Source organism: Amblyraja radiata, chromosome 16, assembly GCF_010909765.2.
Source record: "Amblyraja radiata isolate CabotCenter1 chromosome 16, sAmbRad1.1.pri, whole genome shotgun sequence".
Classification (NCBI taxonomy): Eukaryota; Metazoa; Chordata; class Chondrichthyes; order Rajiformes; family Rajidae; genus Amblyraja; species Amblyraja radiata.
Window position 1 is genome coordinate 26,789,038 of NC_045971.1, and position 144,179 is coordinate 26,933,216.

At 42.5% G+C, this 144,179-nt stretch overlaps 4 protein-coding genes across 9 annotated transcripts; 3 read left to right on the forward strand and 1 right to left on the reverse strand.

Annotated features, from left to right (window-relative positions):
• The first annotated feature begins 9,048 nt into the window (after positions 1 to 9,048).
• hrob (homologous recombination factor with OB-fold) lies at positions 9,049 to 49,168 on the forward strand. Its single transcript, XM_033035352.1, has 10 exons — positions 9,049 to 9,174; positions 24,744 to 24,803; positions 27,204 to 28,505; positions 32,079 to 32,162; positions 37,754 to 37,894; positions 38,917 to 39,025; positions 41,041 to 41,126; positions 41,468 to 41,590; positions 44,725 to 44,929; positions 48,048 to 49,168. The coding sequence occupies exons 1-10, from the start codon at positions 9,172 to 9,174 to the stop codon at positions 48,098 to 48,100; spliced, it is 2,166 nt and encodes a 721-aa protein (XP_032891243.1). The 5' UTR covers positions 9,049 to 9,171; the 3' UTR covers positions 48,101 to 49,168.
• A 5,083-nt stretch (positions 49,169 to 54,251) lies between these two features.
• On the forward strand, positions 54,252 to 75,031 carry asb16 (ankyrin repeat and SOCS box containing 16). The gene is made up of 5 exons (XM_033035353.1): positions 54,252 to 54,686; positions 56,483 to 56,750; positions 57,980 to 58,472; positions 59,639 to 59,752; positions 74,111 to 75,031. The coding sequence occupies exons 1-5, from the start codon at positions 54,389 to 54,391 to the stop codon at positions 74,294 to 74,296; spliced, it is 1,359 nt and encodes a 452-aa protein (XP_032891244.1). The 5' UTR covers positions 54,252 to 54,388; the 3' UTR covers positions 74,297 to 75,031.
• Positions 75,032 to 83,719: 8,688 nt separating this feature from the next.
• Positions 83,720 to 93,678, forward strand: tmub2 (transmembrane and ubiquitin like domain containing 2). The gene is made up of 4 exons (XM_033035361.1): positions 83,720 to 83,853; positions 86,036 to 86,111; positions 87,578 to 88,198; positions 93,319 to 93,678. Exons 3-4 carry the CDS (start codon positions 87,600 to 87,602, stop codon positions 93,668 to 93,670), a joined length of 951 nt encoding a protein of 316 aa, XP_032891252.1. The 5' UTR covers positions 83,720 to 83,853; positions 86,036 to 86,111; positions 87,578 to 87,599; the 3' UTR covers positions 93,671 to 93,678.
• Positions 93,679 to 96,004: 2,326 nt separating this feature from the next.
• Positions 96,005 to 142,369, reverse strand: atxn7l3 (ataxin 7 like 3). Of its 6 annotated transcripts, none has more exons than XM_033035358.1 (14): positions 141,945 to 142,369; positions 139,933 to 140,044; positions 135,879 to 136,011; positions 129,437 to 129,608; positions 122,371 to 122,468; positions 122,107 to 122,129; positions 120,235 to 120,280; positions 118,909 to 118,935; positions 117,462 to 117,493; positions 110,367 to 110,435; positions 110,095 to 110,138; positions 104,000 to 104,071; positions 101,147 to 101,280; positions 96,005 to 100,515 (listed from the first exon to the last, which is right to left on the reverse strand). In XM_033035358.1, the coding sequence occupies exons 2-14, from the start codon at positions 139,981 to 139,983 to the stop codon at positions 100,370 to 100,372; spliced, it is 1,047 nt and encodes a 348-aa protein (XP_032891249.1). In that variant the 5' UTR covers positions 139,984 to 140,044; positions 141,945 to 142,369; the 3' UTR covers positions 96,005 to 100,369. The 6 variants fall into 6 exon arrangements, with proteins under 6 accessions (XP_032891249.1, XP_032891246.1, XP_032891245.1 ...); XM_033035355.1 differs by lacking the exon at positions 141,945 to 142,369 and adding an exon at positions 137,887 to 138,080; XM_033035354.1 differs by lacking the exon at positions 141,945 to 142,369 and adding an exon at positions 137,887 to 138,085.
• Between the last annotated feature and the right edge of the window lie 1,810 nt (positions 142,370 to 144,179).

The window sequence follows — 144,179 nt, forward strand, 5'->3', positions numbered from 1 at the left end:
TGAGCACGTCTCAGCCCCATGCCGGGCCGCCCTCACGGGAACGCCATCCCAGCCCTGGGTCGTGCCGCTGCCACCGGAGCGTTTCAGCCAACACCGTCTCAGCCCCGCGCCGGGCCGCCCTCACCGGAGCGCCGAGTCGTGCTGCTGCCACTGGAGCGCCCGAATGCTGCCACAGCTCGAAGATGGCCAGCCTCACGTTGGTCGCAGTTTGGAGGCCGCCAGCTCCACCATTAGGCCTCAGCGCAGACGGAGGCAGAGAAGGGGGATACGACAAGAAAAAGTCGCATTCCGCCGAAGGGAGAGACAGAAAGCCCTGTTTCAGCCCCCTCCCCCACACATAACACAACCTAATAACCAAAAATTTAACTAAACAAGACAAAAAAAAACAACAAAAAAAAGTAAAAACAGACGGACTGCAGGCGAGCCGCAGCCGTTCAACAGCGCCGCCACATTGCTGTTGATCCCAAAGTTACTCCTGTGGTCCGAGCTCCACATCGTGTTCCGTATGCCGTGCGTGACAGAATACACAATGAACATGGTCTCCATGGGTGTTATTGCTGAAATTACTGACCTGTCTGACTGGGTTCCACCATGGTGGTTGCAACAAAGAAAAACAAGGAGGAGATTCATATCTGCATCAACCCCAGAGATCTTAACACTGCCATCAAACGCCCACATTACCCAATGCGAACGACAGAAGAAGTTGCTGCCCAGATAGGCAACGCAGCAGTATTCTTAGTTCTGGATGACAAAAGCTAGTTTTGGCAGATTCCACTGGACCCAGGCTCGTCCAATCTCACTACGTTCGGTACCCTCTTTGGCCAATACTAAATTTCAGAGAATGCCCTTTGGCATCAATTCCGCCAGCGAAGTTTTCCAGCGCACTATGCTTTGCAGAGTACTCATGCACCATCATTGTTGATGATACTCTCGTCTACGGACGCGATCTGGCTGAACATGACACCAATCTGAGGAAAGTACTTGACCGTGCCAAAGACATTCAGCTCAAACTCAATCCCCTGAAGTGCAGGTTTCGAGTTCCAGAGGTTACTTACGTCGGACATGTTTTCACAAGTGATGGTCTCACACCAGACCCGTCGAAAGCAGCAGCTATCAACGAAATGCCGGTTCCTACTGACATCGTGAGCTTACAAAGGTTCCTCGGAATGGTCAACTACCTGGGAAAATGTATTCTCAACTTCAGCGACATATCTGCCCCCCTGCGAGAATTGACACACAAGGACGCTGCATGGTCCTGGTATCCGCAGCACCAAAGAGCTTTTGACACTCTCAAATTGCAGCTGGTTAGCGCACCTACTGTCGCCTACTTTGCTTTGGAGTTACCAGTAACTCCAAAGCCGTTTCAAGCCCTTTTCGTATGCCTCCCGTATGCTAACTGACACTGAACAGCGTTACACCCAGATCGAAAAGGAACTGCTCGCAATAGTTTTCGCCTGCACTAAATTCAAGGTCTTTATCTTTGGTAAGTCTGTGACTATCGAGACTGACCACCATTTTGAACAAACCCATCCACGCTGCCCCAGCACGACTACAGCGAATGATGATGCAACTGCAGCGGTTTGATTTCAACATCGTCTATAAGAAAGGCAAAGACATGCACATAGCAGACACCTATCCAGAGCCCCGTGCAAAACTAACGAACAACAACTTTCTGAACAGGACCAATTCTCAGTAATGAAGGTTTCGTTTGTGCCAACTGATTGTTTAAGCAGCCTAGCTGAACACACGGCTGCTGATGAGACTTTACAATTGCTGTCTGCAGTCATCCGGCGCGGCTAGCCAGACAAACAACACAACACCCTGCTCAAAATTCGCCCATTTTTCCTGGTTCACGACGAACAAGTATTACAGGATGGAATTATAGTCAAGGCAGTGGTCCCAGCAGCCCTCTGGGGCAAATACTTTGACGACATCCACAGGGGCCACCCCGGCGTGGAGGCAACCCTCCAAAGGGCGCCAAGCATGTTTTACTGGCCCGGAATGACCAAATACATACGAGAAAAAAACGAAGTTGCGCCGTCTGCAAAAGCCTGACGCCACATCAGCAAAAGCAGCCTTTACTGCCGCACCCAGTCCCTCCTCTCCCATGGTCCACATTAGTCACCGACATCTTCGAGTGACATGGGAAACACTATCTGGTTCGTGTTGACTCTTACTCGGTCTGGTTCGTAATTGATTTACTTCAAACCACTACTTCTGAAGCAGTTATCGAGAAGTTGCAGAGTCACCTCTCCGTGCATGGCTCCCCTGCACATATCCGGTCCGACAACGGCAGACAGTTCACCAGCCAAGCTTTTAAAAACTTTGCAAAACGATGGGACTTTCAACATATCACCAGCAGCCCTGAGTTCCCACAGTCCAACGGACTCGCCGAACGCACAGTCCGGAGTGCAAAACAACTCATGGAGTGGTCATACCTTGCCAAATCAGTCGTGTACCTGGACTTGCTCAACCTTAGGAATATTGCACGGGATCCCATACTGGGCTCTCCAGCCCAACGACTGATGTCTCGCCAAACCCGTGCTCCTCTGCCTGTGTCCCAGCAGCTTTTGAGCCACGTTCGTTCCCTGCCTGCAGTTCAGAAGCAACTACAATTCAAACGTGACACGCAGAAATGCTTCTTCGGCAAATCTCACACGTGGACAAGTGGTCCGTCTCCAGGCAAACAAGGGCTATGCACGTCTGGGACACATCCACGGCCCTGCCAAAGAGCCGCACTCTTATCTGGTCGAAGCGGACGGAGTCATCTACTGACACAGCCGTCAACATATCCTTCCGGTGAAGGAACCAAGTCCTGCGACTCCATATCCTGATCTCGCGTTTCGTATAACCTCACACAGTCGGTCCTGCTACCTATCATTTCCACTGCCGTCTCCCCGCGGCGTTTGGCGACTAGCTCGCCTATCTCGTCACCCTCCCTGCCTGTCGTGTCACCGGTCGTTTCCCCATTTCCCTCCCCGGTATCTTCTCCAGTAAAAGGAGTTGAGGCGAACTCATACCGCACATGGCCGGACGGGTTTGCAGGCCACCCGTTAGATATGGCAATTTTGTGTAATTTTGCAAATGTATTATTAACATTCCACCTATATTGCTTAGCCACCTATGCGTCTTTTGTTTCTACAAGGAAAGATGTAGATTGGCTATTTCATACTAGCCAATTATAGTGCTTGTTAGTAGTGACTCCGCCTGTTATGTGCTTTATATTATCAAGAGCTTGCCTACACTAGTTAATATGAGTTGCAGCTCGGAGATGTAATGTCTGCAGATCCTTGATGTAAGTAGATTTAATAAATATGTGCTGTATCTTGATGTGTGTTCGAGTTGGCTCATTACAATAATTCTCACCTAAGTGTCTTGCAACATTTCACTATGTTGAAGGCACAAAATAAATACGTGATTATTGTTAAATTGATTGATTTCATCACTGTGATGAAAAATCTTGAAAAGACATGAGCTTATACATAAGGTCTGGCTTGCATCAACATTACCTGTACTCTAATCAACTTTTCTCACTACTATTTTTGGAGCTCTTTTTTAAAGAAAGATTAGGACTATCGTATCCCTATTGAATCAGCCTCCAATATAAGAGAGCAGACACTGATTAGAATTAGTATGGTGGCCATTTTGGCACTGCTCACTCTACCAGACTCAATGCAACTGTGACTGCTAACTCTATCTGCATAGCTCTCATAGTTTTGGTGCACACGTGTTGTTTCAATCACATCAGTCATCATATGGGTGGCGCGACTCACGTCGCAGCGGCCTCTGCAGTCCATCTGTCTTTTTATTATTTTCTGTCTCGTTTCAATGTAGTTTTTATTTTATTTGTTTTGACGGGGTATGTGTGTGGGGGGGGGGGAGGGGGGGGGACTTTAAAATCTTTCCCCTGCACGGGAGACCCGACCTTTTCTTTGTCGGGTCTCCGTTGTCGTTGGGGCTGCAACCATCGCCCGTCGGGGGCTTTGACTCTGACATCGGGGGGGGAGAGGGGAGTGCAGGGGAGAGATACTTTTTTGCCTTCCATCACAGCGAGGAGATGCGTTGTGATGGATGTCTGTGTAAATTGTGTTGTGTCTTGGGTCTTTTTCTTTTTGTATGTATGACTGCAGAAACAACATTTCATTTGGACCTCAACGAGGTTCAAATGACAAATAAAATTGTATTGTATTGTATTGTATTGTATGGTGAAGCATGCTAATGCTGCAGTCCTCGCACTGTTCTTGAAAGCTGTGGAGACTGTGACGTTTATCATTGTGCAAAGCTTACTTGATAATCATGTTGGCAATGTAGAACTCAACAGTGTGTTGACACACTCAATTTAAATAATCTAATGTTAAGATAATATTTGCCATTGAATTTGTACCAAGTGCTGATTAAAGTAGGCATTGTTTGATATTTCCAGATCTTATTACTGTTAGTGAAGTTAGTATGTGTGATATTTGGAAAAAAATGAATTTACCTTCATTCCAAAGCTTTAGTAAAACATTGCTTCTCCCAAACACAAATACTGTTGCCATCAATACAGCATAGTATAAAGAATAGAGCGCAAACAAGCTGAAAATAGAGTGAGGAACATGGACAAAAGTGCTGTCAGCAAGTCCTCTCCACAAGGGCTTCAAGGAAGCATTTCTTCAATGTTCACCTCAAGAAGTGGTTCTACTTCAGTAAAGAGTTGCTGACTTAAATATTCTACAACTCAGCCACAAAGTAATTATAGAATAGTTTTGCAATGACTTTTAAGTTCATGGCCACGAACTTTACAACTTCTGGCTTTTTCCAATTTGCAGCAGATTTCCTCAACACCTCCAATTGCAGCAAGCTGTTTTCGGCTGCAAATGAGAAGAATTAATAGTATTCTATGAATATGAATAGTTTATTTGTGGATAATGAAGAGGATTTCCAAAGTCCAAAGAATGGGCTGAAAGATGGCAGATGGAGTTTAATGCTGATAAATGTGAGGTGCTACACCTAGGCAGGACAAATCAAAATAGGACGTACATGGTAAATGGTAGGGAATTGAAGAATACAGTTGAACAGATGGATCTGGGAATAACCGTGCATAGTTCCTTGAAGGTGGAATCTCATATAGATAGGGTGGTAAAGAAAGCTTTTGGTATGCTAGCCTTTATAAATCAGAGCATTGAGTATAGAAGCTGGGATGTAATGTTAAAATTGTACAAGGCATTGGTGAGACCAAATCTGGAGTATGGTGTACAATTTTGGTCGCCCAATTATAGGAAGGATGTCAACAAAATAGAGAGAGTACAGAGGAGATTTACTAGAATGTTGCCTGGGTTTCAACAACTAAGTTACAGAGAAAGGTTGAATAAGTTAGGTCTTTATTCTCTGGAGCGCAGAAGGTTAAGGGGGGACTTGATAGAGGTCTTTAAAATGATGAGAGGGATAGACAGAGTTGATGTGGACAAGCTTTCCCTTTGAGAATAGGGAAGATTCAAACAAGAGGACATGACTTCAGAATTAAGGGACAGAAGTTTAGGGGTAACATGAGGGGGAACTTCTTTACTCAGAGAGTGGTAGCGGTGTGGAATGAGCCTCCAGTGAAAGTGGTGGAGGCAGGTTCGATGGCATCATTTAAAAATAAATTGGATAGGCATATGGATGAGAATGGAATGGAGGGTTATGGTATGAGTGCAGGCAGGTGGGACTAAGGGAAAATAATTGTTCGGCACGGACCTGTAGGGCCGAGATGGCCTGTTTCCGTGCTGTAATTGTTATATGGTTGTTATATGGTTATATTTCGGTCATACATTAAAAAGAACAAAACTTTAATATCTGTGTGAATATGAACCAACACTGTATCCATTTCACACAACGTTCACATAATCAATGACCGAGAAAGGAATAGGCTGAAGCAACAAAGCTTATTTTTGCCGATCCTATACAATCCATAAGATAACCCAGAATATCAGCATTACAAAGGAAAGAAAAAAAATAAAATTTACTCTAAATTGTAATCCTTACTTATTTTACATTTTAATCATTTTACATTATAATCCTTAATAATTTTACATTTTAAGGCTTTTTTGAAACTCGACAGAGAGCTACAAAATTTCAACTCATCACTAAGCCCGTTCCATAATTTGACTCCCAAAAGTGACACACGTTTAAATTTTACATTGGTTCTCACTTTACGTTTCAAAAATACACAACCCTCTTAAATTATAATGTCCTTCTCTTAATTTAAAATTGTTTTGAATACTAACAGGAAGGCTTTTATTCCTAACTCGGAAAAGTATTTCTAATGTCTTTACATGCACAATATCCAAAAATTCTCCTTTGACAGCGAGCAGAAGGCAGCTGGAGAAATGCTGCTCCCCAATAACATTACGTGTCAATGAATACAATCATAGTACTTTTTGTGCAGCACATACATTCTACAAGATGACATAAGCAGAAAGAAGTCCACTCTGAGAATACAACTGGTCTGGCAATATATGGTAATATGGTCACGTGGTGGCCATTGCATAGTATCCTGAAATACTAGAATCTAGTCATAGTATTAATTCTGTGCCAGTTCCTTGCTCCATACATATTTAATCCATTAAAACAAACCCAGGAGGGCCTGCACAAACCATGGAGGGCCTGCCACAATGACTATACTTGCTTCTCTATTAAGCAATTCCAGCACAACGTCAAAATGCCTACAACTAAATGCCATATTACCACTTGCTGTAAACTAAAATATGAGCATAAACACTGCGTAAGGTGTACATCCAGCAACTAGAAATGGGTTAATTGTGAATCGTTTTCCATACAAAACAGTGTATGTTTGCCAGCCATTCCCAATTTAGCTTCTGTAACATTCAGGAAGTTTAATTAAAGATCCTACAAATAATTAAGCATCCACATCTCCCTGGCCTTGCTCGCATCTTGTCGCGAATATCAGGAAGAAGGCACATGTGCCAGAGAATCCTTATTGCCTGGTTCATGAATAGCTTTTCCCCATCAAAACACAAAACTCAGTGGATCAGGCAGCATCTGCAGAGAGAAGGGATAGATGATTTCGGGTTGAGGTCCGTCTTCTGACATAGGAGTATGGGGGAGAAAGCTGGAAAAGAGATGTGGGAGACGGGATAAAGCATGGCAACTGATCGGTGGATAAAAGATAGTAAAGTACGTAGTGCTGAGGAAACATGCATGGTTGTCGTAGTGAGTCCAGGTCAGAACATGGTCAAACAACAGGAATCACAGATGGCATGCAGAAAGAGAGGGTCTCACGGAACTCTATTCGAGAGAGAACTTCTTCGAAGTGAGCATACTTTGAGGAGATTTCTGAGTGAAGCAATAAAATGGAGACACAAGAAATTGCACATTAGAATTGGAGCCGCAGGCAACCGCCAAGAGTGAGGTGGGTCATCGGAGAGTGGGGTAGGCCATTGGACTGCGAGGTGGACTGCCAAGATTGAGGTGGACTGCCAAGACTGAGGTGGACTGCCAAGACTGAGGGACTAGGCATGCGGGGGAGGGGGGGGGGGGGTGGGCAAGAACAAAGAGAGACCATTGGGGACTACATGGAATACTTTGTAACTTTGTCAGAGCCCTATAGGTGGCGACTCTTTGCATACTTTGTATATGGTATGCAAAACTATTTCGCTGTGACATATCACATGTGATAATAAAGTATCAATCAATCAATGCTGGAATCTTGAGCAAAACACAAAGTGCTGGAGGGACTCAGCGGGTCAGGGTGCAGGTCTGGAGGGAATAGGCAGACCACTTTTCAGGTCGGAACCCTTATTCTGACTAATAGGAGTAGAGGAGGCTTACCCTATCATCATTTTGTTTACCTTGAATAACTGATATTTTATTGTACATTTTTATTTGTTGCGTTGTTGTGTTAAATGTGCCCGTATAGCTGCGGCAAATAAAAATTTCATTATTCTGGACCCAGTGCCAATGAAAATTAAACATTCTTGAGCCTCTTCAGTCTGAAGAAGGGTCCTGACCCGAAAAGTAATCTATCCATGTTCTCCAGGAATTACTCGCGCATTTTGTGTCATTTCTTGGTAAACCTGCATCTGCAGTTACTTGTTTCTACTCTTGACTCTTGATATTATGCACTACAAGGTGGAAAGAGCAAATAAAAAATATCTTGAAGGGTTTAAGATACACTCACATACTAGCAGGCTGCAGTTCCTTTATGAATGAATGAATGATTGAATGAATGAATGAATGAATGAATGAATGAATGAATGAATGAATGAATGAATGAATGAGTGGAAGCTTATTTCAGGACCTGCTATTTACAATATCTTCTCCTCTTTGCCATTTGCTGTCCTCCACTGTCAGCCCAGCGCAAATTGGAGGAATAGCACCTTATATTTCGCTTGGGCAGCTTATACCCCAGCAGTATGAATATTGACTTTTCTAATTACAAGTAAGGCTTTCTTTTCCCCCTCTCTCTCCATCCCTCCCCTTTCCCAGTTCGCCGACCAGTCTGACTGTCCCCCTAATCAAATGTCATCTCTGAATGCTTCGATGCCATCTTCTATGAGCTAACAATTATCTATGTAGGAAGGAACTGCAGATGCTGGTTTAAGCCGTAGACACAAAAAGCTGGAGTAACTCAGGGGGTCAGCCAGCACCTCTGGAGAAAAGGCCCCAAAACGTCACCTATTCCTTTTCTCCAGAGATGCTGTCTGACCCGTTGAGTTACTTCAGCTTTTTGTGTCTCACAATGATCTATTCTACATTTGCATTTTGATCTCATTTTCACACCTTACCCTTCCTTATCTCTGTGTCTCCCTCTCCCCTGACTCTCAGCCAGAAGAAGGGTCTCGACCCGAAACGTCACCCATTCCTTCTCTCCAGAGATGCTGCCTATCCCACTGAGTTACTCCAGCATCTTGTCCTAGCTCTTCTGGAGTAAGCATCTTGTCCTAGATCCGCTGGAGTAAGGGGGGCAGGCCCATAGATCCGCTATAGGTCTTTGGGCAGGCCTGGTCGCTAAGGGCCGCTGCGGCCGGTTGCTACGAGGAGCTTGAGCCGCGCGGGATTGTGGGGGGCGGGAACGTCACGGCGGCAACTTTCAACGACAAGACGGCGGAGCGGCCGCGGGCCGGGCCTGGGCCTGGCTCAGGAATCATTGCCGCTGGCTCACCTCCGCGCTTCTTGGAGAGCGACAGGACAATGGTAAGAGACATCATGAAACGGCAGGATTGTGCTTATGGTTGTTCTCGGCCCCAGGTGTCCCGAGCAAGGCGTGTTTCTCAGCCAAGTGTTGTGGAGTAAACCTGTCGTTTTCACCTTGTCCCCTCCTTATCTCTGTGTCTCCCTCTCCCTCTCCCCTGACTCAGTCTGAAGAAGGGTCACGACCAGAAATGTCACCCATTCTCTCCAGAGATACTGTCTGACCCACTGAGTTGCTCCAGCATTTTGTCTCTATCTTCTTTGAGTAAATTGAACTCCAGCTAAGAGGAAGAGTACTTCAGGGACCAGGGGAAGAAGTAAACGTCCAGTCAAACTCGAACACCTGGAGACATTGTGCAAGCACATAGCAAGCCTGAACTTTCTCCAGAATAACAAACAAGCTCGTCAGGTGGTACCTGTCGATTAAAACACAAAGTGTTAGAGTAACTTAACAGGTCAGGCAGCATCCCTAGCGAACATGGATAAGTGATGTTGCGGGTCGGGACCTTTCTTCAAACTATCTTGACCCTCTGAGTTACTCCAGCACTTTGTTTCTTTTTTTCTTGTAAATCAGTATCTGCAGTTCCTTGTGTCACCACTGTAAACATTGGTGTTGGTTTACAGATGGATGGAGTAACTCGCATTTCAATAACAATCCAGTCTGAAGAAGGCTCTCGACCTGAAACGTCGCCCATTCCTTTTCTCCAGAGATGTTGCCTGGCCCGCTGAGTTACTCCTGCTTTTTATGTCTTTCTTCGCTTTAAACCAGCATCTGCAGTTCCTTCTTACACAAACAATCCAGTTTGTCTATTCAATAGCAAAGTGAAATATACCAAGCATTGTAAATTACTCAAGTGAACAGATTTCCTGCACTCAAATTTCTTTAGAACGTTTTCTTTGAGAAGAATTTCTAACTACATCTCTGTGAAAGTAGATATTATTTGAGACATTGCAAAATTGTGCTGCTTTGGTCTGGCCTACACAGTCACATAGTGTATGAAAAATTAAGTGTGATATCTTAGCTACTTCTGATTAACCATGCCTGGACAACAGTGTATAATTAGGCTTGATGAGGAAAGAAAAGCCGTGGTTATGATATCTTTTCAGCTCCATTTGACAGGGTTAAAAGAACCCTCAGGGCATATTTGTGAAAATCTTAAGAAACAGTGGCAGATTTAAAAATATTACCAACGGCTTTTTCTTGAGATTGTAGGAACGAGTCATAAAGATACATTGACCAGAATGAAAATGTTTAATATTTATCTTCATGATTTATTTATTTCAATTGGGTTTCCTGAAGTAAAATGATCATTTCAACAACCTAATTGAAATGTTATTAGATTATAGTACAAAGCTAACTCAGATGTAAATCCCAATTTTAAAATATCTTTTGACAAAATGCTGTATAGTCAAATAGAAAATAAAATGAGTGTTAATTCATAGAATTCATAGAAAATAGGTGCAGGAGTAGGCCATTCGACCCTTCGAGCCTGCACCGCCATTCAATATGATCATGGCTGATCATCCAACTCAGTATCCTGTACCTGCCTTCTCTCCATACCCCCTGATCCCTTTAGCCACAAGGGCCACATCTAACTCCCTCTTAAATATAGCATTAATTAATGCACAGCTACCTAGCTTAAGTCTGAAGAAGGTTACCGACATGTAACATCGCCCATTCATTTTAGCATCTGCAGTTCCTTGTGTCTCTACCTAATTTATGCATTGAGTAATAAAACCTGCCACCGAAGGGTGGATTTGGATCAGGCCATGAGAATCCAAACTTAGTCATGATTCGGAAGAATTGCAGCTTGCTTGCAACCTTTCCTTTAATTGGATAACTGGTGAGTTTTAGTAGATACATGGACATGGATATGCAGATGCTAGTTTACAAAACATAGATAGAAAGTGCTGGAGTAACTTAGCGGGTCAGGCAGCATCTCTGGAACACATGGATAGGTGAAATTTCGAGTTGGGCCCCATCTCCAGATGGATTGTGTAGGGTGGGGGGCGTGGAAGAAAGAAAACAAGCTGGAAGAGAAGAGGGGCAGGGCAAAGCATGGCGAGTGATAGGGTGATACAGGTGAGGGGATTTTTTGTCAGATGGTTGGAGAAAGGCCAGAGATGAAAAGATATCATGTGTGAGATGTGAATAGTAAAGGTGTGAATTCTAAAGCGAGAGGAAGGAAAATAGATGGGAGGGGGTGGGAAGGAGTGAAATTGGTGCGAGTCCAGGTGGGGCATAGGGAAGAGGAGGTAAAGAAGAAGCGGTTTGTTTGTAGATTAGTTACTTAAAATTGGAGAATCCAATGTTCATACCATTAGGTTGTAAACTACCCAAACAGATAATGAGATGTCTCCAGACTCCTCCACTTTTCATATGGCCTGATTATGGCAATGGGGGAGGCCCAGGACAGAAAGGTCAGATGGGACAAGGAGGAGGCGTTAAAATGGTTCGCAACCTGGAGATCCAACAGAAAGTGTTCGGGGAATCGATCATAGCGTCTACGCTTGGTTTCACTGATAAGGGAGACCACATCGGGAACATTGAATGCCGAGATGAGGTTAGAGGGGGTGCACAAATGACTCTGTCTCACCTGAAAAGAATGTTGGGGACCCTGAATGGATGCAAGTAGTAAGTTTTAGTGCTTGGTACTACACAGAAACTGCCGACACAAGGAACTGTGGGTGCTCCAGCACTTAGTGCCCTTTTTTTCTACCAATGTTTATACTTCTTTGAATGTCCCAAGGTATGTAACAGGACTATAAAGGGACAGAAATTAATATTGGTCCGAATAAGTATATATTAGAAGAATTACTAAATTCTTGGTCAAAACGTTGGGTACAAAAGAAATGGAAATAGAGAACCTTCTGAGAATTCCAAAGCCTAATTTTTGATGGATAAAGTTATTGTCAGTATTAAGCATTGGCAAGGAGCATATCGAGTGCTGCGATGTAAGCGTTTAGAGTTGAAAATCCACAAGGATTAGCAGCAGAATCTTCAGAAGCTCTGTATTAAGGGCATGGGACCTATGGTTTTTCTGAAATTTTTCTCGAAGTACAAGAGGCTGATTGCAGAAGGCAACATAAGTAGCATGGAGTTCGAGATGTTTTCAAATCTGGACATCTCTATTTCACTGGCAAAATACTTCTGTTTAAATGGCTAATGTGATGTATTTTGGATAACACATTTTAACATCCATGTAGGTAAAGGGGATTAAATGAGTTTTCCTCCCACTGTAATCATATATAATCTTTCCATTATATATTTTTTCCATAATCTTGCACAAAGCCAAGATGCAGATTTTCATATCAGTATTTAAGAATATGGGCAGGCAGGTTCAGCGTTACTATTCATTAAAAAAAAAAAACTCGTCATCATTCATTAGAGTGGAGAAGATAGTTCTTTTTATCTTGGTAACCTGTCTTTAAATTTTACCCACAGAAAATCTTTGGAAGCGATGTGTGAAAATAGTTTGAGTGTGCTTTTTGACGCACCTATAACTACAATGTTACATTTAATTAAATGCTATTAATATTATTATTATTATTGCACTTCTATTGTTTGTTTTTTGAGTGTGTGTGTGTGTGTGTGTATATTATATATATTATTCATGTGTGTGCTTGTGAGTATATGTGTATGTACACACTGAACCTTATTTTCTTTTTCTTTCTTTTTCTTGTTTATCATATTGTTTACAGTGTACTATGTTTACATATTCTGTTGTGCTGCAGCAAGTAAGAATTTCATTGTTCTATGTGGGACACATGACAATAAAACACTCTTGGCTCTTGACTCATTTTCAGTCAGAAAAGTCACCGGATTGCTTCAGTGAGAAGTTGGTGAAAAGTTTAGGCTTTCTGTACATGCTAGGACATATTTTGGGGTATGGAGAAGGGACCTATATTTTAGTTCTGCAATTTTTGATGACCTGTGAGGTTTTATGCAGCCTAAAATGTAAGCTATATTATTTTCTCAATATTTATATCTTTTGTGTTAATTTAGGACATTTGATTTTAAATAGTAAAGTATGAGATGCTGTTTGTTCATTCCATGAAAGCCGGTCAATCAAAGTCATACCATGCATGATATTCGGTGTCACTCGTTCTTCAGTTTATTTAATTTTGAGGTAAATAATTGCTTGTAACATTTTCTTCTTCTCTCAAAGGTAATAGTGCAAAAGCTGTCAAGGTTCTATGCACTGTCACAACATATTATGCATCCCTTTGATTCATTCCATGGATGTATGTTCCAAAGACCCAGCTGTTGTGTTTCATGTCATGCAATCCGTCTTCGTCGTACACATTCTTTTTACCTTTCCATTCTATTTTCAATTATAGATTTATCCAGTTCTTTTTATAGAGCAATTGATGTATGACTGATGGGTGTAGGGGGATTATAATCGTTCCTCTCTTGGTTTGCCAGTTTTGTGTTTGCATTATAAAGTTTTATGATTTAAATTCCCACAGCAAAGAGTAGGAGTAAACGGGTCCTTTTCACAATGGCAGGCAGTGACTAGTGGGGTACCGCAAGGCTCAGTGCTGGGACCCCAGCTATTTACAATATATATTAATGATCTGGATGAGGGAATTGAAGGCAATATCTCCAAGTTTGCGGATGACACTAAACTGGGGGGCAGTGTTAGCTGTGAGGAGGATGCTAGGAGACTGCAAGGTGACTTGGATAGGCTGGGTGAGTGGGCAAATGTTTGGCAGATGCAGTATAATGTGGATAAATGTGAGGTTATCCATTTTGGTGGCAAAAACAGGAAAGCAGACTATTATCTAAATGGTGGCCGACTAGGAAAAGGGGAGATGCAGCGAGACCTAGGTGTCATGGTACACCAGTCATTGAAAGTGGGCATGCAGGTGCAGCAGGCAGTGAAGAAAGCGAATGGTATGTTAGCTTTCATAGCAAAAGGATTTGAGTATAGGAGCAGGGAGGTTCTACTGCAGTTGTACAGGGTCTTGGTGAGACCACACCTGGAGTATTGCGTACAGTTTTGGTCTCCAAATCTGAGGAAGGACATTATTGCCATAGAGGGAGTGCAGAGAAGGTTCACCAGACTGATTCCTGGGATGTCAGGACTGTCTTATGAAGAAAGACTGGATAGACTTGGTTTATACTCTCTAGAATTTAGGAGATTGAGAGGGGATCTTATAGAAACTTACAAAATTCTTAAGGGGTTGGACAGGCTAGATGCAGGAAGATTGCTCCCGATGTTGGGGAAGTCCAGGACAAGGGGTCACAGCTTAAGGATAAGGGGGAAATCCTTTAAAACCGAGATGAGAAGAACTTTTTTCACACAGAGAGTGGTGAATCTCTGGAACTCCCTGCCACAGAGGGTAGTCGAGGCCAGTTCATTGGCTATATTTAAGAGGGAGTTAGATGTGGCCCTTGTGGCTAAGGGGATCAGAGGGTATGGAGAGAAGGCAGGTACGGGATACTGAGTTGGATGATCAGCCATGATCATATTGAATGGCGGTGCAGGCTCGAAGGGCCGAATGGCCTACTCCTGCACCTAATTTCTATGTTTCTAAAAGCTAGGGTGATGATAGCTCAGGATTTTCTGTAAATGTTTAATGGAGTCCTAACTATCGCCCTTGTAATATAAAACAAAAATTGAAAAGGTTATCAAGTATGTATTTACAAAGCCTGACTAAAACAAAATTCTCATCTGGAATCCCTAGATTTGGTCCATCAAAGACCGTTGTTATGACAATTGGCCATGTGAAGAACAAAAGCATTTGGGAATGACGGTGGTTTGCGTACTAGTTACAAAGCTCCACTTTCTTGACTTAATTACATAATAAATAGGAGGATATTGAGTGGCATGGGGAAACAAAGAGACCTTGGAATGTATGTCCATTATTAAGATGGCTAAAGATGTGTTTATGTATTAGCTGAGGCTTGAGGTAAACAAAACTCAGGCACAACTTAAGAATTGTGAACAGTGCTGATCACCATATTATAAGAATGATGCAATTGTGCTGGACAGGATACGAAGAAAACTTACAGAGATGTTACTCATGAATAGTAAGATTAAACAAGAACTACCAGTTCGAAGTTTGATCGTTATTTTATGAGGAGTACGTTGAGGGAATACGTGAAGAACCTGCCAGGACGCATGCGTGTCATTCTTCAAAGCAGCGGTGTGAAATCACAGATAACTGTAATGACTAAACATAGTAAGATTAGAGAAAAAGATACCAGTTGAGTATATGATCAAGGGTGGGAGCGGAGGGCACATATTCCCTCAACGTACTCCTCATAAAATAACGATCAAACTTCGAACTGGTAAGTTCTCGTTTAATCTTACTATTTTACTTCGGAGTCACGTGAGTGACTACATGAAGATTTTAAAGCTCTGTGATTTAATGCCGTGGAAACGAGTCCATGCATCACATCTGCCTTGATGATTATGGGAAGAATAGTGTTAACATTATTAGACATGAATTCGACGTTGAAATCAACGATAAATTTATTAACACCAAATTATAGCCCCTATTCCTGGGGTAAAATTATATTACAGAACTTAAAATTGTTTCTGCAAATGTTCCAGGTTTAATTACTGGTTTGTGATAAAATCGTTGGAAAGTTTTCTCCGTTGACCATCCTGCTGTCTTGAGGATTTGGTCATCGGAACATCCAACTGCATAGCTGCCGATGTAGCTGCAGCCCTTGTGAAGTGAGATTTTAAAATGTTAGTATCCACTCCAGCCTTTATTAGAACCTGTTTCAGCCATCTCGAGATGGTCTGGACTGTCACTTGTTTGTGTGGTTGTTTGTGGCTGATTAAAAGTGCCATTTCTTTGCATCTGATGATTTTTGTATACTCCATATATAATAGTAAGTGTCTTACTATACAGAGACGATCATCTGTCGGGTAGGCCCTAAATTCTATTGTAAGGCCTGCTGACCCCTGTCTGTTCTGCTTGACTAATTCATTGATGTGAAAAGTTAAGTTTCCAGATGAAGAAGTCATGTTGTCCAGTCTTAATTTATGTAGCGACTGTACCCTTTGTGCCGTGACCAAGGTCATCAGCATGACTGTTTTCAGTGTCAGTTTCTGTAGGGACAGCTGTAGCTGGAGACCAGTTCCTTAGTATGGTCAGCACAATGCTCACATCCCATATTTGGGAGTACCTGGTTCTCGGGGGATTGACATTAAAAATTCCCCTCATGAGTTTAGTTACCAGGGGGTGTGTCCCAACAGAATGCTGCTCTGTTCCTTGCCATAGGTATGTTGACAGAGCACTTCTGGCGCAGTTGATGGCACTATAACTGAGCCCCTCATCGTAATGGAGGCCTGCCAGGAATTCCAGAACAGACGGGATGTTCATTGATCTGTGGTTGATGTTGTTCTTGTGACAGTACATTTCCCATTTCCTGATGTACACCAGGTACTGTTCTTTGGTGGACTGTCTGTGGGCCGCTGAAATAATGTCTACTGTTCGGTCCGTCAGTCCCAGATGCAGTAGAGGTGCTTTTAAACTCTACAAATTAATAAGTTCATATGGTTATGACATGGGTGGCTTTCCCTTGTTACGGGATGAACCAGTAAATTTGGTCTATGCTGGATGGTGATGCATGGTTCTAATACCATGTTGAATATCACAGGGAACCATGGTTGAGTAGGCCAATCAGGTACTACCAAAATACCAGACGCAGAGTCTTGCTGTATTTTCCTTAATACCCGACTGATGAGGCAGAAAGGAGGGAATGCATAAATAAACAATCTCCCCCAATGCAGCGAAAATGCATCTGTCGCCGCTGCCCCAGGGTCTGGTTCCCATGAAACATAGTTTGATAACTGGTGATTAAGCCTGGATGCGAATAGATTGATATCTGGTGTTCCATACCGTTATGCAATATCAGCAAATACTTTTTTATCCAACATCCATTCGGTGTTTTCATTAAATTTGCGTGACCTGGTGTCTGCCACTAAATTTAGTTTACCTGGTAGGTAGGTAGCTGATATCCAAATATTTTTCTGGATACACCATTGCCAAATTGTGTTGGCCAGATTGTCACATGATGTCGATTTGTTTCCACCCATGTGGTTGATATATGCTACCACGGTGGTATTGTCAATTTGTAGTCTAACATGCTGGTGATATAACCCAGAACAATATGACTTAAGGCCATGGAATGCACCCAACATTTCCAGGTAGTTTATGCCCAGTGTTTGTAATAATGATGCCTCCTGTGCATTCCATCTACCTCCACAGCTGGAGATGGAATTGGTAGCACCCCAACCAAGTGCACTGGCATCAGTTTGTAGTATCATAGACGGGTTGCTGATAATGATTGGGTTGGAACAATGCCGAATGTTATCTTTCCACCATTTTAGTTCCATTATGGCCTCGGTTGGTAGCTTCATTGGTCTGTCAAAATGACCACCATTAATTTTGAGTGCTCGTATTTTTGCCCTCTGTAAATTTTGATAATGTAAAGGTCCGAATTGTGTGGCTGGAAAGGCAGCCACTATTTTGCCAATTATTCTTGCTACCAATCTGATGGATGGTTTACTGATGTCAATGAGGTTACTGCAAGCCTCTGTTAAGGCTGTAACCTTTTCCTTAGGCAAAGTCACTGACATGTGAACTGAGTTAATGGTGAACCCCAGATAATCCATTGTGGTAGAAGGTGTTAATTTAGATTTAACTGGATGGATGATAAAACCCAGTTTTTCAAATAATTGTTTTGTGGCTGTTACCGTTTGTTTAGCCAATTCCAAAGTTTTGCCCACAATGAGTATGTCGTCTAGATATGCCATCACCATGTGTTTTTGTTTCCGCAGAAACGCTAGGGCTGGTTTCAAAATGTTTGTGAACAGCCTGGGGGCTGATGCTAGCCCATTAGGTAGTGCTCTGTACTGCCAGAGCTGACCCATCCAGTTGAATTTTAAATAACATCTGTGGTCACCTCGTATAGGTACTGAATAGTAAGCATCTTTTAAATCGATGCTTGCCATGTAGTAACCTTTGGAAATCAATTGCTTAGCAGTAACAAAGGTTTCCATCTTGAAATGAATATATTGTACGAAAGTATTCAAATTAGTCAAATCTATGATGATGCGACAACCACCATCTTTTTTGTTTTTGATAAAGATATTGGACACGAATTCCATTGATTCGTGTTGGGTTTTTTCAATTACCCCTTTTTCATAAAGCCGCTCCAGTTCAGCGTGTGCTTTTGATGTTTCTTTGCCTGAAGCACGAACTTTCGGTTCGGTACATGCTGAACTGGAGGGTTATGTTTATGTATAAATTCTATGGTATATCCCTGGATGCTGCTTAAAATATAAGTGTCGGTAGTTAACTTATTCCATGCATCCAGATAGAAGTGTAATCTCCCACCAACCTCCATGCTCCCTTTAATTCGTAAAGAACCAGACCAACCTACCTCCATGGTTACCAGTGGTAGGTTTACTTCTTTCTCGGTATCCTCCGTGGACGTTGAGGCGCCGGTGTCTGGGTATGTGGTTGGGTTGGTGTTGGGGGTTTGCGCATTTTCCAGGAAGGCCGGTCTGGGCCATGGCCTAAAAAAGACCGATGTTCAGTGTACCTGGCCGAGCTTTCACCAGTTTGTCTTGTTCGACTGGTGGGTGCGTAAGGGTGCTGTTTGTGGCCGAAGTAGGTTTTAGCTGATGTTGCTTTGATGAGCCCCAGGGTTTTTGCCTCCTCATCGAGTTCTTTCACTTGTTTGGATAGATTACCTCCAAATAGTAGAATTGGTGGTTTAGGGGTTCCAGGTTTGCACAGACCTGCAAATTTAGGGTCTAAAGCGGGTTGGATGGCACTCTTCCTAATACTGTTTATTTCGTATTAAGTGTTACAGAATAAAGCAAGTGCATTCTGTTGATCCTGTGACATGTCTTTTTCGTCTATTGTGCGGGCGAAAGCTGTAATTCCCGCTGTTAGGACCTTCAGTATTTTTTTGGAGTTTCAAGTCCCTGGCTCTAATTGCTACTCCGACGTCTTTCCATATGCACTGGTTTACAATGGGAACATTCAGTGATGTACAGTTCTCTGGTGGTAAATGTCTTGCCGTGGTGTCCATTAATGCCTGTCCTTGTAGCTGCTTAAATGACATATAGTCAATACTGGCAGCTAGTTTTGGTTCCAGGTTTTGGCCAGTTAGGTCTGGTTGTATGAATTGGGACACCATGTCCAGTAAATTTTCGTTTTCTTGCACCCCTCGCACACTTGGTGATTGTTCTGCAAACCCCTCTTCAGGGTCAGCCCAGAAGTGACCCCCAGTACTCCCCTCTGACGAGGGAGAAGCACTGTGCAGCCCTACAAGAGGTACTGCTGTAGGACTTACAAATTGCCCACAGTGACTAGCCTCCATCTCCCGGAGCCTGTCACGTTGGAGCATTTGCTCCATCAGCCGCTCAAACCGGCTCCAATGCTCTCGGTCACCGGCCGCTCGCGGCTGCTAAAAGTCGGACTCATCGGAGTCAACGACTCTGTCAGATTTTTGCTTTGCCTTACCGCCCAGCCACGGTGTAGATCTGGCCGGTGCGGGGGGGAAGTCGGGCACAGCTGTTCCCATTACGGGCGATTCGTGTGCCGTTGGCCACTGCTGGCTGCCCGCAACTCCGCGGTCCTCCCCCGCCAGCTTTGTCGCAGCCTTCTTATTTCTCTTTGTCCTGTCCATTGGCTCCACCTGTAACACAGTAAGTGGAACAAAAAAGAACGCAGAGTATTTCTTACCTGCAGTTCCCGGCTTTTAAATTCTGCCGCTGAGGGGGAACGTCGTTCCACCTGCATGACTGTTTCGCAATGCGTGTAGCGATATGACACGCATGCGTCCTGGCGGGGTTCTTCACGTAGTCACTCACGTGACTCCGAAGTAAAATAGAAATTGGGAGTTGACAAAAAATTGTACAGAAGCTGTTGTGATACTTAGCTGAGGTGTATGAAAATGAGGCACATAGATAAAGTAAATAGGAAGCGAATGTTCCTCCTAGTGCAGAGCCAATAGACAATTAGCATAACTTAAAGTAATTGATGAAAGGATGAGAGGAGATGAAGACAGTTTTACACCAATTTATAATTGAAAGTCGTCTGGAACTTGCTGCTTAAAAAAGGTGGTAAAGACAAACTCTCATCTCATTATGTACATGAAGAACTGATACTCGCAGGTACAGATTTTCAATCAGCCCAGCCCAGTGGGTTAGATGTGTTACATCTGTATTGTAAATCTTATTTTATTCTCTGCTCTGCTGGAGCAGGTGACTCATTAGAGTTGATTCATCATTCATTGTTCTAGTTGTAAATAATTTGTCCATAGTAGTTTCCATGAAAGAAATCCCAGGCAACACAGGATCCAATTAGTGTTATATTGTTAAGTAATATAGTTATAACTAAATATCACGAGAAATACCGTTAACACTGTTAATTTGCATCTAGTAGCTTGATTTCTCTTCTTCAATTTCACACCACTTGACCACCTACGTCTTTTCCTGTGAATCATTTGATTATGAAGCTACAATTAATTTAGATTAAATTATGATAATTTTTTCCCCATTAATTTATGATCTGATATTGCGGGCATGGCCAGCATTTATTGACAAGCCAAACTAACTGAGAACGTAGTATTGAGCCACTGCTTTGAATCACTGCAATCCTTCTGCTGAAAGTACTTCCCTCATGTTATTGGGTCAAGGGTTCCAAGATGTCCTGATGAAGAATTGGGCAAGTTGATTTCCTGAATCAAGTTGTCCTAGCAAAACCAAACTTGGATAATTGTGCCCAGATGGAAATCAAAAATTGTACAGATGCTCAAAATAATAACTAAAAATGCTGGAAACACTCAGCAGTTCGGGCAACATCTGTGGAACGAGAAATATTAACAGTTTTAATGTTCTAGGCAGGGAATGTTTCCTAGAACATTACAACTGTTTTGTATGCCACTCATTTATTGGTCTCTTCACTATGAGAAACAATCCCTTCCTACTAACCCTTCTTCACTTCTTCACCTATTGGGGGTATCCAACATTTTTTATCTTGTATCTGTGAGCAGGTTATTTGGTGAGGGTTTCCACTTGGAATATCTGTTAACAGTACCTTCCAGTACTTTGCTGTGATGTTTGAAAGTAAATGTACTGCTCGGGTGAACCATGTACTGTTTCTTTGGATGTGATGTACCTAGGCAATTTTCCACATTGTCAGCTAGATGCATATGTTGTAACTACTTTAATAACTTAGTGATGTAGCTAGATGTGGAGTGGCTGGTACAGGCAGTTCTGCTATGGCACCTATTTTTCTATGTTTCCTCTATGTTTCTATGACACAACAGCTGTGCTCCTAGGAAACCCTGTGTTATAGAAATCCGTTAGAAATATTATTGTGTCAATGGAAGAAAGGATGTTCGGGACAAGAGAGTTTCAGAAACTGAAAAGTAATTTTTCTTGCAAGATTTTTAAAAATAAATGTATTTTATGTTTGTTATTGCAAAAATATAAAAGTGTAGAGTAAATAGTTTAATTAACAAAACGGCATTTAAACACTTAGTTGAGAGAAAACGTTTTTTAAGATCTTATTGCTGCGAAAACTGCTAGCTACTGAACACACCTTCAAACTCTAAAAACCTCGCAAAAAAACCCTGTCACATGACAGTCCCGACTTCTGACGAGGGTTCTGCATAACATAGCTTAACCACTGGGTGCAGCTACATGACCTCCCCAGAACCAGAGGAAAGAAAACGGCCGGGTGTCCGAATAAGGCCGCCAGACTGCGTGGACACAGGACCTGTGAGCAAAGGCGCAACAGGCGTAGGCAAAGGTGGGGGCGGGAGGGCTGGCGGACGACCTCTACAGCGGGGCTGGGCCACCAGCACCAGGCGATAGATATCGAGATGAGCAGGTTTAAGATGGGCCACCGAAAAGACGTCCTGCTGGCTCCCGATGTCCAGAACGGAAGTCGCGATGCCCAGTTGCAATACCCGGAAGGGACCCTCGTAAGGGTGCTGCAGCGGAGCCCGGTGCAAGTCCCTGCGAATAAAAACAAATTGACAGTCCTTGAGAGCAGACGGGACATGGGAAGAACAAATCCGTGGCGAGAGTTTGGGACAGGGGCAAGCTTGCCCACCTGCTCGCGAAGACGCACTAGCACAGATGAACGGGGTTTCTGCTGCCCACGTGCCGCTGGAATGAAATCACCGGGTACTATGAGCGGGGAACCATACACCAACTCGGTAGATGACGGGGCCAAATCCTCTTTTTGGGCGGTGCAGATCCCCAACAAAACCCACGGTAATTTGTCCAATCAATCGTGGCCCGTGAGGCGTGCCTTCAAGGAGGACTTCAGGTGCCGGTGGAAACGTTCTACCAGACTGTTAGACTGAGGGTGGTAAGCCGTGGTGTGATGCAGCTGAGCGCAGAGCAGTTGGGCCATGGCCGACCACAGTGCAGAGGTGAACTAGGGCACCCAGTCCGATGTGATGTCCACTGGAACATCGAAACAAGCAACAAACAAGCGAAACAAGCTGTGAGGGCATGTGCACAAGTCGCGGCTGAGGTATCAGTGAGTGAAACGGCCTTGGGCCATCGCGTGAACTGGTCCACAATGGTAAGCAGGTGGGTGACACCTCGAGACGACGTTAGGGGGCCTACAAGATCGACATGGATGTGGTCGAAACGGTGTTGTGGGACGGCAGAGGTGCTCTCACGTGGCTTTGGACTTTGGATGTTTGGCAGGGGACGCAGGCCCTGTCCCAGGAACCGACTTGCTTATGTAGCCCATGCCACACAAATTTGGCTGCCACCAGTGCTGTAGTTGCCCGAATAGAAGGGCGGGCTAATCTGTGGTCTGACTAAAAAATATGACGTCGCCAAGCTGTAGGGACAATGGGTCGCGGTTGCCCAGTGGAGACATCGCAGAGGACGGTAATGCCAGTGGATTCCAGCGGGACATCCTCCAGAATCATACCCGAAATGGCGGTGCGATATGCTAGCATCTTGTCGTCTAAATAGTCCATTCCCGGAGCTAAAGTCAGAACGGCATTGATGGACGTACGGGATAAGGCGTCAGCGATCTGGTTGTTCTTCCCTGCCACGTGTTGGACCATCAATGAATTGTTCGAGGACCCCCCCCAACAAAAACCCTGTCACGTGACTGTTCCGGCTTTTGACGAGGGGTTCTGCATAATATAGCTTAACCACTGGGTGCTGCTACAAAAGGTTGAATGTTACATTGATTAATAAAGTATCATTGCAGAAGTTTCAATAGAAACAGGTGCATGTTGATTTCAGTGGCCATCTGTGTCAAAGTAACAGCTGTGTTCTTAATGGGCCTGTCCCACTCGGCGATTTTTTAGGCAATTGCCGGTGACTGTCGTCGTCGATGGAGGTCGCTGAAAAACCGGCGACAACCTATGACAGCAGCTACGTCGGGAGAAGTCAAGCTACTCTCATTGGCGTCAAACCCACTGTTGCCAAAAGATTTTCAACATGTTGAAAATTTAGTGGCAACCAGAAAGATACTACGACTTTTTGCGCGACTTTGGAGACTACTCCTGGCAAACATGTGGCGACAAACTAATCGCCTGTAGTTGCCTAAAAAAATCGCCTAAGTGGGACATGCCCATAAGAGACAATGATGTCTGATTACCTTGGGGAGGTTACATGGAAGTAGATTTTTTTGTCTCTTCTATACTTTTTAAATCCAAGACAGCAATTTTTTTCTGCTTGCCAATTTCCAAAGTAAACTTAAGTGACTGGTTCCTGATCAAAATCATGTTGTAACCAGTTTGGTCAGGGTAATGCAAATAAAGTTCACTAATTTATCATTTGCTTTATATCTAATTTATGTCATGGAAACACGTATTGTAGTAGAACTGCCTGCATGTTATAAAATCTTATAACTTTTTTTCCTCTGTTTCTTGATATCACACGCAATGAATTGAATTGGCTGAAGATTCATGATGGTGCAGATCTCGGGAGCAAACAGAGATGAATGATCTGTTTGGTACTTCTAGTTGATCTGCTTACAAATGCTTCTTCTTTGTTTTTGGTACCTGTGTGCATGACCCAGACATTACCAATTATAACTGTGGTGCAGATTATTTTCAGCCTTGTATATTTTTTAATTTGATCTTTTTTAACAATGAACTGTTGCTGCTATTATTATGACCCAGCTTAGTAAATAATGGCCAGAGCAAAATAATGTCTAAATGTTAAGTTTGACCTCTTAAAAATTCAATATATGCCGATCATTCATTATTTTAATGAAGAATGTATTTGTATGATGAAAATTACTGGTGCTATGAGAAAATCAAAATTATGCTCTTTTTTTTTGCACTAATTGAATTTTAGGATTAAAAAGATTGATTTTAGTTTTGCCTCTCACATGGTTGAAAATAAGTTAATCAGTTAAAGATATCAGTCCTGGCATTTTTCTTGGGCCTCCTAACAAAAAAAAATCCAAAATTTATTTTGGAAATTTTTTTTGGAAACTATTTCTTAAAGTAATAATTGAGGAATTGTACAGAATTCTTCGTAACGACAATGTTTTGTGTTTGTGTAGTCTCTTTTTAAGTTCCTTCCTTTCTTTTCTTCAAGGCTTGTAGTATCCAGAAGTTGTTTTCTGTTGGAGAAGAGTTTGACGATGATGACGATGATGTAAGTGGTGTTTCATACAATAAGCAACCTTAAATTGATTTTTCCTCTCATTTTTAATTTCCTGTTTCTGCAGCAATGATTGTTGATTGATTGATGAAAATACCCCCTGTTTCTGTTTTGAAGTTCAATCTTGATGTTGGCAGATAAAGGAAAGCTAGCCTTCACAAACTTAAAATAATTTGTTTTAACGCAGTTAAATACCTGCTAAACTTCCTTTCTTGGAAATTGAAAGGTACCCTTTAAGTGACAGTGAATAATTAGTTCACTATAGGCCAACTTTGTTTTGTAGCTGGCAGGAAATATCATAACTCAGTAGGTCCAAGGCATTGTTTACTTTTGCCTTCTGCTCGGGTGACACGGTGCAGCAGTAGTGTTGCTGCCTTACACCGCCAGAGAACTGAGTTTGATCCTGACTTTGGGTGCTGTCTGTATGGAGTTTGTAAGTTCTTCCTGTGCCCACGTGGATATTCTCTGGATGCTTTGGTTTCCTCCCACACTCCAAAGACGTACAGGTTTGAGGGTTAATTGGCTTCAATAAAACTGTTGATTTATAGCAAGTTGAGTGATACGTTTCTATGTTGGATTGGCCAAAACATTTTAAAACGTTATGCCATATATTGACTTTTTTTTAGCATCCTGCCATCTTCCAGCTACACTCTGCACAGTGCCATGTGGTGCAACGTGCAGCTGTAAACTATTTTCTTTATTCTTTGGGCTGAGATATAGAACTGTGGGTACTTAGTCAATGTTGCTCCAGCAGAGGTTTTGCTGTATTCATGCTTTGTACGGTTCATGCTGATTACTCTGCAAATTCATCTGGAAACTAACATTTGGACACACTCAATTTTTGAACAAAACTTGTTTTGATGTAAAATCTAAATCAACCTGCAAATTTAGCTTCGGTTTTAGTGAATGTGAAAAAGCCTGGTATTCATTGTTTCCTTTAAGAAAATTTAAGAGGAATGTAAAAGATGATTGCAACAAGATATAGGAACATAATGTCTTCGAAATTCAATTCCCATGCCAGGGCCTGCCCCATTTTTTCCCCATGGATGTTTCAAGCACTGACAATGGCTTAAGCTGTTATGGCATATTTTGCCCTGAGCTGCCTGCTGTCTCGGGTTTAACTTGTCGCTAATATGGTAATCCCTATTAAATGAATGAGAGACATTGGCTTCTGGGACATTATATTATTTAAGTTATTTTCATAGTTTTTATGTGTATGTGATTTTTTTTTAAAGTTATTCCATGAGTGCTTCAGGTCTTTATGTTCATTATGTAAAACTCCCATCAGGTCCTTTTTGGAATAAACCAATTCGCATAGCAATAGAAGATCTGCTTCTGTAATAAACTTGCGAATCAATGTATAATTGTAAAATTAAATTTCATAGAGAAAATTAGAATAACATTGGAAAATGAAGAATCTACAGCTGCAGATGCATCAATCACTCAAAGTACCAATACACATTAATCAGGCCATTTAAGAAAGAAAACTGAAGTTTATTTTTGGAATGAAAGAACTGAAAAGCTGAGATGTTATATGCTGGGAGTGTTCTTTGAGTAATTGTTGAAGTCCTGCAAACAATTCTCAAATCTGTTATTGAAATGGAAGCAAGTTAAGATGCAGATTTATTGCAAAAATGTCACACTGAAGGATGCTTCCATTTTGGGGTGAAAGCAGATATTAACATTATCAAATATAAGATGGTGATTAGTAATACCACCATGGAAGTTGGGAAACATTAGTTTATCCAGAGAATGGTGGGAGGAGTTATTGTAGTGATTACCATGGATGTATGCAAGAGGAATTTAAATAAGCAAAAGTATAATAAAATAATCTAAAGCCAGGATTCTTCTTTGGAATATGAACTCTGGCTTGGATTTTTTGGGCTCTATGATCTGTTCCTAAACTATAATATCATAATATTTAAAAATACATGATAATGTATCCATTAAGACATCGAGGGTGAAAAGGCTATATTCTTATTGTTTTTAGCTGTTGCATTATTTCAAATTTTTTGTTTGTGAAGTCCAATAAAATGTTCCAGTTCAAAACAAGATTAAAGGACTCCCTTCTCATCACTTTCTCTCAACCTGGTTTTAATTTGTCAATTTAGTTTAATTCTCTCTACATCCTAATTATTGAGGATAATTTTCTACATCTTTAATTAAGCATTTTAAAATAAAAACATTTGATGTAGATGTTCATCAATAATTCTGAATGAAGTGTATGTTTATATAGTAAACTTACATTTTGACATTTTTCAATTTTGAGCAGTTATAATTTTTTTTTGCCTGGCGACTGTTATAAAGTATTTATTGATTAAAAAAATATTCACATATTTTGAAAATGTAACTGTTCCAGTTATTATACCTAATTTTCTAATCTTCTGGTTACAGGATTTGTTATCAGCAGCATTGGATGCTGAAAGCACCGCCATCAGCACATCTGGAACTATGCCTAGTGTTGGGTTAAGGCCCATTACTGCAGCCCTTCGAACACCAACTAATTCATGTTATGAACCTGAAAACCTGTTATGCAGCACTGAAGCTCAGAGGTATTCTCAATCTGAACCCGATTCTGTCTCCATTAATATAACCAGCGATGAAAATCATACACCGAAAACATTAACAGCATCCTTTGGCGTCTCTTTGAAATCACCACCGTGGCTAAAGATGCAGAATTCAGCCCCTACTTTCAATTTTTGTAGAAACGCCTTGCAAAATACCTCCTTAAAATTAATCACGGACGTAGGAAAAGAAGATGATGACTTGTTCTGGCCTGGTTCTGAAAAGTTGAGTGAAGCTGGGAATATACATATTTCCAAATTGGCCAAGACCAGGACATCAACCTCTTATGAAACACGTCCTTCAACTCCTGAAGATGAGTCTTCAATATATTCAGGAAGTGATCATGCTTTACCACCAGCCAAAATTCCACGGTTGCCAGGAGGGCTTTCAGAAGCTGATAATGGCAGGAGTAGAATTTCCAAAAATGGTCAAGAAAAGTTTGTAATGAATAATTTTGAGGATGTAAGCGAAACGTACAAGTGCCTTAATCGTCCATCCTCTAGATTCAACCAGTTTCCAATTAGTTTAACCAATGTCATGACTGATGTTGTTGCAATGAAAGGTACCAACTCTTTCTCTGGTCAGATAAGTGATAATCATTGTTACACAGGTGAACAACCTAGATCCGATTCCAAATTATGTAGTCCTATTCCATTGAGCATAATCACAACAAAACAATTATCAACACCAATACCACAAAATCGTTTCGGAAAACATGTAACAGGTAATACCATTAGTCCAGGTAAAATTGTCGCCCCAAGTTTGAAGAAGTTTGCAGAACATCAGAAAATGAGCTCTACTGCCTTGAGAAACTGTCCAAATTCAACACTGTTGAGCCCAAGGACTCCTCTCAATAATACTTTAACCTCCGTACTTTCAAATGGATGCCTCAGAAGACCAATTACATCCACAAGTGAATCTCGAGCACTGTTGTGCACTATAGACAGACCTTCAGTTACTGTGGGAGCTCAGTACTCACCAGCAGCAAATTCAAGTTGTGTGGGAACTCCAGTAACCAATCACCTAATACAGTTGGTATCGGCTGCTAATCGGACACCAGAAATACAAAAGGCGGACAGACCCCGGGCAAAAAGACGTTTTCCTGGACCTGCTGGCATCCTTCCACAACAGGTATGATGACGGAGAACATGTCTATCCCCGAGCTTAGCAATTCACAACTCTTTATCTGTTTTGGACTCGCACCTCTCTCTTCAACCCTGGCCTTTGTCCAACAATCTGCCTATCAAAAAAAACCCTCGCCTGTGTTCACCTATTACCGGTCATGCACTGAGCTGACCATCATTTTCTAGCTTTCTTTCCTGCTTTGTGCCTTTCTTAGCTATGACAGTGGACATTGGTTTAGTAGGTTCTAAATTAGTTCTTTCATATTCTGCAGCTAGTCAGCCCACAATAAATCTATTATGTTGTAGTCCATTTGTGACTACGTTCTGAGAATCAATAGAAAACAAAATAATCTCAAGGGAAAGCATTTTGTTCCTTTTTCTCCAAAATGTAATACAGCTGTATTTCCAAATGCTGTAGATAGACGCATGTAAACATTGTGTGGTGTAATAAAAATTAAAACTTAAACAAGTTTAGTCTGTTACAACCTCAAATTCAGCTGTGCAAATAGTTTCATATTTGTTTTTTTTTGAATGATGAACCTATTAATGTGAAATGTGCAAAATTAGATGACATACTATAAATAGTATCTTGAATACTCCAAGAGGCAATAGTAGTTTCAAAGTGGGAAAAGTCAGTGATCCCAGAAGGTGTGCTCTCTAACATTCTGATGGAAGTCAAAGAGGGCATATTGGAGCCCTTGCCAACTATACCACCCCACTCCAAATATACGTTCTCTGATTAGAAAAAAGCCCCAGAAAAGGAAGTGTTTAACTTACCCACCTTCACCGCCAAGCCGGGTTGATGACGAGATCCCTGGCCAGCACTGCCTTCCCAGCTGCTTCCAGACCAGACCTACTGCCACCACTACCAGGCCCGGCTGCTGACCCTGTCCCAGGCCGGACCCACTGCTGCATTGCCAGCCCACACTGCTTCCAGGCAGCGTCTGCCACCGCTGAACCTCGCCTGCTTGTGCAATGATACTTTTATTACTCCGCAGTCCCTTACTACGTTATAACGTTCAATCAGCAATAATGGACACCATTCCCCCCCCGCCCTACGATTCATTATAACGAGGATTCACTGTACAATAGTTTAACCATTGTGCTATTGCAATGCATATATATCTTATCCCACAGAAACCCCTACAGTAACTTGCCTACCACAGATGTTCGGCTTGCAGGTCAGTTGTTTCCATGGTCATCTTTGTATTCCTTCTTAAATAAATGCACGACATTAGCCACCCACCAGACTTTAGGGATCTTACCCGTGGCTAACAGAGATGTATTTATCTCAGTCAGGGCTCCAGCAATTTCACTAGCTTCCCATGGTGTACTGTGATGTATGTGATCAGATTCTGTGATGTATCTATCTTCATTGATTTTTAGACATCCAGCACCATCTCCACTGTAATGTGGCTATCCCCAAGATATTCTCATTAACCTTCCCTAGCGTTCATGTTTTTCTTCATGGGAAAAGCAGAGCAAAAATACATATTAAGGACCTTGCTTATCCCTTGTGATTCCACACATAGATATCCAGTTTTATATTTGCAGGGCCCTATTCTCTGAATAATGACTCTTTTCCTCTTAATATACTTAAAACATCTCTTTGGATTCTCCTTGCTCTTCTCATGCCCCCTTTTTGCCTGCTGACTTCCTTAAGTATACTCTTGCATTATTCTGTCCTCTGCCTCCTTTTTCTTACTAGACCTTCAATATCTTTTGACATCCAGGGTTAACATAGAAAATAGGTGCAGGAGGAGGCCATTCGGCCCTTTGAGCCAGCACCGCCATTCATTGTGACCATGGCTGATCATCCCCAATCAATAACCCATGCCTGCCTTCTCCCCATATCCCTTGATTCCACTAGCCCCTAGAGCTCTATCTAACTCTCTCTTAAATCCATCCAGTGATTTGGCCTCCACTGCCCTCTGTGGCAGGGAATTCCACAAATTCACAACTCTCTGGGTGAAAAGGTTTTTTATCACCTCAGTCTTAAATGGCCTCCCCCTTATTCTAAGACTGTGGCCCCTAGTTCTGGACTTGCCCAACATTGGGAACATTTTTCCTGCTTGTCCAGTCCTTTTATAATTTTGTATGTTTCTATAAGATCTCCCCTTCTGAAAGCCTTGCCGTTCACTCTAACAGGAACATGAAAACATTGAACTCTCACTATCAAAAGTCTCCTATTTGCTGGACATCCCGTTGCCTGCAAACAGCCTCCAATCAACGTTTGCAAGTTTGTAATTAATACCATCATGATTAGCCATAAAAATAATAGCATTGTGATCACTGGTCTGAAAGTGCATCCCCGTTGCCCTGCCCTATGTCCTGAGTAGGTCAAGCTTTTCCTCTCCCGAGTAGGTCCCTCTCCCATGGAATAAAAAGGAACTGCAGATGGTGATTTAAAACAAAGATAGATACAAAATGTTGGAGTAACTGCGGGTCAGGCAGCATCTCTAGAGAGAAAGGATAGGTGATGGTTTGCATCAGGACCCTTTTTCAGACTAAAGGTCTCTTTATATAGCTTGAACTCAACAAATTACTCCCCTATTAAGCCCTTAACACCATGGCAGTCCAGTCTATATTTCGAAGTTAAAATGCCCAACAATGAATGACCATCCTATTATTCTTCCAATTCTTATGTCTCACTGTGTATTTGTTCCTCCAATTCCTATTGACTATTTGGGGGCCCACACTGCAAGCCCAACAAGGTGATCATCCCTTCTTATTTCTCAGCTCCATCCACAAAGCCTCACTGGATGATCTCTCAGTAATTTCATCTTGGACGACTGGCATGATGTTCTCATTCAACAATGCAACTCCCTCCCCTCTTTCCTTCTCCACTATCCAGCCTATAGTATCCGTATACTGGAACATTTAGCTGTCAATCATGTCCTTCTCTTAACCATAGTATGCGTCTGTGATGGCTTGCTTATCCTAGTCCAATATAGTTATCCGTGCCCTATGTTCATCTGTCTTCCCTGTAAGGCCTCATGCATTGAATTAAAAGTAGTTTAATCCAACAGTCTTTCCTGCTGTGCTATTGGCTGTCTTGTAAACTGAACCTGTTATGATTAACCTCTTTATCAACTTCCAGCCTCTCATCTGCCGCACTACTGTGGTGTATCCAACTATTTGTTCAGAATGATAATAGTGCCAATCTTTTGAGTTTCAAGACGACACTTGAAAAGCTAGAATTTGGAAATGTCATTTATTTTTGCTTTGTTGTTTTTAGTATTTATGAGAATTATAAGCAAGGATCAAATTTGAATATTTATAAAGCTGTAACTGAGGGACTTTGGAAGCATTTCTGTTATAAACCCAGTACATCTGGTGTGTGGAAATCTATTTTAAATTCCCTGAGATAGATGTGTGAAAATAATTTGTTGGAATAAATAGGCATGAATTCCAAAAGTAAAATCTGAAATGTTGAACTAGTATATACTGCCACACCAGCCCATTGTGTATTAGTGTATTGTAAACTGATACCTAAATTACAAGTTGATATTTTAACTCTTCTTATCAAAGCATTATTTTTTAATCCAAATGTTTACTGCTAATTCTGCATGTCTTCCAGCATCATGGTAAAAACCTGGATGAAGTCATGATTTCTGCCCCACCCACACCAACGCATGGAGCAATTCCAAAACTACACCCTGAGGTAAACTGGAAGATTTTCTATAAGCATTGAGTCGAAAGTGGTTAATTGTCATATGTGCCGAAAACAGAACGATGAAATGCTTACTTACAGCAGCACAACAGGCCTGTAAACACGGTACTCATAGATAACATAATAAACAAAAAATGTCTAAAAAACATTATTGCAAAAAGCCCAAAGATCTTAGTGCAACCACGACAGTTCGTAGCTCATAGTTTTGTTGGTGTCTGCAATGTTTGTAGTCTCAGCATATACAGGTAATTCTGTTACAACATGTGTTTCGATAACAGGAATTGGATATAGTGCAAGTGATGAAATATGGAACTCTATTTGTATTATGTGGGCCACATTAGTTATAATGCTATTTTGATTGAGATCTAGAGAACAAGTAAAAGTTACTTTGGAAATTGACAAGCAGAAAAAAAGCTGCCTTACATAGAAACATAGAAAATAGGTGCAGGAGTAAGCCATTCGGCCCTTCGAGCCTGCACTGCCATTCAATATGATCATGGCTGATCATTCTAAATCAGTACCCCGTTTCTGCTTTCTCCCCATATCCCTTGATTCCATTAGCCCCAAGAGCTACAGTGCCCTCCATAATGTTTGGGACATAGACCCATCATTTATTTATTTGCCTCTATACTCCACAATTCGAGATTTGTAATAGAAAAAAATCACATGTGGTTAAAGTACACAATCTCAGATTTTATTAAAGGCCAATTTTATACATTTTGGTTTCACCATGTAGAAATTACAGCTGTGTTTATACTGAGTCCCTCCATTTCAGGGCACCATAATGTTTGAGACACATGGCTTCACAGGTGTTTGTAATTTGCTCAGGTGTGTTTAATTGCAAGTATAAGAGCTCTCAGCATGTAGTCTTTCCTCCAGTCTTTCCATCACCTTTGGAAACTTTTATTGCTGTTTATCAACATGAGGACCAAAGTTGTGCCAATGAAAGTTAAAGAAACCATTATGAGACTGAAGCACAAGAATAAAACTGTTAGAGGCATCAGCCAAACATTAGGCTTACCAAAACCAACTGTTTGGAACATCATTAAGAAGAAAGATGAGCTTACTAATCGCAAAGGGACCGACAGGCCAAGGAAGACCTCCACAGCTGATGACAGAAGAATTCTCTCTATAATAAAGAAAAATCCACAAATACCTGTCCGACAGATCAAAAATACTCTTTAGGAGTCAGGTGTGGATATGTCAATGACCACAGTCCACAGAAGACTTCATGAACAGAAATACAGAGGCTACATTGCAAGCCACAAAAATAGGATGGTCGGGTTACAGTTTGCCGAGAAGTACTTAAAAGTGAAACCACAGTTCTGGAAAAAGATCTTGTGGACAGATGCAATGAAGATGAACTTATATCAGAGTGATGGCAAGAGCAAAGTATGGAGAAGAGAAGGAACTGCCCAAGATCCAAAGCATAGCACCTCATCTGTGAAACACGGTGGTGGGAGTGTTATGGCCTGGGTTTGAATGCCTGCTGAAGATACTGGCCCACTTATCTTCATTGATGATACAACTGCTGATGGTAGTAGCATAATTAATTCTGAAGTGTATAGGCACATCCTATGTCCTCAAATTCAAACAAATGCATAACTCATTGGCTGGTGGTTCATTCTACAGCAAGACAATGATCCCAAACATACTGCTAAAGCAATAAAGGAGTATTTCAAAGCTAAAAAATGGTCAATTCTTGAGTGGCCAAGTCTGAACCCATCTAGCCCCCAAAACAAGTATAAGCTAAAGATGGCTGTAATACAGGCCTGGCAGAGCATCACCAGAGAAGGCACCCAGCAACTGGTGATGTCCATGAATCGCAGTTTTCAAGCAGTCATTGCATGCAAAGGATATGCAACAAAATACTAAACATGACTACTTTCATTTACATTACATTGCTGTGTCCCAAACTTTATGGTGCCCTGAAGTGGAGGAACTATGTATAAACATTGCTGTAATTTCTACATGGTAAAACCAAAATGTATAAAAATGACCTTTATTAAAATCTGACTGCACTTTAACCACATGTGATTTTTTCTATTACAAATCTGAAATTGGGGAGTACAGAGGCAAATAAATGATTAGTCTTTATCCCAAACATTATGGAGGGCACTGTATATTTAACTCTCGCTTGAAAACTTCCAGTGAATTGGCCTCCACTGCCTGCTATGGCAGAGAATTCCACAGATTCACAACTCTCTGGGTGAAAACGTTTTTCCTCATTTCCGTCCTAAATGGCCTACCCCTTTTTCTTAAACTGTGAGCCCTGGTTCTAGACTCCCCCAGCACCGGGAACATTTTTCCTGCATCTAGGGGGAAATAATTGTTTCCATGTAATCTCCACACAGCAATCAGACATCCATGTCTCTTGAAGACACAGTTGTTAGTGTAACCATGAGTGGTCATTGAAATTGACAAGGAATTGATTCTATTGACACTTGAGTTGTGATACCGTGTTAGCAATGAAATGTACAACCATTCATACATTTACCGTGGAGTAACAAAAGATATCGATATTGAAAAAACCTTTATTTTTGAAAATCCAATGAGAAAAATAACTTTGTTTTTAGGATCTGAAGCTCTGCTCTTTCTCCATTGACACCATTGTTTTAATAACTCAATTTCCTATAATGCAGATCTTTTTAGGGAACGCAACAATTGTCTTGTAGCAGACCTATTCCTGACTTTTGTGCTATTTAGGTGTTTGGATTGTGCAAATCATTCAAGTATGACAATACAGTTTACAATGTTTTTAAAATTGTACAGCTATGTTCGATTCTATTTGATGAAAAGATTGTTCACCTTATAGTTGCATCACTCTGTCATTGTACCACTGCTTAAGAGGGACAAATTGTTGGTAATTGTAGCATCTGCTGGCTCCCAAAGTAGGCAATCAGCGACGATCTTGATGAATGGCTTTGCAGGCTTGAAGCATGATATAGTCTGCTCCTGCTTTTATTTTTCTTGCTTTGTTAAAACTCAACTATAAAGCACTTACTATTTTCATTTGAATGAATGTCATATGGTCAATTACAAGCAAAATCTTCAGATTTACAAAACATACCAAAGTGGAACAAGGAATGTAATGAGCAAAAATGTTCGTTATTTAAATTTCTTATATAACTGAACCCAGTCTATGATGGAGAATTGAAATTGATTAATAGGAATCAGAGACAATACACACTGAGGAGAAATAAAAGAAAAAATATATAGCAGTAATACTGGTAATTGTCAGAAAGAGAAGGTTCTCCATAACATTAATGTGGAGTTTGGATTCAAAGCAAAAGTAAGTTATATTGAAGTGTTACTTGGATAGGCAACACCACATCCTCCACAATAACTCAACACCAGTGCCCTACAAGGATGCGTTCACAGTTGTCTGCCATACTTCCTACACACTGTGCAGCCAAATTCTGCTCCAACGTCATCCACAGTGGTGGGCTGAATCGTTAATGGGAGGAGTATGGGCAGGAAATAGAGAATTTAGGAACATGGTGTCAGGACACAACCTCTCCCTCAATGTCAATAAGATGGAGTGAGTTATATACTTCAGATTATCTACTTGGTGTACATTGCCAATCGGCATCAATGGTGCCGATGTGGAAATGGTTATGAACTTAAAGTTTCGTAGCGTAAATCTGACCAACAATCTGTTGTGGACCAACCACGTTGAAAGGACAGCCAAGTAGGCACACAACACCTCCTTCCTCAGGAGTCTGAGGAAATTTGGCGCGTCTCCAATGACTTACAAACTTCTACAGGTATACTGACGTAACATAGAAGGCATACTGTCGGGTTGCTTCACAGCTTGATTTGTGAACAGTTTAGTCCAAGACCGCAGGAAACTGCAGAAAGTTGTGGATGAAGCCCAGTTCATCACAGACCAGGATCCCCAGATGTACAGAATCCCCATCTGCAGAATCCCCTTTGCACTGTCCCAAGAAATCAGCCAACATAAAGGACCTTTCCCGCCTCTGTCATTCCTCCTCATCCCCGCACACAGGATCGTGAACACCTGCTACCCCTCTGTATTCAGACTTCTTAATTGTTCTGCCATAAGCTTAGGCCTTAGTCCCGATTCTCCTACCTACCTCAATGCAGACATTAAACTTTTTCTCTGAGACTGTTACGCAACAATGCTGAGAACTGTATTCTGCTCTCTGATAACTTTCTTTTTCCTCTACCTTTTGTACTTTGATTTGGCTTGATTATATTCATGTATAATATTATCTATAGGCATCCTGCCTGGTTCCTGTACCAAAGAGGAAGCCCCCCTGCTCCTCCTATGACCACAGACCGGTGGCGCTGACTTCACACATCATGAAGTCCCTTGAGAGGCTGGGACCCGTGGCTAAACCCTACCTGGACCCCCTGCATGATGTAAGGGGCGCTGTCCTGTGCACGGCTGCCCAGCCAGCAGCTGTCTGTCTTTTCATCTTTTTATTTTTTATTTTAGTTAGTTAAGTGTTTTGTTTGGAGGTCTAGACTTTTTTATGTGGGGGGTGCGGGGAGGAAAGGGGGAAACTACCTTTCAGGGTCCCTACCTGGTCGGAGAGGCAGCTTTTCTCCGGGCTGCAGCTTCGACCCGTCCTCGCGGCCTACCAGCGGGCCTGGAGCGGCGTTTCCTGTCGGGGACCGTCCAGAACCTCGGCTTCGGCGGCGGCACAGCGCTGGAGCGCTATCGCGGAGCGGGCGATGCCTTGCCCGGGTCGCCGCGCTGGAGCTCCGGTGAGCTGAAGATCGCTGAGGAAAACATCGCAGAGCTGCAGGACTGTGGAGCGACCGGCTGCGGGCGGCGGTGCTGAACTTTACACCGGGAGCCTGGGATCTCTAGATGAGATCGCCAGTTGTGGAGCTCCAACCGGCGCTGCCTTGTTGGCTTTGGAAGCCGCGGCCTCCAGTACGGAAGCGGCCGTTCCAGGGTTCCCAAGCCGCTGAGAGGACTCTCCCAACGCCGGAGCAACATCACCCGGCGAGAACCGCTAGGAACATCGGGCCTCCATAGAGGCAACTGTGGAGGCCTCAATAGGCCCGACTATGGGTGAACTGGGGTTGGGGACAGGACTTTGTGCCTTCCCTCATAATGGGAACCATTGTGGGGGGATGTTCTTTATGTTTAAAACTCTTATTAATGTTATGTCTGTATTCCTTTTTTATGTGCTGCAAAATGGCAAGAAGCATTTCACTTCACTACACCTAGGTGTATGTGAATGTGACCAATAAAATACCTTTGATACCTTTGATACCTTTGCAGTTTGTTACAAAACATCCACCTGCCATCATCCACTTGCTCCATCATTCCTATGCTCACCCGGATAAGCCGGGAAGCATTGTGAGAGTCATGTTTTTTGACTTCTTCAGTCCTTTTAACACCATCTGGCCTGTCGCTTCTGCTATGGGGTCAAAGATTGAGTGAGAAAGGGAGTTTAGAGAAATAACTGAGCCGGTCTGTTAGAAGCACTACTCGGGATTAGATCAATGAGTTGGTTATTCTGAAGTATAGATTAATAACATTGAAAGCATAACATGCTATTTATTTCACATTTCCTATGTAACCTTTTTTATTTACATTTAAGGAAGATCTGAGTTCTCAACAATCTGTTGAAGATGACTTTGGGAGAGGCCCATGGGCTACCATGAAGGAAGATTTGAGGTTGGATGAAGGAGACATTCGCTGCTTCCTTCGAAATTATAGTATTGTCATGGTTCTTCGAAAGGTATGTTTAATGGGGGAAAGCAACAGTCATGTTATTCTGGCTGATCTTATTAAATAACTATAATTTAATTGCTTTCTCAAGGATAAAGAATGCTGGCCATGTGCCTTGGAATAGGAGGGAATAGAACTGATAGGATAAAGGAAAAAGATGTTTTGTACTTGCAGGGAACCATCATTTTGACAGAAATTATTGCTGGTAAATTTATATATTTTCCCAATGAGAGAGAAATGGAAATGGGGGGTGGGAGTAATGGTGAATTGGAAGTTGCTATAAAATCACACTATTGGAATATCCTTCCTTTAAAAAAGTAAAGTAATGGTTTAATCCCTTTTAAGATGTGACGAAAACTAAGATTTGCAAGGCAAACAGCGGTAAGATAATTGGTGCGCTGACCCAGGGTATCACAGAGATGAGGGCAGATGTGGAGGCAGATCACTAAAGATCACTAACAATGGGAACCACGCCATGGTGTGGTTGGGAACAACATATGGATCTGCAGGGAGAAGCCACTCTGCACTTTGAGCAAATACCAGGCTACTGCACGGCAAAGGTGTGGGTCGTCTTGCACAACCCCCACCCTACATCTTGGAAAGAAAATTTGTGGAAGATACGTTAATCAAGCATATTTTTCGGTAACCTGATACATCAGTCAATGTTGCCGGCAGTTGCCGAAAAAAATCGCTGTGGGACATGCCCTTAAGGGGTTAGAAGAAAAAACAGGCTCTGCTGGTGGAGGAGGCTAAAACTGGTGGTTACAACCTAAAGAGTAGACCTTTGCTACATTGGTTAAGAGATTAATGCAATACATATCTTTAAACCTACATAATTAAATCTGATTGTCTGGTACGTATAATTATGTGTGTTTTGGCTGCTGTACTTGCATTAAGCCCTGCCTAGACTTTGTAAAATACTTAATTTGCTGTTAAAGTAACTTAGATTTTAATTTTATTCAAGAAACATGCTCTGTATTCCTAAAATGGATGAATATTTCAAATCTTTTAATGACGCAACTGTTTTTATAGGCGGCCTTAAAACAGCTCCCTAAAGGCAAGGTTCCCCACATGGCTGTGCTTGTGAAGTCACTGACTCGAACGAACACAGATGCCAGCGCTGTTTTTAAAGATCCATCAGGTAGCGATTTTCTTCTTGCATTTCACTTTGAATTTAATAATTGAAACTTCAAGAATAATCTAACCGCTCATTGCAGAGTTATGGGAACTTTAGCAGGATTGGTCTAGACTTATAGGTCTTCCAAACACAAAAGTGTGCATTCCAAAACCGCATTGGATGTGGTCTATATAGATGTGAGTCCTATTAACCCACTTTGGGTCACTGGCGCTGTAAGGCAGCAACTGTGCCTCCCTGGTGAACTGTAGGAATCCATCTCTGCAAGTATACACTTTCCATGGGAAGCACTGAACAAAAACTTCTGTTAATTACATTTCTTTAGAAAAGTTATGACCAGCTACAATGTACTTGCCATCCCCACAGGCAATAGGTAATTCTGCACAAGTCTGAAGAAGGGTTTTGGCCCGAAACGTTGCCTATTTCCTTCGCTCCATAGATGCTGCTGCACCTGCTGAGTTTCTCCAGCATTTTTGTGTACCTCCGGTAATTCTGCACAGGCTGGTGATCCCGACTGGTGATGTTTCAGGTCAGCACCCTTCTTCAGACTGATTGTGGAGCAGGGTTGGTGATGAAAGCTAGACGAGAGGAGGGGCAGAACAAAAGCTGACAAGTAATGGGTGGATACAAGTGAGGGGAGGGTGGGTGTGATAGGCCTGCTTGTTGGGCAAAGACCAGAGATGAAAAAGACAAAAGGTGTGACAGAAAGTGATTGAAGATTTACAAATTGTGAAGCTAGAGGAAGGAAAGTGAGTGGGAGGGAGCAGAAATAGGTGAATAGGTATGTCCAGGTGGGGCATTTGGGAGGGGCGTTTGCAGTTACCTAAAATTGGAGATTTCAATATTCATAGTGTTGGGTTGTAAGCTACCTACATGGAATATGAGGTCCTGTTCCTCCAGTTTGTGTGTGGCCTCACTCTGACAATGGAGGAGGCCCAGGACAGAAAGATCAGTATAGGAATGGGAAGAGGAGTTAAAATGGTTCGCAACCAGGAGATCCGATAGCCCTTGTAGGACCAAGTGCAAGTGTTCTGAGAAACAGTTAGATATGGTGCATGTGAACCTCCATTAACCACATCTACTGCATGAGGTTGGGGATGAGTTCTGTGGAGCAGGAGCAGGTGAAACAATAGGTCTTCCAGGGCAGTCCTGTTTGATAATTTCAGGAAAGAGATAGATTCAGACTTTACAGGGCTAGGGAACTATAAGGTTGGAGACTGTGGAGGGAGATCGGCAGAGGTGATAAAAGTAGTAATGATCTGGGAGATGGTGGCCTGGCGTTTATCTTGGGATCATGGTCAAGGATTTGGTATGTGGTGGTGGTGGTGGTGGAGCCGCCAGAGAGTTGCTGCCTTACAGCACATGCAGCGCCAGAGACCCGGGTTTGATCCTGACTATGGCTGCTGTCTATGGAGTTTGTACATTCTCCCCGTGAACACGTGGGTTTTCTCCGAGATCTTCGGTTTCCTCCCACACTCCAAAGATGTTCAGGTTTGCAGGTTAATTGGCTTGGTATAAATGTAATTTGTTGCTAGTGTGTGTAGGATAGTGTTAATGTGCGGGGATCGCTGTTCGATGCGGACCCGGTGGGCCAAAGGGCCTGTTTCCACGCTGTATCTCTAAACTAAACTAAACAGAGGTGTCAGAGAGCTGGTGCCTGGTCTCAGCATGGTGGAGATCAGCCTGCCAGACTGAAATTTTCCTGTGCTCCACCTGGATGAGCACCTATTTCTCCCTTACCACTTCCACTGCTGGCTTCACATTTCACGCTTCTTCTATCTTTGCTTCACACTTCTGTCTTTTCATCTCTGGCCTTTGTTCAGCCATCTGCCAATCAAAAAACACCATCATTGCCAGATTTAGTTTTCCCTCCACTCATCAACAATCAGTCTGAAGAAACGTTGACTATCAATATTCTCCAGAGATGCTGTCTGACCCGCTGAGTTACTCCAGAACTTTATCTTTTATAGTAAACTGGAAGTTGGGTTACTTGAAGTTTAATTGTTTGTGTTTTTGCACAGGTGAGATGCAAGGTACCATTCACAGACAACTTCTGGTTGAGGATCCGAATGATTTAAAAGTTGGAACGGTTCTCCTCCTGAAGCAGGTTGTTAGCTTGATATTTAAACGTTAAAGCTTTTGGACATTAACTACTGCTCTGTTAACACCAAGTAAATGTGATTGCCTCATCTGTAAGGGAGAATATCATCCAAGTAAAAAGACGACTTTTGTAAGCTTCAGGCAGTCAACAGTGAAATTTGACGTTAAGTTGGTGGCAGATGAAATGAGCAATCCTTTTTTATTAATGATACAGTCTATGCACATTGGTAACTTGTCGACATGACTATCAATAGGCCATTTATCTTCCTCAGTTAATTTCAATCTGTAAATATAATAGGTGAATTGTCGCTCATCAACTGGAGCATGTTTTTTTGTTTCTGTGTTTAGGTTGGTGTATTTTCTCCATCACTTCGAAATCATTATTTGAATATAACACCAAGTAATGTGATTAAAATATATCCGCAAGGTGCCACGGAATACATTCATAGTCAACTGGCCCAGAGCTCCCAGGTAAGAATTCCAAGTGTAAGAAATTATCTCTTGTATTGTATTGTACCATTGACAAAGGTACTAAACAGCAAGTGAACCTTTACTATTCCTTCAGATTCCTGTTATGGAACTCCCTGCCCTTTACATCTTTGAAGCTCAAAGTTGTTAAGACAAGTTCCTTTATCAGTGATAGTGGTGTCCTGCACTTTGATCCAGTAAATAAGAACTTTAATAAGAGCAGAAAGGAACTGCGGATGCTGGTATATACTGACAGTAGACACAAAGTGCTGGAGTAACTCAGCAGGTCAAGCAACATCTTGGAGAAAAAGGATAGGTAACATTTCAATTCTGGACCCTTCTTCAGAACTTTAATAGAATTTGAGTAGCTCTATCTTGACTACACCAAATTTCTATGAAGCTCTCTGAAGAATCTATGATTGTACAATCAACAAAGTGTTCCAAAATATGACAATTTAAAATAAATTTACATGAAATTCGTTGTTTGCTTATTTAAATGAACAAAATATAAAATTGCATAACCAAAGGTATGCGGTGAAAAATAAAATAAAGCAAATAGATGATGTATACCTGGCATTGAAATGGTTTATAAAAAGAATGAAAGAGAAGTGAATCAATTGTACTTCACCATTTCATACCTGCTCTCGTGCATCGGTATCATTTAAAGGCTGGTGATATTGTGCATGCATAGCGAGATGCTTTGTCTTTACTAACCTTTGAATTTTCTACTTAAACTCTCACTTGGTGCATTTTAATGAGCAGAAGTATAAAAGTTGCTTCACAGCACGAGTCTATTCAGTGTATAATCAGATGCTGCTGTTTGCTCTTCAAAGCCATTCTATCAAATTTTCTTGATCTTGCTCCATACGCTGTTTCTACTTTCTTCTCAATTATATAACTAATTAAAAAAAGCTGCTGATGGCAAGGCAATTCCATTTTCTATTGACCTTTTGTAGTGAAACACTTCCTCCAGCTTCCCTCTTTTATTTTTCTACTTTTAATCATCAGTCTGCATCTCGTAGTCACTAATTCAACAACCAAGAGAAATAACCTTTCATTGATTATTCTCCAAGTTATTTGGTTCTGAATACTTCATCTGGGTCTTCATTTAAAGTTCTTGTTCAGGGTCAGCAAGGTGTGGTATTTTGACTCTTTTTGTTTTAACTGCAAAGTTTTTTGCAAGTATCCCATTGGTTCTTCAACACACCATTACTCTAATACTTTTCCTACAATGGACTCTCCATAATTATGTGCAATACATAAATAGTAGGCTGATCATTTTAACCACATAACTACGTGTATATTTGATAACACCTCCTACTTACCCTTGGACCATGATCCCACAGACAAGCACCAGACCTTTTCTGATTCGCACATAATTTCTGATTTCATTACTTCAGGCTCTCTGCCCTCTAAAGCGCCAACCTTATTGTTTCCCAGCCCCTCACGTCCCGATTTTATCTTCCCCCCAAAATCCACAAACAGAACTGTCCTGGCAGCCCCATTGTTTCTGCTTGTTCATGTCCCACTGAATTAATTTCCACATACCTCGACTCCATCCTATCCCCCCCCCCCCCCCCCCCCAGTACAAACCGTCCCTACCTATGTCCAAGACACCTCACACACTCTTCGTTTCTTCAATGACGTCCACCATTTTCCAGGCCCCCACTCCCTCATCTTTACTATGGATGTCCAGTCACTCTACACCTCCATCCTCCACCAGTAAGGGCTTAAAGCTCTATGTTGATTCCTCAACAGCAGAACCAGCTAATTTACGTCTACTAACACTCTCTTCTACCTCGCAAAGCTGGTCCTTACCCTTAACAACTTATCCTTTGACTCCTCCCACTTCCTCCAAATCCAAGGCGTAGCTGTGGGCACTCGCATGCACCTATTGGCCATGTTCTTTATGGTATTTGTTGTGAGTTAAGTTGCTATTGGAGAACCACAGCTAACTAGCTACAGTGTATTTTATAAATGTTACACATTATGTCCACTGTGTTGGTTGAGTGAATGAATGCTTGAGGTGGTTAGACTGCCACTTTGAATGTTAAAGAACATGCAGTTACATTTTCTTGTTGGAAATTAGATTGCTTGTCATTCTTATGGCATGAATGTTTGTTAGTGTTCTCAATCCATTGCTGAACATTGTCTAATAGGGAGTTAGAAAGTTTTGCTAGATTGGGATGAATTCTAACCAAAATTTAGGCCTACACTGACTTGAGTTTTGAAAGATGAGATGTGATCTATGAAGAAGCTAAGAGAATGTTTTCATTCATTAGGGAATCTGAATCTATAATTTCAGATTAAGGGACCTTCCGAGGTGAATAAAGTTGTCTACCATCATATTGCCTTTATATCCTCTGGTTCTTGATTCACCTATTCTGGGTAAAAGACTGTGCAGAGAATTCCTGTGAAAGGAGGTAACTGGTGGAGAACCACAGGGATAATTCTTGGAAGGCATTTTTTAATCTATCACACTCATTTGGAGGAAGGAATAATATACAAGGAATGCAATGGGATATGGATGGATTGAGTGAGCAGGCAAAAGATTGGAGTTTAGTTTGGGGAAATGTGAGTGATGAAAAAACATACTAATATTTAATTATTTAAAAGAGCCTGCCAGTGTCTGAGGTTTAGAGGGATCTAGGCTCAAAGATGGAGTCCAATAGATAATTCTGAAGGCAAATAGCACTTTGGTCTTCATTGCAAAAAGATTGGTATTTAAAAATAGGGAGTGTTTGTTAGAATTGTTGGTGAGACTTTATCTGGAATACTAGATACTGTTTTGGTCCCTTCACCTAAAAAAAAAGAAGATAGTAACATGTGAGGCTTTACAAAAAGGAGATTCACCAGGCTAATTTAAAATTAAGGTGCGTTGAAATTTCTTTTCTCAACCGGTAGTGAATATCTGGAATTCTCTTCTTTGATGATTAATGGAAGCTGAATTATTATAAATATCTAAAGTGGAGGTTCATAAATATTTAATAGAATCGAGGAATAAGGGAGATAAGGAAAAAACTCGCGATCTGAGGATAGCCATGACTAAATTACAATGCGGGGCAGGCGTGAAGGGCCTGATGACCTCCTCGCTCTGATTTTCTTGTGTTCATTCAAAATATTTTCCTTTTTTTCAGAACTCCATTGGACTTCTACAGATATCTACCGTTGACTTGCTAGAATCAAGATGTGGCAATTCTTTAACGACAGAAAAAATCCCCTGCACAGCCTCTACATCTTTGGACTGTCAGACACCTACCAGGACAAGAATGGGAATCATAGAAGCATCTGGATGTGAAAGCACAGCATCACAGGGACAATGTCAAGAAGAATGGGAAACAGGTAGATTGGATGTTCAAAACAAATGTTTAAGATAAATTTAAGTCATTTGCACATAGTTCTATTATTGGTACGTTAAATTTCTAAATTATGTATTGTCCAACATTGATCTTGAGCAAGTGCTTAAACAAGTACAAACTCCATACTGAATATCCAAAAATCCTTCCAATTGAGGTTTGCAAATAACTTGCACCTATGAAACATGGGTTTTTTTTAAACATGTGCATTTGGTTGCAGTCTTTGAGATAAATTGAATTGGAGAGGTTTTTGAATGCTATCAGCAAGATTAAAAATAATTCAGATTTCTCCATTATTTATGTTTTCAAAGCCTGAGATCAAAACTTTTTCTAGGTGGCAGTTTTCCGAAGTCATTTCTTGTGTGGAGCATCCATCCAAAATGCCTAATATTCAGGTTGGTGCAATGGCACAGCTAGTAAAGCTGCTGCCTCACAACACCAGAAATTCAATCCTGACTTCAGGTGCTGTCTGTGGAGTTTCCACGACTGTGACCGTGTGGGTTTACTCTCACATCTCAAAAAAGGCGTATGGTTGGTCTGTTATTTGGCCACTGTAAATTATCCCTTGTGTGTTGGTGAGTGGTGGTTAATTGTTTTTAAAGGGATTCATGGCGGATTAGTGTCAATGAGTAGTGGATGGTTGGCATGGATTCGGTGCGTCAAAAGGCGTGTTTCTGTGCCATGTGTTTCTGCAACTCTGAAATTAGAATAGTTCTGATGTGTTTACTTTTGCTCACATAAGACTTAAAATACCCTTGTATTGCATCCTGAGCTTTTGTTTGAAACCAAGGCCTCCGAAGAAGTTTGATTAATCTTGTGTTAGTTAGTGAACGTAGACAACAAAGCTTACATGCATACCGATTCCTTTTTAGGTTTTAACTAATAGGGAAACAGCATCTCCTGCTGTCAGTACGAAGTAGATCTGCTTTGGTTCGCTGCTGGGAATAACATCTTGTATTGCAAACTCATAAATTACCAATGAAGAAAACTGGATGTGGGTTGTGTTGTGTTGATGAGGTTCAAAGTAGAGAAATGTGAAATAGTGCTTTGAGAAAAAGAATAATGAAAATTGGATAAGCTTTAAGATATTTACTGATGCAAATGTAAGTTTGTATATCAGTCTTTGAAGTGCCAGTTCAGAAGTTAATTTATCTTTTTCAAAACAGCATTTAGGATTCTGTAGCTGTTTATGAAAGGGTAGCATTGTTAATGCAAGCTGTTGATTAGGCTGCACCATTAATTAATTCTGGGAAAACATCTGAATGAAATTTGTACCAGTAGAATGCATGAGAATTATGCTAAACTAAAGGTTTTTTATTACGAAGGAGAGATGGGAAATTGGGTGTAAATTTACAGAAACTAAGTGGAAACTTGCATTATGGAAAATTCTGACAAAATTAGCAGTTGTTGGGGAACAGATGAGTTTCAGAAGGCATCAAGGGGTAAATTACCACCTTTGCATGCCCTTATCCTTGAAATTTACGGCTCTGGAATTTGAACATGATTTGAAATTTGCAAAACCATCTGATATTTTTTTTCTAATTAACCTTTCTAATATTGTAAAGAATAAAGGAACAGCTCAATCACTGAAATAATTTGCCTTTCAATATGTTTGTTTCCTGCTCTTGAGGTCTGTGATACTGTGATTTAAATTGAATTGATTTAAATGTACAAATTGAAATTGAGTGCATGTGATCTGAAGCTAGTTTAGCCATTTACCATCAAGCCTGACCAAGTAGCAATAAGTTATATTGAATCACATATTCCTCTGCCAAAAGTCAAAATACTCTGATTATGCCCGAGAGGAAATACATTTCCCATCTTAATTTCCATAAAACATATTGTCTCCCATCACCTCATCAACTTTACGTGGCCATGGCTGTTGGCGTTCCAAAGTCCTTGCATTTTCCGTTTCTATTTAAACCACGTTAAAATCCATTTTCATGGAATAATCTCTTCGTTATTTCTTCTTGCATCGGGTCAATATTTCATGGGTCATGGGTTTTAATAATAGTATAGAAATGAACTTGATGTCAACAGTTGCACCTGTCGCGATACCTCCTCCCTCGAATCTGTCCAGAGACCCCAACAGTCCTTTCAGGTTAGGCAGAGGTTAACTTGCACCTCCTCCAACCTCATCTACCATTTCCGTTGCTCCAAATGTGGACTCTTATACATCAGCGAGACCAAACGTGGACTGGGCGATCGTTTCGCTGAACACCTTCGCTCAGTCCGCCTGAACCTACCTGATCTCCCGGTTGCTATACACTTTAATTCTCCTTCCCATTCCCACATAGACCTTTCTGTCCTAGGTCTCCTCCATTGTCAGAATGCGGCTAAATGCAAATTGGAGGAACAGCATCTCATATTATGCTTGTGCAGCTCACAGCCCAGTGCTATGAACATTGATTTCTCTTAACTTCAGGTAGCCCTGGCATTCCGTCTCTCTCTATCCCTCCCCCACCTGTCGCACTAGCTTCTCGTTTTCACCCCACAAACAGCTAACAATGGCCTATTTCCTTTATCATCGTTATTTTTTTGCATATCTTTCATTCATTGTTCTTTATCTCTCTACATCATTGTCTATATCTCTCGTTTCACTTATCCCTAACCAGTCTGAAGAAGGGTCTCGACCCGAAATGTCACCCATTCCTTCTCTCCAGAGATGCTGCCTGTCCCGTTGAGTTACTCCAGCTTTTTGTGTCTATCTTTGGTTGCAATTGGGATTGCAGTTTGTCCATTTTGTGTGTGCCATTGGCATTTGTATCAATGGTCAAAACAATAGTTTCAATGGGAGAAACAACACCTAGTGTGCAAATAGTCTCCAGTATATTACATCTTAAAAAAAAATATCACTCACAAACAGTTGCTTTTGCAATGGGATTACTGGTAGGTGTTTAAGAAATATATAAAAACACTGCAACATTAAGTATTGAACATTCATTTTTGCATCAATATGTCCCAAATGTTTCAGTTTTCTTTGCCAGAAATGCAATTGATCAAACTTGTATTCTGTGTACATATCTGCAGAAATTATTGGATCACAATCGCTGTACTTGCTTATCAGTTGCCTGCAATTTAATTTTCGCTTTATTTTTTTGCAGATGATTTTGATTGCTTGATGGCTGAATTGCCAGAGGAATTCTTCTCCCTATAGAACATCCTGTGTAGTATAGGATTTCATCTTGGGAAGCTGCTTATTTATTTATTTTGCCTCTGCTCAAGCTGATAATTGTGTTTAAAATATTCATTGGATTTTGGATTAACATGAGATCATCCAGTATTGCTTCAAATAAGACTTGAAATTATGGTCATTAAGGAGACGTTCTCTGTTAGAATGTGAATCAGCCTCTAATGTGGGGCTCTTTTTGCACGGATGTACCGAAGCAGCCTTTGTACCTTATTTAAATAATTATTTTTGTCCATTTAAAATTAACTGGAATGCTAATTTGTAATCGTTCAAATTTGGATGTTTTGTTAAACCTTGCTGTACATCAATATTGCTGATATTTGAAGATTATTAAAATATGGTTTTGTGTTGATGTTACATTGTCAGAAGAACAGTCTCTCTTTAGAAGCCTGTATCAGACAAAAGCTCTGTATCACAGAAGATGAAAACTAATTGATCCCATGGCAAGTTGTGCTGTTAAGTACCTCTCCCTGCTGTCTCCTACTTCCATAATTTTCAATGTCCAAAAGGAACTTTATAATGAGCTTGTGAGCCATTTTGTTTTCATTGAGCCATTTGCTTTTGGTGGACTGAAACTTTTCTAATTGAAGTGTTCTTTGCAGAGTTCCGTTGAGGGCCATTCTCAGCCCTCTTACTGGTGCTTGGGTTACTCTATACGTATTAGATCATCACAGGCGTGTAATCAGGCCGAGTCCTCTGAACTTCGATTTGCATTGGTTTCCCACAGCAACTTGTGATATTCATAGTTCTATTTGTTTCCAGATTGTGAAATCACTTTGGGGATTTGTGTTCAGTGGTGTTGCACAAGTACAAAAGTATTTGTAATGCTTTACAAATCAACATTAAAGGCAACAGCACTGGCTAGTGGTTATAATGTGCATCGTTCCAGCTTCCAGCTTTTTTAACTTTCAACCCAGCACCAGCCTTATCGTTGTATGTCAAACATACCCAGGCAGTTCTATAACTTCAACTTGTAAATTTAACACTTCAGAATATGTAAGTTCAAATAAACTCTGCAGTTTATGAGTGCAAAAATAACAGGAAAGACTGGTATCTACAAACTCTACAAAGATGCTGTTGTGTCTACCACTTCAGGTTGTTCATGGTTTACATTTCTTGAAGTTTGGAATAGTGATTGATAAGTATGATTTTAAATATGTGGAACTGTTTTTGTTTTACTCTCCATTAAACAATGAAAGCCAAAATTGCATTATATTGATTGATAGAATTGATTGATAGAATTTATTGCCACACAACCAGGGTCGGTGGAATTTTGGGTTGTCAGCAGCGGTACAATAATAAAGAACACACAACCACAATAAAAAATATAACACAAACATCCACCACAGCATTCATCACTGTGGTGGAAGGCACAGAACTTGGCCAGACCTCCTCCATTTTCCCCCGTGGTCGGGACCTCCACCCTCCGCAGCTGTTGCTGCGGGCGTCCAGATGGTAAGGGACAAAGTCAAAGGCAAGGTAAGTCCAGGATCGGCTCTTCCCCACCGGAGACCGCGGCTTCAGGCTGGTGTAGGCCGCAGGCCGGCGGTTGAAGATTTAAGGTTCCCGCCGCGCCGCAGCCAGAAGCACCGCAGACCGCAGGGCCGGTGGTCGAAGCTCCCCTCCAGGGGTGATGGTAAGTCCATGCCAGACCCGCGGTAGATGTTGGCCGCGGGCCGGCAGTGATGGCTTCTTCTTCCCCCGGTTCCCTCACGAGGGATCCCGGGCTGTAGACGCCGCACCAGCTGGAGCTGTGCAGACCGCGCGCGGCTTCAGGCTGCCGGCTGCCCCGGCCCAGCGAAACGGAGCGCTCCCCTCCAGCGAGGGCTCGCCCGCTCCACGCCGAGAGTCCACGCTGCGCCCGCCGCTGAAGCCCCGGGCGCGTCTCCGGGAAAGGCCGCGCCGATCCTTGCTGTTAGGCCACGGGGGAGGCGACCTGGAAAAAGTCGCCTCTCCGTGGAGGAGGCGGCCGAAACGGTTTCCCCCTCAACCCCCCCCCCCCACACCACACACACCGAGAAACATCAAAAACATACTAAAAAAATAAAAAAAGTTGAAAAAACTAACGCGCTGCTGACAGGCTGCTGCAACTGCAGCGCCCCCTACCTACCTACAAAGTACATCACAGAAAAATGACAAGTTGAATACATTGGCAGGGTTAATGATGCTCCTACCACCTTACTTTGCATCTGCAACAATGCTAACATCTCTGATGTAAAATCTAGGTAGTATATTTGCATTCTCTACTACTAGTTTGCAACTCCAACCTTGGTTATTTTCTTAAATTCTCCAAAGAATTCTGTCCTTCAGTGGGGCTTATTGTCCATTTTATTTTCCATTGCTTGGGCAATGCCTCTGGCGTTTTTATTTCTGAGAGGAGCTTTGAATCTAAAGTTCCACTTTAGAAACGTCAGCAATCTCGCTCACTGATGGTACTTGGGATAATCCTGATTTTCTGATTAATTTCCAACAGTCCTTCAAATCCCAAAGTAAGTTGAAGGAACAGTACGCCACCAATGTTGCAGACTATGGCACCCAATACCGAATTCAATAATTTCACATATCCAACCTTTCCTGTTGGTTTCAGGGCCAGTCCTGATGTAAGCTACCCACCTGATACATGAACTCATTTTTTTTTAATCACAGCAGATGCTACCTGACCTGCTGAGTATTTCCAGAATTCTACTTTCTTGCAGCAACTGTTGTATTTTGTATCCCATGATTCTGGTATTCATTTTCTCTCTCCTGCACTTTATTCATCTCACTCTATACCGTATCCAGGCACACATCACCTGCTTTTAGATGATACCAACAGAATTTGGGTCATGTAGATTTTGTTTATCTCCACCCCATCACAGACCTATCTTTATTCTCTCAAAAACCTCACCTATTCTCTATGTTCAAAATGATTTTGTTTTCAGATTTGAAATATCATTGTCCAGAATATTTTCTGTCTCTTGTCTTGCTGTAAGACATGCAACGGTCCTCTTGCATTTTCTGTTTTTATTTCTATTTTTGACGTTCAATTTTTAGTTTTTAAGTTAACCTCCTGGTCAAGGTTAATCTTGCACCTAAATCAATAAAAACAGATAATTATATCACCGTGGCACTGTTTTATTGGGGTTTGTGTTCACTTACATGTGCTTCAGGCCATGAAGTGTTTTGAAATGCCTTCGTCATAAAGACACCATATCATTCCACCTTTTAAAATTCCTCAGTTACATAGAATTTCTCTTCCAAGGATGATTTGTTGGTTATTTCCATCTCAAACGTTAATCTAAAACTGGACTTTCCAGATTTGAATCTATTTTGAAGAGTTCATCATTTTATTTAAGACATTGATTTATATGTGCATATGAATGCAGGCAAGTTGTTTTAGGAGTGATCTGTCTGTTCTATTTCAGGATTCTTTTGCTTGGATTTATAAATATCATAAGCTGTAGTAATTCAATCCACTGATGTTAAAATGGCAGGGGTCAATAATTTCAGAGGCCGGCTGTGTATCGCCACACTTGAAGGAGCTGAAATGAAACGCAACAAAAGTTTCCACAATCACTTTTTGCAGAATAATTAGGGAACTGAATGTCTTGGGCCTTGCCTGCTGGGGTTATGCAGTGCTTGGAATTGCCACATTCAATTATCAGTTGAATTTAATTTGGAGAGAGAGAGAATTGAAATAGGCCCTTCGGCCCACCAAGTCTATGCTGACCATCGATCACCCATTGGCATTGGTTCTATGTTATCCCACCTTCCTACCCCACCCCACCATATTTGGGGCAATTTACAGAAGCTAATTAGCCTACAAACCCGGATGTCTTTGTAATGTAATAAAACCCATGCAATCACGTAAAACATGCAAACTCCAGACAGACAGCACCCGAGGTCACGATCGAACCCAGGTCTCAGACGCTGTAAGGCAGCAGTTCTGTCAACTGCGCCATTGTGTTGAACCTGTATAATAGAAGCAGGTGTATGCCATTTGTTTCCTCATGCCTGTTCTGCCATTCAGTATGATTACATTGAACTTTTATTGCAGTCCCACCTATCTGCATTAACCCATGTCCCTTGATTTGCATAATAATATCTATAGATATCTGATATGATTTCTAAATGAGGGTTAACAGTTTAAGCAAATACCTTCCATTGTTGCAAGCCAACGGCCACATTATTTTCTTGATCAATTTTCAATTCTATTGCTGGAAGTGAAGAACTAAATAAGATTGCAGTGAGAGAAAAAAATTATTGGGAATTTCTACGCAGTCTTCTAAAGGTAATTAGTTAATACTCCTAAATAAAAATTAAAGTCTGTTTCATTCAATTCCCGATACAATCCACAGAGGAATCATCTACGAATACAGCATGATGTAAAGTATCATACAGTCAAAGAAAAGTACTGGAAATTATACTATTTGACCCGTCTACCAACCAAGTAAAAGATACCCAGTCTAATGCCACCTTCCAGGACCAGGTCCGTACTCCCGTAGGGCATAGATTTTTACACATCATGTTCCAACTCACAAAGCTTGCAACATGTATTCACTGAAAAGTTTCAATCGTCTTAAATGCCCATTTTATTTTAATAAAATAACTCATTGAGATATCAAGGTTTTCAGAGATATGTGAGGAGGAAGGGGGAGTATGGATTCTATTCCAAGCATCTATAGTTCAAATTCTAATGATCTATGAAAGTAATGTTTCAAATCCAATCATTTACATTTCATGTCCTCGTACTGATTTTGTTCTTCACTGCCCTCACTTCATAACTAGACTGACGTGGCTGTGTGCTAGTACTTGCTTTGTGTAAGTAGATTGTGTGATCAAGACTCGTTCCTGAGACTTGAGCACTTATCATATAGGTCAATGTAACGCATTGCTGCATTGTTGAAAAGTAATTTTTGGGGTGCTTAGTTAAAGTTGAGGAAGTGATAACTCTCACAGCTTATTGTAAATGATCCATAGTTTCAGCAAGAGTCCTCTGATGTTTGGGGTAATATTATTTTGTGATCAGTTTCAATGTTTGAGACTGCTGTGTATAAATGGGTCATTGGACTTATAAATTTACCAATATGAATATACTTTTAAAATAGTAAAGTTGACATTATGGGTTTTGCAGTGCCTTTTAAGGTTCTGCAAATTTGTGTAGAAACAAGATCCTTTTTTTCTTGCTTTAAATGTGCTGTTGAATGCAGGAGTCGCCCAGATCTTCCAATCGCCTGTCACTTAATTTGCTATCAGTTCCGCCCTGACCTTTTTTTGTCAATGATACGGGCTAGATGAACAACACCTCATTTCCATCTGGGCATGTTGCAGCTTCTCAGATAGGTTGAATTCCCATCTTTTGATGGAAATAACTGATTTATTTTGTGTACAGTGTACTATGTTTACATATTCTATTGTGCTGCAGCAAGTAAGAATGGCATTGTTCTATCTGGGATACATGACAATAAAACACTCTTCAACTGAGTTTAAGCTAATTTTATCTAACAAAATGCATGGTTTGTAAACAGGAACTCTTTCATACCTTTTGTATACCTTCTTCACAAAATAGAATGTAAGGAAATTATAGAGTAATTTATTCACGTGATAAATAATGGAAGCGTGTTTCATTTTTTTTAAATGTTCTATGTATTATAACTTATGAAATGCAGATAATTTCATCAGCTTTGACAATTATGCAGAATGTAGATTCATAATGCTTTATAGCACCGCTCAAACAGCCCAAATCAGTTACCACTGCTGCCAAACGGCATGGAGTGGAGGAATCCGCTGATACGTTTAAACTAAGCTTTCGATCGTAGATGCACACACTGCTGAAGTTTGAATGTTTGTTTTAATGTGATTTAATCTAGATAATGAGTAAAATTGCTATCAGTGACATCTTTCACAGATGCAAGTGTGCATTCAATCGCTCAAACTATTATACATTATGTATGTTGATGGATGAACTTGCGGTTTAGTTTTGTTTCAGGAACACTTTTAACTTGACTAAACCCTGTACCTCGGAAGATTCTACCCATTCTAAAAGCATGTAATGACACTGCAGTATTCACAGCTATGCTCACTGTCTGTTTATATCACAAACATCACACCACATACGAGCGAAACTCAGTGCGCGGCTGAATGTTTGGTCTTGTGACCTTGTTTGAAAATTACTTGGAATCGTGTGTGAATATTGGTTTCAGCCCAAGTGTGACGGCGCGGATCATCTAAATGTAACCCGCTTCAGGATTTGTAACGGTGAATGCCCTTCGAACCATGTTCCGGGACACTTTTGGTGTTTCCTCGACATTCCGGTCGCTGAGGTTACGGAGAGAGTTGCATGATTTGGAGGAACGAAGACGAGGTTTGTACAGACATAGACACACAACCGTTGCCAGCCAACGTCCAGTTGGGGAAACAAGACCACGGCCGAAGGTCAGCACCGATCCGTCTGTTCACGAGGCCCTGTTGAGCGGGGATTTGGACAAGATCGGGGACATCTTCCTGAGCAAAGATTCGGTCAACACGATCGTTGCGACAATCAGCCATGAACTGAGCTGGTCAGCAGAACTAGGTATGAACCTCACTTCAATGGTCCACACTTAACGCTTCATGGTGGAACGTTATGTAACTTTATGTTGCTCTTCCCAACAATGATTACACAGGAGCCAAGTGGCATGAAGGGCTTCCTTCTTCAAACTGCATTTCCTCTTCAGACTGGAACCCATCCTATATTATCTCCAGAGCTCAATCTGTACTTTCCCCTCTCTTCCCTGTTCTCTCGAATTCTTTCCTGGTCAGTTAGATGCCTTTTTAATTTTAGCTCATCCAATGCCCAGTAACTGAAGTTGAATATGCCACAAGGGAATCTTGGTTGTATCAGTTTCTTTGAGGCTAGAGATGATCTTCAGCTTTTCTTCCTAGTAAACTTTAAATATAACTGCTTTGGAGTTTTTGTCATTGAACCAAGGAAATCCACTCCACATTTAACCATGGTCCCCGAGCTGTGAAGGGTCTCCACCCATTCCGTCTCTCTCCAGAGACGCTGCCTGTCCCCACTGAGTTACTCCAGCATTTCGTGTCTATCTTTGGTGTAAACCTGTACCTAGAGTTCATTCCTACATTGTTGGACATTACCCTTGGCTTATTTGCAACATGGATAAAATCAGAAGCATCTTCACAAACACAAACTTTAGACTGAGAATTCTCTCTTCCCACCAATTATTATTTTAATTGCTTTTGATGTAATATTGATGAGTGGAGAGTGAATGATGCACCTGGAATCAAACAGGGAATTTCTGTTCTGTTTTACTATGATTGGAAAGCAGCACATCTGTGTCTTCAGCGTTTTAATATTCAGTAGTTTAACAACACTTTGTCAGCCTGCATGTTTTTTACCACAAGTTTTCATGAGCCATTGAAACTTGCTCAGCCTGCCAACATGTCTTCTGTTCCACCATTCCTATGATTATTAACACACAATGTGTCATGTAAATATATTTCTTTGATTTCTTGTTATGCCAACTATTAGTTCAAGTGCCTATTATCTACCATTGAATCCAACGACTGTTCTCCAGATAAAAGCACTAACATTCTTCACATTCCTTGGTGCATGATTGTTATGGGAGTTGTTTTCTTCTCCTTCTCCCTGTTCTACTCTATCTAATTGTTGTTTGTTTGCCACAGGACAGAAGAAAGAACTCAACATGCTATATCTGTTCTCGTTTTCTTCAAAGATGTTTGTTAGCCTGGTTTTCTAAATATTTTGATTTATAAATTCCATTTATCACTTAAATCTGCAGAAAACGATTTTCTGCAAAAGGCTGTGCACATATTTGAATAAGATCGAGGTTCTTCTTGCGTATGTCGCAAATCACAAGATTAAAGGTGAAACTATAGATACTGCAAGCGTTTTAAGCATGTGAAATCTATGTAGACAACATTCACTATGCTACCCACATCAATCTCCTATGTCATCTCCTGAAAAAAAAAACACAAACAAGTTACTAAGACATGACTTCTACAGATAAAGCCATGCTGACTGTCCCCAACTATCCCATTCTCTTCCAAATGTGACTAAATTCTGCCCTGAAGAAGCCTGGATTATCAGTTATTTATTTAACTTTTCTTACAAATGTTTTCTTACACTGTTTTCTTACAAATTTCAAAAGGCTCTTCCATTGTATGTACCATTATTAATGGCACATTTTTGCCAAGTGAATCTTTACAGAATTGCATTGTTCAAATCAAGGATAATGGTACATCTGTGTCACATGGAATTAAAAAGATTTGCTGCATTGGGTGGTAGTTTGAGTCAGAAATGCCACGTACAACATTGTAAAGATTGTGCAATCTGTTTTTGTGCTTCAGGTCTTTGGTCACTTACCTCCAAACAGAAACGAACAACGCCGCTCTATATCACTGCACAGCGAGGGCACACAGAGTGTCTGAAGCACTTACTGGGACATGGCGCTGATGTTAATGCAGAGCCTGGAGGAGCAACGGCTTTGCATGCTGCCTGTGCCAATGGGCACACTGAATGTGCCAAACTTCTGCTCAGAATTGGAGCTGATCCCAATGCAATCTCTGATGAAGGGTATGCTCCTCTGCACCTGTGCACCAGCCCACAGACCATTTTGTAAGTTCATTTCTTGCCAATGTGCAGCTATGTTGCAACCTATTCCAAGCAGAATAATTGTTCCTTCACTTAAATTTTCAAGGAGGGAATATAGGGAAATTCACAGCATTTAACATATAATCCATTATTGATACACCAAATAGTAGACATATTATTAACGTTTTAATTACTATATCATTTTTAGCACCTTAGATGGTGAGGACAGGTTTAAGGTGAAAGGGGAAAGATTTAATAGGAATTTGAGTGGTAACTTTTTCCACACAAAGGGTGGTGGGTGTATAGAATGAGCTGGCAAAAGAGGTAGTTGAGGCTGGGGTTATTGTAACATTAAATAAACAATTAGACAGGTACATGGATAGGACAGGTTTGGAGGGATATGGGCCAAACACAGCCAGGTGGGACTAGTGTAGATGGGACATGTTGGTCGGTGTGGTTGTCGCTGGTGCTGACTTCGGTGAATTCCATTGGTGACTACCTACATCAACCGGCGACAGGCACCGGCGACTGAATTGTCTTAAGTTGTCTTCAGTTGTTGCCGACAGGGTCGTACCTTGTCGTAGCTTGTCACGGGTGGTCGTAGGTTCTCGTAGGTGTGGTCGTAGGTGGACGTCCTAATGGGTCGCCGGTTGTCAGTAGCTTGCAGTAGCTTAACGTCAACAAGGTGGTAGGTTGTTGTGGACATTGTCGTAGACATTGTCGTGGGGGGGGGGGGGGGGGGGGGGGGGGGGGTCCAGTCACCGTTTCTTTGGCGACCTGCTACGATTATGACAGCCACGGCAGTCGCCAAAAAAATTGCCTAAGTGGGACAGGCCCATTATTACTCCAGCTTTTTGTGTCCAACTATAATCAATAATAACACAACAAGAGAAATTCAGAAATGCCATCATGATGCCAGATCAATGATACCTGTATAATCCTGGCCCCATAATATGCAGCCTAACACACTGAAACTTGGGCAGTTGAAGACACTTTAAGATTTCAATATGCGTTGGCTACATGAATAGGTTTTGACTATCTGTGAATGAATTTAAGTTGCAGAATAAATACATGTCTAAAATTACATTCTGTATCAACAGAATATTTGGGACGTTTAGTGTATGTGTCACTGGCTTGCTGTGTTCTTGCAGTTTGTCTCAGTTGACAGAACTAACAAAATATCAACCGTTTGCAGTTGCAATTGAGGAAATATGTAAGGTGGGGCTCATTTAGCTTTTTCATGGCTGTTTCAGGTGTGCTAAGCTCTTGCTGGAACATAATGCCAGAGTGAACATGCAGACCCGGGATAGACAGATCACTCCACTTCATGTTGCTGCAAAGCATGGTTTGGACGAGCACGTGGACCTTTACCTGAGCTACTGTGCCTACTGCCACAAGCAGAACCGCGAAGGAGAGACTGCACTCAATGCTGCCTGCTCTTATGTGGAGAAACGAGAGGCTTTTGGTAGATATTACAAAGTCTGCAAGATGCTGATCAGTAGTGGAGCTGACGTGAAAACTGCTGGGAAAAAGAAGCACACGCCGCTCCACAATGCCTGTGGGAATGGTCACCCTGGGATTGTGGATTTATTACTGATGCACGGTGCTTCTGTCAATGCTGAGAACTGTGCTGGCTACACACCAATGGACTGCATCTTACTGGCGGTTGAAGATCACTTGGACTATCACCCGGAGCAAATTGTCTTAATACTCCTGAACCACGGAGCAGCTCCAGTTAATCCCAAGGTATCAGCCTTTGCAATTATTATTTTGCACAATGCCAATGTGAGCTTCAAGGTTAGGGTTAGAGAACCAACAAACCTGGAAAGAAATCGCAACCTAACCCAGCTGTCAGCAAACTGGCCAATTTGGGTGCAACACTAATTTTACACTCCATTCATTAGACAGTAAAATTAGGAGAATATTTATTGATTAGTATGGGTGTCAGGGGTTATGGGGAGAGGGAATGAGAATGGGGTTAGGAGAGAGAGAGAGAGAGAGAGAGATCAGCCATGATTGAATGGCAGAGTAGACTTGATGGGTCGAATGGCCTAATTCTGTCCCTGTGATCTATGACCTTATGGGAATATGGTTGGTTTTATTACACCTGACACCCAAGGGATTTAGGTTTGCTAAATAAGTTAAATTATCATTACCGAGAGTCAGAACTGTACAGCACAGAAATAATCCCTCTGGCCCAACTAGCCCATGGCAACAAAGTTGTCTAATAGAGCTAGTCCCACGCCTGCCTCATCCTCTTTTTCTCTCCATGTAGCTGTCTAGGTATATTTTAAACATTGTAATTGTACCAGCCTCTACCACTTCTTCTAGCAACTCATTCTATGCTGTGTGTGTGAATAAGTTGCCCCTCTGGTCACTTTTTAATCTTTTCCCTCTCACCTTAAATGTATGAGATCTAGTTTTAGAATCTGTTACCTTGGGGCTATTAACCTAGTCTAAGCCCCTCATGATTTGTATAAACCTCTGTCGGCTCACCCTTCAGCTTCCTACGCTCCAGGAAAACTGGTCTCAACCTATCCAAGGTAGACACAAAATGCTGGAGTAACTCAGCGGGTGAGGCAGCATCTCTGGAGAGAAGGAATGGGTGAGCCCATCCAGCCTGTCTTTAAAAACTCAAACCCAGCAGACCTAGTAACATCTTCGTAAATCATTTTTGAACTCCATCCAGTTCAATATTTTTTCTCTAGCATGGCAGCAAGAACAACTACACACAATACTGGTGCTGTACATGGTTGGTACTTTAATGGTAGTGTAATTGTCATGCACTGTGCTGCAGAATTGTATGTCCTTTCCTTACAAAGTCGATTTGCTAGTTCTGGTAACATGCACTACTATTATTATAAACTATCACTGAGGAATATGTAACATTGTAAAGTTTGTCTCTCTTTTAGATACTCAAGCAATGCGCAATGTCTCCCCAGACAATGGAAGTTGTGTTAAATACCTACGAGTGCATCCCATTCTGCGACTCTTGGTTAGAAGCGGTGCCCCCAGAAGTGTGGCAAGTATGTGGAGGGAGAATAGTACATTATGGGTGACCAGAGAAAAGCATTTTAATAAAGTCAAAACAAATAACTTGTGCAGGAAGGAACTGCAGATGCTGGTCTACACCGCCAATAGACACAAAGTGCTGGAGAAACTCAGTGGGACAGGCAGTTTCTCTGAAGAGAAGGAATGGATGACGTTTCGGGTTAGTCCTTATCTCCAGAGATGTTGCCTGTCCCGTTGAGTTACTGCAGCATTTTGTGTCTATCTTCACATAAGATAACTGTTCTACAAGTTAAACTCCTTTTTAAAAAAGAAAACTGGAGGCCTAATTATATCTTCGAGATGGTCAGGTATTCTAGTACACATAATACACAATACAATTTATTTGTCACTTGAGCCTCATAGAGGCTCAAATGAAATGTTGTTTCTGCAGTCATACACACATGAAAAAAAAGACCCAAGACACAACACAGTTTACACAGACATCCATCACAGCGCATCTCCTCCTCGCTGTGATGGAAGGCAAAAAAACTTATCTCTCCCCTGCACTCCCCATTCCCATCCCAATGTCAGAGTCAAAGCCCCCGGTGGGCGATGGCAATTGTCCCGCGGCCATTAAAGCCACGCCGGGCGATGCAAGGCCACGCTCCGGGTCTTGTTGTTGGAGCCCCCGGTGGGCTCTAGCAAAGTCCCGCAGCCGTTGAAGCCGTGCCGGGCAGTGATGTAAGGCCCCACTCCAGGCACTCCTCGACCCCGCGACTCGGGCGGGTGAAGTCGCCGTTGAAGAAGTCTCGAAAAGCGGTCTCCCAGCAGGGACCCACAGGCTCCCGGTGTCACCGTCCACCAGACCTGCGGTTGGAGCCTCCGAATCCCCGGGGGTCGGGTCACAGCAGCGCGCCACCACAGCTCCACCCGCTCCGGACTCGGCCAGCTCCATGATGGTGAGTAGCTCCGCAGCTCCGCGACTGGAGCCCCAGGACGTTCCTGCTGGAGGCCGCTCCACGTTGCAGCCCCAACGACAACGGAGACCCGACAGGGAAAAGGTCGGGTTCTCCGTGCAAGGGAAAGATTTTAAAAGTTTCCCCCCCCACCCCCCGCCCCCTCAGACACACACACACACATACCCCATCAAAAAAATAATAAAAACTACAATAAATTACATAAAAACGGGACAAAAAATAACAAAAAGACAAACGGACTGCAGAGGCCGCAACGACGTGAGTCGCGCCGCTCACCGGATACTGCAGATGTCGGAGGAAGGAGGAGAACTTCTTCAAAGTAGGCATTCGTAGGTACAATATAGTAGGTACAATATGTAGTGTGTAAAAGTTAGATTTTTTTTTTGAAAACTACATCCTACAAGTTTGAGGATAATTGCTTTCAAATAGATCTTTACAGATGGGTTGCACTATAGCTAATGCTGTTGCTTCATAACTCCAGTGATCTGATTTGATCCTGACCTTGTGTGCTGTTTTTTGTGGAGTTTGCTCTTTCTCCCTGTAAATGGGTGATCAGACACACTTGTACTTTACACTAGTCTTTAATGAGAACACAGGGTTAAACACACATCAGCAGCCACTTTCTCCAGTCTGCTATTGTACCGCGCAGAAGGAGAAGAAGGCGTTATTATAATTGGTAACTAAGGCGTGGTTAGTGGTATTGAGGTAGCTATATTATTGGTTGCATGCATAAACCATCTACATCCTTCCCCTTAGAAAATCAAACATGGCATGGAACCATGGCAACAGAGTTAAACAAAATTAAACAAAATCGCCGTAACGAACAGGCGGCTTACTAACCCGACCCGAGCGCGTACGGACCATGCCTTCCCTCCCTTCACTGGAAAGAACAGAGGAGTCAGCGGGAGCTGGAGACGGCGAAGCCGCAGGGTAAACCGAGAACGGTAGGGGGGACCGACATGCAGGAGGGGTGAAAACGCGGTCGGCACAGGGCGACCCACGCAGAGGAGATCGCGGCACGCGAGGGGTCTGGGGCATGCAGGGGTCAGAAACCGGGACGGTTGTCGGTGGCTGGAACAGCAACGGCGGAGCGTATGGACCCTCAGGCGGCAGTCTCGGCTCGTTCACGGCAAGCAGATGCTGACGGCTCCTGCGATAAACAGTTCCATCAAAGTCAACCAGGTAGGAGCGGGGAGACTCGGCCACGCCAACCACTGTTGCGAGACGGGAATAGCCGCTGGCAGTCTGCAGCCGAACGACCTGTCCTGGCAGCAAAGGCTTAAGAGGTTTGCACGACCTGTCGTGGGACCGCCGTTGGACGTCATGTCTTTCCTGTATGCGCTTCTCGACGGAGGTTCCAACACTTGAGGCAGCAGCTTGTGTTGAGCAATGGGGATCGGTGGCCTGGTTGTCCTGGACAGCAGGCGCTGGGCAGGTGAACCCATGGTCGGGTCTCTGGAGATATTTCTGAGGTTCAGGAGGTCTAGGTTAAAATCAGAGTTTGTCAGGCGCGATTGCTCCATTAAAAGTGTGGCACTCCGGACAGCCCGCTCCGCAAGACCGTTGCTCTGCGGGTACTCCGGGCTACTGGTGAAATGGTGGAAGTTCCATTTGCTGGCGAATGCCTTGAACTCGTTGCTTGTGAACTGCCTGCCGTTGTCGGTCTGCAAACGGACCGGGTAGCCGAAAGTGGAGAAATGTCTTCGCAGCTTGCGGATAACCATCTCGGACGTGAGCGAAGTAAGAAGGTCCCCCTCGAACCAGTTTGAGTATGAGTCGGCCAGGACGAGATATTGCTTGCCACGCCATTCGAAGATGTCAGCAGCCAGCGAAGTCCAGGCCATGGCAGGCGCCGGTTGCTGTAAAAGTGGCTGCCGTAGCTGGTGGGGCACAAGGTTGTTGCAGGTAGAGCAGGACGAGATGCGGTCTCGGATGTACTTGGCCATGCCAGGCCAGTAGAATTGGCACTGAGCGTGGGCGATCGTCGCATCAGCCCCAGGGTGCCCGCTGTGGGCCACGTTGAAGTACTGGTCATACAGGGAGGAAGGGACCACGACCTTGTGACCCTTAACTATGATGCCGTCCTGGATCACCAGCTCGTTGCGGACCAGGAAGAAGGGTTGAACCTCAGCCGGTGCACTGGTGCGCTTGCTTGGCCAGCCACGTTTGATCACGGAAGAAAGTCGCTGCAGAGCGGGATCAGCAGCGGTGTGCTCGGCCAGGCACTGGAGCTGCTTAGTGGGAACAAAGTTAACGCCGAGCACAAGTAGATCCTCTTGTTCGTAGGGGTGGCGGTCGCAGGAAGCCCGTGGGACGCGAGAGAGAGTGTCGGCAACGTGCATCTCCGTGCCCTTCTTGTAGACTAGTTTAAAGTCAAAGCGCTGTAGCTGCAACATCATGCGCTGCAGCCTGGCAGGAGCAACATGGATCGGCTTGTTTAAAATGGTCACCAGCGGCTGGTGGTCAGTCTCGATCGTAAAACGGCTGCCAAAAAGGAAGTCCTTGAATTTGGAGCAGTTGAACAGATCGAGCAGCTCTTTTTCGATCTGAGCATACCGTTGTTCGGTGTCGGTCATGGTGCGGGAGGCGTACGAGACAGGATACAGCGATCCATCATCAGAGGACTGTACGCAGGCTGCACCGAGCCCAAACCTGGAGGCGTCGCAGGTGACAGTGATCGGGCGCCGTAGGTCGAAAAACCTTAGTGTCGGGGTGCTGATCAACTTGGACTTCAGACAGTCGAACGCCTGCTGGTGTTGCGGGAACCAGGACCAAGCGGTGACCTTTCTGGTCAGTTGCCGCAGGGACGAGCTCAGCTCGCTGAGATTGGGTATAAACTTCCCTAGGTAGTTCACCATACCCAGGAATCGTTGCAGACCGAGCACGTCGGTGGGAGCCGGCATCTCGGTGATTGCGGCAGCCTTCAATGGGTCGGGCTTTAGTCCGTCCGAAGTGAAGACATGCCCGACGTAAGTGACCTCCGAGACCCGGAACCTGCACTTTTTAGAGTTCAGCTTCAGGTTGATCCGCCGAGCCCGATCCAGGACGCGGCGGAGGTTCATATCGTGCTCGGCAACGTCCTTTCCATAAACCAGGATGTCATCCACGATGATGGCGCACGGCAGGCCGGAGAACAACTGTTCCATCGCCCTCTGAAACACCTCGCTTGCAGAATTGATGCCGAATGGCATCCGCAGAAACTTAAATCTGCCAAACGGTGTCGAGAACGTCGTCAGGTCGGAGGAGCCCTTGTCCAGTGTTATTTGCCAAAAGGAACTCTTCGCGTCGAGGACTGAGAAAATGGTGGCCTGTCCGACTTGGGCTGCAACGTCCTCCACGGTCCTCATGGGGTAGTGGGGGTGCCTGATTGCGAGGTTTAAATCCTTCGGGTTGATGCACACGCGTATTTCGTTTCTGTCCTTTTTCAGGGTGGCAACCATGGTGGAGACCCACTCGGTGGGCTCGCTGACCACCTCCAGCACTCCCATGGCGACCATGTCGTTCAACATCAACTCAACTTTGTCTTTCATGGCGTGGGACACTCTATGCGGTGCGCGGACCACGGCCGCCACCTTCGGGTCAATGGCAATTCTGTAGGTGATGGGCAGCTTGCCCAGCTCATCGTTAAACAGGTCTGGGTATTCCGATATCGGATCCAGCGAAATCAGCACTTTGTGGACCGTTCGGTCGAACGACACCAGTCCCAGGTCCTGGCATGCCTGGTTGCCCAACAGAGTCACACAGTCAGAGTTCAAAACATAAAACGTAAGGGCCCGCGATGTTTTCTTCAGCACGCAATTGAAGGTGGCCTTTCCCATCGGTCTCAGCACCTCGCCCCCGTAAGCATGAAGAGTGGAGCGGTCTGCAGTTAGGAGCTCATTGTTTCTAATCTTCTTGAACAGGCTTGTTGACATTACGTTGACCTTGGCACCCGTGTCGAGCTTAGCATGGAAACTGCAATTGTTGACAGTAACCAGGACAGTCGGATCGGGTAGTCGGCCAGGTGCGTGGAGGAGTGAGAACACATTCGCCTCCCCTTGAGAATTAATTGGATCAGAATCGTGGGCCGTGTCTAGCGAGGACTGGGAACCATACTGGTTATCAATTTGCATCAGCATGTTTAAGTTAGGTCTAGAAACCTGTGGAACTTTCCCACGGGAACGGCAAGCTGCAGAGAAATGATTTAACTTCTTACAAAAGTTGCAGGATTTGCCGTAGGCTGGGCACGGCGACTGCTTTTGATGCATGTAGTTGCAATTGGGGCACCCCGCCGGGACCGTAGCTGGCCCGTGGCACAAATTTTGTGTTATCCATCCGAGGACGCGGTCTGTTAAACCCGGGCAGATTGATCGATTTTGTGTCCGACCCCCGCTGACCGATCTGCGGGTCAACGACCTCAGCCATTCTGCAGGCGTGCATGGCCTCGCTCAAAGTCAGATCTGGTTTCCTGAGGAGCTCCGATCTTAACCTCTGATCTAGCATCCCCGTCACTAAAATGTCCCTGGTAAGCTGGTCTGTCATTGCACCGAAACGGCACCTTTGGGCTAGGTATCGCAGGTCAGCAATGAAACATTCAACAGGTTCCTCCGGCAGCTGCTTTCTGGTGAAAAAACGCGCCCTCTCTAAAATACGGTTCGAGGGCAGGTCGCAAATCTCCCTGAACTTGCGCAGCAGGCATACCGGGTCGTCAGCAGTCTCTAGAGGTATCTCAGATTCAGATTCAGATTCAGATTCAGATTCAATTTTAATTGTCATTGTCAGTGTACAGTACAGAGACAACGAAATGCATTTAGCATCTCCCTGGAAGAGCGACATAGCAAATGATTTGAATAAATAATAATAAGTGATAATAAGTGTCCGGGGGGTGGGGGGGTGATTGGCAGTCACCGAGGTACGTTGTTGAGTAGAGTGACAGTATCGTAGATCTGTACCTGATCATCGGGACCCAAGACCGGCGGGTCGTAGGTGAAGGTTCTTGCTCTCCTCATGGCATCGGGGCCAGCAAGGTTGAGAAGTAGAGAGGCTTTGACCGCATCGGGCTCGTTCCGATGTGCGATGTTGATGTAGTGGCTGAAGTCCAACTCGAAGGTAGCCCAGCGCTCTGCGATGTCAGAATCAAAGATGAGGGGCGCGGGCTTTCGGCACGAGGATGCCATGGTCAGTGAAAGCAAAACTCGGAGAAAGAAATAAAACTCAGAAAAATAAATAAAACCCGGGAAACAGGAGACGCGAGTCTTTTCCGACTGACACCATGTAAATGGATGATCAGACACACTTGTACTTTACACTAGTCTTTAATGAGAACACAGGGTTAAACACACATCAGCAGTCACTGTCTCCAGTCTGCTACTGTACCGCGCAGAAGGAGAAGAAGGCGTTATTATAATTGGTAACTAAGTGGTATTGAGGTAGCTATATTATTGGTTGCATGCATAAACCATCTACACTCCCTATGACCATGTGGGTTTTGGCTGGTTGCTGCGGTTTCCTCCCACCTGGTTGGTGAATTAGCCACTGGAAATTTCCCTTAATGTTGATAAGTGGCAACAAAAAAAAAGCAAATGCTGTTAAAGGGCTTTTGAGAGTAATTAATTTACTGAGCTACTGAGGGAAGAGGATGAGAATGCTCTGAGAGCTAGCATGGACCTGCCAGACTGAATGGCTTCCATCTGTGCCATAAATAATAATGTAATATGATACATAGCATAGAAACATAGAAAATAGGTGCAGGAGTAGGCCATTCGGCCCTTCGATCCTGCACCGTCATGGCTGATCATCCAACTCAGTATCCCGTACCTGCCTTCTCTCCATACCCCCTGATTCCTTTAGCCACAAGGGCCACATCTAACTCCCTCTTAAATATAGCCAATGAACTGGCCTCAACTACCTTCTGTGGCAGAGAGTTCCAGAGATTCACCACAAAGGATTTCCCCTTTATCCTTAAACGGTGACCCCATGTCCTGGACTTCCCCAACATCGGGAACAATCTTCCTGCATCTAGCCTGTCCAACCCCTTAAGAATTTTGTAAGTTTCTATAAGATCCCCCCTCAATCTTCTAAATTCTAGCGAGTACAAGCTGAGTCTATCCAGTCTTTCTTCATATGAAAGTCCTGACATCCCAGGAATCAGTCTGGTGAACCTTCTCTGTACTCCCTCTATGGCAATAATGTCCTTCCTCAGATTTGGAGACCAAAACTGTACGCAATACTCCAGGTGTGGTCTCACCAAGACCCTGTACAACTGCAGTAGAACCTCCGTGCTCCTATACTCAGATCCTTTTGCTATGAATGCTAACATACCATTCGCTTTCTTCACTGCCTGCTGCACCTGAATGCCTACTTTCAATGACTGGTGTACCATGACACCCAGGTCTCGTTGCATCTCCCCTTTTCCTAATCGGCCACCATTTAGATAAAAGTCTACTTTCCTGTTTTTGCCACCAAAGTGGATAACCTCACATTTATCCACATTATACTGCATCTGCCATGCATTTGCCCACTCACCCAGCCTATCCAAGTCACCTTGCAGCCTCCTAGCATCCTCCTCACAGCTAACACTGCCCCCCAGCTTCGTGTCATCCGCAAACTTGGAGATGTTGCATTCAATTCCCTCGTCCAAATCATTAATATATATTGTAAATAGCTGGGGTCCCAGCACTGAGCCTTGCGGTACCCCACTAGTCACCGCCTGCCATTCTGAAAAGGACCTGTTTACTCCTACTCTTTGCTTCCTGTTTTCCAGCCAGTTCTCTATCCACATCAATACTGAACCCCCAATACCGTGTGCTTTAAGTTTGTATACTAATCTCTTATGTGGGACCTTGTCGAAAGCCTTCTGAAAGTCCAGATATAACATATCCACTGGTTCTCCCTTATCCACTCTACTAGTTACATCCTCGAAAAATTCTATAAGATTCGTCAGACATGATTTACCTTTTTAAAAAGTGGGGTTACATTAGCAAAAAATGGGGTTACATAGCAAAATATATAGAAATGTATATATCGGAGAATAGAGAAACCCAGCTGAACAAGATAAATATTCTAAAGTTAGGCACAAAATGCTGGAGCAACTTAGCAGCATCCCTGGAGGAAAAGGATTGAAAAAGAAAAGGACCTATTATTTTCTTCCAGAGATGCCACCTGACCCGCTGAGTTACTCCAGCACTTTGTGTCTATCTATGGTATAAATAAGCTTTTGCAGTTCTTTGTTTTTAAAAATATATATTCTGCTAGATTCACAACATTTCTGGGGGGGTTTCTGTTGATAAATTTTATACAAGTTTCCAGAATCAGGAAATCAGCTAAGTATAATTGTTTAATGACAAAAATGGACGAGGTTAAAATACGATGACAACATGGTATGAATGAAAAGGGTACACCCGCCCCGTGTTATGTAGCTCCACCCTCATGTTGAGTGGGATAAATTCAGGACAGACGTGGCAGCTCAAAACTGAGTTTCCTTGAAGCCCCATGGATCATCAGTATTGGTTGAGTTGTATTCTTCAGTCTATATCCACTACAATCAAACCAACCCTGATTTAATCCAGAGTGCAGATAGTCACATCAGGATCAGCATAAGATGTATTTAGATTGAGAACAACCGGGCTAAGCGACAAAACACACTAAACTATAAAAGCAAAATGAAATAGACACTAAATGATTCCACAATCTTTGATTAGATCTAAGCTCTGCTAACCAACCACATCTGTTTTTGAATGATGAGGAAGATTTCATTAGGGAAGTGGGTAGCTCCAAGAACATCCACAATGATGATGGAGCTCAGCATGCAGGTGCCCTGGGATAGATATGAAGCTTTTGCAATGATATTTAACTAGAATTGCCTTGTGGATGATCCAATTCAATCTCTTCATGAAATTCCTACTATCTCAGAAGTCATGCTTATGCCATCAATTCATTCCTTGTAATATTATAAACCAACGGAGAGCACGGTGCCGCAAATGCTATAGAGCCAATTGCCTCACATCAGAGGAGGGGAAGCTATCGGAGAGGATTCTTTGGAATAGGATTTACTAGTGGACGAGAATTAGCTAATTAGAGATAGTCAGCATGGCTTTGTGCAAGGCAGGTCATGTCTAACAAGCTTGATTGTATTTTGAAGAGGTAATGAGACCAGCAGATATTGTCCACGTGGACTTTAGTAAGGCATTTGACTAGGTCTCTTGAGGCAGGCTGATCCGGGATATTAAGATGCATGATATCCACGATGATTTGGTAGTTTGGATTGAGAAATGGCTTACCCATAGAAGACAGAAGGTAGTGGTGGAAAAGTATTGTTATGGATGGTGGTCTGTGACCTGTGGTGTTCTGCTGAGATCAGTGCTGGGTTCTCTTGTGGAGGCCAAGTCAGTGGATATTTTTAAGGCAGAGATAGATAGATTCTTGATTAGTACAAGTGTCAGAGGTTATGGTGAGAAGGCAGGAGAATGGGGTAAGGAGGGAGAGAGATCAGCCATGATTGAATGGCAGCGTAGACTTGATGGCTAAAGCAACAAAGAAGTTTTTTCAAAGCTAAAAAATGGTCAATTTCTGAGTGGCCAAGTCAATCACCCAATCTGAACCAAATTGAGCATGTCTTTTCTATGCTAAAGAGAAAACTGAAGGGGACGTCCCCAAAACAAGCATAAGCTAAAGATGGCTGTAGAGAGAGAAGACATCACCAAAGAAGATGCCCAGCAACTGGTGATGTCCATGAATCGCAGACTTAAGCAGTCATTGCATGCAAATGATATGCAACAAAATACTAAACATGACTACTTTCATTTACATGACATTGCTGTGTCCCAAACATTATGGTGCCCTGAAATGGGGGGGGGACTATGTATAGACGCTGCTGTAATTTCTACATGGTGAAACCAAAATGTATAAAAGTGGCCTTTATTAAAATCTGACAAAGTGCACTTTAAGCACATGTGATTTTTTTTTTCTGTTACAAATCTCAATTGTGGAGTACAGAGGCAAATAAATAAATGATGGGTCTTTGTCACAAACATTATGAAGGGCACTGTGTAAGCACCATGTATGTCAAACTCCCTGTACACAGGCAGTGCTAAAGACATCTGACAAATAATGATTCCTCCCGGTGACAGCAGCGCCTACAGGCATCTTTGCTCACCACAACACTGCAGTCAAATCCTCGTATGTCCTCACTGCTTCATTCCTGATATTCTTTGACAGTTCAACATACTGTCACTACCAATCTCCTATGAACCAAAAAAAGGTACTGTAATGTTCATAATTACAAGAAAGATTTCAATATTACTTCAAATATATGGTATCACATACTCTCCAGCACTGTTTTTTTCCATATTCAATAATCACTTCATTTCACATTGAGAGCAGTCCATTTAATTTGGAATTTACTCTACTACTAATGCATCACATTTGTATCTGAACATGGCAGTTTAAAGTAATTGTGCCAAAATAGTATTTATCTGAATTTATTCTCTAATGAGTAGTAAATGGAGCCAAACATTATAACAGGCAGTGCAGTATTTTACTAATGCTTTTATTTATGATCAAATAGGCAGTGTTTCAAACATAGAAATGTCAGAGTGAGGCCAAACGCAAATTGGAGGAGCAGCACGTCATATTTCATTAGGCCACCTTACAGCCCAGTGGTGTAAACTTCAAGTAACCCTTACCTTCCTTCTTCAATATGCTGAAACATTTTCCTCAACCTATTTTTGGTCGGAATGGGTCTTTTTCACTCGTAGTTGGGTTGCTATTTACTTATAGGCAGTCGAGGGCAGCCGTAGGCATTTTCCTTCGCTGACAGAGCATTTTGATTGGCTCATTGGAGTTTTCACGACCAAGGATAACCTACTGGTAGGTAAAATGCCCGCTAAAGTTTATTATACGTCTTAAAATTGTCCCCTTCTTTCCCCCCCCACACTCCAAAGGACTTATGGTACTCTGTGGCAGCCATTTACCTTCCTCTTCATCGCTCAGACAGCGCTCCTCCGATAACCCTGGGTGTGTGTGTGTGTGTGTGTGTGTGTGTGTGTGTCTGTGTCTGTGTGTGTGTATGTGTGTGTGTGTGTGTGTGTGTGTTAGATGCAGCTTGCGGTTCGGTTGATCCAGCTCGCGGTTTCAACGCGGCCGGTTGATCCAGCTCGAGGCTCTCCAGGCAAGTGCCCTCGAGCTTGAAGCACTCTTCTGGACTCGCGGATTAGGTCGCCCAAGTGCGACAGGCCCTTTACGATTTCACTAATTCATCTTGGCAAACTAAAGATGTATTCAGTTTCACTTCTGACATTAGAGATCTTCTTTCGATTGGATTAAGTGTGGTTTTCAATTTCTGAATAGCAAAAGTTTGTAATCATCTATGCGAAAGATTGCCTGTCTAATCTGAGCAATTTGAGGTCAAAGGGTATTTTTATATGAAACTTTCCTCATGGAGAGAAATAGGTGGACAGAGTCCATTATTATGCTAAATTGATTGGTACTTTTCCTTTCAAGAGACTGAACTCGCAGGTGCCATAACATATGCATTTTAATATTTTTTATAAGGACAAGTTTAATTTACATTTAATTTTTAATATTACATATTGCCTATCCACAATTATCATTACACTCGGTCCCAAGATGCTTATAACATAATTTATCGAAAAGTTATAATGCATTGATAAGCCATGCATGAATTAATATTTCCCTTTCTAAGCAGAATTGCAATAGCTCTGTTGCTCTGACAGAGGTCGGCTAATTCACCAACGACTGGAGGTGAAACCTGGGACTCGGTGAGATAGTTCTGGGTAACCCTTTGACAAAATGCTTTAAAAATGAGAACAAGGAGGTTTAAAAATATATTGGCATTTTTTTGGCAAATGTCAGATTGTCTTGTGTGTCTTAAAATGAGTAACAGTGTGTCACATTCCGTATCAACAATTCCATATCACATGCAAATAAGGTGCCTGACACATGTTTTAGGATTCTGGGTCGGTGGAGAGGAAATCAAGCAAATATGTGGGCAAACCCTGTGTACTAAATGTAGACTGCTGAAGCACAATGTACCCTTTTGACCACACTGGCTTCTACCAAACCCAAAGTTCACCAAAACTAATTGCATAAACACTTCACCACTGATCCCCCTAAAATAAACTCGCGTAACTCACCTTTGTAGATGCAAAATAATTATTAGAGAAATCTGAAGACAGAGGTTTGAATAATATGTAGGAAGAAACTGCAGGTGCTGGTTTACACCGACGATGTATACAAAATGCTGGAGTGACTCAGTGGGACAGGCAGCATCTTTGGATAGAAGGAATGGGTAACGTTTCGAGTCGAGACCCTTCTTACGCGAGACGTCACCCATAATATAATAATAATAATAATATATCTTTTATTGTCATTGCACGTCAGTGCAACGAGATTTAGTGTGCAGCTCCACTGATGTCCAGGAAAGGTAAATAAATACAATACATAAATAAACAAGCTGAATTAATTGACGTGACCATCTGAGGGAGACTGTCCAAAGGGGGTGGGTGGGGGGGCACTCATTAGGGCCGGTTCAGAGCCGCTATAGCTCTTGGGATGAAACTGTTCCTGAGTCTGGAGGTTCGGGCGTAGAAGGCCTTGTAACGTCTGCCAGAGGGAAGTAGTTGAAACAGACCGTGGCAGGGGTGTGATGAGTCCTTATGGATGCTGAGGGCCTTCCTGAGGCACCGCGTGTGGTAGATGCCCTCCAAGGCTGGTAGCTCTGTCCCGATGATCCTCTGCGCTCTGTTGACGACGCGCTGAAGAGCTCTCCTCTCCGCCTCCGTGCAGCTGAGATACCACACAGAGATGCCATACGTTAGTATGCTCTCTGTGGTGCAGCGGTAGAACGTTGTCAGCAGCTGTTGGGGCAGACCAGTCTTTTTTAATGTCCTCAGGAAGAACAGTCGTTGCTGTGCCTTCTTGACCAGCGCGGCGGTGTTTGTGGACCATGTGAGGTCTTCTGAAATGTGAGTGCCCAGAAACTTAAAGCTGGACACTCTCTCCACACTTTCCCCATAAATGGAGATTGGGTCGTATTCTCCAGAATGGGACCTCCTGAAGTCAATGATCAGCTCCTTGGTCTTGGAGGTGTTTAGTGCCAAGTTGTTATTGGCGCACCAGTCCGCCAGGTTCTGCACCTCCGCTCTGTATTTTGTTTCATCACCGTTGGTGATCAGCCCAATCACTGTTGTGTCGTCTGCAAACTTCACGATGGTGTTGGTGTCGAATGCAGGGACACAGTCGTGAGTGAAGAGGGAGTAGAGCATGGGGCTTAGTACACAACCCTGTGGTGTGCCGGTGCTCAGGGTGATGGTGGAGGACAGGTGCGGGCCCAGTCTCACTGCCTGCGGTCGCTCCATGAGAAAATTCCTTCTATCCAGAGATGCTGCCTGTCCCGCTAAGTTACTCCAGCATTGTGAGTCTATTTTCGGTTAGAATAATACTGTATGTTGACACTTGCAAGATTAAAGGAATCTGGCATAAAAACAGAAAATACTGAGAAGCTGCAGCAGAGCAGACAAGCATCACTGTCGAGCAAAACCTAGATTGCATTTTAAGACCTTTCATAAGAATTAAAGTGTTCAGTTTATCTGTCAACTTTACAGATCTCTTGGGAGCTGTTTGAGATGCCAATTTAATTATCCTTGTCTCACCTTGAGTACCTTTTCGAATTTTTACTACAAAACTTTCTAAATGGAGGGAAAGTAGATACACAATCCGTAAAATCGATCTTAGTTTGTTTTAATCTCCCTCGAGCTTCTGCTTGAGCTAATGTATGCTTCATGTAGTTCTAATTTTATGTCAGGTTTCCAACATTTTCAGTTTTTATTCTAAATGATAAAAGCTGGAACTGTTTTAACCACAACTGGCTAAAATGACTGTGGCTATAAACTGATAGAAAGGACTTAGTCAAATATTTGAAAAGGAAAAAAATACAAATTGACACAGGCATAAGCCAGCAAATGAAATCAAATAGTTCAACACAATAGTTCATTAATCACAATGGGATACATTTTAAGACTTTGGAGATATAGCGTGGAAACTGGCCTTTTGGCCCACTGAGACCATGCCGACCAGCGATCACCTGCACACCACACCATCCTACACACTAGGGACAATTTACAATTTTACCAAAGCCAATTAACCTACCAACCTGTACGTCTTTTGAGTGTGGGAGGAAAGGGGAGCACCCGGAAAAAAACCTCACATGGTCACAAGGAGAACGTACAAACTCCGTACAGACAGCACCCGTAGTCAGGATTGAACCAGGGTCTCCGGCGCTGTAAGGCAACAACACTACTGCTGCGCCTCTGTTCTGCTCCATTTTCATAATTGCATTGTTTCCAATATCCCCAAATTATCTGAACATTCAAGGTTCACCGAATTAGGTATGATACAGACCAATCTGCTTTCTTTCAGGAACACGAGGCTTTCTACGAATCCATTGTACAAATGACCAACAAACCACGTTCTCTTCAACATCTTGCACGCTGTGCTTTAAGGAAGTATCTTGGAACTCAATGCCATTCGGTCATACCACAGTTACCACTTCCAAGTAGTTTCAAGGAGTTTTTACTGTTGAAATGTGAAGGTGGTTTCAAATGAAAAGATAATAATAAAAGTTGAAATTTCTGGAAAGGCACAGATTTTTGCATCACCATATTTTATTACATGGTTTCGCCCACTGGATTAGAAACAAAAATGCTATGAAGTGACTTATCCAGGATGAGTTTGGTGCTTCCTATCTTTTTTTTTGCCTGCTAATTTGCACTCCTTGCAATCTCCTTTATTTGGTACAATTAAATGAACAAAGCCAAAGGGATTACCCTAAAATTGCAGGAAATCGTATTAAATAATGTTGTTGTTTGCTATTACGTATTTGAAACTTGTGTTTTCAATGAATATGTGTTTTATTTAAGTTATTGGTACACTAGATGGATCTTGCAGATTTTATTTTCCATACTGTAGTTTAATAATTTAACCTGAACTTCAGTTCCTGCTGCCTCACAGTTCCAAGAACCTGGGTTTTCTAGTGCTGTCTAATTGGAGTTTGCATGTTCTCTCCCTGACTGCTTGGGTTTTCACGGAGTTCTTTGTTTTTCTTGCTCATTACAAAAATGTGTTTGAAGGTTAATAACAATTGTAAATTACCCCTTACTGTACAACAGTGAAATAATATTTTTGGAATCGCTAATGAACACAGCCACAAATTACTTTTTAATGCTATTTGCCAAAATTGTTTTGGCTCATCACCACTACTGTTACCCTGTTCAAATGAGAGTACTAAAATGCCTATGAAAGTGTTATAACAATAAAATAAAAAATATTTTCAGACCTTTTAAGTCCTATTGGGAACTATATTATTTCTACATGCAGTGATTGGTAGTAATTTGAAATAATTTTCTACAAATAGAAATTGATACTCAATTAATGTTTTTCAAATTATAGAGGAATGTTAGGTATATAAATTTACCAACAATCTAATGTCCCTATTCCAAGGAATGCCAATGTCATTGATAATCAGTGCAAGCACTTAATTACAACTTCAAATATTCTTAAATAAGCACCTGCAAATAATCTGTATGCATTACCACCTAGATAGTGTAGGAAGGAACTGCGATGCTGGTTTAAAATGAAGATAGACACCAAAAAGCTGGAGTAACTCAGCGGGACAGACGGCATCTCTGGAGAAGAGGGATAGGTGACGTTTTGGGCCAAGACCCTTCTTCAGACGGTCTGAAGGATATCGATCCAAAATGTCACCTATTCCTTTTCTCTCGAGATGCTGTCTGACCTCAGGGCTGCCAACATTGGGTGAGAGTTGAGAGTGAGAAATGGCGAGGGAGCGTAGCGACCGAGGGGGGGAGGGTGTGGGAGGGGCTGTTCCCCCTCCCATTGTAGGCTCCGGAGGCGGCACTCACCCGGTCCGCTCCTGGCTTCGGGCCGGGGTTAAAACTCCATGGGGTGTGGACAGAGCGGTCGACGGACATAGAGCCGCCGGAGGTGAGGGTGGGAGGTGTGTGCCGTGCCTCAGGGAGGATGGGGGAGGGGGGTTGGTGCTGGTAGTTTGATAGCCCTGCTTTAAACCCTCTAGTGCTTGAATCACATATCCTGGGAAAAAGACTATGCATTCACCTGATATTCACCTCATGGTTTTTACTCACCTCTAAAACAATTTTTGCTTTATTTTGAACTTTCAGCACCCGCAGATATTTGAGTGTGAGAAATTTTGTGATCAGCGTGAGAGCATGAGAATTTTGTGAAATGCATGAGTCTCACGCTCAATGCGTGAGAGTTGGCAGCCCTGTTAATAATGCAAAAATTTTATGCAAGTTCCAATTGTTTGGACAAAAATCACTTATTACTGCTTTATAACAGTTAAGTTACTTTAAGACCATTTCAGAAATGATGGCACTCAACAAACAATCAACTAACAAATTAAAACAAACTAAAAAAAAATAACATGTTCCCTTTCCTGACTCGACCTCATAAGTACTTTAACGCTGTTAACAGAGTAAAGGGATATTAATCTCAAGAATCAAAATGGGGAAAGTGGGGGCAATTTTGCTTAAATAGTCATTCTAAGCCTATTCAGATCTTCATAGAGTCAGAGTTATTCAACATGTACGTGGCTGGCCCAATTTGTCCATAATGATCAAGTTGGCATTCTGCGTGCCCAGGGACTGGCTGCCATTCCCAGATCAGCTCGCGTCCCAGGGACTGGCTGCAGTTCTCAGGTCGGCACGCCTGCCCCGACTCTGCGAAAACGAATTGAAAAAAAACGTTGTTGTTCGGGTTACGGGCCGGATTCAGCCCGTGTGCCGTAGGTTGCCGAACCCTGTCCTAGATGTTTGGCCTCATTGTGGTCCTCCCCATGTTTTACAACCGATTCACCTGGTTAGTTTTATCTCCAGCTGCTTCATGTTGTCGGCGGCTACACATCCAACCAAGAAAGAAGAGAAGAGAAGAGATGCGACGTCACTCACAGCCGCCAACTGACGCGCTTCCCCAGACTGCACAGATCGTTGTGATATGGCGCAAAAAGACAAACGGTGCAGGGACTGAAGACAGCGTGAGAATTCTGTCATCAGCGTGAGAATTGGCTGAAATGCGTGACTCTCACGCTCAAAGCGTGAGAGTTGGCTGAAATGCGTGACTCTCACGCTCAAAGCGTGAGAGTTGGCAACCCTGTCTAAGGCCAGGATGTGACAACAGACGCACAGGGAGACACATACACAAAGGAAAACACACACACACACACACACACAGGGAGACAGACAGACACACACACCGACACAGGGAGACAAACACACACACACACAGGGAGACAGACACATACACACACACACACACAGGGAGACAGACACATACACACACACACACACACACAGGGAGACAGACACATACACACACACACACAGGGAGACAAACACACACACACACACAGGGAGACAGACACATACACACACACACACAGGGAGACAGACACATACACACACACACACACACAGGGAGACAGACACACACACGGGGAGACACACGGATACACACACACGGTGTAGCGTGGATTGGCGGCGCTGGCGCCGCCGTGTGAATTGGAGGGCAGGAGGGAGGGACGGAGGGAGCGAGGTTGCCGCGGCAGCCAGAAGCGCAGCGCTCGCAGACGGCACACAAAAGCGCTGGCACCCGCTGCCCGGGACCGACGCGTTTCCCCAATCCGTGCAGATCGCTGTCATGTGGCGCAAAGAGACAAACTGTGCAGCAAAGATCCTATAGCTCCGCTATAGGATCTTTGCTGTGCAGGGACTGAAGACAGCGTGAGAATTCTGTCTTCATCGTGAGGGCGTGAGAATTGGTTTAAATGCGTGAGTGTCACGCTCAAAGCGTGAGAGTTGGCAGCCCTGCTGACCTGCTGAGTTACTCCAGCTTTTTGAGTCTATATACCATCTGGATAGTATTTAACTATGAACTACCTTTCCATGGAAATATAGAAAATAGGTGCAGGAGGCCATTCGGCCCTACGAGCCAGCACCGCCATTCATTGTGATCATGGCTGATCGTCCCCAATCAATAACCCGTGCCTGCCTTCTCCCCATATCCCTTGATTCCACTAACTCCTAGAGCTCTATCTAACTCTCTCTTAAATCCATCCAGTGATTTGGCCTCCACTGCCCTCTGTGGCAGGGAATTCCACAAATTCACAACTCTCTGGGTGAAAACGTTTTTTCTCACCTCAGTCTTAAATGGCCTCCCCTTTATTCTAAGACTGTGGCCCCTGGTTCTGGACTCGCCCAACATTGGGGACATTTTTCCTGCATCTAGCTTGTCCAGTCCTTTTATAATTTTATATGTTTCTATAAGATCCCGCTCATCCTTCTAAACTCCAGTGAATACAAGCCTGGTCTATTCAATCTTTCCTCATATGACAGTCCCGCCATCCCAGGGATCAATCTTGTGAACCTCCGCTGCACTGCCTCAATCACAAGGATGTCCTTCCTCAAATTAGGAGACCAAAACTGTACGCAATACTCCAGATCTGGTCTTACCAGAGCCCTATACAACTGCAGAAGAACCTCTCTATTCCTATACTGAAATCCTCTTGTTATGAAGGCCAACATTCCTTTAGCTTTCTTCACTGCCTGCTGTACCTGCACCATCTCAAGTTATTAATTTTTTTAAATAAATTAGATATGACAGTCTCACATATGGTGATTGAATCAAAAGATGAATGTAGGATTATTAGTGTCCTCCCTAACTCCTGCCCCAAAACCTCCTCGTTTGCCCCAACCTATCTAACTGTATTCCTCCAACAATGACTTCTATTTTGCTTTTGTTACCGCTACAATGTTTCATGTTATGTAACCATCTATAGCGTCACCTTTTATATTCCACAGTAACCTTTTGATGTGACACCTCATCAATTGCCTTCTGGAAACCAATGTATGAAACATCCATTATTTCCCTTCATCTACAGTTGTGAGTTCCTTCAAAAACTCTTAACAACTTAGTCAAATGTGATGCCCTTTCCACTAAAGCATCTTTACTTTACCTGATTATCATGATTTTATTGAGTACGGACTCTCCCCGTCTTACTATGTAGGAAGGAACGGCAGATGCTGGTTTAAACCGAAGATAAACACAAAATGCTGGAGTAACTCAGCGGGACAGGCAGCATCTCCAGAGAGAAGGAATGAGTGACGTTTCGGGTCGACACCCTTCTTCAGACTTGCTTATGGGTTATGCTCCGTAAACCCTTGCATAAGTCAGATTCTATGTAAGTTAGCATTGCCTGGAGTACTACAGTGCACATGTAAATTTTCTTATGCAAAATCAGACACGTCCTGTGTGGTCCCCCTCATTCCCTGAGCTATCCTGATATGTAGCATTGTCTTTTAACTGACACATTGCACATCTTCAGGATAGATTATTTGCCTTTCAAAGAGGTAGAACCCAGTTGTCAATCTTTCCGAATAACTTAGTGGTTCTTAAAAGATCCCTTGGTCTCGACCCGAAACGTCGCCTATTCCTTCTCTCCATAGATGCTGCCTTATCTGCTGAGTTTCTCTAGCATTTTTGTCTAGCTTGGTTCGCTAATCACTTCTCACTTTGATCTTTTAGACTGTGAACCCAAACAAAGTGTGCCCCTGGTGTTTCGATGCATTCAACATGTTTGGTACAGTTACTGAATCCCTGATGGCATTCTCAAGGAAAACCTTAACTCCAGGCACTTCCTCGTAGATTAAACTAGAAATACGCTTGACGTGGAAGGGCTGAATGGACCCGGAACGTTGCCTATTCCTTCTCTCCATAGATAGTCTACTCCTGCACCTATTTTCTATGATTCTATGTTTCTACACCGCCTCATCCACCTAAATAACATGGCAAGTTGGGGCACCTTCTGTGGCGTGTGGCCTTCTGGGTAAGCTCCGCCGCCATTGCCGGCTTGTTTCCGCCCCCTGTCTTGCAATCATTTAGTCACATTACAGATGTAAATTTTAAAATACAAACTGCCTTGATTGAACTCGTGACTGAGTTACAGAATTGTTTATGCAAGTGCGAGTGTACGTAAGTTGCATAATGAGTAAGGTGACGTCACAGGTAGACGAAGTGGTCATAAGGGCTTTTGACACATTAGCCTTCGTCAGTATTGAGTATAGAAGTTGGGAGGTCATATTGCAGTGGTATAAGATGTTGGTGAGGACGCATTTAGGGTATTGTGTTCAGTTTTGGGCACCATGTTATAGGAAAGATGTTGTTAAGCTGGAAGAAGGTGCAGAGAAGATTTGCAAGGATATTGCCAGAGCTCGAGGGCCTGAGCTATAGGGAGAGGTTGAACAGGCTGGGATTCTATTTGCAGGAGGATGAGAGGTGATTATATAGAGGTGTATAAAATCATGAGAGGAATAGATCGGGTGGACGTACAGAGTCTTGCTCAGAGTGGGGAAATCGAGAACCAGAGGACATAGGTTTAAGGTTAGGGACAAAGATTTTATAGGAATCTGAGGGGTAACTTTTTCATGCAAAAGTTGGTGGGTGTATGGAACGAGCTACCGGAGGGGATGGAGGCAGGGACTATTGCAACATTTCACAAGCAGTTAGACAGACACATGGATAGGAGGGATATGGGTCAAACGCAGGCAAGTGGGACTAGTGTAGATGGGACATGTTTGGTCAGTGTGGGCAAGTTGGGCTGAAGGGTCTGTTTCCATACTCTGTGACTCTTTCTAAGGTGGGGAGTGTCTTTATTCTATTATAATGTCTTTAAAATAGTTTCTAACCTTTTTCAGTTGATAGTTGTTAAGGTCATAAGGAATAGGAGTAGAATTAGGCCATTCGGCCCATCAAGTCTACTCCACCATTCAATCATGGGTGATCGATCTCTCCCTCCTAACCCCATTCTCCTGCCTTCTCCCCGTAACCTCTGACACCTGTACTAATCAAGAATCTATCTATCTCTGCCTTAAAAATATGCACTGTCTTAGCCTCCACAGCCTTCTGTGGCAAAGAATTCCACAGAAGAGTGGACTTCTTCAACTGGCCTCCCTCCCGTCCTCCCTAAAGTTGGCTTTCTTTTATAAGCCAACTGACCTTATTTTCCTGCTTCCTATCTCCCTCCTTTTTGAATAGATCAGTTACATTTGCTAATTTCTAAACATGGGTTTCCTGAATTTAGTGAATTCTAGAAAATTGAAATCAACATATCGTCAATCTCATCACTCGCTTCTTTTAAGACCCTAGTATGGATTCCATCAGGACTCTGAGACTTGTAACTCCAGCAATTTGACCGGCACCACTGCCCTGGTGATTGAGATTTACCTGAGTTTATCCCTCCCTCCCAATTCCTGGTGTACAGCTTTTCCTGGGATGCTTCTTGCTTCCCCAGCTGTGAAGATTGATACAAAATACCTGTTTTAGTTCATTATAGTTGGTAGAGATTAGAGTGTTTTATTGTCATATGTCCCGGATGCGACAATGAAATTCTTACGTGCAGCACAACAGAATATGTGAATATGTAAACATTGTACATAACGGCGAAAAAAAAAGAAAAAGTTCAATAAATAACAAATATAGTGCAAATAACAAATAATAATATAGTCTTTTGCAGTTCAGAGCTCAGAGCTTATTAGTAGTTGTGTTTAATAGCTGATGGCTGTGGGGCAGAGGCTGTTCCTGAACCTGGACGTTACAGTTTTCAGGCTCCTGTACCTTCTTCCTGATGGCAATGGTGAGATGAGTGTGTGGCCAGGATGGTGTGAGTCCTTGCTGATTTTGGCTGCCTTTTTGAGGCAGCGACTACGATAGATCCCTTTGACGGTGGGGAGGTCGAAGCCGGTGATGGACTCTTGGATCTTTACTCATTGAATTTACCTATTGTATGTATTCTGAAAGATTCCCTAAAATGTCCGCCACCGTTTCCCAACTGTCTGCTCCTTTAGCCTAATTTCCCAGTTTGCTTTAGCTAAAAGGCTTCTACTAAAAATACTTTCTGCCCTGACAATTGCCCTTGATCTTTTTAAAGTACTGGTCTTCCACCTATTCTTCTCTCCCTCAAATTGAAGTAAAACTCACTCATGAGTCACTCTGGGCAGCAACAGAGGTGCTGCCCAGAGGTGCCTTTGCTATGGGGTCAAAAATTAACCATATCTTGTTGCACAATATCAATTGTTGTGTAGTCAGTTCTCTATTTGGTTCTTCTAAGAAATTACTTCAAAAACACTCTGACCTTCTTATCTAGGATACCTTGCCCAATTGATTTTTCCAATCAATATGTGGATTAAAATCCTTATGGTTATTACTCTCTTTCTGATGAGCTCTCATTATTTCTTCCTTTACTCTCCACTCTACTGCATTATTATTGTGAGGGGAGCACGAAGAACATCTTGACAGAGGTGAAAGTTAATTGTTATGGGCTGGTGCAACACACTGGTAAGTAAATGGCAGACACAACCTGTACAAATGGGTTAAATTGACAATGGAAACAATATTACCTGAGTGAATTTCATGGCTACTTTCTACCTTTTTCATATTTTGCTTTCTCATCCCAATGGTTTCTGCATCTTGGTTGCCTGAGTTTGGGACATCACTCTCTATTGCGTTAAAACCATTAATTAGCACAGCCACTTCCCTGCTTTTTCAAGCTTCCTGCCCTTCCTAAACGTCAAGTGTCTTTCACGCGGCACAATTGCTGCCTTATGGCACCAGAGACCCGGGTTCGATCCTGACTGAGGAGGTACTGTCTGAGCGGAGTATTACGTTCTCCCTGCGACCGCGTGGGTTTTCTCGAGGTGCTTTGGTTGCTCCAAAGATGTGTGAGTTTCCAGGTTAATTGGCTTCTGTAGATTGTCTCTAGCGTGTGGAACTAGTGTACGCAGACTCGGTGGGGCGAGGGGACTAAAATAAGTTATTTAGTTTAGTTTTAGAGATACAGTGTAGAAATATGCCCTTTTCCCACCGAGTCCGCACCAACCAACGATCCCCGTACATGTGCACTATCCTACACATAGGGACAATTTACAATTTTTACCATTGTCAAATTAACCTACAAGCCTGTAGGTCTTTGGAGTGTAGGAGGAAACCAGAGCACCAAGGAGAAAACCCCCCGCAGTCATGATTGAATGGGGAGAACGTACAAACTCCGTACAGACAGCACTTGTAGTCACTTCAGGATCAAACCCAAGTCTCTGGCACTGTAAGCCAGCAACCCCACTGCTGCGCCACAATGTCGCCCCTTATCCTGCAGCAATAAATCTGCAATGACTATCGGGTCAGATTTATCTCTATTTGACTCTCAGTTCATGTGTGTTCACTTGTAATACAGCATGCAATCAGAAGAACCTTTAGGTTTGTCCTTTTAATATTTTTTAGTTAATTCCAGCTTAGTCTGCTGTTAGATTTACTGTTGCATTTGTACTTTCTATCCCTACTTGCCAATCTATTAATATTTCCCATATGAATTCCTTCCTGTTGAGCCTTTTTGTACTGATTTATCGTAGCATCCCAACTTTGATCCTTTGCCGCAGCTCTTTAGTTTAAAGCCTCTGCACTTCATTAGTTATGTAGCTTACTGGCAAACTTGTTCCCAGCCTCTTCAGTCTGTCGCAGCTGGACAACTTCCACTTTCCCCGTACTGGTGCCAGCATCCCACAAACCAAAACCCACTTCCATAACACTGAGACATTCTGAGATTATGACATAGACCATGGAACAGTACAACACAGGAACGGGGCCCTTCGACCAACCTCGAGTACACGGGGACTACTCTCTGGCATGAAGGAGAGTCACAAAGACCTCCTACGATCTCGTGTCGACCATGCTCAGAGTATGAGTCGTGGGCAAACTCGCCAGAACTCGCGGATTAGGTCGCCCAAGTGGGACAGGCCCTATACCCAGAACTTACCGCTTCCTCTTGCTCACGTGACGTCCAGAGCGCCGTCGGGTGGGAGAGCACAGCTTGTGGTGACGCCACGGCGCAGTCGGGCGGCAGCGCGCAGTGTGGGGGTGACGTCACGGCGCAGTTGCGCTCCGGCGACGAGGGCGCAGTTTGCAGTGACGTTGAGCGCAGTGTGTGTGTGTTGATGGTGGCGGTGGCGGCGGCGCAGGCCGGGAGGAATCTGCTGAGCCGACATTTCGCAGCGCCCCGGGAATATGGTGTCAGGGCACAGGTGAGGGCGAGGGGCGACGATCGGGGCCTCGGGCAGCGGCTCGGCGTGAGTCTGGGGCCGGGGGGAGGTGCAGCGGGGTCGAGTTCCCCTCAGCCCGGCCCAGGCTGCGGCCGCTCCCGGGCACCCACAACAACGCCCGCTCCTCGTACAAACCCGGCCGTGCAAACCCCGGGATACCTGTAGCTGCGGGCGGCCGCTCCTGCCAGGGACCCGGGGACCCTGTGGCTGGTCCCCGGGGACCCTGTAACAGTCGCCCGCGATCCTATGGATGTTGTCCCAAGAATCTGGGACCCTGTTCCCGAGTCCCCTCGGCGACGGCCAGAAGGGCCGCAGCAACCGCACTCAGAAGGCTCTCTGCGGGGAGTCCCACCCCTGACGCTAGCAGAGCGTCTGGACCCATTCCTTCTCTCCAGAGATGGTGCCAGGCCCGCTGACAGCATTTTGTGTCTATCTTCGTTGTTAGCCAGCATCTCTGCAGCTCTGTAGGTATAACCATTCCCAAAGGTGCCATGGGCACGAGTCCTGATGCGGTTTACATCTGCATCAAATCACAAATTATGGAATTAAAATAAAAAGTCCAAATTATGTATAGCAAGAATTTGGAAACCCTTAAGAATTTATACTCTCTAAATGGATCGATTGTAATCATGCATTTTCTCTCTGCTGACTGGATAACGCTTTTCACTGTACCTCGGTGCATGTGACAACAAACTAAACAGAATTTAACTTTTAGGCAGCTTAAAGAATTTCCGCCTTAAAATAACCTTAAAATAACCTTTTGGTTCAAGTCTGTCAGGGTATGGCCTGAAACATGAATTATGTCAGGGTAACCCCTGACATGAAGTCTGTCAGGGTATCCCCTTAAACATGAGTTATGGAATCACTCAAAATAAAAAGTTACAAACCATGTATACCAAGAATTTGGAAATTGCCAACTTATTGGTGCGGAGATGGGCATGATATATTTCAATCGGAAATGAAATTTAATCAACCCATGAAGGAGGAATTCTTAAATGTTGGAGAGTTGATTTTCCACTCAAAACTTGAAAATGTTTTATCAGATACTTATAAAATAATTTATGATGGGCTAATGTTATGTTTAGGGATGTCTTTCACCAACCATGGAAACGTTAACTTCTCTCACACTTAAGATACTGTCACCCCATGTTATTTGGTGTTCTGTAACAATACATTATAAAGCATTCATTTGATTATAACTGAAGTTTGCTCCTAATTGGTTCTTTAATTACATAGGTCTCTGAAATATTATCCTCATCCCACATGGCAGTGACTGTAACTTGCACTTCTGACCTCAGTTGTCAAATGGGAAGTGAATTTCATCCCACAATTCTCCATGTATCTTCCGTATCATCCAGCTCTTCCTGAGCCAAATGGACTGTAGTTATATTCCTGCTCCCACTAATTTATCTTTTCTGTCAAGCTCAGTTTTATGCAGAGATAGACATTTATTGGGTGCTGCTTTAGTGACACAGTAATCATAAAGCAATTGAAATGTTTCACGCATGCCTACATGCCTAATGTTTTAGAGTCTTCCTTTAGTTAAGATGAATCAATGTTATTGAGCCAATAACTAAAACATACATGTCGTCTTTTCGCTTGTCTTAAATGCTCTTTAAATATGATTCTTGTTTATTTTCATTACAATTAACTTATTCTTTAAGCATGTAGTGAATCATTAAATTTTACTTTTTGCCACCTCAAAGTCTCTAAACCCATCAACTGATACGCTGTTGAATTAATTATTACTAATAATGGGTGCTTGTCGATCGGTGAGCCAAAGGGCCTGTTTCCACTAAACTAAACTCCAAATGTAGCCTCACCAACGCCTTGTACAACTATGTCATTCCTTCTTCTGTATTTTAGTACAGGCCCCTATGGTCTTTTTGAAAGGCTTCACTAATATATACAGATGAATAAATATCTATGACACTGGAATTATGCTAAAGATAGCAAATGGATATATCAAAATGTATGTGATATCTTCAGTTTTTCGATTTAAGCCAAGCGGAAGGACGACTTATGTATGTTTTAGTTATTGGCTCAATAACATTGATTCATCTTAACTAAAGGACATTTTGTTCTTGTTGTAATTAAGGTGTTTAAGATTATTTTAAAGTATTTCTAAGATAAATACATTAAAAAAAAATCTTCTCTTTGGCAGGAGAGTCCAGGACCAAGGGCCGTAAACATAAGCGCTATCCAGAAGTGATGTCAGAAAGCATTTCTTCATAGAAAAGGTTCATTTAATTAAACTGACTCCTGTTGCCTTCAAAAACAGAGAAGGGGTTTTAGTTTAGTTTAGTGATACGGCACCGAATCAGGTCCTTCGACCCACCGAATCTGCACCAACCAGTGATCCCCGCACATTAACACTATCCTACAAACATTTGCCTGTCGGAAACCAATACCACTGTGTCGCTAATGTTTTCAACGATTTAATAATAATAAAATAAAAACACTAGGGACAATTTACACATACACCAAGCCAATTAAGCTACATACCTGCACATCCGTGGGAGGAAACCGAAGATCTCGGAAAACTCACGGGGAGAACGTACAAACTCTGTACAGTACAGCATCTGTAGTCGGAATCAAACCCAGGTCTCTGGCGCTGCAATTGCTGTAAGACAGCAACTCTACCGCTGCACCACCGTGGCCGCCCACAAACCAAATGTTTATGTGGGTGGTAGAATCTGGGGAGTTGATGGGAAAGTGGGAAGATTCTCCCTTCCTATTAATCTATTTTACTCTTTTAACTTTCCATAGCTGTATCAGTGTTAATGATTGTTGAACTAATGCTGAAATTCATGCTGAAGATCAACAGTTCTCCTTTGTTTGGTCCTTGTGAGATTCACAGCACCATACTATGTGCCTTAATTTGCAGGCATTTGTTGATCTCCTTGGCCTTGCTTTGGATATTTCACAGTAAAAATTCTAATAGTTTGTCATGCTACAAGTACTGCTATTGTCCGATCCAATGTGACCCTGGCGTGTACCTATGTCGATTAAATGTTTACTTGCATTTTTATTTAGATCTCTTATAGTCCTGCTGTAACTGAAGCTCAGTAATTCAAAAATTAAATGTTTTACAAAAGGCTGAATCTTTCATTAGTCCCCATTCAAAAATATTTTGTTCTATTTACCTTATGAATATTCAATATTTTTGTTGAATATTTGTATCCGAATTAAGAGAGCTGGCTGAACCAAATTAGTGTGATTGTGTAAGAATATTATGATTCTGTTTCCTTCCTTGTCAGTTGTAGAGCAATCGAGAGATACAACGCACAAAGAGGCCATTTGACCCAACAGACATCCATTTACACTAATCCTATCCTAACCCACTTTCCCATCAACTCTCCCCAGATTCTACCACCACACTTGGGGCTGTCCACAGTCATCCATTAATTTAGCCTGTGTGTTTAACCCGTGTGTTTTGAGAGGAAATCGGTTATCAGATTCCTTGTGATTTAAAGTTTCTAAACCCAGTTCTAACAATCATACATTTCAACTTTATATTGCTTATTTCAAACCAGTGGAGGATATTTATTATAAAAACGAACTTGATTATCAGGTGAATATTGTAACTAATGGATAAATAGCAAAACACTTTTAGGATATCTAAAATGCTTGCGGTGACGTTAGTAACAAAGTTTTATAATGACAAATTGCATGGCATTATTGACATTGTTTTCATTTTCTTCAGATTTTTTGAGCATTTTCTATAAATGGACCCCAGCAGTATGTCATTCATTGAAGGAGTTGGTGATGAAGTTACAGTCCTGTGCGGAATAGTCTTCTTGGTTCTGGCACTTGTTCTTGCCTGGCTCTCCACACATGTTGCTGATCGTAGTGATCAAATATTCGGGACCATTGTCACAACGGGGAACACTTCATTAGTCAGGCTGAGCAGCGTCGAGCGATACGTGGTAAATGCAGCAGCACCCGAGGCAGATGAAGCCCAGTCAGCATCTGCCCCTGCTGAACAAAAGCCAGAGGAAGAAAATGATTCTGGGCTTGGAGCATCGCCTGGAAACAATGGACCCACCAATGAGCAGGTGCCAGTCGAAGGGGCTTCCGGTTTAACCGATGCAAATATCGATCCTCTTTTAAACATACAGGGTCTGCGCAAGCGAACGTCAACCAGTGGGATTAGTACTGATGAGGGACTGGACCCTGCAATGCTTGAGAACTGTAATGCTCGTACACTCACAGTGGATAGTGTTGAAGAGGGTGAAGGGCAAATTAAAGTGAGGCTGAAATTTTTAAATGACACTGAAGAGGTTGCACGAGTAAAACCAGAAGATACTATTGGATTTCTAAAGAGGTAAGAAATTTGTAAATTAAATTCATGCATGTTCTCTCTCTGACAGCTTGGGTTTCCTCTGGATGCTCCGGTCTCCTTCCACTTCCAAAAGACTTGCAGGTTTGTAGGTTGATTGGCTCTGTAAATTACCCGTTTTATGTAGGGAATGGATGATAAAATGGAATATGTAAAATTAGTGTGAATGGGTGATCATTGGTCAGTATAAACTCGGTGGGCCGTACGGCCTGTGTCCATGCCATATCAACCTTTGCTAACTGCGATATGACAGGTTTTTGTCCTTTGGTAACAGGTGACAGAAACATGTGGTAATGTATAAAATTCTAATGGGGCTTGACAGGGTAGACAAGGTTTTGTTTTACTTTAAGAGAATGACAAGATGAATTTAGTAATGATAAGGGAAAAGGTCAGCCAAGATCTCCACGCAAGACAGAGTAGGAACAAGGAGCACAGTGACTAACCTATTTTCTATATGTTCTTGTTTCAAAAAAGTGTGTCAACAATGAGGTGAATGACAAGTTGATGAAGAAGAACATTGGAGACCAAAAGACAAATTATTGGAGGAACACTATGGATGGCGGCAAAGAGATAGTCGAAATTTCGAGTTGAGACCCTGTATCAGAACTAAGATGTCGACTATCTTTGGGCAGCACAGTAGCGTTGCTATATAGTTGCTCCTTTACAGCGGCAGAGACCCGGGTGCGATCCTGTCTATAGGTGCAGTCTGTATGGAGTTTCCACGTTCTCCCTGTGACCGCATAGGTTTTCACTGAGTGCTCCGGTTTCTTCCTACACTCCAAAGACGTGCGGATTTGTGGGTTAATTGGCCTCTGGAGAAATTGTAAATTGTCCCTAGTGTGTAGGATAGTGCTAGTGTACGGGGTGATTGCTGGTCATCGTGGACTCGGTGGGCCTGTTTCCTCGCGGTATCTCTAAAGTCTATATCTTTGCCTCTGAAGATATTGCCTGATCAATTCCAAATTCCAGCATTTGCATCTCCTGTACTACATTGGAGAGGAATATTGGGAAAACATTCTGCTCTTAATGTTAAAATGCAATGTCATCTTTAGTGTCCATTAAGCAATGGTAATGTCACGTGGCTTGAATTTAACATCCCATAAAAATAATTATATCTTCATTCAAGCAGCTCTATCAACCTATTATTCTGAAATTGCAATTTAGAGTATGTATTCACATTCTTGATTGAGTATTGAATTCATAATTTTAAAAATAGTGTCAAGCAAACTGTCAGTCAGGAGACATAAGAGACTGCAGAAGCAAGAATCTGGAGTAAGAAACATGATACTGGAGGAACTCAGCGAGTTCAGCAGTATCTGTGGAGGAAAACGAACACTTCAGCATAGCAAAAACATCCAAACGTACACTGCAAGAATTTTATTGAACAAAAAAAGAACCACATGTCAGATGACCAGAAGTTTGATCAAGGAGGTAATATTTAAAGAATGTAAAGGAGGAAATAAAAGTGGAGGTTAAGACAGGACATTCTTCAGCTTATGACCTCAATAGGGGAAAGCACAGCCACTAATAATGGTGTGATGAAAGTATGGAATGAGCAAGAAGCTGGAACTGAAGGAGTAACAATGCAAGGGTTATGATGTCGACTATATAGTTGCTCCTTTATAGGTGGTTCTAGGAGTTCAGGGAATGGATGAGGCCATGGTGGGGTTTGATAACAATCAAGTCATTGCCTGGAGCCATTGTAGGACAGCAACAGCTGGGATGACTCAATCTGGAGAATTTGTATGTCTATAGTTAATTAAGATACCCAAAATATTTAAACGCCTCGATGATGGAGACCGGTTGTTACTTGTTTGTTCTTTCTGATGACCTCTGAATTCCGACACTCCCATCTCATTAGTCTACCTATATTGCATGACCTTTACAGTGAATCAGAAGTTTCCCTTCAGGTAGGAACTGCTCTTTCTTTATTTAAGTCTTCAGGAACCTCATTTTATGTGAACGCTATTGGAATCATTTGTGAACTTTCCCAGTGCCACCAATATCCATATTCTTTATCAGGCTTGGTATCTTATGGTTTCATAATTCATGGAACTTGTTAATGTCCTCGTGCTTATTTGTTTGAAATGACATTCAACTCAATTCTATGGTTTTAAATGAGTAATGATGACAATCAGCTGTAATTCATCTGCTAATTGATACAATGACATTGAGGATGGATGAAAAGGAACATCAGTCACAGTTGGAAATACATCCATTGATTTGGCATTGGTTTACACATTTTCAGAAGACTATACAGTGCCCTCCATAATGTTTGGGTCAAAGACCAATCATTTATTTATTTGCTCAAGAAGGAACTGCAGATGCTGGAAAATCGAAGGTAGACAAACAACAACGTTGCCTATTTCCTTCGCTCCATAGATGTTGCCGCACCCGCTGAGTTTCTCCAGCATTTTTGTCTACCTACCATTTATTTATTTGCCTCTGTACTCCACAATTTGAGATTTGTAATAGAAAAATAAACACATGTGGTTAAAGTGCACATTGTCAGATTTTAATAAAGACCATTTTTATACATTATGGTTGCACCATGTAGAAATTACAGCAGTGTTTATACATAGTCCCCCCCCCATCCCAGGGCACCATAACGCTTGGGACACAGTAATGTCATGTTAATTAAAGAAGTCATGTTTAGTATTTTGTAGCATATCCTTTGCATGCAATGACTGCTTGAAGTCTGCGATTCATGGACATCACCAGTTGCTGGGTGTCTTCTCTGGTGATGCTCTGCCAGGCCCGAATTGCAGCCATCTTTAGCTTATGGTTGTTTTGGGGGCTAGTCCCCTGCAGTTTTCTTTTCAGCATATAAAAGGCATGCTCAATTGGGTTCAAATCGGGTGATTGACTTGGCCATTCAAGGAATGACAATTCTTTAACTTTGAAAAACTCTTGATGCTTTAGCTGTAAGTTTGGGATCATTGTCTTGCTGTAGAATGAACCGCTGGCCAATGAGTTTTGAGGCATTTGTTTGAACGAGCAGATAGGAAGTGTCTATACACTTCAGAATTCATTATGCCACTACCATCAGCAGTTGTATCATCAATGAAGATAAGTGAGGCAGTACCTTCAGCAGCCATACATGCCCAGGCCACAACACCCCCACCACCGTGTTTCACAGATGAGGCGGTAAGCTTTGGATCTTGGGCAGTTCCTTATATCCTCCATACTTTGCTCTTGCCATCACTCTGATACAAGTTAATCTTCATTGCATCTGTCCACAAGACCTTTTTCCAGATCCGTGGTTGCTCTTTTAAGTTCTTCTTGACAAACTGTAACCTGGCCATCCTATTTTTGCAGCTAACCAGTGGTTTGCATCTTGGCAGTGTAGCATCTGTATTTCTGTTCATGAAGTCTTCTGCAGACAGTGGTCATTGACAAATCCACACCTGAAGAGTTTTTCTGATCTGTGTTTGGGGATTTTTCTACATTATAGAGAGAATTCTTCTGTCATCAGCTGTGGCGGTCTTCCTTGGCCTGCCAGTCCCTTTGCGATTCCAAACAGTTGATTTTGGTAAGCCTAAGGTTTGGCTGGTGTCTCTAACAGTTTTATTCTTGTTTCTCAGTCTCATAATGGCTTATTTGATATTCATTGGCACAACCTTGGTCCTCATGTTGATAAACAGCAATAAAAGTTTCCAAAGGTGATGGAAAGACTAGGTGCTGAGAACTCTCTTATACCTGCATGAAGGAGGCAATTAAACATACCTGAGCAATTACAAACACCTGTGAAGCCATGTGCCCCAAACATTATGATGCCCTGAAATGGGGGGGGGGGGGGGGACGACGACGACGACACAGCTGTGATTTCTACATGGTGAAACCAAAATGTATAAAAAATACCCTTTAATAAAATCTGACAATGTGTACTTTAACCACATATTTTCTATTACAAATCGCACATTGGAGTAGAGGCATATAAATAAATGATGGGTCTTTGTCCCAAACATTATGGAGGGCACTGTATGTTATGTTTTATCAATTGGAATATCAAAAGGAGTTGTGATGGTTGTTATTTTTAAAAGCCTTGGGAGTATCCATTCCATTATTAATACAGAGATATTTAACACTCTGTTTAGCATTCCACTGCCACCTCTTTATCCTCTAAAAACGCATGTACAATTAGCACTTTTTTGCTAACACTATCATCAAAGGACAAATTTCATTTTGCCAGAAAGTTTTTTGTTAAAAATATTTGATTACCGGAAATGATAAGCTGTGTTTTTTATGTAAACAGATGATCATTCTGCTGATTTTTTTCCTTTGTTTGGTTGGGTGGAGGGGTGACGCTACTCTTCTTAAATAAATACTTGTCAACGAAGTGACATCCTAGACAGTTCATCAAATTTAGTAGTACTAAAATGTGAAATATTTAGAATTATGTTAAAATGATTTCAAAAGTTATGGAAATCAATTCTTATGGATTGTTCAAAGACCGTACTGGAGGGAAGGATTGATAAATCAAGGTACGTAACTTGAACAAAACCATTTGATGTAGGTTTCCTGTAGCATGTGAATGGCTAAAATATAGGAATGCAAGGCTCTCCAGTTTATATTACTTCAACTTTACGGGGCCCGTGTCAATCACACTCTGGTAACTTATTCTATGCTGTAAAGATCTGGAGATATGCCATACACATTGCAAGATTTTACCATTAATAAAGATGTTGGAGTTAAATAGATCAATTTAGTACGAAAGCCAAATTATAACTATCTTCTAGCACACATGTACTAAAAATGAACCATGTTTCTTTGCCTACGCTGGTTACAATTTGGATAGTGGAAGATTAATTTGGTTTCTACACTTAGTTTAAGACTTGACATTGATCGCTGTCTGCAACCCTGTCTAAAAACATCTCGACATGGCTAATGATCTTCTTCACACTGGGAATTGGAACAAGGTACAAAAGAGGGGAATGTCGGTTTTAAAAAAAATGGAAACCGAAAGTATTTTCGGAAACAGACCTTTTTTTTCTTCTTGAATACAGCTTTGTTGGTCAGCATTTTTCTGCTTATTTAAGAAAATTATCGACTAATTTTCTGTTTCGTCTCCTTATTAATGTTTGTCCCTTCTCCCTGAATTCCAGCAAATATTTCCCAGGACGAGAGCAGCAAATGAAGTTCATTTACCAAGGCCAGCTTCTGCAAGATCAGTCCCGCACTCTTGGATCACTCAACATCACAGATAACTGTGTCATCCATTGTCACATTTCACAAACTTCATCCTCCCCAGGCCCTGCTGTTTCTTCTATGGTGGAGCAGAACCAAGCCGCCCTTAATGTGGGTAATCTGATGATCCCAGTTTTTGTCATCATGCTTGCTGTAGTCTGGTACTACCGCATTAACTACCGTCAGTTCTTCACTGCGCCAGCCACAGTTTCCCTGGTTGGTGTTACCGTTTTCTTCAGTTTTCTCGTGTTTGGCATTTATGGTCGATAAAGGCACATTGATATCGATATTTTCTCATTCAAAATGTGATATTTTCTCATTCTTCATCATTGCTTATCCAACCCAACTGAATGTGGTATCACTGGTCAATGTTGAAATCAGATGTCATGTGGAAACTGTGTATTTTTTAAAACAACAAAAGTAAACTAGAGGTCCAGTTTAGCACTGATTTTTGCCAGAATACCATGCTGTTGGCTATTTACTAGCATTTAATAGAGATTTTAAAATGAAGTCTAGCTAGGAAAATGATTGCAATTAGTTGAATTTGGGATGGGAAATGTTACTGTTGATTTATAAGGGGATGAGGTTACATTGAGCCAGAAAACATTTCACACAGCCACAGCCAGCTTCATGTTAAATGCCATGTAAGTATCCCCCAAACAAAAATTCAAGGATCTGTTAACACTGGTAGTTTAATACACATTCAGTGAATAATGAACTGCCAATATGATTAATCAGGTTTCAAATTCATGGGTTATTGTCAAATTGCCTTTGAATATCAGAAATATCAAGGCCTTTTCGCAGTGAAAGTGGGTGTGATTAGATTTTATTGTGCCAGCCTGTCAAAACTCTTATCACAAGCCAAGCACATGTTTATCTGGATTTCCTATATTTACAGTGCCAGTGGTTAGCTGGTAAAGCCTAAAGTTTGTTTATACAAAATGTGGTGACCATGTTACTGTAAAATATGATATACGGAATCATTGTACAAGCAGGCAAAACCTTAAGTGGACAAAGGAGGTTATTTCATGTTACATCTTAACGTTGGTTTTCCAAAAGCCAGGGAGATAGTTTAATGCCATGGTAAAAGTTGTTTTTTGCTGTCCACAACTGCCCAATGCCTTTATTAATGGCAGTTGGCAAAGAAGCTCAACAAATTATCAATTCTACGAGTTTTACCCCCTGATTTTTTGAATGTCAGGCTATGTAATATTTACATGATTTTTATAACTGCTTGATCATAAGGTGTAGCAATCATTGAATTTGCATTATTGTATTGAGATGTGCCCAATCTCTGGTTTGTTCTATGACTGCTTTCCTGATCATGTATCATGTTATCCTAAAAGACACAGTACTACTGCTGTTAAAAGTTCAGAGAGGGAAGGCGAGGAGAGTAGCTAGCCACTGCACAGATCAGACTGCCCTTTGGATAAGTTCTGCAACCAGAAAAAAAAAAAGCAGCAAATTTTTAAAGTAGACTTTAGGAAAGAAAATTGTTTAATTAAGTGTTGTTCAATTATCAAAGAATACAGGGATTCAAACTGAGAAACCTACATAGAGCTTTAAAAAAAATAAAACAGCAGCAGAGATTTACCAGTAGGTTGAATGCCCTTCACAAAAGTTAAATCTGCACCTTACATGGTTCAGTGTTGTAGAAAGGTATAGTTTGTCTAGATTAATACTGTGAGTTATTTGTGCTTCTCACTGAGTCTAAAGCTATGCAGGTTGCAGCAAATATTGGCTGAATTGATTGATGCTTAGTTTAATATTCAGACTTTATATTAAATTACACCTTCATTAAGAGTTGTATCTTCTGGAGATTTTTTCTCAATAAAACAAATAAAGACTGGTATGAGCCTAAAGTAAATGCTTCAAAAAAGGGAGAGTACATTTGTAGAAACGGTGTAGATAGATGCAGTACATATATAGAAATGTATGACATCAAATGTACATGGAGGCAATGAAGAGAGAGGAGCTAGACAGTGGATTGGGAAGCACACTAGTCCCTGAAAAGAATAGGCAAGTGGATGTGTGGAGAGAGTTGCCAGTATCTCTGCTGCTTTTATAGTTTTTTTTAAAAATTGTTTGTGCCTTCAGGATTTTAAAATATTGCTGACATTTATTTTTTCAGATCTGTAGAAAAGACCTCTCTTGTGCTAAAGCAGGGCACTAGGTTATTGGATTTAAAATCTGTAACTTTTCTGAATTGTTCTCCCTTTTGTTTCAAAATAACAGCTCATTGAATGTAATTAAATACAGAAACCAGTTCAGAGTTTGTGATTCATTTGTTTGTCTTTATAATGCTAGGAATTAGTATTGACTCAGTAATGCTACTGGGACTGGGCTTGATCAGAGATGAACCACAGGTGAAATTCTTTTCACTTCATCTTTAAAACAGATGAGGCTATAAACATGAGTGTTTAACTAGTATTTTTGAACTTGCATTCGAGTTAAAGTTCCTGGTCTTTAAAAACATTCCCTTCTGATGACATAACAAATATTTAATGTTCTAATCTGATTTATTAATGGCTGTATTTATCATGACTTTTAACCAGTCACTTGTTAGAAATTAAATTGGGATGTTACGGAGAAACAGACAAAAGATTCAGTTCAACTGTACACCTTTATTTACACTGAAGCAGCACGTAGTCACTATGGATTACAGAAATATACAGTGAACCAGCATTTCTGGGGATATGTATGAAAAATTAAAACTCAGGGCCATAGACTGATTAACAGATATAACTGCATGCATATTTCTGTATCACTACACGTCACAAAGAACTGTAAGCCAAACATCTTACACCATGTTGTTTTCCCCTGAAAACTCGTGATTATACACATCCTGCTGAAACCTGCATATAAATGCCAAAACTTGTGGTTCCAGTTTATCAGCCAAAGACAAAAATTATTGGGGGGCTATGTGGCTTTCAGTGTTACACAGCAACTCGAGTGATTCCCTGCTTCCATACAATGCCGATACAGGATGTTTACCAAAGCAATCTAAGATTTCATCAAGTACAGAGGAAGTCTTCAGTTTTTATGAAAGTCACATCTGCTAAATACTTAGTAAGACTGTGTAAATGCTGTATATCCCACAGCAAAGTATACATGGCTATCTGTAACCCTCAGCTATAAATAGCAAATCTGTAAGATCACCCTGTGCTTCCACGCTTGTTAGGTCTGCAAGAATTCTGGCATTACTACATTGTAACAGAAACGCTGTTAATGATGAAGCTTGCTAATTTTACACAATATTCATTAATAAAAATAAAATGAACATCAGTCTGTGTCAAGTACTTGCGTACCTACCAATGTATTGACTGTGTACTGACATAATTAACTAAAAAAGAGGAACAGCATTATAAAGCAGTGTAGATATGACTGGCAGTGTTAAAAAACTCAACAATATATGGTATAGAAAAGCCAGTGCCAGTATCTCAGATCTGCAGAGGGAATGAGTATTTCAGGATCCTCAGCTCCAGGAGTAAACCTTCCGTACCAATGAAAAATGAACATCAATACTTGTCATGTGGTAAGATGCATGTGCTGTTTGGTGGCACACTGTTTGTTGTGCTAAACATTTGTATTAAATAAATCAATATTCTAAGTGAGGTGCTGCATGCAACATTGCTACCTCTGGGTAGAGATAGACACGGCACACATTTAAAGAATGATCTTTCACTAATTGTGCACTATATGTATGAATATTTAGATTTTATTTTGCCTAGGCATAATAGAATTTGGTACAACAAAAATAAAGGATCAAACAAGTTATAAAATATAATTTTTAAAAATCCTAATATTGAGGAGACATTTCCATTTTCACATTAGAGACAAGTGCCCATAAAACCTCAGTTTAAAAATCAGCCTAACCTGGAACTGCCATACTGTTCCATTCAGAATTAAACATAGACAAAAAAAAATACAGGCTTTTAAAAGTATTTAAAGCCATCCAACCCTTAAACTGTTACAACAGTTAGGAGGATCATGGTTTTCATTCAAATTGCTGAGCAATTTTATATGTTCCAACCAATTATATTCCCTATGTTACTGACTCACAAATTATATAATCAATAAATTGACAAATTAGTCTGGACTGCAGACATCATGGGCAAGTTACACTATAATGTCTGCTGCCCTATGAATAGGCAATTGCTTGCATTCAAGATGGTGAACTCTTAGATCCTATGAAAATTAAAACTTGATGTTGACAAAATTGGGACTGTAACAAACATCTGATCAGCATCGAGGTATTGCACTAGAAAGGCACATTATCTCTTGCTACAGAAGGGAAGACCTGCATCTTTGTAGCACTTTTCACAACCTCAGGGCCTCCCAAAGCTCCACTACTGATCCAACGTGGTAAACAAGAGTAGATATTTCGCTATAAACTAACACACACACACACACAGGCTTACAGCTGCAATTATGACTGGTAATACAATGGATAGCCAGTGACCTCTCTGACCAGCAGATGGTACACCAGCCTATCCGACAGAACACTTGCAAAGACAGAAGATAAATCATCACTTCCTTGACTTTAAAAGGGATCCCAAATCCCAAATGCACGCATACATTTGTTTAGACAAATGAACAACCCTTACAACTCAAGAACACCCATCTGACTATTTTAGTCTGCTCCAATTCTCTAGCCCAAGATACAGGGAAGCTGCAAATTACAACCTAAATCACAAGGTAAAATATAAAAAATCCAGAAATAAATGTGTCAAACATTATCCGTTTAATTGAAATTCATCTAAAATCTCTTAAATAAAATTGTTAATATGAAAAGCAAAGACGACAGCTCCAATGTACTTACCTGCTGTAATCTTATTCATACAACCTTAACGAGGCAAAAATATTATAGCTGTTATATTATAGCTACTGATGTCCAATTATAAGGCATTTGCCATGCTCTGCAAGGATCCAAAACAGAATATATTTGTCCATCAAAAGTAGACTAGCCTGTTTGCATAGCAAGGATTCATTCTGTTGCATTCACTCCTTGATTTATATTTTGTTTTTATAGTCAAGATGCAATGAAACTGGAAGCACAAGTTTTAGTCATTGTTACATAATGATTCAAAAGAACACGCTCAATGTGCTACACAGGTCAGCTGGCTACAACATAAAATACAAATGCAAGGCATTTGCCAAATTCATTCATGATTTTCTTTTCATTTTCCTCTCTTTGAAATCTACGACATATCATTCAGTTTCATCTGCAAAGCATTTCACAACGGTTGTGTAGGTTCTTTTTTCAGGGCCCTGAGAAAGGGCCATATCAAGTCCAGAAGAACCCTTCAAATCCAGCATACACACACAATCAGACGTAAAGTGCAATGTTTTTTTTAGTGTTGGGCAACATCATGCTGCTCGGCAGGAAGCAGCACGCAGATAATTTCTCCCAACCATTTTAATGTCAAATGGCTATTGAGACCCACCCATGTTAAGTTTGTATATATATTTGGGGGGGGGTGGGAGACTTCCAGCTTCTCAGATGTAAACAAAAATGAAACGTCCAATTTGGTCCCATTGGCAAAAAAAAAAAATGACATGCTGCTTTGAAAAGTGATGACAATTAATGGTCTCCTTCTGCAACTACCCCTTAATCCAACTTGGATATCAATTTCTGTCAACCAATGTCGCATTAATAAGATTGGAAACAAGGGCAGTCTCACAAACAATCGACTGACGTTTTCCAACGTGAGATGCAACCATTTGCGCTGATCCTATTTGATCCATTAGTTCAAAAGAAAAGGACCAAGGCATCCATGTCATGACGGCAAACAGGCTGTAATGAGTTGCCAACTTACCAACTCGGTGTTGACCAAAAGGGACTTGATGGTTTGCTGCTGTCCATCCATCTGCCGTGCTGCTTTGACTGTCTAACCATGGCAGCCTTGTGCCTCAATTCCAACTGACAAGTGGCAAAAGAAAACGACACTTGTGCCCGGATTGCATTTCAAATTCATGAGAGACTCGTGAGAAGTCCTTCAAGATCTTTGTTTCATTAAGAAATCAATCATTGTCCATATCATATGATCCATATTATAGAATTTGCTCAGCCATCATTATTCAAATAATGAAAGGCAAGGCCATGTTTGAGAATAGTCAATCCCTTACAAACCATAGTCAATAGATGCTTTGGAAATTGTTACAAGATTAGACATAAATACCTAGCAGTATTTAAACTAATATTTCAATTGACTGAAGTGTGGAGCTTTAAAAAGGTGCAATGGACAAATTGAAATATTTTTGAATTACAGTTCGGATAAACTAGCAAAGATATCCGGCTTGTGATGCTGACGTTATTCGTCAGGATCATTAGATTAAATCCAGCCGTGAGAAGCATTTTCACACCTTTCTCGATCGTCGTAGTTCATTTGTTGCACTTACCATGGTGACTGTCCTGCTCTCCACAGCCTTTATGAAGAACACTGCAATCAGAAAGGCTAACCTTTGATAAATACACAGTAACGTTATAAAGTTACACAGTGACTAACTTGCCCTCGCACAATTGGCACCACAAATGCTATGAGCAGCACTCTGACATCACAAAATGTTGCAGTATAAAGGGGAATAGTTGCAAACTCATAGCCAGATCTGGCATAATGAGGGATTATAAAGGTGTATCTAGAGGCAAGTCAGAAATGAGTGGCAGCTTCAGGCATGAGTTTTTGTCATTGAGACCAGGACACAATTAATGCAATCAAACAGCAATATTTCATCAGCTTTGTACACCAGCAAAATCCCTCATTCTTTGTATAATAAATAAAAGACAATGTCAACCATCATGGAATGAAGCCTTCAGTTTACAGGACCACGATCATCCAAGGCTCAAGTACGATCTTGAAGCGAATCCACTCTTCTCAGGAAGTGGGTGGTTCAATGGTCATCTCATCAAAGTAACCGCAGATGTGAAACTTGTTGAGACAGAGTAGGAGAAGAAGTAGCTCCATTTTTTCAATTGATGTCATCATATATACTAGATGTGGGTGGAACAGGTGCTTTCAGTTTCTTCTTCTTACTGCCGCTCATGCCAGGAGCACTAGGAAGTCCTAGGTGAGGCTTCTTTTTTTTGCTCTTCTTGGAATCAGAATTGTTGGTACCTTTACATGCAGCAAGAAAAAACTTGTTAGCAATGTGTTTGTTTCATCAGATACATGGTAATTTTTTACATTTCTACAACAAAACTAGCAAACCGTCTATTATGCAAAATGCAGAGTGCTGGAGGAACTCAGCAGGTCAAGGAGCATCTGTGGAGGGAATGGACAGCCGACGTTTCAGGTCGGGACCCTTCGTCATTCCAATGCAATGGGTCTGTCTCGGCAGTCCTGCTTGTGGATTTTGGGAAGGAGATTGAAATGGGTATTGGAGAAACTATAAGGTCGGAGGTTTTGGAGGGAAGATCACTGGAGGTTTAGGATTAGATGTATTAATGACAGAGTACAGTGAAAAATTTTGTTTTGCATGCTATCCAAACAGATCAGATATACAATATGATACCACAATCAAGTCAAACTCAAGTACAATGGATCACATCCCTCAGCATGTCAAAATCAACCTGGCACAAGAGGAGAAAACAGAAAAGAAGTGTGGCAATTCCAGCCTTACTAATTGGAAAACTAACATCTTAGACAATGCTCTAAAGTGGGCACCTCCAAAGGATGCATATCTAGTTTGTTGTAGTGTTAGATTAACCAGTCCACACCAACCTTTAGTACGATAAAGAGCACTCACTTGCTTTGGAAGATGCTGAGTCAGAAGGTGAGATATCTGAAGTGCCATCCCATTGTAGTCGGCTCATAAAGCTCTGACTCTCTGAGGCATCGTAACTCTCATTCTCTACAGTTACTTCAGATTCCGGAAGGGATCTGAAATGAAGCATAAGACACTCTGAACCCACAGCGCTGTTGTAATGTCACTTAGGCCAATCCATAAACAATAATGGAGCAGATGGAGATATTTATCTGCTGATTGATTAATGCAGGAACACAAGCTTTGCTTCCTTCTTTGGAACAGCCTGTGCTGCTGCATTGAGATTGCAGAACCAGCAAGGCTTGGAGCTACTTCACTTAAACAAATCTGCTTCTGAATAAGAAAAAAGGCCATCGGAATCAATGAATCATGGTGTCATAAAACATGGAAACAGGCCCTTCAGCCAACATTGCCTGCGCATACCAATAACCCTCATTTACACTAATCCCCACATTACTTTCAACTCTCCCTAGCTTTTACCGTTCACCTATATACAAGAGGCAATTTAAAGTGGACAATAATTTACCAATCAGGTCAGTGGGATGTGGGAGGAAACTAGACCACCAACTATACCAGTGCTACCCGACAAACCTACCCTTTTAATATTCCCAATGCCATTTTTAAATGTCCTTCTTCCATTAATCCAGAATATTCTCTCTAAAGGTGGGGGTGCTGCGAGCCGGCTGCCCTGTCAGCAGCGTGTTAAGTAATTTTCAACTTTTGTTGTTGTTTTAGTATGACCCAATGTGTGTTTTTAATGTTTCTCGGTGTGTCTTGTGTGGGGGATGGTGTGGGGGGGTAAGGGGGAAACCGCTTCAGTCGCCTCCCTCACGGCCTAACGCAAAGGATCGGTGCGGCCTTTCCTGGAAATGGGCCCGGAGCTTCAGCAGCAGGCGCAGCGTGGACTTTTTCCAACATGGAGCCGGCGAGCTCTCGCCCGGGGTCGCCAGAAGGGAGTGCTCCGATCGCTGGCCCGCGGAAGCCTGAAGCCGCGGTCTACGTAGCTTCCAGCTGGAGCGGCGTCCGGAGCCTGGGTTCCCTCATTGGGGACCCCGGAGGAGAAGAGCTCCGACCACCGGCCCGCGGCCTACATCAGCTTGAAACAGCAGTCTGCGGTGCTTCTAACTGCGGGCGCGGCGGGGACTTACCATCCGGAGCGAGATCCCTCGCCGGGGATCCCTGGAAAAGAGCTCCGACCGCCGGCCTACACCATCTTGAAGCCACGGTCTCCAGTAGCTTCAAGTAGTTCCATTTGGGACTTACCTTGTCTGCACATCTGGCCGCCCGCAGTGGCGACTGCGGAGGTTGGTGGTCCCGACCACCGGGGAAAATGGAGGAGGACTGACTAAACTTTGTGCCTTCCACCAGTGATGAATGCTGTGGTGGATGTTTTGTGTTCAATTTTTATTGTGTATTGTGTGTTCGTTTTTATTGTACCGCTGCTGGCAAGTTCATTTCACTGCACTTTATTGTGCATGTGACGAATAAATCTGACTATTGACTATTGAACAAACATCTCATGAATCCACTTCTGCTGTAATGGCTTTTCCACCAGCTTATTTCACAACCCCATTATCCTTATTTAATTACAATAGTATTAGGACATTCTCTTCATCAGAGGAACTTGATAAGAATAAGAACTGCAAGAAGAAACTGCATAATTCAAACGATTTTCACAAAGTACCAGTCCCATGTATATAATATGCTGCCTCTGTATATAATAGTGTAGGAAAGAACTGCAGATCGAAGATAGACACAAAATGCTGGAGTAACTCAGTGGGACAGGCAGCATCCAGCATTTTGTGTCTATACATAAAAGCAGGAAAGGTGTCCGCTATTGTTGTCCATTATATGTTGTCCATATGTTTGTCCATTATAACTGAGAAAGGTACTGTCGTCGTACGCAGTATAAACAAATGGCTGCAGTTGCTCGTTAACATAAAAGCGCTGAACTAACTCAACAGGTCAGACAGCATCGCAGGAGAACATGGGTAGGTGATGTTCCGTGTTGGGACCTTTCTTCAGATTCTCGGTCTGGGACTGGTCCTGGAATCTAGGCGACTTGACATCCACAGCCTGTTGGGGGCCGGGGGAGCGGCTAGGATAGGCCGGAGTGCAGGGCGGTGGGCAAGGCTTGGGTGGCTTGTGTGGCGGTAGCAGGCACAGTATTGGAACGGTCAGGACAGAGCAGGCAGACCTGGGAACAGCCATGACAGCGGCAGCAGCACTGCGAATGTCGTACAGGCAGCCATGGTGTAGGTCGTCCGCTATAACCAAAATCAGTTATGAAGAGGTCCATTAAAACAAGCGATATTGTATTATGGTGTCATATCTGAGCAACTTTAATTTAATTGAGAATTAAGACAGCTGAGGGGTGGAGTTATAGAGGTGTATGAAATCATGAGGGAGACTAGATAATGTGAATACATAGAATCTTTTACACAGGGTAGCAGAAAGAGGACATCTGTTTAAGGTGAGAGGGGAAAGATTGAAAAGGAACCAGAGGGGCAATGTTTTCACTCAGAGGGTGGTGAATATATGGAATGAGCTGCCAGAGGACTTAGTTGCGGCAGTTATTATAACAACATTTAAAAGATACTTGGCTAGGTACACAAATAGATAAAATTTTGAGGGATATGAACCGAACATTGACAAATGGGAGGAGCTTGGATGGGGCATCTCAGTCGGCATGAATGAGTTGGGCCAATGGGCCTGCTTCCATGACATCCCTGAAAGATGCCATTCAAGAAGTTTTCATAGGAACGGCATTATCAAATTCCATTGTGGTTTCACTGTTACTGTATCAATTCCACCACCTCACACAATTGGACTTACACTGAAGATCCCAGGAGGTAGACCCGTACAGATCGCCGCTGCTCATCTGTGTGCTGAGGACACCGCAATGACCTAAAACAAACAATAATCAAGCTGTAGTTAAACGGGAATATAACAAGTACTGCACACATACATCCAAGATGGACACGAGTATTACTCCATGGAGTAACTTTGCGGCTCAGGCAGCACCTCTGGAGAAAAGTTCCGACTGTCCACAGGAGCTTCTCCATCAGATAAGCCCATCACATGCATCATCACACTCACAGCAGTTAGAGGCAAAATGACACAAAGTGCTGGAGTAACTCAGCAGGTCAGGCAACATCGCTGGAGAAAATGGATGTGACGCCGTTTCTCTTCTTCGGACTCAAACAGAGGCATTTCAATCCAACATGTCCATATTGTTGTTTACATTCCTCACTGAAGACTACAGCTCGGCGTTTAATACCATCATCCCTTCCATGCTGGTTACCAAGCTCACGGAACTGGGCCTCTGCGCATCTCTCTGCAATTGGATCCTCGACTTCCTCATCCACAGACCACAGTCTGTTCGAATTGGCAGAAACACTTCGTCCTCAGTGACAATTAGTACGGGAGCACCTCAAGGCTGCGTGCTCAGCCCCCTGCTTTACTCACTCTATACCCATGACTGTGTAGCCGGACATAGTGCGAAATCCATTATCAAGTTCGCCGACAACACCACTGTTGTCGGACGAATCACAGATTGGAACGAGTCAGAGCATAGAAGTGAAATTGACCGACTGACCAAATGGTGCCAGCACAACAACCTGGCTCTCAACATCAGTAAGACCAAGGAACTGATTGTGGACTTTGGTAGGGAAGGATGAGGACCAACAATCCTGTTCACATCAATGGGACGATGATGGAGAGGGTCAATAACTTCAAATTCCTGGGCGTGCATATATCAGAAGATCTTTCCTGGACCCAGCTCACCGATGCAATTATAAAGAAGGCACATCAGCGACTCTACTTCCTGAGAAGATTACAGAGATTCGGCATGTCAAAGAGGATTCTACTAAACTTCTACAGGTGCACGGTAGAGAGCATTCTAACTGATTGCATCGGCCTGGTTCGGCAACTTGAACGTCCAGGAGCGAAAAAGACTACAAAAGGTTGTGACCACTGCCCAATCCATCACCGGCTTTGACCTCTCCACCGTCGAAGGGATCTATCGTAGTCTCTGCGTCAAAAAGGCAGCCAAAATCAAGGACCCACACCATCCTGGCCACACACATCCAGGAAGAAGGTACAGGAGCCTGAAAACTGTAACATCCAGGTTCAGGAACAGCTTCTTCCCTACAGCCATCAGGCTATTAAACACAACAACAAATAAGCTGCAAAAAACTATATTATTATTGCACTATATTTGTTATTTATTGAACTTTTTATTTTTTTCTCTTCCCCCATTATGTACTATGTTTACATATTCTGTTGTGCTGCACAAGTAAGAATTTCATTGTCCCATCCGGGACATATGACAATAAAAACACTCTCTCTCTAAATGAATTACAAACACTGGCCTCTCATGAATCCTCTGAGAATTTTAAAACAACCTGGTTTTTCTGCGTGTACAGTAATCAATATTGAGCTTTGATAATTTTTTGTCTCATTTATAATAATAATAATAATAAATTTTATTTAATGGGTGCCTTTCAGACATCTCAAGGACACCTTACATAGTAATCGGAATAAAAACATACAATCGGAATAAAATAAGTAATAAAGACATCACAGAGACACAAATTAAAAACAGAATTCAATCCAAAAACAGAAAATCAAAAACACAGTGTGAAGAGAGAGCAGCGGTAGCCAAAGCGCGCCAGCGTCCACTCTCTCTTTACAGCAGCCATCTTGGACACAGACTTACAGGATTACAGTTAGACAAAAAAATCATCCCCCCACAGTGGATAGCACTGTGGGGGAAGGCACAATTTAATATTGATTTAATCTATTGACCTATTACAAAAGTGCTGTTTGCTCCTTTGCTCCATAAAATATGCATTAACACTTCTGAGACTAACATATAAAAAAAGTGACCTGTATTTATTACATAAATTACTATTCTACAAAGCAACGCATGTTAATAGCTTCACCCATGAATGATACATTACAGAGGTCCTTTCCAACCTGCAGTTTGGTTTTAGGTTCTACTTCCCTGCTCTTTTGCACACAACATCACGACTTTCTCTCTTCAAGCATTTTCTGTTTTTATGATTATAGCCTCAGCTTCTTCCATCCTTTGAGCCAATGCACTCACAATAATAGCCCACTGCTATTTTATTCCATGTCACATAGAAACATAGAGTCAAACAGCATAGAAGCAGGCCCTTCAGCCTAACTTGCCCACAATGGCCAACATGTCTAATCTTGAACATTGCAATATTACCTGCCTCAACCATCTCCTCCGCCACTTCATTTTTTCTGGTGAATGTATTTCCACAACGTTAACCAGCAAGATTCAGGATTTAGACTCAGCAAAAATAAAGCAACTATTATAAATTTCCTAGCAAGGATGGTATGTGATTGAAGCAAACCGCAGGTATTGGAATTCCAATGCATCATCAGCTCTTATTCATCCTGTTGTGGAATTGTTAAGGAGAAAAACAATGGGCCATTTTGTAGATGGAACGCACTCAGGTAGCGGATGGGGTGTCAATCAAGCCAGGAAATTTTTCTTGAATATTGTCGAGTGTCTGCAGTGTTGGAACTGCATTCACTAAGATATTGTACGCTGTGCCTTCTATGTGGTGGAAGGACATTGTGGTGCCAGGATACTCATACTTGAGCCACAGTATTTATGTGGCTTGTCCACTTGAATTTCTGGTCCATGGCAATCCGCAGGATATCGAGTGGACTCGCTGAAAACAATGCTACTGAATATCTAGAATTGTTGGTTAGATTCTCTTTTATCTCCTTCCCGGTACTTTTTTTTGTGGCATTAATGTTACCTTTATTTGCATGGCATTGTTAAACCAGAAAATGACACAAAGTGCTGGAGTAGCTCAACAGATTAGGCAACACCACTGGAGAATATGGATAGGTGACATTTTGGGTCGAAATTCTTCTTCAGTCACCTATCCATGTTCTTCATAGAAGCAGCCTGACCCACTATGTTACTCCAGCACTTTGTGACTTATTTTGTAATCCAGCATCTGCAGTTCCTTGTATCGTTGTATCCACGCTGTTAAGCCAGAGTGTGGGTTCCTTGTTCTCCAGAGATGCTGCATGTTCCGCTGAGTTACTCCAGCATTTTGTGTCTATCTTCGTTGTATCTACATTGTTAAGCCATTGTTAGGCCAGAGTATGGCAGATTCTTGGTAATTGACAAATGATAATATGGAATCGAGTTCAAGTTCAGGTGAGTTTATTGTCATGTGTCCCTGTATAGGACAATTAAATTCTTGCTTTGCTTAAGCACACAGGACATAGTAGGCATTTACTACAACACAGATAAGTGTGTCCATATACCATAATATAAATATAAACACACATGAATAAATAAACTGATAAAGTGCAAATAACAGAAAATGGGTTCATAATAATCAGTTTTGTCCGAGCCAGGATTAATAGCCTGATGGCTGTGGGGTAGTAGCTATTCCTGAACCTGGTTGTTGCAGTCTTCAGGCTCCTGTACCTTCTACCTGAAGGTAGCAGGGAGATGAGTGTGTAGCCAGGATGGTGTGGGTCTTTGATGATACTGCCAGCCTTTTTAAGGCAGCGACTGCGATAAATCCCCTCGATGGAAGGAAGGTCAGGGCCGATGATGGACTGGGCAGTGTTTACTACTTTTTGTAGTCTTTTCCTCTCCAGGGCACTCAAATTGCCAAACCAAGCCACGATGCAACCGGTCAGCATGCTCTCTACTGTGCACCTGTAGAAGTTAGAGAGAGTCTTCCTTGACAAACAGACTCTCCGTAATCTTCTCAGGAAGTAGAGGCGCTGATGAGCTTTCTTGATAATTGCATTAGTATTCTCGGACCAGGAAAGATCTTCAGAGATGTTCACGCCCAGGAATTTGAAGCTCTTGACCCTTTCAACCATCGACCCGTTGATATAAATGGGGCTGTGGGTTCCCCTCCTACTCCTTCCAAAGTCCACAATCAGTTCCTTGGTGTTGCTGGTGTTGAGGGCCAGGTTATTGCGCTGGCACCATATGGACAGTTGCTCGATCTCTCTTCTATACACTGAATCATCCCCATCAGATATACGTCCCACAACAGTGGTGTCGTCAGCGAACTTGATGATGGAGTTCGCACTGTGACCGGCTACGCAGTCATGAGTATAGAGTGAGTAAAGCAGGGGGCTGAGCACGCAGCCTTGAGGTGCTCCCGTGCTGATTGTTATCGAGGCTGACACATTTCCACCAATACGAACAGACTGTGGTCTGTGAATGAGGAAGGCGAGTTTGGTAACTAGCTTGGAGGGGATGATTGTGTTAAATGCCGAGCTGTAATCGATGAATAACAGCCTGACATATGAGTTTTTGTTGTCCAAGTGGTCCAAAGCGGAGTGAAGGGCCAGCAAGATCGCATCCACCGTTGATCTGTTGTGGCGGTAAGCGAACTGCAGTTGGTCCAGGTTTTTGTCGAGGTAGGAGTTGATTTGCTCCATGATCAACCTCTCAAAGCACTTCATCACTACCGGCGTTAGTGCCACTGGTCGATAGTCATTGAGGCACGTCACCTTACTCTTCTTGGGCACTGGTATAATTGATGCCCTTTTAAAGCAGGTGGGGACCTCAGACCTCAGAAGTGAGAGGTTGAAAATTTCCGTAAAAACTCCAGCCAGTTGGTCCGCACAGGTTTTTAGAACACGACCGGGTAGACCATCAGGTTTACAATCGGGCCAGTCATTATCTTATTAAATAGCAACACGAGCCAACTTTTGCTGCAAAGTAGCATGTATGTCTGTTTGCCATTGAGAATCCAATGCTTGCATGTTGTATATGTGTCATGCAGCATGAAGACAAGTGCTGCTTCATTTGCTGCAGATAGAATTGAACACTAGCAACCATCGGCAAACATCCATATCTATAACCTTACGATGGAAGTTCATAGATGAAGAAAATGAAGATGACTGGACCTAGTGCACTCTCCTGGTATAATTGCCACAACAATTTATTTTTGCAAAATATAACCAAGTCACTGGAATTTATCGCCTTGATTTCTATTGACCAAGATGATTGTGATGAGGTTTGTGACCATATTGCCTTGCAAAACAGGCTGGTTATGATTATTTGGGAGTATTTGCCATTTAACTGTACTATTGACGACCATTCCATCAGTTTGTTTATGACTGAGAGAAATGCCTGATTAGATTTGTCCCGATTTTGGTGAACATGACAAACTTGAGCAATTTTCTACATTGTGAGGTAAATCCCAATGCTAGAACTCCACCATCAGGTTCTTCAAACCTGAAGGTACACAAAAATGCTGGAGAAACTCAGCGGGTGCAGCAGCATCTATGGAGCGAAGGAGATAGGCAATGTTTCGGGCCGAAACCCTTCTTCTTCAAACCTGAAGAAAGGTTTGTCTGTTCATTCTCACCACAGATGCTGTCTGACCCACTGAATTCCTCCAGAACCGTATTTTGATCAGGCTGCATTGATTGTGAACTCAAGTCAACCTAAGCAAGTATTTGTAGCTCTGCTGGTGCTGTAAATCATTATCCAGCATAGGTTCCCAAGTCCCCAAGTCCCACACAGTAAGTACAATACCATCTATTGGCCATTATCACACCTGCAAAGTCAGGACCATAATCTTTCAAGTTCAGAGTTCGACATTAATCAAGATTTTAAATATTTCAGGTATTCCTCTCATTCTGTGACTTTTAACACATTAATTGGCATTGCAATAATGAACGTTCCCACCATCACTTCTAATGATTCTTGCATTTTTTTCCAACGTGCCTGCAAATTTATTTCTCAGCACATTGTTTCTGCACTCATCTAGGCTTCATGCCTTAATATTTGATTTGGGGGAGGGGAGGAATTTTCTAGTCACAGTTATAAGTGGTTACTTAAGTGCTATAAGGTATCCATGACTGGCGGAGGCTACGTTATTTTGCAGGATTCTTACCTTGTGCACATTTTCTTGGTGTGCTCAGAGATGACACCACATTGCTGAAAAAGAGGAGGCGGATTTACTGAGAAACACCCTTGGAATTTGACCAAAAGCAGACATAAAACTGGACAACGTGCAAATCAACAGCATAAGGAAAATCCACTTACAGAACATTGTTACAGGCAAATAAATAAAACAGGAGCAGGAGTGAAATTTATGTTCACTGTACTTTAAGAGTACTCCAGTTCTCCATGATCTTTCACATCTCATAATTGGTTAACACTAACCGTTGTCAGCAATGAGCGTAATTCTTCAGGACCCAGGTTTTCATAGTTGATGCCAGAATTATTGTTGTACTGTACCACAGAGAGCAGAAACAAGTATTACTACACACTGGGAGGCTTCATTCAGGTTTTATCAGACATTTATGCCCCAAGACCTCCATCTTGGCTAAAACATTACTTAGACTCATCTCATTTCCCAGCCTGTAGGTTACAGTCCACAAAGTGCTCAAAAATGTTAGGATGATCAAAGGATTATGCCAACATAATCAAACGTTAACATGTGTTAATCACATTTTTCATTATGATATGTTATGTTAGCATGATGTTAATGATGTGAACATAATCAAGTGTTAACATGTGATTAACATCACATGTACAGTGCCCTCCATAATGTTTGGAACAAAGACCCATCATTTCTTTATTTATTTGCCTTTGTACTCAACAATTTGAGATTTGAGGCTTTTGAAAATAACTACCTCACAACTCCTTTTGATATTCCAATTGATAAAACATAACATACAGTGCCCTCCATAATGTTTGGGACAAAGACCCAACATTTATTTATTTGCCTCTGTACTCCACAATTTGCGATTTGTAATACAATAGATCACGTGGTTAAAGTGCCAATTCTCTGATTTTATTAAAGGCCATTTTTATACATTTTGGTTTCACCATGTAGAAATTACAGCTGTGTTTATACATAGTCCCCCCCATTTCAGGGCACCATAATGTTTGGGACACATGGCTTCATAGGTGTGGTAATTGCTCAGATGTGTTTAATTGCCTCCTTCATGCAGGTATAAGAGAGCTCTCAGCACCTTGTCTTTCCTCCAGTCTTTCCATCACCTTTGGAAACTTTTATTGCTGTTTATCAACACGAGGGCCAAAGTTGTGTCAGTTAAAGTCAAAGAAGCCATTATGAGACTAACCAAATAAAACTGTTAGAGGCATCAGCCAAACCTTAGGCTTACCAAAATCAACTGTTTGGAACATCATTAAGAAGAAAGCACCGGTGAGCTTACTAATCGCAAAGGGACTGGCAGGCCAAGGAAGACCTCCACAGCTGATGACAGAAGAATTCTCTCTATAATAAAGAAAAATCCCCAAACACATGTCCGACAGATCAGAAACACTCTTCAGGAGTCAGGTGTGGATTTGTCAATGACCATGTCCGCAGAAGACTTCATGAACAGAAATAGAGGCGACACTGCAAGATGAAAACCACTGGTTAGCCGTAAAGATAGGATGGCCCAACTGCTGATGGTAGTAGCATAATGAATTCTGAAGTGTATAGACACATCCTATCTGCTCAAGTTCAAACAAATGCCTCAAAACTCATTGGCTAGCGGTTAGTTTGCCAAGAAGAACTTAAAAGAGCAACCACAGTTTTGGAAAAAGATCTTGTGGACAGATGAGACGAAGATTAACTTATATCAGTGTGATGGCAAGAGCAATGTATGGAGGAGAGAAGGAACTGCCCAAGATCCAAAGCATACCACCTCATCTGTGAAACACTGTGGTGGGGGTGTTATGGCCTGGGCATGTATGGCTGCTGAAGACACTGGCTCACTTATCTTCATTGATGATACAACTGCTGATGGTAGTAGCATAATGAATTCTGAAGTATATAGACACATCCTATCTGCTCAAGTTCAAACAAATGCCTCAAAACTCATTGGCCAGCGGTTTAATCTACAGCAAGACAATGATCCCAAACATACTGCTAAAGCAACAAAGGAGTTTTTCAAAGCTAAAAAATGGTCAATTCTTGAGTGACGATCTGAACCCAATTGAGCATGCCTTTTATACGCTGAAGAGAAAACTGAAGGGGACTAGCCCCCAACAACAAGCATTAGCTAAAGATGGCTGTAATACAGGCCTGCCAGAGCATCACCAGAGAAGACACCCAGCAACTGGTGATGTACATGAATCGCAGACTTCAAGCAGTCATTGTATGCAAAGGATATGCAACAAAATACTAAACATGGCTACGTTCATTTACATAACATTGCTGTGTCCCAAACATTATGGTGCCCTGAAATAGGGGGACTATGTATAAACACTGCTGTAATCTCTACATGGTGAAACCAAATTGTATAAAAATGGCCTTTATTAAAATCTGACAATGTACACTTTAACCACGTGTGATTTTTTCTATTACAAATCTCAAATTGTGGAGCACAGAGGCAAATAAATAAATGATGGGTCTTTGTCCCAAACATTATGGAGGGCACTGTGAATGTTTCCACCCAACCCTAGCCTAAGAGCCAGACGCGGTGGCACAGACCTGGCCATTGCTGCTTTCTCCTTTCTCCTGAACAGGATTCTCCTACAACTCCTATCTATGACGCTACCAATTCCCAGATGATCAAAGTTGTTCTGCTGCAGTTTATGTTCGCTCATGCTGTCTGTCAGTAGCCTCAGCTGGATGCACATTCCACAGGTGTAGTCCTCAGGAACACTGGAAGTTTCCCTGATTTCTCACATCCCTTAGGAGGAGCATACCAACTCCCTACCTGTCCATAGGCTAAAAAAGTTATAAGACAATAGGTGCAGGAGTAGGCCATTCGGCCCTTCGAACCAGCACTGCCATTCACAGTGATTATGGCTGATCATCCACATTTAGTATCCCGTTCCTGTCTTCTCACCATATCCCCTGACTCATCTATCTTTAAGAGCTCTATCTAACTCTCTCTTAAAAGCATCCAAAGAATTGGCCTCCACTGCCTTTTGAGGCAGAGAATTCCATAGATTCACAACTCTGTGGGTAAAAAAGCTTTTACTCATCTCCGTTCTAAATGACCTACCCTTTATTCTTAAACTGTGGCCCCTGGTTCTGGACTCCCTCAGCATCGGGAACATGTTTCCTGCCTCTAGCATGTCCAATCCCTTAATAATATTTTATGTTTCAATAAGATTCCCTCTCATCCTTCTACATTCCAGAGTATACAAGCCCAGCCGCTCCATTCTATCAACATATGACAGTCCCGCCATCCCGGGAATTAACTGTGTGAACCTACGCTGCACTCCCTCAATAGCAAGAATGTCCTTCCTCAAATTTGGAGACCAAAACTGCACACAATATTCCTGGTGTGGTCTCATTAGGGCCCTGTACAACTGCAGAAGGACCTCTTTGCTCCTATATTAAACTCCTCTTGTTATGAAGGCCAACATGCCATTAGTTTTCTTCACTGCCTGCTGTACCTGCATACTTTCTTTCATGAGGCAAGAGAAAATACAAGAGGCAAGAGAAAATACACAACTGTCAGCTTCAACAGCTGTGAATGAGAAGTTAGCTCATATTACCAAGAGCACAAGGTCTCAACAGTGATGTTGATTAGTGACCTGTAGTGATCTGGCTGTAATGAGATAAGAAATGACGGGTCATATTTAAGTCATTTTCAAGAGCCCCAGGAGCTGGCTGAAGAGCAGACTCTTATGGTAATAAGAGAGAAAATAATTTATTGGTTAAGAGAGAAACACAGTTAGGAGCAGTTAACTCATTCAATACAAAGAAGGGCCAATACGTGAGACTTGGAGTACATTGATGAGATGGAAGAAAAAAAAAATAGATCCTGGAATCAGGATTTAATTCCTCATTAAACTCTGGAACAGTGTGAAAATCTAGGAAATATACAGAGAGGAGGCATATTGAATTTGGGATTCAGACAAAATGGGGCATCTCAGTTCTTACTGTAAATATACCGTGCAACCTATGAATGCTTGTATTTTATCTTTGCAATGGTTTGAAAGATAAATATAACTTTCGCCACGTGTCTGTGATGCATCTAATAGGAGTGTGAATTTGGCCCAACTGAGTAGCTTTCTTGAGTAAGAGAAAAAAAAAAATAGGAAAATATATTTTAACCATCTAGATAGTATTAAAGGCTCAATGGTATTCTGAATCATTAAAAGGCTCTCTTTCTACATGGCTACTCTTGACTTATTGATTTTCTTCCAGGCTGCAGATAATATATAGCAAAACTGCCAGCATCATCAGGGTCATTTCCACATTAATGTAAAGCCTGCATTGCTACTTTGTCATTTTCATTGAAACCTGTTATAATAACACTGGATAGACACTGGAAAGATAAGTAATTACCGTATTTCCCGGCAATGAAGACGCACCTGCGTCAAAGACACACCCCCATTTTGAGTTGCTACATTTTGAAAAAAGGCTGGCAGGACATACAATTTCTCACGCTCAAAAAATAAATACATAAATAATACGAATGGAGTGAGTAACAACTCAATTTGCCCAAGGCTTCCAAATCTCCTCCATTCTGGATGATTGATGGGTGGAGGGTGACTGCAGGTGGTGAGATGGTGGGAAAAACGGGAGCACAACGGGACAAGTTGAATCAGTTGTGATCTTATTGAATGACAATACCAATTGGTCAAGGGACCAATTGAGGTTACTCGCGCTGACACAGGAGTAATCTCCATCGCCCGCTGACCCGCTCCGCTCTTTGCCCTTGAGCTGGTCCCCTCACTGTCCGGTCTCCGAGCCGGGTCAAAAATACAGATAACGAGAATTTCAAAACTAATACCAACAGCTTTTGTGCGCGTCTGATGACAAGGCAGCAGCATTCTTATTCTCTCTGTTATTCTCACTTGACCGACAACCGCCACACACCTCCAACGCATCCCACCCATGCAAATTTACATTGAAAGACACGGACTGGGCAGTGAATGCCATGCAGTGTCACCCAACGCAGCAAGTGAGGCCATGTCCTGCTCCCGGTGGCAGTCGGAATTTAAGGATTTGCGGGAAGCGGCTGACATGAGCGAGGCCAGCGAGCGGCAGGAGAGAGGTGTTCAGATGGAAAGCACTGCCAGAGGTGAGCGGGCCGGCAGAAGGTGCTCTGAGGTGGCAGCCTGTTCCGCTGTTCAGTCCCAGCGGCCGCTCGCAGCCACCCGAGTTACTTCCCTCCCCAGCCACAATGCGGTGGCTCTGCGCCCGGAGCGCCGTGGCAGCGGTGAGTGAGTTGCTGGCATGATCCCCGACCCCATCCTTCTCAACACTCCTGCCCGTGCTGACCCGTGCCAGACTCCCCACACGCTCTGAAAGGAACTCTCCCCCCACAGCGGTGCTGTCCTTTTACAGCCGCTTCCCATCAGCTGCCAGCAATGAGGGATAGAATTGGCTATCCCTCAGTACAGCAACATCGTTCTTGATGTTGCTGTACTGAAGGATAGCCAAGTCTATCTTTCTTGGCTAACAACCTAACCTTTGGCCTCCAAGACGCAGGTAAATTTTCGTGCCTTATTTTTGGGTAAAAAATAGCATCTTCATTGTCGGGAAATACGGTAACGCCTGTTCATAGTTTCCTTGGATGCTATTGATCTGGCTTAAGCAATAGCAATGTTAAAAAGTGTTAGTAGATACAGAATTAGATAACTCACTTTCTCAGCTTTATTTTCAGAAGAGTTGCAAATGGAATTAAGCATTGTGCAAATTGTGTGTGCCATCAATTAATATTTACTGGTTGCAACACGGCCTGGTTCAGTAATTCAAATGGCCAAGAACAAAAAAGATCACAGAAAGTGGCGGACATTGTCTGGTCCTTCATGGTCACTGACCTACCCATGATCAAAGGGATCTACAAGAAGTGCTGCCTCAAGAAGACAGTTAATATCATCATGGGTCTACACCACCCTGGCCACGCTCTCATCTCGCTGCTACCGTTGGGAAGGTAGTAGAGGAGCCTGAGAACAGTTGCCTCCGAGTTTAAGAATAACTACTTCTCCTCAACCATCAGGCTCTTGAACCACCAATTACAACCCAATCTCAGCACAGAACTACAATGAAATGTATACTATTATGGTTGCATTATGTACTTTGGGTTGCACAATTATGGTCTGGGTTATTGAGTACAACTGATAATTTATTTTATATTTATTTGTTGTGTTGTTGCCTGTGCCTGTAAAGCTGCAACAAATAAGAACTTCATTGTTCTGATCCTGGTCATATGACAGTTAAACACTCTTTAGGTTATTGTAAGTTGACTGATGAAACAAATGAAGATGGATTGGCTCTATGCACAATGTACAGATAACTCCTCCAGTGATATTATGGGCCTGAGATAATCGATCTCAAAAAACCACAATCACATGATATGACTTTGGCTGAGGATTATTTTCTTCTGGGTTCCCATTTACCTCAATTTTTCATCAGCCGTTTTTATGCCATACTTCAATACCCAGTCATCTCTGATCAGCAGGACACATTAGCAGGACCTGATATATACTCCCAAAAGCTCTGACTGAGTAAGAGATTACCAGGTGGATGGTGGAAGTAATTTGAGGATATTTTCATAGCTTCCCTGAAAACGTAATATCCCTACTGATTTGCTGGAATCTGTGGCCTCTGACTGTTAAAAGAGAGAAGGCGTCAAACGTGGAACTTAAATCTTTCTGGACTCAAGTATTCAGTTCTACCACTGGGAAGATGCCTGGTCAATAACCTTTGCTATGGTCTCATAAAGCGTGTTGAATTGGTTGAAGATTTGTCAAGAGTCAAAAGGAAGTAAGTAAGAAGGAATTTCATGGCTCCGTTATTGGCACATATCATAATTAAACCCTCTTGACAACACCATTTGGGTTGTTTAGCTCTGTCAATGCATGCTGCTTTTGCATTTTATCTTGCGTAACTTTTTCAATTTTGCCACAATGACATTTTAGTTTTTAAAACAGCTGGTGCTGTTCTGCTTTGTTCTCTCTCATTCCACATTTAACCAATACGGGTCCACTACAATTATACAGCAATAATTTTGTACCCCTGTTACTGAATTTAAAAAAAACTCAACCCCTCATGGTAATATCATTGGTCATTGGCAAACAGAATCTCCTGAAATACAACTACCAATAACATCAGAAAGTGCAGCCTTGTCAAATATAAACATTCGAGCATAAACTTCTATCCAAGTGCCCGCCGAGCTGTTTTTGCATCATTAGGGCTACAATGGAGCATTCATAATATTTAGTAGCAGTTTATATTGATAAGCCAATCAGCTCATGGAACATTTCTGCTCCTGCACATACTTAGATCAAACTACTCACATTATGTATAAGCAATACTAAAGTGTTCTTTATTACCTTATATGGATCAGAATTTCCACTGAGCTCCCCTGCAAAAATACATCAAAGATAATTTGATCAAATTAGTTTCATGCACATCCAGATTCTATCATGATAAAGAAGGGATGCTTCATTCAGATAGGAAAATATTCTTTGATTTCACAAAATATTTAATAACAAAATGGTCTCTCATATTTTGCCACATCCTCTCAATTTTCACAAGAGTCAGCAGTTGGTCAGTGCATTTTCCACATGGCTGGGTATTATGTATGAACCTATGGAGTGAGTGTTAAAAGCTTATACAACAGTGACAGAGCTGGATCTTGCCATCATTCACATCCATACACAGACACATCCACAAAACTCAATCAAAAACCAGCAATCAAGAAAAGGAAACAAGGCCAAATTTTTACATCAAGCCGGCAATTCAACATTCCTGCCACCCTACTGAGATCAAACTAATGAGCATTTGCCACACTGAAACTAATATAATGAATTTTAAAAACACTTTTAGGGAATAGTGATTTGTCATGAGTATAACTTGATAATTCATTAGGTAAATTCATTGGAATATGGTACCGAGCTACATGCTACCTTTCAGCAATGGTACAATTGTGTCATAAAGCCAAAATTGATTGATTGTTTGTAGTCTGCATTCAACTCCTTAAATACTGACATTTATCCAACGCTACTGAATACTTTCTGAAATTTATAGGTGAAATTTGTGCTTTTCAAATTGGACTAACTGTGCATGGAACAGACTTTCATCAGTGACAAAGAATTAAAACACAGCCATCTTACATTCTTTAAAACTGAAGTGACAAAAGTAGCCAAATTTTTCAAATATTTAACATTTAGGTAAAACAAAAGAAATGTATATATTAATTAAACAATCTTAGCAATTGCAGTACTAGAAATTTAATGGCTTCCTCCTCCATTCTCATAATTTTGTTAGCATTTTACAGGTTGTCCTCCCAATCAGAATTCATTACCGCCAATCAACCCTGTCTCCCAAAACAGTCTCCCTTTCTGATGGAGCTTCACTGGCTTGATATATCAACTCTGTTTCTTTCACCACAGATGACGCCTGACCTGCTGAGTTTTTCCAGAGCATTCTATTTCACCACCTCCCACAAGTTGCTTTGAAACTCAAGATATTAGTTGGCTCCAGTGTGGCTAGGTTTGTTGCATGGCACTGGTAATATCTGCTTTGACAAGTTAATCAAAGAATTTGTTGATAAGAGCTTTGTCTGCTGGCTGATTTGTACGGTATTAAATTGGTATCAATGGAGAAAAAAAAAATCTTACCTCAAGTCTATAATCAAGAATTGATAAAATTAAGTTATTTGGTTGTACTTGAAGCAAGGTTTTCTCTAATCAACAAACTTCATTGCTATTGCATGTGTCATCTGTTAATCTGATGGCTTTATGGTTTATTTACTTGGAGTTTCAGCCAAGAGCTCACCTGCAAATGGGTATTCATCAACTAAATCTGAAGAAAGGACAGAATATCTTGGTGAACGGTTTGCATATTATTGCTACTGATACCTAGATTTGTTTAATTTCTACGTTTCTGAAACATTGTTGGAAACAATTAAGTTTCTAATGTATTTTGTTGTACGTGGATATTGCCTTACCGGCCCTAATTTACGTGATTCATTATTTAAATGATAAACAAAACTAACCCATAACCTATGTACGGGTTGATTTGTGCCTAATGCCGCCTTTCATAATTCACTACTGTCATTATGCCTCAATGCACATCAGGGATCAGGGCGCACACCAGGGCCGTTCTAAACCTGTCCATTCCAGGTATAATTTAGGAATTCATGCATTATTTTGGTGCACGAGAATACATTTTAATGGTATATTTATCCATAATCATTTATCAGCAATCTTGATTATTCTAAACAAAAAATAAGTTTGTGTATGTGAATTTCCCTCTTGACTATTTCAAAATATATTTCTACAATTATTATTTGTAGATGATAATATTTTAGTTTCTACCTTACTTAAGTACAAATTACAAGCAAGAATTACATTGTTCTGCTTCTCACAAAAGACCATAAAACACTCTTGAAAGTTAGACACAAAATGCTGGAGTAACTCAGGATAGGCAGCATCCCTGGATAGAAGGAATGGGTGACGTTTCCGGCCGAGATCCTTCTTCAGACCGAGCGCCAGGGGGGGAGGGAGTTACAAAGATAAGGAAGTGTAAGAAATCAAAAGAGATGAAGGGCAAGGAAAATGTAGAATGCACTATTGAAAATGCATCATTTGCAAATTGGAGGAAGACCTCATATTTTGCTTGGACAGCTTACACCCCAGTAGTATGAATATTAAATTCTCTAACTTCAAGTTACCCTTGCTTTCCCTCTCTCTCTCCATCCTTCCCCCTTCCCAGTTCTCTGCCCAGTCTGACTGTCCCTCTGATCACATTGTATCTGTTTGCTTTGTTGTCACCTTCTCCTAGCTAACAATGGTCTCTACATCTCTTATGATCTCTTACACTTCCTTATCTCTGTAGCTCCTTCTCCCCTGAGAACTCAGTCTGAAGAAGGGTCTCAACCTGAAACGGCACCCATTCCTTCTATCCAGAAATGCTGCCCGCTGAGTTACTCCAGCATTTTGAGTCTATCGCGGTGTAAACCAGCACCTGAGGTTCCTTCCTACACACTCTTGAAAGTTGCTCTGCTGAAGATGCGAAGGAGCCCCGAGAAAGAGGTGGTAAATAATAGAACCATATGTTCAATTGTAAACATTACAAACATTAATCAAAAAACAAGCTCACCATTTTTATGTTTTAGAGATTTGGATCTCCGTGGCGAATTAGGATTCTGAAAGACAGAAGCAGCTCTTTAAACAGCTGCAGCATTGGTGGTTCATGCCATCAGGAGAACAAACAGGAGAATGCTCTCACTTGAAATACATTAATGGGGCTTTCTCACGGGGCGACTTGACGCAAGAGGTAACCAGAGTTGAACATCGTGGGAACCTCGTACGATAACCGTACGGCATTCGTGGACCACCGTGGCGCTAACGGCAGGTACTCGTGTAACTTGTTGACTCGGGAGAAAATTCAAGCAAGCTTGAATTTCTCCAAGAGTGACTTGTACACTTGTGGTTGAACATTGAAACATTATATGGACGTAGTGGCCAGTGCGATATCCGTAATAACTCTTGCGTTTACCGTGGGAACTCCTGCGAACGGTGAACCCGGAAGCTGGACAGAGGGGACAGAAGGTGAGTAAAAAAGGTGGTCTCAATATCGCCAATGGAACATGTGTCCATCGAGGACGTCCCACCTCATTGTCATTGTTGGAGAATCTTTTTCACTGGAACACTTGCAGAGATGGCTCCCAGAAAAGCTCAAAGAAAGGGGGTAAAGCATGTCAGAAAGGTTTTTGCCATGCAGGAGAATGAGGAGGAGACGCAGCAAGAGACAGGTGGAGAGGCAACAGGAGCTGCCACAGATAATACTGCCTGTGGGCTCCTTGGAGCAGGGAGAGGGTGAGCAAGGTGGATTTCAGATTGCCTCCCCAGTAGCCGTTGTAGGAATAGCCTCAACAGACGCGTATATAAAGGGAAGATGGCAGAAGGTAAGGCCATATAACTTCACCAGGGAACAAGAGGGGGAACTTGTAGAATGGTACCAATTCAACGAAATTCTTTACGATAAATCCAGAGAGGATTACAGAAACAGGGAGAAAAAACGGAACCTGCTGGAGACGAAGGCTGCGGAGTATCCCGAGTGCTCATGTGAGTATATATAACGATATATTAGTACATCAACAGGAAAACCATTTAATGTTATCCATGATTTTAAAACATACATTGCTATTGATGTAAAAGTGCTGTTTTTGCAGTTAACTTAAACTTCTCTTATAAGTGTGTCTGTGCCCTGCAGCTGCAAAGTAAAAAAGTCGCAGATAGCTTTTACACGCTCTGTGTTTGAAGTTGGAATCATGTCTCCAAGAGCCATAAAATAAATTATGCATGACGGCAAGCAATTTTCACTTGTAATGCTTGTCTTAAAAAAGGCTATCTGTATTTACAAACTTGTGCTCAGGTATCCAAGAAGCACAAGAAATACCACATTAAATGCGGTTTGTGAATGCACTTTTATCCTCTTCGCAGAGCACATTAAGCAGTTTATCATATTGTCCAAATAGAGGTCTCCGTTGAAAGATGGGCTTCACCCAGTGAGACTTCCTCTTAATTCTCTTTTTAATTAATCTCACCCTTCTGCCTTCACGCAAGCGTCCTCGATTCACATAGAGGGCTGCTGCATACAGCGCGTCAATGAAAAACACCACCATCCTGTACTCGAAACTACTTAGTACAGGCATGTCTCCAAATGAGCCAATTCAACCAAGGGAGGATATTTATAGTGTGTGAAAAAAAAAGTGACATCATTTGTGCCACGTGATGATTTAACAACACTTCACAGTTCACAATGTTCATTCAAGATTTAACGGGAAAGCTCGGGAGACGGACGAGTCACTCGCACAAATAACAGAAATGCCGAGTACCCGTGAAAACTCTTTATCTACCCCCCGTTATATCGTGTGATATCGTGCTAGACCACGACCACTTCACTCTGGTTACATCTTGCGTCAAGTCGCCCCGTGAGAAAGCCCCATAACTCTAGGCAGGCACATACCTTATCAGACTTTCTCTTCTTTGCTGGATGAAATAGGATTTAAAAAAAAAGAAAGTTAATTCTCACAGAAAAAATCTCCAAATGCAGTGTTTTTAAAGGAACTGAATTATATTTTGTCAATTAAATATCCACATTAGCTACATGCATGTACAACTAGAGTGTGAACAGGGCATAAAATGAAACATGCTGATCAGAACAATTGCAGAAAGAAACTGCATGTGTTATCAGGTGTGTTTTAACTTCAAGGATAGTGATGAAGATCACCTTTTTTCTCAGATCCATATGACCAGTCATTATCATTGATGTCATCATTGTCCTCTTGGTCACTCTCAGATTTGCTGAGGTTGTTGCTACTGGCTATTCTATAATACAAAACAAAGCACACATCAACATGGCCACTATTATATTAAGTTCCTTGGCATGGTATATGTATTTGGGCGGTAGGATGGCACAGCAGTAGAGTTGCTGCCTTGCAGCGCCAGAGACAGTTCGATCCTGACTACAGGTGCTTATCTGTACGGAGTTTGTATGTTCTTCCTGTGACCTGTATTTGTTTTTCTGGGAGCTCCGATTTCCTCCTACACTCCAAAGACATACAGGTTTATAGGTTAATTGGCTTGGCACAATTGCAAATTGTCCCTAGTGTGTGTAGCGTTAATGTGCGGGGATCGCTGGTCAGCGCAGACTCGGTGGGCCGGAGTGAAACCATCGCCACAATGTGAAACTAACAACCACTCTGCGATTTCCGTAGATATGTACTTTAACCTAAAATAACAAGTTTATCATCAGTAATTTTTTTAACTTTCCACAACCAGCTACTTCAGAATTGCTTCCATCACGATCTGGGGAAGTCGATAAATGTAAAAAACTTATTGTAAAATATAACTGATGCATTATTTAGGTGCACGAGGATAAATTAGATTTTATTGGTATACTGAACCATAATCATTTATCAGCAATTTTGATTATTCTAAACCAAAATTAATTTGTGTATGTGTACTTCCCATTGACTATTTCAAAATATATTTCTAAAATTATTATTTGGAGATAATATTTTAGTTTCTGCCTTAATCCAATCCACAGGATGAATCTATGTTTGCATTTTGTTAAAATATTAGCTAAAACTTATGTATTTTCCTCTCCTAGCTGATAATTAGCTTTGATATACTTTGATGCTTATCTAGTTGCATGACAGTTGCTGATTTCTAGACATTATTTAACCATGGCTTCTTCTTGTTATCGAGTCCACACACAAGGTTAGAAGTTGTTCAGCCAGAGCTGAACACACTTCTCGGCATCTGCATACAATCGAGTCTGTCTTGCGCTTCTTGTGCGTGGTGGTGGAAAGAATGGTGATAACAGGGCCGCGACGTGAACGCTCTTTCCTTGACCCCTTTAACCCAGGCAAATGATAGCAATTGATATGGAGATCTGTTTCCAGAAATAAAAATTCCTTCATTTTCATGGAGCATTCGCGATCACAAGATCCAGGTCAATATTGTTGGCTGTTATTGTTCTATCATCATTGGTAAGATTTCATTACAAGCAATGGTGTGTTAAATTTGGAAAAAGAACAATTCAAAGTATTTCCTGCAGTACCGAAACATGGCAATCATTGCTGAACAACCAACAATGACACAATGCAAGACATAGCAGATGTGGAGTGTGAGAGGATACCGAAGATCTCAGAGAAAAACCCACGCAGATCTCGGAGAAAACGTACAAGCACCCATAGTCCGGATCAAACCCGGGTCTCTGGCGCTGTAAAGCAGTAGCTCAACTGCTATGCCACCATGCTGCCCTTCTCTCTGCTACCTCTCTCTCCTCTATTATATCTGTAAACAACTTGGTCTCTATTGCCTTCAGTGATAAATAATTCCACAAGTTTCCTACCCTCAGTGAATAAACTTCTCCAGAACTCAGTCCCAAATATCTAACCCTGTATCTTGAGATTATGACCCTTCTGACAGCACATCAGCCAAGGAAAACATTGCATCTAGCCCTGTTGGAATTTTGTATGTTTCAATGAATTTCTCTCTCATTCATGCTCAATAATACATAGAATATGGAAAGACTTCCGCACTGATGCTGTGGGTATTGGCCTGTGGGAGGATCTATCTACTGTTTCGACGGCCATTTATATTAGTACTCTGTGATGCAGAATAGGTAAAATGGATTTATTGGTTTACAATGCAATAAGAATTATCAATAACGTTGGATATCTTGAACATACCAATTTATTATTTTTAAAGTCACATACACTGAAGTTCACCGATCTGGTTAAATTTAAGACTGCGCAAATCATGTACAAAGCAAGAAATAATTTACTTCCAAGAAATATACAAAAACTGTTTATGGAAAGACAGGGTAGGTATAATTTGAGAGGGGAACATAATTAAAAAAAACTCAATGTCAGAACTATTAAAAGTATGTGCATGGCAATCTGTGGGGTGAATTTGTGGAATGGTCTGGAACAGGAGATAAAACTTAGCACAAACATAATTCAGTTTAAAAAGACGTACAAAAACACTTAAAAAAAAAAAAAGGATATTGGGATGAGGATAGGTGATTGTGAGTGGGATATTTGTGATACTGATTGTATTGGGAAGGGTGATTATAGGGTGATGGGTTGTATATATGACTACGAGATAGGAAGCGAGTCCGGCCTAACCATGGACATTGGTCATTGGTCATCGGCAAGCCGCAGATGCTGACAATCTGAAATACATATAGTATATGAGGGTTTTTTCTTTTATTTTTCTCTCTTTTTTTGTATGGCTTTGTAAATATTTGGTTAGTGTATAAATGTAAATAATTTGCTGTACATATAGCTGCTGGTGTACATATAGCTGCTAAATTTGTATAAGATAATTAGAAGCAGTTGAATAAGGGGTGGGAATTAATATGCTTTGGCTTCTTCCTGCTCCTTTTCGGACACAATCGATTTCATTTATTTATAGATATTGTTTATGACACTTTATAAATATTCTTGGGGTTTTTTTGTATGCTGTTTCACACTTGCTTTTTATTCTTTTATTCTGTTCGAAATAAATAATTTAAAAATAAATAAAAATAAATAATAAATACATTTCTCCAACCCTTTTTATCTTACATATTAATACTTCAATTAATAATTTTCATTAAAATCTTAGTTCTCTAACAGTTCAAGGAAGATATTTATGTTATCTTCTGTGAAGATATAAGTATTTGTTCAACTGCTTAAATATTTATTTGCTTCCTTTATAAATTCACCTGCTTCTGATTGTAAAGGACTTACACTGGACTTCACTAACCTCCAGCTTTTTCTTTCTACTTACAAAAGCTTCCACGAACCACTTTTATGCTCCTTGCTCTCTTTCCCATACTGTCATTTTGTACTCAAACCCCTAGGCCTGATGGTCTGAATTCCAGATGCAACGGTGATCATTTTCCAATGTTCAATAGACTCTGGATCAGTTCCCGTGGACTAAAGTAACCCCACATTTTGAGAAAGGAAGGAGAGAGAAAACAGGGAATTATAGACGAGTTAGCCTGACATTGGTAGTGGGGAAGATGCTCGAGTCGATTATGAAAGATGTAATAGCAGCGCATTTGGAAAGCTGTGACAGGATCGGTCAAAGTCAACATGGACTTACGATGGGGAAATCATGCTTGACTAATCTTCTGGAATTTTTGGAGAATGTAACAAGTAGAATGGATAAGAGAGAGCCAGTGGATGTGGTGTATCTGAACTTTCCAAAAGCCTTTGACAAGATCCCACACAAGAGATTAGTGTGCAAAATAAGTGCACATGGTATTGGAGATAGGGTATTTACATGGATAGAGAACTGGTTGGCAGACAGGAAGCAAAGAGTAGGAATTAACAGGTCCTTTTCAGAATGGCAGGCAGTGACTAGTGGGGTGTCGCAAGGCTCAGTGCTGGGCCCCAGTTATTTACAATATATATTAACGATTTAGATGAAGGAATTAAATGTAACATCTCCAAGTTTGCAGAAGACGCAAAGTTGGGTGGCAGTGTGAGCTGCGAGGAGGATGCTATGAGGCTGCAGGGTGACTTGGATAGGTTGGGTGAGTGGGCAGATGCAGTATAATGTGGATAAATGTGAGGTTATCCACTTTGGTTGCAAGAACAAGAAGGCAGATTGTGATCTGAATGGTGTCAGATTAGGAAAAGGGGAAGTGTAACGAGACCTCGGTGTCTTGTACATCAGTCACTGAAAGTAAGCATGCAGATACAGCTGGTAATGAAGAAAGCTAATGGCATGTTGGCCTTCATAGCGAGAGGATTTAAGTATTGGAGCAAGGAGGTCCAGTTGGACAGTTGTACAGGGCCCTGGTGAGACTGCACCTGGAGTATTGTGTGCAGTTTTGGTCTAATTTGAGGAAGGACATTCTTGCTATTGAGGGAGTGCAGCTTAGGTTCACCAGGATAATTCCCAGGATGGCGGGACTGACATATGATGATAGAATGGATTGACTGGGCTTATATTCACTGGAATTTAGAAGGATGAGAGGTGATCTTATAGAAACATAGAAAATTCTGAAGGGATTGGACAGGCTAGATGCAGGAAAATGTTCCCCATGTTGGGGGGAGTCCAGAACCAGGTGTCACAGTTTAAGAATAAGGGGTCGGCCATTTAGGACTGAGATGAGGAACACCTTTTTCAGCCAGAGAGTTGTGAATCTGTGGAATTCTCTGCCACAGATGGCAGTGGAGGTCGATTAACTGGATGCATTCAAAAGAGTTAGATATAGCTCTTTGGGCTAGCGGAATCAAGGGATATGGGGGAAAAAAAAATCAGGAACAGAGTACTAATGCTGGATGATCAGCCATGATCATATTGAATGGCGATGCAGGCTCGAAGGGCTGAATGGCCTATTCCTGCGCCTATTATCTATGTTTCTGTTTCTCTAAAATTATGAGAGGCATAGATATGGTAGTCAGAACCTTTTTCCCAGGATGGTATTGTCCAACACTAGAGGGTATAGCTATATGCTGAGAGGGGGAAGTTTAATGGAGATGCCGAGAGCAAGGTTTCTTTTTACACAGGGAGGGGTGGGGGCCTGGAATACATTGCTAGGGGTAGTGGTGGAGGCAGATACAATGGCGGTATTTGAGACTTTTAGATCAGCACATTGAAGTGCAAGGAATATAGGGATATAGATCAGGTTAACTTGACATCAGGTTCGGCGTAAACATTGTTCCTGTGCTATACGGCTCCATGTTATTTCATATTCTATGCCATCCCTACATTACCACTACCGCTTGGAAGTTGAAAGACAACTCCCACCAATGTTTTCTGCCACTTTCTGTTTCTTCACTCCACCTTGACTGATTCAACATTTGATGTTCTGAGCCAATATCCTTGCTTGGTTCCCATTCTTTACTAACACTACTTCACTACCTTCTTTTCCTTTTTGTGCGCCTTTGCTGAACATTGGATATTCAGTGCCCAGCCTTGGTTAACCAGCAACCATGTCTCCGTAATGGCATATATCATACTAGTCCATTGTTAATTCATCGATCTTATTATGAATGCTGCATGCAACAACAGACTATAACACTAGATTTGTCTTTGTAACATTTGTGGACAGTTGTGCATGTGCCCTACACCAAACTCAAAAGAAAGACACTACTTTGAGCCCTGTCACTGTAAGAGATTATCAGTAAATTGAGGAGATAATTCAATAATGTCTTACAGCCTCCGAGAAAAAGTGTGGAACAGCCACACCAGCTGGAGGAAATCCCTAGTCTCTATGACTGTTCAACTTGGAGAAGGAAGAATTGGGACAGCTTCAAGAACCTTTTGTTGGGAACGCGCAGAACAAAGTGAAAGGAGCACTCCACCTGCCCATCCAGTCACATCTCCAGCCCCACTAGTGGCACCCCACACTAGTCTCTTTTTTGTTGTTGTTGTAAACTAGCATCTGCAGTTCCTTGTATCTACAGTCTAATCTTCTACCTCAGAACCCACAGAACTGAAATGAAAGCATATCACCCTCTTCCCTGAGAGACTATTTAAGTGGAGAAAAGCAGTCCTTAGTTTTTTGATTAGTTTAATTTAGAGATGGGAACAGTCCTTCGTCCCACCAAGTCCATGCCACCCAGTCACACTCATTCTATGTGTAGGAAAGAACTGCAGATGCTGGTTTAATTCGAAGGTAGACACAAAATGCTGGAGTAATGTTGAGTTGCTGCTGGCCGTCCCCATTTTCTCCCGGGTGTCCCGTCCCTGTCCTGGTGCGGCCGGAGGTGTTGGGCCGGGCTTGCAGCCGGCACGTGGAGAAGGCACTGGCTCCAGCTCCCGGCGGGGCCATACCCCAGCGGGCCGGGGACCTCCAGCTGCGCCTCTCTCCTTGTCCAGTGGCTGTCGGTTGGCCCCCTCGGTACTGGTGGGGGCTGATGCCAGTCATCGACAGGGATGCACACAGGGTGGCTTGGCGGGTCAGGTGGAGTTGAGCTGGGGTTGGCGCTTCTTCTCCACTCTGGCTGTGGGCCTGGGACCGCTGGTGTTGTCGGTCCGGGGCTGTCGGTTGGCAGGGCGGAACAGGCGGAGTTGAGCTGGGATTAGCGCTTCTTCTCTGCGCTGGCTGTGGGCCTGGAACACTCGGGAGGGGGGGGGGGGGTCCAGTGGCAGTTCGGCAGTGCTTGCGACGTCGGGGACCCGGGTTCGATCCCAGCTGCAGATGAGGCGCGGGTCTGTGTGCGTGCACTCCCCTGTCTCCCACTCGCACCTGCCCCCTCTCTCTCTCTCGTGGTTACACCCCGCTCTCCCGCTACCTGTTCCTTTGGGGGGGGGGGATGAGGAGTTGACTATTTATGGGAGTCTCTCTGGAATCGAGACTTTCATTGCTCATCCATATTCATAGATGAGGCTGAAGAGTTCCATTGCCTTGAAATGAGCAGAATAGTGAAATTCGACTGAGAAACTATCATCGTGTGTTCCAGTCTGGAATACATTAATTTTCCTATAATGTGACCACATAGCATCCCTGTTCCTCAGATTAAATATATATTTTACACATAAATTGTGAATAAAGATAAGAATTTATACACAGTTTCTTCAGACAGCACTTCGTTGTTTTTTTGTTTATGGTGGATGACCTTTGACAAATCCCATGATCCCTTGCGTTTTCGGAATACCGAACTCACTTATTGCAATGATTGCATACTGTGGTGACCAGAACAGTATGCATGAAGCATGCGGTTTTAATTTAGCATGGAGTGCAAGCATAATCCTGCTGCTTTTACATTCTATATCAAGCAATCTTCTGCAATTTAATTAATTCACCCATGCTGAGAGGAAATTGGTTGATGGAGTTAGCTGACCTTCTGTTTGCAATCCGACTGCTGTTGCGACCCATTCCCAAACATTTTTCCAGATGAGGAGCAAAGCGGGAGGCGGCGATACTACGACTGCAGTTTGGACATTCACACTCCTTGTTCTTCCACTGATTGTAGACTTGACCAAAAATGTCCACACCTGGCTGGTCCACAATTTCTGAAACACATGAGCAAAATGTATTGAGTTTACCGTGAAATTTTGCACTTCATCTTTTAGCTAGGCATTACATCACATGATGAGCTTTTGACAGCACTGGGCCGGTACTCGCTGGAGATCAGAAGGATGAGGGGGACCTCAGTGAAACTTACCGAATAGTGAAAGGCTTGGATAGAGTGGATGTGGACAGGATATTTCCACTAGTGGAAGTCTAGGATTAGAGGTCATAGCGTCAGAATTAAAGGGCGTTCCTTTAGGAAGGAGTTGAGGAGGAATTTATTTTGTCAGAGGTGGTGAATCTGTGGGATTCGTTGCCACAGAAGGCTGTGGAGGCCAAGTCAATGGATATTTGTTACGGCAGAGATAAATTCTTGATTAGTACGGGTGTCAGGGGTTATGGGGAGAAGGCAGGAGAATGGGGTTGAGAGGGAGACAGTGGATGTGGCAGCATCTCTGGAGAGAAGGAATGGGCCACGTTTCGGGTCGAGACCCTTCTTCAGGCTGATGTCAGGGGAGGGGGCGGGACAAAGATATAATGTGGGCGGAGACAGTAAGACTAGTGGGAGAACTGGGAAAGGAATGGAGAGAGAAAGCAAGGGCTATCTGAAGTTAGAGAAGTCAATGTTCATAGCGCTGGGGTGTAAACTACCCAAACAAAATATGAGGTGCTGTTCCTTCAATTTGCGCTGGGCCTCACTCTGGACAATGGAGGAGGTCAGGACAGAAAAATCAGATTGGGAATGGAAGGGGAGTTGAAGTGCTGAGCCACCGGGAGATCAGGTAGGTTAAGGCGGACTGAGCGGAGGTGTTCAGCAAAACGATCGCCAATGGAGAGATTTGACACCTGGAACAGCGGATACAGTAGATGAGGTTGGAGGAGGTGTAAGTGAACCTCTGCTTCACCTGGAAAGACTGTTTGGGTTATAGTAGATGAGATTGGAGGGGTTAGGAGGGAGATATGGATCATCCAAGATTGAATAGTGGAGTAGACTTGATAGGCCAAATGGCCTAACTCTGCTCCTATCACTTGACCTATGATGCTCTGTTCTAAAGCAAAGAATATTTACACAATAAAATCCGCTTTCAATCTCAATGAGTGTAAGAGGACAATATGGTATTTTTGTGTGAAAATTAATAAATATTGGAATTGGTCCAAGGATATGGACAAGCTTCCTCATTTTATGTGAAGTTGTTTTTTCTGGCTTTCAGGAAATTCAAAATTTGTCAGGGTTTACACTGCAATGATGAAACGTTCTGGACCTGAATATATTCTTGGCTCTAGGAAGAAACCTGAAAAATCCCACCCAAATCTCTCCCTTCTTGTCTGCAAACACCAGATTGCTTTCATGGTTCGATAGATGCAAATTATGTGTTTCCAACTGAGATAGCATCCATGGTAATTCAGAAATTAAAATTTCATATGTCAGCACCCAATAGGGATTTCAACAACATTTTCATTATAAATGAGTTTTAAGTTTCACAATTCGAATCGTTTTGTGTTGATAATCTGTTTCCCGGACAATGTGAAAATGCTACTTAAAGAAAATGGCACATGGCCAATATATTGTATGGACAGTCCACAGCTTGTGTTGCACACTCATGAATTAAGAGGAAAATTGATCAAGGTCATGATATACATATGTTTATCCCTCGCCACACTAGGGGATTTTTTTTCTGCTAACAATCCGAAAGATTATAAATATGCATTTCAACGAGAGTAATTCTCATAGATTTGGCTCGTCAAGAACAGCTTCTTCCCCACTTATCAGGATTCTGAACTGTCATTCCATTAGCTAGGGTTCTGTCCGATTCACCTCGATCCCATTGTGGTCTATGGAACTGATGCACGACAATGCCGAGCACTGTATTCTGCAGTCTGTACCTTCCCCTTTGCTCTACATATTATACTTAAGTTTGACGATTGTATTTATGTATTGCGTACCCGATTTGTCAGCCGATATAGCATGCAAAACAAAGCGGTTAATGGTACCTCAGATGACACGTGACAATAACAAACATAAACCTAATCGATCTGTTCCTCCATTGAACAAAATCTATAAATACCATATCAATACAATAAACTATACACCTAGCTATTGGAAATCAGAGAAATGCGAGATTGCAAATGCTGGAATCTGGTGGAAAAGATAAATGGCTGGAAGGTGTCAGTGGGTCAAGTAGCATCTGGGAAAAACGGGATGTGTCAATATTCTGGTTGCGATTATGCATCATAACTTGAGGGGCAGGTGGGAAGGAGAAAGATGACCCCATATAAAAGTGCATGGGTGGGGCAGGACAAGAGCTGGTAGGTGAAAGCTGGAACCGGCAAGGAGGGTGGAATGATGTGCAGATGGAATCAGGTGGTTGAGGGATGGAAGCAGTGAACAAAGGGGAAAATTTGGGAGTAGGTAATGAACAAAGGCCATGTGGGTTTTCAGAAATTTGAAAATCCATGTTCATAGCATTGGGCTGTAAACTACGATGTCGAGGAGGCAACATTGTAAACAGCAAATGCAATAGACAAGGCTGGAGGAATGCACGTGAATCTCCCTCACCTGAAAAAATCTGTTTATGTCCTTGGCTGATGGTGAGGGAGGAGTGAAGTAGCAAGTGTTGCACCTCCTATGAAGGGGGAAGTGTCAAGGGATGGGAGGGATTACTGGAAACATCAACACACCTTTTTCGCATAAACCACCTGACCTGCTGAATTCCTACACAAGTCTTTTGCATTGGTAATGAGATTTGAGTTTATTAAAAGAGAAGCATTTAACTACCTCAGTTTAATTCAACCAACCATAATCTCGGCCAATGGTCTGATTGGAACACTTATGCAAATCTAAAGGTAACCTTTCCTCTTTTTGTTCCCTAATTTTTGTTTTTCAGGATTTCAAGTCCATTTTGTTTAACATTAATTTTTCAGACTAGGACTTCTTAACAAACCTCAATAATCTCCAGCAAATAGAGAGGCTTTGGTAACACATGAAATCAGAGGTTGAATCTTAGATTATGATTTGGCTGGATACAGGGGCAGACAATTCATCTGGTCTGGCTATCACACTAATATTTCTCTAAATTTAAGATTAGATATAAAACATGTAAGAAAATTCAGTGGGCAGACCAAAATTAGCCACAGGAGATGAAAAAGTGAAACCAAATGGTGCTGAAACTTTCTATGTATGGAAGGAGGAATCACATTTGTAATTAATCTATTAATTAATCTCTTTCCACAAATTGTTTCTTTCTGATAATTTGATGCTGGCATTCTTTACATGGAGGATAGCAAAATGAAGAATGTGAAGTTATGTTGTCTTAAGACAGGGGTCGACAAGCTACGGCCCCCAGGCCGAATGCGGTCCGTAACCCGAAATCATCCGGCCAGCAGGCGCATTGTTTTCCCCGTAATTATCTGGCCCGCAGACTTCCATCATCTCTGGTACCTCCCGAGCCGTAGGACGTGGCGCAAAGGTGTGGTGACGCAAGGAGGCCTGCGCTGGCGGCCGCAATGGCAGAGTCAGCGAGCGGATGTTAATCTTAAATTGGGTTTAAGTGGAGTGAAGTTGGCCGAGCAATGCACTCTCATAGCGACTATGCCATGCCTTCGATCCTGGAACTGCGTGAAGTGGAAAGCGGCTGTAAAAGGACAGCGCTGCTTTGGGGGGGGGGGGGGGGGGGGGGTGAGAGTTCCTCTCCACAGCGTGTGGGGAGTCTGGCCTTGGGTCAGCAGGGCCTGGGCTGCACAAAGTAGCAAACTTGGCTGGGTTGCCCGGGGTAAAGTTGCAGGAAGGGCAGGTGTGTTAAGAAGGAGGGGGGTCAGGGATCATGCAGGCAACTTATTCACACACTCAGTAGCTCGGGCAGCTGCGAGCGGCCGCCGGGACCGACCGCCACATCAGCGCCTTCTGCCAGCCCGCCCGTCAGCCAGTCACGGTATCCTTCGGCACAGGCACAACCGGTGCAGGTGGTGGTTGGGGGGTAGCTACTGAGCGGAAGGCTGGCTGCTCCGTCACGGGCTCTCTCTCTCCCACCGTTATGTGATCTCCCTGAGCCAGGAAGTCCCCGTTCCTCAGACCCGAGCCGCACAACGCATTGTGGGACAGGCGAAGATGGAAGCTCCCCGGTCCTCATTGCCTCCTTGAAGGAGTTTCACATCGTCCTTTCTACTTGTCCCGCCAGCCTTTTTTCTCTCAAAATTTAGCAACTCAAAATGGGGGCACATTTTCGTGGCCGGGAAATACGATAACTCAAATTTCACTGGTTAAGTGACAATAAACGCGGTTGATCTTGAGGGTTGTTTCAATACCAGTGTCTCAAACTAATTCCTATGTTCAGTAGACATGATAGTTCTTAAAATATATAAACATGTCAAAGTTTATTAACTATGGCGATAGATGTGGCCCTCCAACCGTTCACAGGCCTGGAACCCGGCCCCTATGCTCAACAAGGTTGCAGACCCCTGACTTAAGAGAACAAAATCATTTCAAAAATTAAATCTCCGGGCATGTACTGTATGCCAGATTTATCATCCGAAACCTAAATCAGCATTGATTGCTCAATTAATACGTCACATGATTGTCTCCCAAACATACTGCACACGAACATAGCACCGGATTGGCACTTGGGTCCACGCCACACCAAACATGACACCAGGTTAAACTAATCCCCTCTGCCTGTGTGTGATACATATTCCTCCATTTGCTGCATATTAATGTGCCTATCTGAAAGCCTCTTAAATGTCACTATTGTATCTGCTGACAACAGTGCGTTCCAGACACCCACCACTCTCAGTGTAAAAAAACCTGCCCCGCACATCTCCTTTAAACATTGCCTACTCACCTTAAACCTATGCCTGCGAGTTTTGATATTCCCATCCTGAGAAAAAAGTCCTGACCTTCCATCCTATCTAGGACTCCCATAATTTTATAAGCTTCTATCTTTCCTCAACTAAGACATTCCAAAGTAAAACTAAGTTTACCCAAGCCAGGTAGCATTGAGGTAAACCTCGTCTGACCCTCGCCAAAGCCTCCACATCTTTCTTGTAATGGGGTGACCAGAACTGCACACAACATTATAACCAAAGTCATATAAATCTGCAACATGACACCTGACTCTTGTACTCATGACCTGACTGATAAAGACAAGCAAATCATACTCCTCCTTTACCACTCTAAGCAATCTTAGCCAAATAAATGGGGACAAAAGAACTGCAATCTTGAGCAAAAAAAAGAGCTGAAGGAACTCAGCAGGCCAGGCAGCATCTGTGGAAGGAAAATGGTAAACATTTCAGGTCAGACCTGAGAAGAAAGGTACCGACCTGAAATGTCATTGTCCTTTTCTCTCTACAGATGCTGTCTGAGTTTCTCCAGCACTTTTTGTTTTTCCCTTAGCTCAATAAATCCCTGAAACAGTCCAAATGAATGTGTTCAACTATTTTTTCCTCCCTCTCCTGAAAAATGAAGTCATCATAACTCTTATTTCCATGGCCTGTTATCATGTGATCAGACTCTCTTTGTGTGTTAGTTTCACTAATGTCAAACTCCATTTAGGTTTTGGGAGCCATTTCTGCTTAATTCTGAATTCCAACAGTCATCATTTAATTATTCTGGTTTAGGTTTATTATTGTCACATCTACTGAGGCTAAGTGAAAACCTTATTTTCGCATGCTATCAAACAAATCAGATATACCATACATAGATACAATTAGTTCAAACTCAAGTACAATAGACAGAGCAAAAGGAAAGATACAGTGCAGAATATAGTTCTCAGCATTGCAGCACATCAGTTCCATAGATAAAGTCCAATGTCCTCAATGAGGTGGAGGTGAATGACACTGTACCCTAGCTTATTGAAGGACCGTTCAGAAGCCTGATAATGAAGGGGAAGAACCTATCCCCGAGTCTGGCGGTGCACTTTCAAGCTTCTGTACCTTCTTTCGGACACGATTAGGGAGAAGGAGGAACGGCCAGGGGTAGGACATGTCTTTGATTCTGTCGCCCTCTTTGCTGGTGCGGGGGGGGGGGGGGGGGGGGGGGGAAACTGTGGATAATCACAAGCCCTTCCTGCCATTATAACTGAGATCAACAAACTCAGCTGATAAAATCTGACCCTGGGACTTTCCTGGACTGCAAGCCTCAATTCCTCATTTACAACAGTTTTATTCCATAAACCAACTGATGCTCCTAGCTATTGCCAAAGGAACATGTTGATGAAATGCACATCATTGATTACACCCATAAAGGTAAGCATCCATGCAGTCATATTAAACACACCTACCAAAATCCTTCATGCTGTCAGGGTCCGTCTCATCCAAAAAGAAATAACCACACTTCACAGCTCGGTGCACCTCAAAACAGAGCCCCAGACACGCATCGTCTACCAGATCAGAATAGATCTCATGAGCTAAGGCCTGAAACACAAAGCTCACCGGTAAACAGAGATTCACAATAAAATCCATTGTTAAAGGAGTTTAACTGACAGTCTTCAGACAAGCCAACGGAAACCTATCAGTCATACTTCATAAATGCTTTCTTACTAAGGAATGGAGTTTTGAATGTTATTATTAAGGATTGCAACATGATTAGCGATTTTAACTAAAATATTTAAATCAGGAAATTCCTGGGAATCATTTTGCTCTCTCCCATGGAAAGTAGCCTTAGCGTGAAGCAGTGGAACGCTGGTTTTCTGTTGTTGCAGCACACCACACCAGAGTCCTGGGACTCCTGGACATATTTGAATGCTTTGAGCGAAACCTCTAATCCCACACTAAATGGGTTTGTGCGTCGCACAACCTGCTATTAATGGACCCTGCATCAAGTTGCATCGTATTCCAGTGGCTTTTCTGCAGAAAAGAGCAGCAAACCACAAGTTGGATGTACACATAAATCAAGAAAACATTATGTACATGCAGTGAACTGAAAGGAAATGGCAGACAGGTGATACAGATATACAATATTTCTGCTGAAATTAAAAAAAAAAATCAGGGTGACTAAGGACGACATTCCAGGCACTTGCAACACTGAAAGGCTGAAAACATGCTGCCAACATTAGCCTTCTATTTAAATAATTCCGATAGACCACGATCATTCTGTCCATGCCCATTCAAAGCCATGCACAATGGCATCACTATGATTCACTCATGCTTTTAAACCTGTCTGACATTCCTTGCCCAGCTTGTCACCCATTCTGACAATGAGACCGCACCCGTGGGAAACAAACAGCAGAGCAACTTTTGATGAATTTAGCTGTGGTTTCCTTCTCAATATCCAGCAGCACAACTTAGAGACCCCATCAGAACACATACAGGAACAGTGCACGGTGCCAATAGGTAATGTCTGTACAGGAGCGTAGAAGCTTTAAGCTCACAGGGGTGTTTGTCCCCATGCTACCTGTAAGTTGGGAGCCATGTGAAACAGGAATAGGTGGAGATCACGTGGCCCCTTAATCCTGCTCCATCGTTTAATAAGGCCATGAATTAACTTTTTCATCAACCACACTCTCCTTTAACAACCTTATAATCATTTAATTCCCCAGGTGCTCAAGGGTCCATTAGTCTTGATTTAAAGACACAGCATGCTTCAGGCCCTTCGGCCCACACCCATTCACTCTAATTCTATGTCACCCCACTTTCGCCTCCACTCTCTACACACTTATGGGCAATATACAGAGGATAAATTAACTGACAAACGTACACATCTTTGAGATGTGGGAAGAAACCGGACCACCTGGAGGAAACCCATGCGATCACAGGGAGAACATGCAAACTCCACACGGGCACCCAAAGTCAGAACGAAACCTGGGTTTCTGCGGCTGTGATCAGTCATGCCATTGTGCTTCCCCTAAATATTCTGAATACATTCAATGACCGATCATGCAGAGGCATCCGGATAAAAAAATCCAAAGGTTCATAACCCTCTGGATAAAGACATTACTACTTATCTCATACTAAACATTCAGCTCCACCCCCCCCTCATCCTTAAGACAGTGAGCTTCAATGGACACAATGCCGTGTTAAGAAGCCCAGCCTTCAAGCTCAGTGAAAAGCCATGGATAGTTTTGCATGAATTACTGTTTCAAAAATAAAATTGCAAAAGATGGATCAAAGAAATACACGGAAATCCAGCGTTGAAGACAGAACCTTTATTCATTTCGTGAACCATAAGTGCAGTCTCAACATAAAGAAACGCGTGATAAACATCAAAAGCATTCAACGCTGGGACACGCAAGCATGGTAGAGCAATGAAAGGCAATGATAGAGAACAGAAGAGGGTTTGGGGGTACTGGCCTGCTCTGCGGAACTTTCAGGGGTAGCATCAAACTCCATGGCCTGGTCACTGTGCTCTCTGTTCAGCTGCCTCTGGTCCCGTTTCAGCTGCCGCCAGTATTTCTGCTTCTTCTCCGAAGAAACTCGCTTCAGCTTGGGCATGGCTGCAGAGTTCGTACTAAACGATTTTCTCATGAAACGACTTTGCTCGTCATCTGTTCTATCAGGTTAAGAGAACAGAAATTTAGGCTAAGCTAGATCATGCCGAGAAGCTGAGGAAAATTATTCTAAGTTTAGTCAGTGCGGGTGGTCCACCTAGGCAGATTCAGTTCCCAGAGTGTGTCATACACCTAGTGTTTGGCACACACTATGGAAACACTGACTAAAGGTAAAAGATGGAATCAGTCAGTGTACTCACCAGTCAATCCAGAGCCACTTTATTCATTTTCCATTTTTGAGGGGAAGCTGGTATTCTGGACGAACATCTTCGCTCGTGGCCAAAAAGAAATCTTGAAGATTTTCTCAAAAGTTTTCTTTCCTCTGACCCCAGAAAGCTCTAAAATGTAGAAAAAGAAGGCACTGTCCCATTGTTGACCCGCCAGGGGATCACTACAGTGATAAGCTCGTTTTGAAATTTTCCATCATCATTGAAGAGTATATTCGTTCGTGGAGATCAAGAGTCTGTACACTCGGTTACAGAGAACAGCAGATATCTGCAGCAAGAACACCGCAGCGGGACATTCAATAAAGATGGTTGGCCAGCTGAGAGTTGAGGGCAACCCTCAATTAATTAATTAATTAATTAATTGCCGAGAGTGAAATCAACGCACCGCAAATTTTTTGCCTAACCTGAAGCTCCTTTTTATTTTGAGTTTTCAAATACAGAATACAGATTTCAAATAGAATATTCCTGATTAAAAAGTCACTGCATATTTTGATGTCGTTGACCATACCTCAGAACATCAAAGCTGCAGGTATGGCAAATCTGGTCCTTAAACGAGGCAAGTAGACTTTGTGGTTACTTCTATTCCGTTCCATAGGTGTCTAATGATCTTTGCAAGCCTTTTTCATTGATAACAAGGGTCAGAGGTGAAATGCAACAGGGAAAATTGCACCGTCAAAGGCCTCCCATGTGAAGAAACGAGGTCAACAGTTAGGATTAAGAAACACAATGGAACGTCCAAAAGCAGGATTATCACAAGGATGATTGTGAACAAAAATGTCCAATGTCAGTCATCAGAATATAATGATATCCTAACATTAAAATTAATCCTGTACATGGAGCAAATGGTTATTTCAGTGTTGTGAACCATCATTACCATTAACACCATATTTATAGGTGCCTGTGGAACCTGTAAAAATGGTGCCCTGGTGAGCTCAGCTTCCCAGTAAGTTCAGCCACATCTGCCTGTCCAACTCCCCCTTGCCTCCTCAGGCATGAAATCAGTGTTTTATATAAATTCTTTGGAAAGACCAGGTGAAGGAAATTCATTCATGAGTGCACGGCAAGCACAGAGAACCGTGGTCATATGTAAACATTAAGAGTGACAGATAGACTCACACTGAGGAAAGATAGACACAAGGGAAGAGGAGAGATGGTTGGAAGTGTGTTCAAAAAGCTGCAATAAAATAAAGGGATATCAAAGAGGTCGTTAACAACACAAAGAAACTGGGAGCAGTTTACAATTGAAGGAGGTTGAAACTCATCCAAACCCCACAACATATATAAAACACAGATGGCAACAAATAAACCGCCAGATTAATTTCTACTGCAGCTGATGGAAACCCATGGTTTTGACTTAAAGTAGCGCAAAGTAAGTTGCCAATGTTAATTTATTTTCAAGTAATTTTTTAACATATAATATGCACACAGATTGTACATACTCTCTCACTGACCACTCATGCATATCTTCTAAACAAACGCACATGGGACAAACACACACACCAAATGTTTTCCTCATATTGCAGACATCATCATTGATGAGATTACATCCATGCACCACTGAAACCAGGCAAGCATACAATGCGCACCAAACCAGACAACCTGCCTGGTCTTTTGCAACTTACCTCGGATTTGCTGTTCTCCGGGCCAGATAACGGCATTTCTTCCATTCTCATTGGCAAACAATACTGTGTGCTATTTTCTTTCTACATAGTAACGAGGTGGTCACTGAGAATACTGAGAGAAAACAATCCATTAGTTTACAAAACACACTGAAAATTAAAACCTATTCTTAACCAGGGATACCCAGAGAAACTAAATCAGGATCGAAGGTGGGGACTGATTAAAAAAATGTTGAACTCGGCAGGGTTCACAACTGGACAAGTAGCAAAGATAATAAGCTCATAGTCTTCTTAATAACTATTAATACTACCAGCTGACTTAAAACTCCTACTTTACTATTTACAATTACATATTGAACTACAGTTGTATATAAAATGTATCAGCACTGAAATAGAAAAATAAATCATAAGTGGACCAATCTGGAATGTCTAGAAATGTGATTCCGGTAGACTTCCTGTAAAAGTCATAAAATTACATAAAGCGTAATGATGTACAGGAATGTTCTTCCATTACCCATACATTACTATATATTTGACTCACATATTCCAATATAAGTAATCTAATTTTGTAAAAGAATCTTGTCAACGCTCTGTTATAAACTTTTACTAATAGGAATTGTAGGATTAAACCCAGAGATTCTAAGATTCTCCATTTTAATTAATTTTCAATCCTATGAATCTGGACACAGAAGAAAACATTTAAAACCATTTCTAATGGTTGCTGACCCGAAACATTGCCTGGTTTCTTTTTCCACAGATGCTGCTTGACTGCTTGAGTTCATCCAGCATATCTGCATTTGTTTCTGGATATGGAAGATATGGAAGTTTATCAGAAGTGTGATATGTGTGTGATCTTAGACGATCCAGCTCTCCTTAAAGCCATGGCCTTTTCCACTAAAGCACCCTGGACTCATGTGAACGGGAACATCCAGGTTGGTCTGGAGGCACCCAAAAATGGGAACCACTGCAATCATTGGGCCAGAATTATGTGTAACACAATCAGGCCATTTCATTCTAAAGGTGTAAACATTTGTTTTTCTCTCTTCTTGATCAGATATCGTATCATCCCTGTTGAAAAGATCCAGTATGAGAAGGTTGTATTCAAAGTCAGGAATGTTATTTCACTGAACAGAAGATGTTTTCAACCACCCTGAACTGATGTTCCCTCTCATTGGCTACATCTGCAGATTCCTATTTTGGGTTGTCACCCCCCCCCCCCCCCCCCCCCCCCCCCAACCCCCCCTTTTTCTTCAAAACTGTATCTGCAGGATCAACTGCAACCCTCTTTTCTCACATCACTTCCCCCTCAAGATGGATTTGAGAAATCCTACCTCCTCTCATTTTTGTAGTTGCAAATGCAGGCTCGCCCAAGAGATCCTTCATCTTCTTTCTCAGACTCTCTTCTTAGGCTATCCTGAACATCTACCCCCATGGTAAACCGTCCCTAAGTGCTCATTGTAGACGGCAACCCTCTCCTAGATTTCATCCCTCAGATTGTATCCCTTATCAGATTGGATTCTTCATTCTCAGATTGCATCCCTCACTCTCAGATTACATCCCTCTCCCAGAGTGGTTCTTTATATCAGACTGCATCCCACTCTCAGATTACATCCCTCACTCTCAGATTACATCCTTCACTCTCAAATTACACCCCTCTCAAATTTCATCCTTCACACTCAGATTACATCACTCTCACTCCGATTACAATAGACAATAGGTGCAGGACCATTCGGCCCTTCGAGCCAGCACTGCTATTCAATGTGATCATGTCTGATCATCCCCAATCAGTACCCCGTTCCTGCCTTCTCCCCATATCCCCTCACTCCGCTATCTTGAAGATGTACATCCCTCTCCCAGAGTAGACCCTCTATCAGACCGCATACCTCATTCTCAGATTACATCCCACACTCCCGGAGTGGATCTCTCCCCTCTCCCCCATGTACAAGATGCAGCCTCCCCGCCCACCCCCCAGCGTTGTCCCTGCGTACCGACCCCCCAGTTTGCCCAGGCTGTACCTGCAGATGCCTCTCTAGCGCCACTGCTTCCGCACCAATCAGTCGTGAACGGTGCAACTCTGCAGCCAGGGGTCCATGGCGTCTAGAGCTCGGCAGCGCCCCCGACCCCACGGCCCTCCTGCATCTCGCTCCTTCCTCCCCAAAAAAACACACACACACACACACTTCCGATCCGCTCCGCTCCTTCTGTCTGGGCGCAATCGCACTTTAAACCCGGGCTGCCATTTTGCAGTGAGTCGGGCGGCGGTGGTGGTGGTGACGGGGCCGTGACAGGGCTGGAGGCGTTGTGGCGATGGCGAGCTGCCCGCCTGCTCGCCCGCCCGCCCTCTGCTCCGCCGCCGGGCCGCTGCCCTCCCGCCTCTTCCTCCTCCCTCCCGCCGGGCGTCCGCTCGCGCTCGCTCTGCCCAGGCCGCGTGCCGCAGGCAGCCTCACCCGCCAGCGGAAGCCGCGTCATCCCGCCACCCGCCTGACCGGCAGCCCAGGCAGCCAATGGGGGGGGGCGGTGCCTGGGTCTGCAGGGCCCCGCTTGTGCTGCTCGAGGCTGGAGATGTGGCTCTGGAGGCTCTGGAGATGTGGGGCCCACATCAACCAGGCACAGACACATTTGCACTTCAGACTGTTTCACTGTTTTTGTTATAAATCATGTTTCTCGGGGTATCTAAATTTTATTCGTTGCTTTAAGTTATGACATCGGATGGAAGCTGCATACCAAATCTCGTTGCACATATGTGCAATGACAATAAAATCTATTATTATTATAATGTGGAGCTGGGGCTCTGCAGATGTGGAGCTCTGGAGATGTAGAACTCTGGAGATGTGGAACTCTGGAGATGGAGAGCTACGGAGATGTGAAGCTCAGGAGATGTACAGCTGGGGCTCTGGCGCAGGAGCTGTGCACCTGTGAAGCTCTGCAGTTGTGGAGCCCTGGAGCTGTGAGTCTGGCGCAGGGGATGTGGAGAGCTGGAACTCTGCGGAACTGAGGCTCTGGAGCTGGTCCTGGCCATCAAGCTGCACACTGTGCAGCTTTTCCCTGCATCTCCATCCTTGCCATTAACTCCCCTCCACATCAGTCCTTCAGTTCATAAGTGATAGGAGCAAAATTAGGCCATTCGCCTTATCTCATTTATTCCGCCATTCAGTCATGACTTATCTATCTTTCCCTTAACCCCATTCTCCTGCCTTCTCCCCCATAACCCCTGACACCATCAGTCCTTAATCCGCTGGCAAGCGGTTTACAATGCAAGTTTCCAGGGCTGGATTCTGCAGCCAGACCCAAGCGCCCACCTATTCCAGCTCACTTGAGTAGGAAGGAACTGCAGACGCTGGTTTACACCGAAGATTGACACAAAATGCTGGAGTAACTCAGCGGGTCAGGTAGCATCTCTTGAGAGAAGGAATGGGTGACATTTTGGATCGAGAGCCATCTTCTGACTCGAAATGTCGCCCATTCCTTCTCTCAAGAGATGCTGCCTGTCCCGTTGAGTTACTCCAATATTTTGTGTCGATCTCCAGCTCGTTTGGGAATTGGCATTTCAAGCAAATGCGAATATTTCTGCTGGTTTTCCAAAACTGGGGCAGAAGATGAATTCTGCAAATCATATCCACGTCAGTATGATATTAGCGTTTGGCTACAGGGAAGAATTAACTTAGAGCTGGCATTTGTAGCTCATATGAGTGTAACCTTGGTTTATAAATGCAATACAAAGTAAGATTACACAAGGAACATAAAAGTGCTGGGGTAACTCAGCGGGTCAGGCAGCATCTCTGTGGAACATGGGTAGGCTAATGCCCCTGTCCCACTTAAGAAACCTGAACGGAAACCTCTGGAGACCTGCCGTCAGGTTCCCTGAAGTTTTTGTCACTCTCCCTAATGGTCGAAAGTGGTTTCCGCGTAGTCGAGCTTCTTCTATGTTCCGGCGATTATTTCATCACCGGAGGTTGCAGGTAGTGGAAGGTAATGCCCCTGTCCCACTTAGGAAACCTGAACGGAAACCTCTGGAGACTTTGCGCCCCACCCAAGGTTTCCGTGCGGTTCCCAGAGGTTGCAGGTGGTTGCCGGAGGTTGCAGGTAGTGGAAGCAGGTAGGGAGACTGACAAAAACCTCCGGGAACCTCACGGAAACCTTGGGTGGGGCGCAAAGTCTCCAGAGGTTTCTGTTCAGGTTTCCTAAGTGGGACAGGGGCTTTAGACCTTTTTTTCACCCAGGTTTATTCCACCAGGGAGGTCTTACCTTCC

What these genes read in the sequence shown, in the direction of transcription:
- atxn7l3 (XM_033035355.1), bottom strand. Translation starts at nt 138,060, where the DNA reads ATGAGAAAATCGTTTAGTACGAACTCTGCAGCCATGCCCAAGCTGAAG. An exon ending in AGTCGGATTGCAAACAGAAG is followed by an intron (nt 122,469 to 129,436) that starts GTCAGCTAACTC and finishes TTTGTATTATAG; the next exon opens with AATAGCCAGTAGCAACAACC. An exon ending in TACGCTCATTGCTGACAACG is followed by an intron (nt 110,139 to 110,366) that starts GTTAGTGTTAAC and finishes CCTCTTTTTCAG; the next exon opens with CAATGTGGTGTCATCTCTGA.
- tmub2 (XM_033035361.1), top strand. Translation starts at nt 87,600, where the DNA reads ATGGACCCCAGCAGTATGTCATTCATTGAAGGAGTTGGTGATGAAGTT. An exon ending in ACTATTGGATTTCTAAAGAG is followed by an intron (nt 88,199 to 93,318) that starts GTAAGAAATTTG and finishes CCTGAATTCCAG; the next exon opens with CAAATATTTCCCAGGACGAG.
- asb16 (XM_033035353.1), top strand. Translation starts at nt 54,389, where the DNA reads ATGTTCCGGGACACTTTTGGTGTTTCCTCGACATTCCGGTCGCTGAGG. An exon ending in GAGCTGGTCAGCAGAACTAG is followed by an intron (nt 54,687 to 56,482) that starts GTATGAACCTCA and finishes TTTGTGCTTCAG; the next exon opens with GTCTTTGGTCACTTACCTCC. An exon ending in TGCCCCCAGAAGTGTGGCAA is followed by an intron (nt 59,753 to 74,110) that starts GTATGTGGAGGG and finishes GCTTTCTTTCAG; the next exon opens with GAACACGAGGCTTTCTACGA.
- hrob (XM_033035352.1), top strand. An exon ending in TGTTTTTAAAGATCCATCAG is followed by an intron (nt 39,026 to 41,040) that starts GTAGCGATTTTC and finishes GTTTTTGCACAG; the next exon opens with GTGAGATGCAAGGTACCATT. An exon ending in AACTGGCCCAGAGCTCCCAG is followed by an intron (nt 41,591 to 44,724) that starts GTAAGAATTCCA and finishes CCTTTTTTTCAG; the next exon opens with AACTCCATTGGACTTCTACA.